We start from the raw sequence: 123,167 nt of genomic DNA, 5'->3' as shown, positions 1-123,167 counted from the left end.
AGTTATTTTATGTAAATGTACTTTAGAAAATACTGAAGAAAAACAATTCCATATTGCTAAGTGAAAACAAACTACACAAAATTAGAAAAACGACATTCTACCCCCCAACCACAACATACTGTGACACCAGGTTTCATAACTTCAACTTCAGTCACTTAGGTACCATCGTCATGGGTCTTTGCCAGTTTCAGAACCATCAAGTTTACTTTCATAATACCCTTGCTGATTGATAGTCCTTGACCGCAATGCAAAAGTAGGAAGTCAAGAGCTACCTGGAGTAACAGGTAAATTTGGCCTTGGAGTACAAAATGAAGCAGGTCAAAGGCTAACAGTTTTGCCAGGAGAACACACAGATGATAGCAAACACCCTCTTCCAACAACACAAGAGAAGACTCTACACATGGACATCAACAGATTGTCAATACCGATATCAGACTGATTATATTCTTTGCAGCCAAAGATGGAGCAGCTCTATGCAGTCAGCAAAAACAAGACTGGGAGATGACTGTGACTCAGATCATGAACTCCTTATTGCCAAATTCAGACTGAAATTGAAGAAAGCAGAGAAAACCACTACACGATTCAGTTGCACCTAAATAAAATCCCTTACAATTATATAGTGGAAGTGACAAATAGATTCAAGGGATTAGATCTGATAGAGTGCCTGAAGAACTATGGACGGAGGTTTGTGACATTGTACAAGAGGCAGTGATCAAGACCATCCCCAAGAAAAAGAAATGCAAACAGGCAAAATGGTTGTCTCACAAAGCCTTACAAATAGCTAAGAAAAGAACAGAAGCTAAAAGCAGAGGAGAAAAGCAAAGATATTCCCATTTGAATGCAGAGTTCCAAAGAATAGCAAGGAGAGATAAGAAAGTCTTCCTCAGTGATCAATGCAAAGAACTAGAGGAAAACAATTAAAGGGGAAAGACTAGGCATCTCTGTAAGAATATTAGAGATACCAAGGGAACATTTCAAGCAAAGATGGGCACAATAAAGGACAGAAATGGTATGGACCTAACAGAAGCAGAAGATATTACGAAGAGGTGGCAAGAATACACAGAACTATACAAAAAAGATCTTCATGACCCAGATAACAATGATGGTGTGATCACTCACCTAGAGTCAGACATCCTGGAATGCAAAGTCAGGTGGGCCTTAGGAAGCATCACTATGAACAAAGCCAGTGGAGATGATGGAATTCCAGTTGAGCTATTTCAAATCCTAAAAGATGATGCTGTCAAAGTGCTGCACTCAATATATCAGCAAATTTGGAAAACTCAGCAGTGGCCACAGGACTGGAAAAGTTTTCATTCCAATCCCAAAGAAAGGCAATGCCAAAGGATGTTCAAACTACCACACAATTGCATTCATCTCACACACTAGCAAAGTAATGCTCAAAATTCTCCAAGCCAGGCTTCAACAGTACATGAACTGTGAACTTCCAGATGTTCAAGCTGGATTTAGAAAAGGCAGAGGAACCAGAGATCAAATTGCCAACATCTGCTGGATCGTTGAAAAAGCAAGAGAGTTCCAGAAAAATATCTACTACTGCTTTATTGACTACACCAAAGCCTTTGACTGTGTGGATCACAGCAAACTGTGGAACATCCTTAAAGAGATGGAAATACCAGACCACCTTTTCTGCTTCCTGAGAAATCTCTATGCAGGTCAGGAAGCAACAGTTAAACTGGACATGGGACAACAGACTGGTTCCAAACTGGGAAAGGAGTACGTCCAGGCTGTATATTGTCACCCTGCTTCTTTAACTTATATGCAGAGGACATCATGAGAAACGCTGGGCTGGAAGAAGCACAAGCTGGAATCAAGACTGCCGGGAGAAATATCAGCAACCTCAGATACGCAGATGACACCACCCTTATGGCAGAAAGGGAAGAACTAAAGAGTCTCTTGATGAAAGTGAAAGAGGAGAGTGAAAAAGTTGGCTTAAAGCTCAACATTCAGAAAACCATGATCACGGCCTCCGGTTCCATCACCTCATGGCAAATAGATGGGGAAACAATGGAAACAGAGAGATTTTATTGTTTTGGGCTCCAAAATCACTGCAGATGGTGACTGCAGCCATGAAATTAAAAGACACTTGCTCCTTGGAAGAAAAGCTATGACCAACCTAGACAGCATATTAAAAAGCATGGACATTACTAACAAAGGTCTGTGTAGTCAAAGCTATGGTTTTTCCAGTAGTCATATATGGATGTGAGGGTTGGACTATAAAGAAAACTCAGTGCCTTAGAATTGGTGCTTTTGAACTGTGGTGTTGAAGAAGACTCTTGAGAGTCCCTAGGACCGCAAGGAGACCCAACCAGTCAATCCTAAAGGAAATCAGTCCTGAATATTCATTGGAAGGACTGATGTTGAAGCTGACACTCCACTTTGGCCACCTGCTGCGAAGAACCAACTCATTGCAAAAGACCCGGATACTGGGAAAGATTGAAGGCGGGAGAAGGGGACAACAGAGGATGAGATGGTTGGATGGCATCACCGACGCGATGGACATGAGTTTAGTAGGCTCTGGAAGTCGGTGATGGACAGAGAAGCCTGGCATGCTGCAGTCCATGGGATTGCAGAGACACGACAGAGCGACTGAGCTGCAGTCCATGGGATTGCAGAGACACGACAGAGCGACTGAACTGAACTGTCTGCTTATTACAGCAAGAGGCCCAATGTTTTACACCTTTTATCAAATTTACTCCCAGGAGAGGGCGCTAACAGTGTTTACCTGGTCCTGTTTTCACAAAATTTGAAAATATTTCAATTGCTACTGGTTAGGATCCAACTCTGGGGCTTCACTGGTGATGCAAACGGTAAAGAATCCTTCTGCAATGCGAGACCTGGGTTCCATCCCTGGGTTAGGAAGATCCCCTGGAGAAGGGCATGGCAACCCACTCCTGTTCTCTTGCCTGGAGAATCCCCACAGACAGAGACAGGTGGACTACAGTCTACAGGGTCACAGAATCAGACATGACTGAGTGACTAAGCACACACATTTAGTGTTGCTACAGTGACCACAGCTAAGTTACAAGCAAGTTGGGGAGATAGTTGGATTTAGGGATACCTATTTCTATGTATTTGGAGAAGGCAACGGCAACCCACTCCAGTACTCTTGCCTGGAAACTCCCATAGACGGAGGAGCCTGGTAGGCCGCGGTTCATGGGGTCGCTGTGTGTTGGACACGACTGAGCAACTTCTTTTTCACTTTCATGCATTGGAGAAGGAAATGGCAACCCACTCCAGTGTTCTTGCCTGGAGAATCCCAGGGACAGGGGAGCCTGGTGGGCTGCCGTCTATGGGGTCGCAGAGTCGGACACGACTGAAGCGACGCAGCAGCAGCAGCAGCAGCAGCAGCATTTCTATGTATTAACATGTTACTGCTCAGTTCAGTTCACTCAGCCGTGTCCAGCTCTTTGCGACCCCGTGAATCGCAGCATGCCAGGCCTCCCTGTCCAACTCCCGGAGTTTACTCAAACTCATGTCCATCAAGTCGGTGATGCCATTCAGCCATCTCATCCTGTCGTCCCCTTCTCCTCCTGCCCCCAATCCCTCCCAGCACCAGGGTCTTTTCCAATGAGTCAGCTCTTCGCATGAAGTGGCCAAAGTACTGGAGTTTCAGCTTCAGCATCAGTCCTTCCAATCAACACCCAGGACTGATCTCCTTTAGAATGGACTGGTTGGATCTCCTCGCAGTCCAAGGGACTCTCAAGAGTCTTCTCCACCACCACAGCTCAAAAGCATCAATTCTTCGGCGCTCAGCTTTCTTTATAATCCAACTCTCACATCCATACATGACCACTGGGAAAACCATAGCCTTGACTAGACGGACCTTTGTTGGCAAAGTAATGTCTTTGCTTTTTATTTTTTAATATGCTATTTAAGTTGGTCATAACTTTCCTTCTAGACCTCCTGTTTCAGGAATCTCTCCCAGGAATACTCCCCACTCCCTCGGGTCATGACATGAAGGTAGGATTCTGCACTGAACACAGAACCTTGTCCGCTGTTAATCTTAATCGGAGGACTCAGGCCTTGTGCTGCTGCTGCTGCTAAGTTGCTTCAGTCGTGTCCGACTCTCTGCGACCCCATAGACGGCAGCCCACCAGGCTCTGCCGCCCCTGGGATTCTCCAGGCAAGAACACTGGAGTGGGTTGCCATTTCCTTCTCCAATGCATGAAAGTGGAAAGTGAAAGTGAAGTTGCTCAGTCGTGTCCGACTCTTAGCCACCCCATGGACCGCAGCCTACCAGGCTCCTCCGTCCATGGGATTTTCCAGGCAAGAGTACTGGAGTGGGGTGCCATTGCCTTCTCCGCAGGTCTTGTGGACTCCTACTTAATGTGGAAGCTCTCTCAAGAAAACACTGCGTTATGTAGCATACAGACTTACAAACACACTTTATGAATCCTTTTAAAATGGAAATTGAACACAATTTTTCCTATTTCCCATTTGTACGGTACGATATAGAGCAGACAGCATGTCCATCTGAAATGTTTTGCAAACCAGCTATCAAAAAATAATTTCACATCTCAGTGTTCCTAATTATGTACTTTTCTTAAAAGAGAGCTCCCTGAACTATATAAGCATTAAGTCCCACACTATAGAAACAGTGTATTAGATCTTTAGCCTCCTTCTGTTCACACCTGTATTATTAGTACAAAATAAAAAAAGAACTTAGAACTCATCACCTTCCTGTTCGTTTCTACAGTTGCATATGGTCAGGTTACACAACCTGAAAATGTCCCAGTGATATGAGTGTACTGAAGAACATCATTATACAGGATACCTACATTTTCATAGTATTTACACACATTTATGCTATTTACCTCTTCACTACTCTGGTTCCACCTATTTACTTACAAACCATAGTTTTAAAGTTTTTGCCAAATCAGCACACCTTCTTCAGTTTCGATTTGACTTTCAGAAGTTTATCAGCTATCATTAACTGTGTCTGCCTACTTAACGCATGCACTTCATTTAAAGTGTGCTTTATTGGTTATAAACATTGCTACACATTTAATTTTTTAAATTACTGCACCAGTTTTTAAAACAAATTTTTTCAGACCCTCTTACTGGTTGGATAGCATCACCGACCTGATGGACTTGAGTTTGAACAAGCTCTAGGAGTTGGTGATGGACAGGGAAGCCTGGCGTGCTGCAGTCCATGGGATCACAGAGTCAGATACGACTGAGCATCTGAACTATTGGGCCCATCATAAGTGGACTAATAAGCACTTCACCACAACCAATGACGTGACATTCCTTACTTAACCAACGCCCTTCAAATGAACACTTAGCTTCCCATTTTTAAAGTATCTCAGCACAGGCTTCCTCGACGCCCTCTCCTGTTTCTGATATGGCAGAACTGCTTACCTCCCAGCTGCCACCTGAAGATGTGTAAAGCTCCGTTTTACTTAAGAGAATGCATTTTTAGGGGTCCTTCTTAACAACACTGTATAATCTAAAGTATACTGTGCTTAGAAAATACCTTAGGATGAGTGACAAGACATAAAAAATACAGGACATGTGCTGAAAAAAAGGGGAGTGACAGTGGTGGGAACAGGCAATATTCAGTTTGAAGCCATACTTTATTTTTAATGTAGTTAGAAATATCCAGTAACTATGTATTTTTGAGCAGAAAAAAATTCCTTTACTTTTCCTTTTTATAGCATCATTGGCACAAGAAAAGGACATTTCTGTTTTAGAAATGATGTTATGATGTTGAATTCCTAATGAAATGAAGTATGTACTTTATATTAGAAATCTAAAAGCACAGGATACATTTTCAGAAAAACAATTTTACTTTTACCCACTTATGTTAGAACATACTTAGGTAATGTGTAAATCAAATAAAAAATCCAGCAGTAGCTGGTCCTGAGGTACTCACAGCACACATTGGAAATTTTGAGAATGGAGAACACACGTTAACAAAAAGAACATCAGCAAGCTCAAATTCAGGTTTATACGCTGAGTATTTCTAAAGGGTTTAAAACGCATGCTCAATCAGCATTTTTTCTCACTTCACTGATGCATTTCTATTTGCTTGTATACAGCAAAGAGTGAGAACCTGAAGTAACTTATGATTTCAGAAATGTATTCCATGGAATTTACTTCACTGCTCATACCACTGATTCCTCAAATAAGCAAAGTACAGGAGGTCTCATCCCTTGAAATTTCTGTTAAACACTAATACTTTAAATTGAAAGATAGTAAGCAGAAACCTAGCAATTCCTGTTACAGTGCTTGGACTTAAGTCTCATTTAATGTAAGAATTGGATATACAACAGAAAATCATTTTCTTTATCCTTGGAGGAGAGGGAAGGGGAGTAAAGAGAGTTGCAGTATTTAAAAACAACAATGAATCTTGCACAATGCTGACAACTCCACAATGAAGAATCACCATGAATCTCATTAATTCTTTAGTGATTAGGAAGTCAAGTTTCCCTCCTTGTGTATCAATTCAAACTTCTCCAAAGATTAATACTACAAGATAAACTCAAACTGCAATAGGTATTTGCTAAGTAGGAGACCAAACATCAAAGGGAATCCGTTCTTCCAAGGTCCTTTGATATGTTACGATTTCACCAAAGAGAAAATCTAACACTTAAATATGAAATCTCTTCGCCAAGTAAGAAACTGCAGCTATTATGGGTATTACCCTACATAGTCACTGTTGTATTAAATATTAAACCCAGCATTAAATATGCCTGCACAATTATGCTATGAATGATGATAGCAGTGATGTTAGTAAAAAGGGACCATCTTTAGCCCAAGAAGAGTAGGAGGAAAAAACTGTGAAAATGAGCAGAAAAAGCAGACAAAGAATTGGGCATTTTTTTGATGTGAAAAGGACATTTTTAAACACAGAAATACAGAAAGGAAAACATTCCCTTATTTCCCCTATGTGGAAATACGAAATATTTATTTTAGGTATCAGACAAGAACAGAGCTAAGCAATCCAATTTTACTGCAGCATTATAAAAACCATCCCTTCACCACAGTGTAAGATTTAACTGCATGTGCACAAGGGGACATGTGATATAAAATATAGTAAGATGGCTGCTGCCCTGCCAAGTACTTCCAGTCCCTCCCCAGGTCCTACTGCAATACTGGTGGTCCCAAGAGTTACAGAAGCAAATCATTTAAGATAAAATAACAAAGCAATTAAAAAGACAAATCAAAATGCCTCAGTAACCATATGTCCAATTCAAACTTTATCTATTTAAATGCTGTATTTGCCTCCCACTAACAAATCTTTATTTCAAACTTGGAACAACAAATCTTCCACACTGATGTATCTTACTTGCCTAATTAATTCAAAGGAAAAAATCAAAATCATTAGTAAAGAAAAATGTAGGGGTTAATATACCTTTTTAATTTTAAATATTTTTAAGGTTTAAAAATTGCTTAAAGTTTTAAATTTCTAGTAGGAAAACATTATCTGAATGAATACCCTAATGGCAAACCGCTGTAAAATGTTTTCAGCTGCATCTGGGGCAAAGGGGTAGGGATTATCTTCAAAGCACCCCAGCTTTCTTCATGAGAAGGTCAGAGGTACACTGGTTTGTATTATTGCAACATCCATTAGGTGATCTAAGTTGCTTTTCCTCCAGCAGGGCTTTATGTCAGAAGGGCATTATGCTTGACCTCCAAATTTGGCCGACAATTTACTGATGAGATTCATAACCTTTGGGTTGCTCTGATATTTTGACATATTTGCCGGGTTCTGGGCCACATCCTGGAAGGCCACCATAACTTCTGGATCCTGCAAAGAAAGGTATATGTATATACATATTTTAGTATTAAAAAAATATTCTACGGGTCATCAATTTTATTATCCTAAATCCTATCTCTTAGACCTATAGTTATGATATATGGCAGAAACTGATACAACATTGAAAGCAAACATCCTCCAATCTTCCTCATGGCTAAATCAACTCAGGTTTGGACAAGCCCCTTAAGTATAAATATTATTAATGTGCATTTCAAAGTCAAACTCAACTATGTCACTCAAGACAATTAAAGTTATACAATTTTGATATAAAGAAAAGGACAACTGGATATAATTACCAACTATTGCAGAGTATTCCCTATAGACTGCTTTTTAAAAACTTGAACTACTCATTCTGAAAAAAAGAAAATGAATGTCACGACTGCATAATAAGCTACTGGGTAAATTCAGCTCGGTAAAATATGGCTATCAGAGTAACCTTAATATGTTTCCACATAGAATTATGAAAGAAATGCCTTAATGATATAAAGTTCAGCTTTGTTCTTCCAAGTCTTACCTGCATGGCTGCAAGGACCTCTGGATCACTAAGAATTTCATTGAGCCCAGGCATTCCCGGCATTCCAGGCATTCCCCCTCCCATTCCAGGCATTCCTCCAGGAAAATTACCAGGCATTCCCCCAGGAAAGCCTCCTGCAAAAATAAATGAGAGATCTGTATAGACACCGACCATATTCCCAAGTAGTCTGAGAGTATACACATGTGCATGCACAAAGAACAAGGGTGCTGCTGAACACCAAATAGTCTGAACATTCAAACTGGATGCTACAAGACATAATTTTTAACATTAAATTTTCTCTTTAAAAACAAGGCTGTAAATAATTTTTCCCTAGTAACAAAACTAGAGGGAAAGCTAACAGCCCCTTGGAATTATAAAATTAAAAAGTCTAATGTTGATATTGGAGAAGGAAATGGCAACCCACTCCAGTATTCGCCTGGGAAATCTGATGGACAGAAGAGCCTGGTGGGCTATAGTCCATGAGGTTGCAAAGAGTCGGACATGACTGAGCGACAGAATACACACCAATGTTGATATATGGCAGAAACTGATACATATTGTAAGGCAATCATCCTCCAATTAAGTATTTTTTAAAAAAGAAGAAATAAAATTAAAAAGTATAAGAAGTCATCTTGTATCTTCTCAGTCTTTAATATTATTCATGTTTCAATTTAAAGTTAATTCGTGTTTTTTTCTTCTTAAAAACGATATTCTTCTAAGCAGTTATTCCTTCAAGAACTACCCTAAATACATGTTATAAAAAGTTGTGGATTTTTGAAAGTTCCCTGGTGAGCTAGGATTTGATGTTTTCACTGCCGTGGCCTGAGTTCAATCCCTGGTCAGGGAACGGAGATCCTTTAAGCCACACAATGTGGCCAAAATTAACGGAAAAAAAAAAAAAAAAGCCTATGGATTTTTTAATCTTCACCCAAATTGCATCAAAATTTCTGAAAGTGAAAAAAAAGTTCTAACAAAAACCAATCTAATTCTTCTAGTATATTTTTAGATTATAAACTCAAATTTTTCTACTCTATTTTTCACTACCATAAACCATTACATTCACTGGAGATATTCTAAAATCACAATTAACACTATAATGATACAGGGACATCCTAAAGAGAAATACAGGTAACATTAACATATTCTATGGATCAATGGTCATTACAAGTAAAGCTACTATAAAGAAGAAATATATACAACAGAGTGATTTCCATCTGTCTCAACAATTCAACCATGCCCATAAATAACAATCACAGATAAGGAGACCTAATCAGATAAGGAGACATGAAAACAACTTCTAGCTTCTTATGCTGCTGTGACTTTTTAAAACTAGTCTCCACAAAAATTACTGACCCAAGGCAACAACAGTGAGCCAGTCTGCTTGTCAAATCTATCTAATAAAGCCCACGATACAAAAAATTATCTCAAGTGCTAGTCCACATTAGTGGTCATTTTCTAAAACAAGGAACCTGATATGAGGTATTAACTTATAAACAAAAATAAGCCATGAGCTAAAATTTATTTTCTTGCTTTTTCTCCAAGTCATCCCCACCCCCTTTTTTAGTTGCCAGCACATGACCTTTCACAATAGCAGCTACCTTCCCTAGCCTCTGATCACGTAAATTCTAAGTAGAGAAGTGGTGCATAGCTGCCTCTATTACCCTTCACAAGAAAGCTAGTTACTTTGAAGCTGCTGATTCCCCATTACAATGACAAACTCAAAAAAACCCAAAAACTCTTCATCTTTACATAAACTTCACACTGCCTCAATTCAGAAAAGGACCCAAAAATATACTGAGTACCTTTTTAACAGCTCTTCTACCTGTATTGCAGAGGCCTCTGCTGGTGGCTCAGACACTAAAGAAGGTAAAGAACCTGCCTGCAATGCAGGAGACCCAGGTTTGATCCCTGGGTCGGGAAGATCCTCTTGAGAAGGGAATGGCAACCCACTCCAGTACTCTTGCCTGGAGAATTCTATGAACAGAAGGAGCCTGGCAGGCTTCAGTCCATGGGGTCTCAAAGAGTTGGACACCACTGAGTGACTAACACTTTCACTGCTACTATTCAAGGCTTGTAGGAAAATAATATACTGTATTTCCAATAAAAAAATTTTACGAAGAATGAAACTTTCCCAGTGACTAATGGTACTAAATACAATATACACACCTGAACCCCAAAAAGGGGAATAATCCCCAATTATCTACAATATTAGGAGTTTTAATCTTTCAAAATACCTGGAAAAGAGCCATACTGAGATCCTGATTGTCTTCTGGCTTCTTCCTCCTTTAATATGAAAAGGAAATAAATTACATAGTAAGAAGTCTGCTGTCCATGCCTACCTTATCCATACAAACCATGAAAAAACTGTAAAATAAACTAGCTAGAGGAGGTACAAGAAGGACAAGTTTCAAGAGGCAATACTGGGCTAAAGATAACAACCCATCCCTCAAAAAACCAATTTTCAATTGGATTCTCAACGAGGAAGGATTATTTTTGGTGGGCTTCCCAGGTGGGAGCTAGTAGTAAAGAACCCGCCTGCCAATGCAGGAGATATAAGAGCAGGTTCAAACTCTGGGTCAGGAAGATTCCCTGGAGGAGGACATGGCTACCCACTCCAGTATTCTTGGCTGGAGAATCCCACGGACAGAGGAGCCTGGCAGGCTACAGTAGTCCACAGGGCCTCAGAGAGTCGGAAATGACTGATGCGACTCAGCATAACTTTTGGAGATGATTTTTAGTAGTATTTTGGGAACTAAAACTAAAAAGTAACAAGTCAATTTTAAATAGCTATGAATTCACTACTAAAACAGAAGGAATCATAAAACTTAAAATATCAGGGCATGCATTCTAAACAAAGCAAATAATACTGCCAAGTTTTAAATTAATTACCTGGCCAGGAAGAAGTCTTGATTTTAGGAAAACACAAACAAGGATATGAATTGGTGCTACAAAAACTCCCTTAAGAACTTGAAGACTAAGCAATGAAGGGAAGGAGAACCTCCTTTTAAGTAGCATCACTATCCTACAGAACTGCAGCCAGCTCTTTTTATTTTAAAAGAGCCAGGAATTAGAATGATCTCCAAAGAAGTCTAATCTACTATATTTCTCTTTAATGGTTTAGGTACAGAAATCTTACCCTCTGGGCTCTCTCATGTTCTTCCCGAGCCTTCTTAACCCTTTCTATTCTTTCTTTGATCTCACGCTCTTCACGTTTTCGCTCATACTTTCTCCGATGTTCAGCAATTTTCTGGGCCTAGGAAAGAGTCACAGAAAAATGTCTTCTCTGAAAACGGAATAAAGTCAACACCAATCAATGGTTTTGCTAAAGAATTATTTTCTTTGGGGAAAGATTAAACTAACACACAGTTCTGAAAAATTAGTTAGGTTAACCTTACAGAAAAAGACCTAACTGAGGCACAAGCAGACAGCGGATAAATTTTGGGTTAATGAGGCCACCATTAAGGGGTGTGAAGAGGCAGCCATGTTTGAGCAGCTACAGTTCACATGCAGGCAGCAGATCTTCTTAGAGCTACCAGGACCAAGCAGAGCCTTAGAACCTCAATGATGAGGTGAGTGGGCTTCCCTGGCAGCTCAGCTGGTGAAGAATCTGCCTGCAACGTAGGAGACCCCAGCTCGATTCCTGGATCAGGAAGATCCCCTGGAGAAGGGACAGGCTACCTACTCCAGTATTCTTGGGCTTCCCTGGTGGCTCAGACAGTAAAGAATCTGCCTGCAATGTGGGAGACCTGGGTTCAAATCCTGGGCTAGGAAGATTCCCTGGAGGAGAACATGGCAACCCACTCCAGTATTCTTGCCTGGAGAATTCACATGGAGGGAGAAGACTGGCGGGCTACAGTCCACAGGGTCTTAAAATTTTGAGTCGGACACGACTGAGTGACTAAGCACAGCACAGGCTTTAACAAGTCAACTGTGACCCAGAGAAAAAGAGGCTGGGATTTGAAGTTAGAGGAGTGTTAAAAATTTCAAATGTGCTCGCTTCGGCAGCACATATACTCAAACTGGAATGATACAGAGAAGATTAGCATGGCCCCTGCGCAAGGATGACATGCAAATTCGTGAAGCGTTCCATATTTTTTTCATCACAGCACTGTTTATAATTGCCAGGACATGGAAACAACCTAGATGCCCATCAGCATATGAATGGATAAGGAAGCTATGGTACATATACACAATGGAATATTACTCAGCCATTAAAAAGAATTCATTTGAACCAGTTCTAATGAGATGGATGAAACTGGAGCCCATTATACAGAGTGAAGTAAGCCAGAAAGATAAAGATCAATACAGTATACTAACGCATATATATGGAATTTAAAAAGATGGTAACGATAACTCTATAAGCAAAACAGAAAGAGAGACACAGATGTACAGAACAGACTTTGGGACTCTATGGGAGAAGGCAAGGGTAGGATGTTCTGAAAGAATAGCATTGAAACAAGTATACTATCAAGGGTGAAACAGATCACCAGCCCAGGTTGGATGCATGAGATGCAAGTGCTCAGGGCTGGTGCACTGCGAAGACCCAGAGGGATGGGATGAGGAGGGAGGTGGGAGGGGGGATCGGGATGGGGAACACACGTGGATCCATGGCTGATTCATGTCAATGTATGGCAAAAATCACTACAATACTGTAAAGTAATTAGCCTCCAACTAATAAAAATAAATGAAAAAAAAATGTCAAACAATTACTAGTGCAGAGATGATAACAGATGTCAAACTGCATGAAAGTTCTTGCCCAATACCTGCCAGGGGACGGCAGAGACTGGGAACACATAGCAGTTATTTCCCACAGTTTAATTATACTTAAGTTTTCCTCATCAATCAAATGAGGGGCCAAGGAAGAGAAGCATGTTAGTTTTAACTATAAGAATCAAGATGTACCAGGCACTAGTACACAGTACATGTCAAATACTTGGAATCTAGTATTTATTCATAGAATAGAAATATAAGATTCAACAGTTGAATAACTGTTACTTTAGCTTCTTCATGATTATTTAAGAACTTTGTGTTCTAGAATATTTCAACTCAACTCAAGGCTCAACAACCTTGTTGATTTAGCCCTGTTACAAAAAGAAAGAAAATCAAATCATCTGACAGATTAAATTTAATAAAACTTCCACTATCTTAAAGCCTTTGAGAGTAAATTCTTCGGAGTGGAATTTCACACAAAAGGAAAGATTTGCCATGTAGATGCATTAAGTTATTTTAACAATTTTAGACAGAAATACAGACAGACCAGACTCAATCTAGGGTCACATTTTCTAGATTTTCTGTTTTCTCCTTTGCTATAAAGTTGATGCCCCCTTTACCATTTCTAACTTTCTGGTTATAACTTTGCAGGCCTGCAAACAGAACTTGATGCAAAAAACTGCATGAGAAATTAAAGCATGAAAACTCAATGAGATTTCCTGAATTCAATACAAATTTAAGTGATTACAGATTATAACTTCCAATGGTTGTTTCCTTGCATCCACAGTAAATTTACTGCCAAGGGTTAAGCCCAGGAGTATCACCGTAATGCCTTTCCCTTCCTTTAACATACCCTTGGTTGAACTTCCTTCAGCATTGCACTAGCATCTTCATCATAATCCAGCTTACAGGCAAGGGCAAGATCATGGGCAGCTTCTTCCCAATGGCCCAGAAGTCTGAAACAGATTTAAAGTAATTTTTGGAGGCCTTTATCCATATTCATTTATGTAGCACAGTGTCTTTCTTATAAAAAAGGACTGTAACAGAACAGGTTTAAGTTAGATAATGAACTACAAATTTTCATGAACTAATTTAATTACTACATTCCACTCTATAAAAATTTAGTACGAGTTTTATTTCCTCTATGGTAACTGGGAAGCTGTTTTACTAAAAAAAACTTAAAAACTTAAAAATTTTTTAATTCAGGATATATTTTAATAAATTATGTAGAGCCACAACTTTCAACCATCAAAAACAGTTAAGGTGCGTGGGGTGGCTCTGGGGCTAGGGATGGCAGCGGTCCCTGTCACAGCGGCTCCGGAATCAGGAGCAGCAGCCAGAGAGCACTGTAAGATGGGCCGGCTCCCAAGCCAGTGGGGAGGACACTGCTTCTTATTACAGCTGCTCAGAAGCACCACTGGAAGCTCAGATGTGGGCACTCCAGCCAACAGCACAGAGGGGCGCAGGGCAGTCACAAAGAAGCCCCTTCTGACACCCCAAGGAGTAAGCCGACCCTTTCCAGGATCCAGGAACACCACAAAGCAATATGAAACCTGTTCATGAGAGGAGTCAGGCATGCCTTCCACCAAAAAAAGAGACCTCCCCGTGACCAACAAGGATATGGGGAGAACCACCAGCTGCTCAACTAACCACACACCCTCCAGTGATGCCTCTGAATGGTCCCGAGGGGTTGTGGTGGCCAGGCAGGAGCCAGTCAGCCTGGGAGCAATGGAGCCGAGGCCATCACTGGTCTGACAGTGGACCAGTATGGCATGCTGTATACAGTGGCTGTGCCACCTGGCACCTTCTCCCCAACTGGCCTCCCATCTGTGGTGAACGTGAGGCCCTTGACCCCCAAAAACAAACAAACAAAAAACAGTAAACATGATGTGTATTTAACATGCTACTTTCTATATGAGATAGGAAACAATACATGTGTACACATTTTATTTAGAAAAGAGAGGATGAACAAGAAACTAAAGTTTGGTGAAGGTAAGTAAAACTTGAATAGACAGGATAGCAATGGAAATGAGACTTCTCCAAGTATACCTTATTAACTCAGTTTTGACTCTTTAAACATGCAAATATTTCACATACTCAGAAAAGAAAGGACAGAAATAAAGCAAGCCCTAACCCTGAACACAAACAGAAATAAAAAAGAGGCTACTTGTTTATCACATTGACAACATTAACCATGCAGGAAAAATTTATGCAAGTAATTTTTTTTTGCAAGTAATTTTTAAAATAGTATTTTGACTATATCTTATGTGAGATGTATTCTAAGGATAAGAAAAAACTACCAAAAAAAAAAAAAAAACCCACAACAACAAACACTTTACTTAGAGGGTGTATTATTTTTTTAAGGCATGATTCTAGGAGACTAGTCAAAAAATACAAAAGGGAAAACATTTAATGCTGAATTTTAATCGAAAATATCAGTATAAACTCAAAATTTTTAAACTTTTCACCCCAAGACCATTATTTTTTTAAGTTAACTGAAATGACAGTGATGATATCCTGGAAACAATAAACATACCTAGTGGCCAAACTTCAGTTTTCCACAAAACAGTCCCACTAAAACAAACCATGATTCCTTGGAGAAATGGTTTATTCCAAGTCAAAGTACAGAATGAGTTCTTGTACCAGAAGACAAAGCAATGCTCAAAGACAAATGTGGTCTTCAAGACAATCCACAGCAATGCATGACCATTCGTATACCCAGACAGCATTAATAACAATTTTCCAATCTTTTACCTGTATCTTTAACACTGTCTTCATAATCATTAGAGCTACTTTACTGAGTCACCTAATACAATAGGTCCCAAGCATATTCACCTCTATCTGCATCTGCCCTTGAAGCACAGAACTTTTCCAATCCAGTAAGATGTAAACAGCACAGGACATTTCACCCCAAACCACAAAGATTTATCCATATATTAAACTTCGCTTTCAGGTCTGATTACTAATCTGGGTGAAATTCATTTATTTCCCCCCTTATCTGATAGTTCATGTTCCCAAGCAGTAATTGAAATAGTTTCAAGTTACTGTATTCCTTTTTCCATAATATACTGGTTGTTTAATGTTAAGCTACAATAATGAAGTCTGAAAATAAGAGAAAGTTTATAAGATACTGATAAAGTTATTCTCTTTTCTTAGAGATAACTTTGAGAAAAATTCTTGGCTACATGTGGCCAAAGATGTTAACACTGATATTCACTGAATGGAAAAGAAGTGAAAAGAATTCTTATTTTCTTACTTGTTCCGTATGACATAGAGTCTCTCAGTTTTACATACTGAGCATGTATCACATTAGGCTCTCTTTTTTTAATAATAAAAAAAAAAGGTATATTAACATACCAGATTTAAATTTAAAGAGCTCTGAAAATAACTAGGTTCCATTATTTACCTGTGTGCTTTCCCTCGCCACTTGTATGGCTGAGCTGAATCAGGATTTATTTCAATAGCTCTGTCACAGTCTCGGATGGCAGCATTTGGCTTCTGTAATTTGATGAAGACACTAAAAAATAAGTTTGGTATTAAAAAGTATTCATTTCAAACAATAACATCTTTAGGATTACCATAGAAGCAATTCTATCTAAACAAATAAGCAGAAATTAGCTCTTTTATTTAGATTTCTCACCTGGCTCTCTTGGCATACAGAATAGCCAAACGAGGATTTAGCTTGATGGCATCTGTGAACAAGTCAATGGCTTTCTGTAGTTCACCTAAAGTGAAACAAGTTTATTGAGAAATAGTGGATAAGAAATATTAACGGTTTATCTCTTTTACCAGCCTTTCACATTCCCCTTTTAGTCCAGTAGAAGACTAGTTTCTAAATTAATACACAAAAGTGGCTCTTCAAAGCAAATCTTTACTATACCTATACTGTAAGTCACCCAAGACAGAGATAATTTGGGGAACACAACCCCCCTTAAAAATTTCAGAATACCACACTCTTGGTAGGACTTACTGACTTTTTAAATTAAGACAAAATCAAAGGCTAAGGCAATTTTATTCCATTAATTAATTTTCTTTTATCCATTAAAAGGATAAAATTAAACTTATAAAGGAAAAAGTACCCTCACTACATTCATGAGGCTGATACAGAAATTAAAACTAAACATATCAGAGACCAATAAACTATACACAACAGAGACATTCACAAGCCAAAAAAAAGGGGGGGGGGTGTGTGTGGACTAGAACTGATGAGAGACCATACCCGTTATTTTAAATTCATTTTCAGTATCCCATTCTCATAGTTGGCTTCTTTTGTTTATTAGTACCTTCAGTAAAGTCAGTTAATAAATAAACATAATACACAGGAAACTAGTAAGACAAAACAAACAGTTTTAAAGTAAATGCCACAATTCACTATGAAAAATATTTACCCAGTTAACTAAAGCGTTAAGGACCTTAAGAGAACTCATAAAAACGCAGAAAAATGTTCTGTCTTATCAGTTACTCCTACAGATGTCTATTAGAAGTTAGATTTCAATGTCTAATAAGCAATTCACATCTACCATGTTCAAATGAAACTCTTAATTCCTACCCCATCTCCAAATCTATTCCCCTACCCTACATTCTCAACTAAACACTTTTTATATATATAATAGGATAACACAAGTAAATATATTAGAGACAAAGATTTTGACTTTATAAACTAAATGGCTCCTCCGTTCAGTCTAGTTTAGAGGTCAGCAACATTTTCTAGAAAGGACCATTTAATAATTATTTCAGGCCTTGCAGACTTTAACAATCGTAACTATTCAGCTCTGCAGTTTTAGTGGGAAAGCAGCCACCAACAAAACATAAATGGGTGTGGCTCTGTTCCACCAACTCTATAAAAACATGAGGTTGCAGTTTGGAAACTCCTGATCTACCCTTAAGCCCCAAATCTTGCAGTTATTCTTGACTGCACAATGTGAAACCAAAACCCCTCTGTCTCTACTTTTAAAATATATCTAGAATCTAACCACTCCTCATTCTGCTAGGTAAACAGGAATGCTCCGGGACAGGGCAATTAAGAAAAGATTAGTGTGGAAAAGGAACGGTCAGGAAGAGAAGTGGCTGGGATGAACTGCTGGGTACAAATTAAAAGCTGAAAAAGGCGAAGAAGATCTTTATACAGAAGCAGTAAAGCACAAGTAAAGGAACACTGAAGGAGAGTGAGAATGGAAGATTAATATTCAAAAAGAGAACAAGGCTGGGACAGCAAATATGGGATCTGACTCTAGCAGGTCTAATGCTATAATGACCTTCACAATGTATGCAAAAGTTAATTGCAGGTTACAAGCAAAGGAGTATGTAACAATAAAAACAAGTTCTAAGTAAGAATAACCTAGGAACAATGAACAGAAAGCCATAGAGACATTTCAGGTAGACAACCTATTAAGGTAACTGCAATAGTATAAACATAAAGGAACCTGACTAACAGTCAATACTGAACTCATTCTAGGGCCTTCCCTGATGGCGTGGAAACCATTTTAAAATAAAACTTTAGTCATCTTCTAAGTTGATGGATGAAGTCCAAATGCACAACAGCATTATACAACAGCATCTATTCAACAATGCCATTGTGACACTACACCACAGGTATGAAGGGGTCCTGCTTAGTACCCAGTTAATAAATAATTTGTTCTTATAAATTTTAAGTAATTAAACAATATACTTAATACTATCAGCACTCTCCCATTCTGACAGGATTTTCTGAAGCGGTTCTAACATGCAGAGACTAGAAGACGACTGTTATTATCAATGGACAGTATTTGTCAAGAGTTTTACTATGTAAAAAGTTGAGGCTCACTGATCTAATACCCTTTGGGGTGAAGTCATCCACCTTTTAAAAGTCTCTTGTCAGGGGAAAAACACCAAACTATAGTCAGGAAAGCACAGTCTTGGAGTGACAATCAGGATCTGTCCACAGTCTGAGGCAAGATAATGATACTTGAGTGCTCATTTCAGCCTCTCTGTCAATGGGAAAAAGCTGAGTGGAAAACAGGACACTTTCTTCTCCAGCACAATATACTCAAAAAATTTAAATTCCCTTTCACTTTCCCATTATTAACAGTTACTGTAGCAGAAAATGAGAGAAGAAAATATTCAGACTACTACAAAAACATAGCAAAGAGAAAAAAAATAACACTCACCATCATTTAGGGCATCAATGGCAGCCACTTTTTTATCATTTGCCTGATCCATCATCTCCTCAGTTATCTAGGGGGAAATTGAAGATCAACTCAGAATTAGTAGAAAAGCAAAGAGAAACAGAAAACAATTTGGATTTTCTTAGGGGTGTAGTAATCACAACTCCCATTTTCATTCATCCATCTCTGGTCTTCAGGGAATAAAGAGGATAATTATGATAAATAATTAGTAAGAAACCGTACAGGATACATTTTATTTATTTTTCTTTTTTCAGGATACGTTTTAATCTTTCATACTAAACAATAAATTTCACTCCCTATACTCTGCCCTAGACATGATTTTTGCTTCCCTCCATCCCGATCGGAGCAGGTTTTTCCCACCCTAGTTTTTTCAAATCTTTTCTAGTTATTCACAAGTATAGGCATAGCTTTTTTTAAATTGTACTCTGCAAAAAAACACTGCACCTTTTACAAACTGAGGGTTTTTGGCAACCCTAGGAGTCTACAGGAGATATTTTTCCAACAGCACTTGCTTACTTTGTGTCTTTGTGTCATTTTGGCAGTTCTTCTCATATTTCAAATTTTTCAGTAATGTATTTGCTATGGTGATCTGTGATGTTACTACTATGACTTGCTGAAGCCTCAGATGGCCAATTTTTTTAAGCAATAAAGTACTTTTAAATTAAGGTGTGCATTTTTTTTAAGGTGTGCACATTTTTAAAGACATAATGCTATGCCACACCTAACAGACTATAGTGTCAACATAACTTATTTGCACAAAAAAAATTTGTTTGACTCACTTTATCGTAGGGGTCTGAAACCTAACTCACAATATCTTGGAGGCATGCCTGTACTAAAACCCAGTCTCCTCACAAGTGAAAAAGTTAATTCCTAAGAGGCTTGAATCTTCACAACAAAAATGTCTCATTCTTTTGGTCCAATAACCATCCATGAGCACCTATACTAACAGAACAGACACTGTAGAAGATGCTAACACTATAAAGATTATTAATGACAAAAACATAGCAAATGTCCTACAAGAAGCAATTTCTTTAACAAACAAAAATCCACTCTATCACCATCACTATAAAATATGCTGGCTAAATCATTAAGAAAATGATTTGACAGATTTAAAAACTGGAAGGAAAATACCAACCTGTCTTTATACCTAGAAAACCTAATAGAACTGACAAGTTATTAGATTTGCTATGACAATTCAATGAAGTTCTCAGATACAAAAGCTACATAAAAAATAACCCCCCCCCCAAAAAAAACCCCAAAAAATAAAAAATAAAAAAATAAACCCAAAGTTCTTCCACATCTGTAAAAGTCAATTATAAAATACAATAGAAGAGGATACCATTCTAAGAGCACACAAGACTTTCAAGGGAGGGGAAGGGGCGAGAGAGACAATTCTGTTAAAGGACACAGATAAAACACTATGCTTATAAAAAATCTATTGACCAATCTAGCCCTAAGTTACTCAGTAAATTCAAAGCGATTTCAACAAAAATTCATACAAGTTTTGGACAAACTAAAAAATCCTTTTAAAAAGAACAAAGGAAAACACACTTGCCAGATAGTAAGACATCCTGCAGAGCCAGGATAATCTGCAAAAAGAGGACTTCAGTTTATAGCAATATGGTACACACGATACTTTGAACAAGTCTAAAACACACCATTCAAAAGCCATCTATGACCTAAGAATGTAGAAATCCTCAAAGAACAAGATTAAATGAAGACCTGAAATTCAGCCAGATGCCAGGCACTCCACCTGCTTTCAACACTGTGGAAGGTGTCAAACCTGGCGACCTTACAATTCTGGTTTTGAGGATACTGCAGGACACATGAAATGAAGTCTAGATTCAGTGACACAAATGTATCCCGCCTACTCAGCCTCCAATACCGATCGGGAAACCCAAACGCCTATTCCAAAAATAAACCTGTGCAGAGGGCGGCTGTGTAGTGAGAAGACAAAGAAATCTCCACTGAAAATTCATAACCACAGTCACATTACTTGTGTAGTTAAACATGCAAGGAAAAAACCATGAAAATTTAAAGTGGCCCTTGAGTTAGTACACCAAATCAGAGTGTTGATGGAAGCAAACATATCCCTCTCTGGAGAAACTCATCTTCTATTTAGGCCTCAAAAACTTTCCACAAAACACACACACAGACACACACAGTCTCTCTCTCTCTCTCAAACTACAATAAACAAAGTACCTCAACGAGCAAGAGTCAGGAAAAATAACAGGAGAATAAGACCAGGAAGACAAACTGATAAAAGAATTTAATGTGTTTTAAGACTATTAAGGCAAGATCTGAAAATGAGTAAGGAGCAAGACACTTATAAATAACCAAGTCATCTTAAAAAAAAAAAATCAAAGCGAAAATATCAAAATGAAAAACAAGCATTCAAATTCCAACTTTGATGCAACAGCTGATTAGATAAAGAAAGCATACATAATTCATCAGTGTTAAAGAGATGGAACTTAATGATGAAAAGGTCTAATGTGTATCTAACCATGGCTCCTGAATGATAGTAGAGAGAATGGGAAAGAAGCCATTTTTGAAAGAGATACTAGCTGAAAATACTCCAGAGCTTAAAAAAAAAAAGTTAACCACCCTAGGATTTAAGATGCCTAGTAAATCCCAAGTAGGATAAATACAAAGTATTATAAATCTAGACACACTGAGATGAACAACACCATTTTACACAGTAAGTATGGCAATGATGAATTATGACAATATTAAGTAGTGATGAGGGCCTGGACCAATCTTTTAAGCTATGATTTGTATATTACACTGTTTCTCAAGCTCCATTTCATTATCAACCCCCAAAAAAGCTTATTACGCATTTTCCCCTTATTTCTCACCCCCTCCATTTTAATTGTGCAGATATACTCCATACATGTTAATGTGTTATGATCTTTGGAATACCACTAACCATTCTAACACCTAAAGGTTTCTTTCAAGGACCCACCTCCCAAGAATCAATTTTCACCACCTTAAGAGTAATATAGTGTGTTGTGACAAAATCATTTTAGAAAATCACTGGTACTAGATATCCCATTAACAGGCAATCCCATTTGTAGAAATAAATGTTAGGTGAACTCTATAGTTTCAAGAGCAGTTCAACCAGATGCGAAACTGAAATAGGTTAACAGAAAACAAGCATTTTGTTAGAGTATGATTAAAAATAAAGGGAGTTTTCCCAAATATTTTAAGTAATAAATGCTTTCCTTGATGCCTTAAGTCAGAGTAAGAGTTAACACGCCCTTTTCCTAGGAGAAACACATCATAAGATAACTGCAACAGGTAAACTTTCACATTCCTGACAGCAAACAGAAAATAAACCATTGACCTTACCTCTACATTTTCATCTCCCATTTCTTGAGGTGCATCAGTGTCTGGTTCAATCACACCTTCATTGTCAATTTCTGTCAAAGTTGAGAAAATGACAATAAGACCTGTGCTACCCAATATAGTAGCCACTGGCCACAGGAGGCTATTAAAAACCAATTAACCTTGGCTTGTGTAACTGATGAACTGAACATTTTACTCTAGGTTAACTTAAATATTTTACTTTGTTAGTTTTATTTAAACCAATATACTAAAATATTTCCTTGTAAAACACAATCCTATTGTTTTGGTAAGATTACATTTCATTTTAATAGGCACATAATGTAACGTATGTTATCACATTGTAGTAAGTACCCTGCCAAGAGCAGTCACTATTCCTAGAATGTATTACACACAGACACACCACTGATTTAGTCAATGTCAACAAACCGATTCAATGCAAATACTCTGTTCTACACACCAATACACTATGCTTTTTGTTCTTTAATTTTATGCAGATAGCACAAGTTACTATGAAACTCTGTTGTAAATCATGGTAAAATATTTAACTTTACCATTTTCTGTTTTTGAAAACAGCACGGATAAATTTTAAACTAAAGGTATACTACTGACGGGGCTTCCCAGATGGCACTTGTGGTAAAGAGCCCGCCTGCCAATGCAGGAGACAAAAGAGATTTGGGTTCAATCTCTTGGTCAGAAAGACCCCCTAGAGAAGGGCATGGCAATCCATGGCAGTATTCTTGCCTGGAGAATCCCATGGACAGAGGAACCTGGAGGGCTACGGTCACAAACAGTCAGACACAACTGAAGTGACTTAGCCCAGCACATACTACTGATACAGTATTAGGAACCATATTTAGCAAAGTGAATTTGATAAAAGCAGTTTCCTCTAAATGGTCAAAAAAGAATGAAATTAAAATTAGCTACCTGAAATCAGAATTCACATTCAACAAGAAGATTTTTAATTTTTAACAGGAACTGAGCCTCTGTGTGTGCACTCAGTTGTGTCTGACTCTTTGCAACCCCATGGACTATAGCCCACCAGGCTCCTCTGTCCATGGAATTCTCCAGTCAAGAATAATGGAGTGGGTTGCCATTTCCTCCTCCAGGGGGTCTTCCCGACCCAGGGACTGAACTCTCATCTTCTTCACTGTAGGCGGATTCTTTACCTGCTGAACCACTAACTTTGTCTAATTGTAAACCAGCTTAATTCATGTACAAAATGCTTAGTTTTAAAAAAATTATTATAGTCATGGTAATTTTCATAAAACTGTAAGACTAAAAAATATTTTACAGTAAGTAAAAGATCTGATTAAGCCCACAAACAACAAGCCCTTTCCAACACACCAAAGATCAAGAACCAATTCAAAATTTTAAAAATTTTAAGTTATTTTTTTTTAGCTTTTAGATAGGTTCTACGAATTAAGAGACGACCCAATTAATAACTAGGGTATATATTTATAGTCTCAAAAGACCTCCAAATTTATGAAGAAATTTGTCAGTTTGCAGTCTGAAAAAATAAAACCAAATAAAACCCCAGGCCCATGACACATCAATTCTTCTAAACTGAACCAATATTACTAACACAGATGCAGATACTAAAGGAAAACAATTTTTTGGTACTTGATTCAGTTATTTGAAAACTTTTACACATATCTAGAAAAACCTGGGTATATGACCCAACTTTTTCTACAAATTTTTTTTTTTTTACAAAAAAAATTTTTTTTAACAAATTTCATGAAGTCTGAATACTGATCAAGTATTTCCAATAAAAATGTAACATCTGCATTGAGATATGCTATAAATACTTAAATACTCTGAATTTGAAGACTAGTATGAAAAATGGAAAAACAGCTCATTAATAATTTTTCCAATCTGATCACATGTTGAAATGCTAACATTTTACGTATTAGTCTAAATCCATCATTTGAACTAATTTCAACTGTTTTTAATTTTTAAAATGTGGCTACTAGAAAATTTTAAGTTTCATATGTAGTTCATGTTATACTACTATTAGCACTGATTAGTCAATCTAGTAAAAAAATCAACACAGGATCATGTTATAGCGATCATATTATATTATCAAATACATACTAACTACCATCTCCTCACCTAGATCACTTTCCTCACTTGATGGTTCGTCTGTCTTTATGTTTTCCTCCGCCTTCTTACTATCTGTTTTTTCTTCCTAGCAAAGGGAAGGCAAACAATGCTATCAGCATTTAATAACACACCCAATATATATTTTATTAATTTATACAGATTTATGTATACACTATTCACATACATTTTATTTCAATTGTTAATGTTCTTTCTTGTGTTTTGGTAAACTACTTTTAGTTTTCTATTTTTATTGCTCTTTTAAGTAAGTATAGGTCCACTCCCTTATCCAAACCATTTAGACAATGAGTTTTAGAATTTTAAAAAATTTAAGATTTTTAGGAAGCTAATAAAGTGGATATACCACATATTATGCCTTAACAGGCACTATAGTCCACAACTCCCCATAATCAAACACATTACTACTTTTGCAAAATAAAAGTTTTAGCAGAGATACATATTAAACACAATTTTGTCTTCATACATATGTATCATAAGGCAAAATAGCCTATCTAGGGCTCAGAATTTACCAAACTCTGACAAATGACTCATCTAAAAAAAGAATTAACTATTTCTGGAGCTTTTACTTAACTTCTCTCATTTCACCGTTCAAAGATAATGTTAAATAAAACGGCAAATTTTCTTATCAATTTAAGACAGCTAACGAGAAAATTCTGAGAGGGGAGAAAACCTTCTAGACATAGAGGCACAAAATAAGAGAAAAATGAATTCTGAAGAGAGCATTCTTCCCCAACCTTCATCTCTAAACTTTAGCTACCAGCAACCTCCCCCCAGGAACCTCCCTACTGTACACGCCTTTTTGGCAAATATGCTAAAACACCACCCTGAATCACACTCAGAAATACCCCTCAGGTAGTAGGCAGAAAACATAGAGTGCAACAAATTTGGGCTGTTTTTTCATTTACTTTCCAAATATTAATAAAGTACCTACAAAAATACTATACTACATGCTAAAAAAATGATGATAATTATGAATGGGAATTCCCCAGAGGCCCAAAGGTTAGGATTCACTGCAGTGGGTCCGGGTTTGATCCTCAGTGGGGAAGTAAGATCCAGCAAGACATGGCGCATTGCCCTCCCCCACCCCAAAAGATGAAGACTACAAATGCTTACAATTACAGAGCTTACCACTTACAGTTCATGCATATAACATGCATCCAGCATTTATTCTCACTTATTTTACAACACAGTGAATATTCAACCCCACATTCTAAGTGTCAAATCAGATTACAGAGATTTGACCGCAAAATAGAAATTTTACCAAGATCTTATTTCCAAATGATTTCTTGGGAGAAATCAGGGGTGGTAATTTGAGGGCAGCAGGTGAAAAACATTCCTAAGAAACCTTATAGTACTTTATCACTAAACATACAAATGAAATTCATAACTTACCTTGGTATTTTCTTCCGATTTAGTTTTATGAGCAGCAGGTGGTATTTTACCCCCCATGCTTGAGGAAGATGAGAAAAAATATATATTTAGAAAACTAAAATTAAATGTGCACCTTTCCCATTCTATTTAATGTGACAGTTATCAAAAAGAATCTTCAATTACTCAGTATCTTTGATACTGATAATGAAAAATGGCTCCCGTGTGCCAATCACTAAATCATTACACAATCCAAAGCACCTAAGCATGCAATTCAGCAGAGTGAAGGGATTTAATGATAAGGGAACAAAACAGGACAAAATTCTTTAAAAACAGCTTTTCCAAAGAACACAGTAATCAAATATGAGTTCTTTTCAGCTAAATTTTAATGAAGACATTAGAATTCTTAAACTAAGTAAGTTTCCAAAATGCAGCATTCCGGAATCTATTTAGGGTGACATCCAAATACAGTCCTAACAGTTTAATTCATGTTAAAACCTTGGGAGAGTATGGCAAAAACCACTACAATATTGTAAAGTAATTAGCCTTCAATTAAAAAAAAAAAAACAAAAACCTTGGGAGGTAACAGTCCTGCCAAGAAATATATTAAACAAAATCAAACCCTAAGGAAAGATCAGACAAACCCAAATTGAGGTTAAGTTCTATAAAACAACTGGCTCATGGTATTAAAAATTGCCAAGGTCATGAAAATCAGTGAGACTGAAGTACTATTTCAGAACAAAGAGACATGCCAACAAAGGGCAACATGTAATTCTGCAGACTAGATAATAGTAGTGCATCAGTTTCCTGAGCTGATGACTGCACTGCAAAGGACAGTCCTTGTTTGTAGAACACACACACTAAATGGCGCTGGGGACACAGTGTTGGAAACAGTTCAGGAAAAAAGTTCTTCATACTACACTTGCATTCTGTTTGCAAGCTAGAAACAGTTTCCAAAAAATTTAAAACGTGGGAGGAAAACCCAAGAGGCTTTATTCATAAACTAGATTCAGAATTTCTCACACTCCAAATTCTAGTTAACTACTGGAAGGTAACACCAATTTATAGGTACAGAAGTTTCATTTTATGCTTCCAAGATTGAGAACAAGCTAGTTCCCTGTCAAAATTGCAAATTGGACTTTGCCAATACAGGCGTTTACAAAGGACTAGTGAGAGACCTTCTCATGTGGGATCACAGAAGACTTCAGTCCTAGTTCTCTTACTTTGGTAACATTCAGTCTACTCTGTGCTATAGTTACTGACACACATGTACAAAAAACTGGGTGCTACATTCTAAATTCACTGACAGTACAAATGCATTCGGTTCACTTTATTTAAAATATTTGCTGAAACAAAGGTTTACTATATAGCACAGAGAACTATTGGAAAAGGAAATGGCAACCCACTCCAGTATTCTTGCCTGGAGAATCCCATGGACAGGAGCCTGAAGGGTACAGTCCATGAGGTCATGAAGAGTCAGACACAACTGAGCAACTAACACATAATAGAAAATAATTTTTCAATGTATGTATACGTATAACTGAATCACCTTGCTATGCACCTGAAACGTTGTAAGGCAACTGTATTTCAATAAAATAAATGTGTTTTTTTTTTAAAAGACAAAGAATATTTGCTGAAGAACAACGGTCCATGTGCTGGAGACCAGAATAAAAGACACTCCCTTTTATTTTAAATTACCATAAAGTGAAAAGATAAAAAGCACCTACAAGATAGAATGTAGACCGAGTTGTCAAATAGGAGAAAACAGCATCAGAAAACACTTCTTCCTCTAGAAAAACAAAAATATTCCAAAACATATTTCTGAGAAAGAATGTAGCCTCCCCAATTCCCACTAGCTACTGAGCCAAAATTTTTTTCTTCGTATTTCTCTTTGTCCAGTATATTAAACTTATAAATTCTTAAAACTAAATGAAGTTTAAAGGTATAAATAATGGTAGAAATTATGGCAAATAAGCAAACAGATTGTCTAAGCCCTGGTATCCATGACTAATTTAGTACGGAGAAGAGGAAAACCTGAAATGGAAACCTAAAGTAGCATTAGGTTTAGGAATATTCTTAGACCTTGAAGTCTCTACATTCAGCCCAATCTACTATAACCTTGGACTGCTTTAAGAAGGCTGATATGAAGGCAGAAAAGAGAGGAATTAAAACACTTCAGAGACAGCAACCATTTAGGTTTAAATTTAGACGGAAACAAATAACAAAAGCTTGTAGGTTAGTATCTCAACTTAAACGTTCAGAATCAGGTGTGTACACATGCCAAGACCCTTCATTCCATACTTAAGCCAACAATTCAGTCTACCAAAAGAAAATTATAAAAAGAACCAGAAAGAAAAACTGGAATTACCTATGGGAAACTTTAAAATAAGACACAAGGCCATTTTTTTTTTAAAAACACAATACCTGACAGTATTTTTCAAACCTTAAATCAGAATTATCTTACATAGCAACCAGCTCTCCGTCTTAAGTTACAACAATGTTCTCAGATATTTTAACTTCTCTTCAGGGTCCTCACTACCTCTCTAGAGGTGGAACAGTGTATCCACTGGGTATAAGGTTCACTCTTGATGCCAGATATTTCTTTCTGCAGTACAGGTCCCCTTTTCCTGCAATTTTAAGAACTTGGACTAATTATAGGCTCTTTCCTCTAAAGAATGGATAATAAGAGGAAAGCACACAAACATCTTAAGTGACACTTTTGGATCAAATTACGCAGTAAACAACTAAAATCTAGATCTCAATTTCTAGTCCTGAAAATCTAACTGCATCTCTTACGGTTTTTTTTTCTGTCAAAAAGGAGAAATGGCAGAATAGTATTCTTAACTGTTAACAATTGTTACTAAGCTACTACAGTAACTAACTGTAAGTGTGCTCAGAATTTTACATAAATATCAGGAGCAGAAATCTTATAATAACGAGAAAACTGGTATGGGTAAACAAGGACTGAGAAACTTAAAAGAGAAAAAAAATGACTAACCCACCACAAACAACGTTCACGGATTTGAACTTAAATCTCTTTGTTAGAACAAGCTCATTAGAAGAACTAGTCATTGAAATGTTGGCTAATCGTTGGTGCATCTTTCCCTATAAAAATATTACTGAAGTAAACAGATCAATGTTTAGGGTAGTACCTTTTAAGGGTCTCGTTTCTTTGTACTGTCGCTACTTATCACCGTGAGAAGCAATTTTGTATGTCATCTCTTTCAAATTCCTCACCGGAGGTAGCGATTTTAAAAAATCATCTCGGGGAAGGGTTCCCTTTCTTCCTTAACTTCCCCTCCAAAACGCAGAATACTAACCTCTAAGTATCAAACGAGTTTCTGTATTTATTCATTTGTATTACTCAATAGATTGTTCTCATACTGTTTCATAGCTAGCATCTGGCACAATGCCTGTTCAATTTATTTCACGCTCGTAGCGACGTACTCTGGAGTTACAGATAACAAGAACAGACCGTGTTAACAAGCGGGTTCTTAAAAAATCATCTTTCTTACAATGTTTGAAGTGATGGGGAACCGCCACTACCAAAGGACAAGAAGTGATTCCTAAAAATAATTCTACGCACTTAGAATCGCAGTAATCGTAAAGGTAATCACATACAGCTATCACTTGTACCGTAACTTATTAACCACACCAATTTTTAAGGGCATAGTGCGTATAAGAGTTGCTTTGTGTTACTGCGACCTCAACAGGACACCAGAGACGGGAAGAAAAACAACTCCACGCTAAAGAGCAGTCTGGCCGCCCTCACCCCTCCCCCTCAAGTCTACAGTGTCCAGGTCCCCGCAACACTCTGCATCTCCGTATTTCGACGAAGACACACCCCTGGCCACCTCAGGGTGCAGAGAACCCAGCTCTGCCATTTCTTTCCGTGCCTCTGAACCATCTAAGCGTCCCGATCCCCCATTAGCCCTTCGAGGTGGCCTCCAAGGAGCGAGCCCCGCCGCCGAGCTCCACGCTCCACCGCCCCGCGGCAGCTCGGGGCCCAGCACCCTCTCCGGCCGTCCCTCTTCCCTCCCCTCAACGGTCCTCAGGCCCGGGTCTCACCTCTCCACCCACTCCCTCAGGAAGCGCATTTCCTCGGTGTGCAGAACGCTCGGGTCCTGCTTACACATTTTCACGAAGGCTCGAAGCTCGCTCACTTTGCGGGGGTCCATAGTCCAGCGGCGGCGGGAGGCGGCCCGATTCCAGGCCCGGGCGCTACTTCAGCGTGACCGCGTAAAGGGGGCGGCTGCCGCGAGGCAGAACAGACTAGAACCTCCCCGGCCGCTGGCTCCGCCCACCCAACGGTCTCGTGACCCCGGGTCCTTCGCCTGTTCATTCCTACTCCCTCTGCCGCTACCCTGCGCACTGCTCAGAACCTTCTAGAAGCGTGGCTGTTCGTGCTGTTGCCTGCCTCTCCATACACTCATTCTTATATTAACTCTAGAACCGGTCCTCTAGAGGGATCATCCTCCTATCCGGTGCTTTCAAGGAGGCGGAAGCTGTTAGCCTCTGCGGGGAGTCATTTAGAATAGAATAGTCTCTTGAGTGTGACCATTAAATAGAACACGATGCCAGGACGCCACCAAGATGGCCCTCCGGCCGGAGCGGCCCTCACAGCTCCGGGCGTGACGTAAACATACTGCGCCGCTGTGGGAGGAAAGCCCGGCGAGCGGCGCCGGCCGGAAGGGGAGGGGCGCCTGGCCAGGTTTCCTGGCGACACAGCCCTGCTGGCGACCGCTTCTCCGGCAGTTTTTCTCGTTTCCTTCCTGACGCCTGAGCGTGGCAGTTATGCCTTGGCTACTCTCGGCAACTAGGCTTGTTCCCGCGGTAGCAAGCGCCCGCAGCTTCTCAGGTTAGACTTAACCTCCCACAGTGTCCCCTCCGGAGCTTGCTCTGCGAAGCCTGAGGCGCGCCAAGCGGGATCCAAGTTGGTCTCAGGCGACCCCTGCTTCGGCGGACCCTTCTACCGGGACTTCCACGCCTCGAATTTCTTCTCTTCCTCCTTCTGCCCCTGAGAAAGGGTGGGCCCGGTGTTCTTTCTACCGTCGAAGTAGTCTGGGAGTTGAAATGACTGCAGAGAGAAAAGTCTGATGTCTTCCCCGAGGGGTTAAGTCATGCGGACTCAAGAAACTTGTGTCAGTTATCAGTTGTTCTGGTGACAAGGTGTCTCTCATCAGGTAGCTCTTGTTAGGATAACCTAATAAGTTTAGGATAACTTAAAATCGTATTTTCGTGTTTTCAAAGAGTTGACGTGAGAGCTGGCTCTCACGAAATGGACATGAAACGTTACGTTTAATAATACAAATCCTTTTGTATTTCTACTTCCAAGAGTAGTTTCTCTTGGAAGAGGTAATGATTGGAAATACTCCTGAGGCTTTTTATGTCTGAAAGTTTTGTTTGTAAAGGCAAAGTAGAGTATTCTGGGAATATGGGAGGGGATATTTTTAGGGTGTATTGTGTCGTGAGGAATTGATGCAATGAACATGAAACTTAATCGGTGAAAGCTGAATCGTCTGCCTTTCAGGCAGATCTGCCATTGGGTCATATTTTAGTTTTGGGGGGCGATAGGTGAACAGTGTGTGCACCAGAGCATGTGGTCTGTGACACCAAGGCTGTGTCTTGGCATTTATTTATTGTGTTGCTATACTTGAATTTATTGACAGTGGGATGTAATTATATCAAGACTTACTCCTAACTCTAAAATATAAAAATAAAAAGTAATGTCCAGTGCACAGAACTTGCTCTTTGCTTCTAATAGCTAGGCTGCAGAAATCTGTCCCTCTCCATCGAAAGTAGGTGAATAGATATGCTGTCAGTCAGTCTTGAACACAAAGGCCATAGCTTATGATTTAGAGCTGGAACCATTGACTTACTTGTGACTTTTCTTTTTCTTTTTTTGTATTTGTTGAGACTTTGTGTGAAACCTGATTAACCAAGGTTTAGGACAAGGTACTGGATTACACCAGGGCTTCCATGGTGACTCAGCTGGTAAAGAATCCACCTGCAATGCAGGAGACCTGGGTTCCATCCCTGGGTTGGGAAGATCCCCTGGAGAAGGGAATGGCTACCCACTCCAGTATTCTGGCCTGGAGAACTCCATGGACTGTATAGTGCATGGGGTCGCAAAGAGTTGGACACTACTGAGTGACTGTGGTTTAAGTTTTTAGTTTACTGGATTATACATACCAAGATCTTTGAAAAATGTGTTTATCATGCTTCATTTTGCCTCAGTAGAATAAGTAAGTTTAACTACTCTTCTGTTAACATCATAATATACATATATAGGGGAATTCTCTGGTAGCTCAGTTGGTGAAGAATCTGCCTGCAGTTCAGGAGACCTGGGTCCAATCCCCAGGTCGGGAAGATCCCCTGGAGAAGGAAATGGCAACCCTCTCCAGTATTCTTGCCTGGACAGTCCGATGCCCAGAGGAGCCTGGCAGGCAGTAGTCCATGGGGTCTCAAGACCATGGGGTCTCAGTTGACTTAGCCACTACACCACCACCATACATATATAGGCTTTCTGAATGAATGATCTTGTTGGATCTTCACAAGTCCAATAAGTTAGAGCAAATATTTTACTGATAGGAAACTGAAACCAACACAGTATCACAAGTAGCAAATCAGGAATGTTTTGTGATTGCGATATAGTCCTTTTCCTGTTATACTTGTGCTCGGTCTTACTCTAACTTAGTAGAGTCCTTTTGGAACTTTTTATTGAGCCAGAATGACTTCAATTAGTAACTTTTGAGTTAGGAGTCATTCTGGATGAATCTCCACTTGCCTAGAGTTACAGTCTAGTCAGATGATAGAGAAGCAACAGACAAATGAGAATATAGCAAAGGATAGTGATTAGAGTCTTGACTCAAGTGACATGGGAGCTCAAGAAAGGCAGTATTAAGTGGTATCTGACTTTCTGCAACCGGATCTTAGTCTCTGCAGTGGAAGTGTAAAGTCTTAACCACTGGACCGCCAGGCAAGTCCTACTTGCAGCTGCCAGAGTAGGCCTGTTTAAGTGCGTCAGATTATGTCACTCTTCTGCTCAGAGCCTCCAGTGGCCTCCTGTCCCAAATGTTATACCATAGTTTATACTGTGATCTGAAAGTCATTGCATACTGTGGACTTCTCTTACCTTCATGCTTCATCTGCTTGCTCTCAGAAAGGGCCACGTGGATCTCCTCCATGTTCCTCACGCACCTTATACAACATGCTTTAGGGACATTTGACTTGGTAGTCCTGCTACCTGGAATCCTCTTTGACCAAATATCCACATGGCTGACTCCTTCATTTCACTGAGATCTTTTCTCACATGTAACCATCATTTCACCCTGGCTACCTTGGCTGAAATTTCAACACTCTTGCTCCGAAACTTCTATGTCCTGTCCCTGATTTTTTTTACTTGCACCTATGACTAACATATTTTACTTAGTATTTGTTTATTGTCTCTCTCCAGTCTAAGCTCTGTGACAGCTAAGAGTTTTTTGTTTGTTCATTATTGTATCCCAGGTACCTAGGATACTACCTCACAAATAGTGGGTCCTCAAAAAATATTGTTGAATGAGTGAAAGAATAAAAATAATGGGATGAAAGCAGTGTATTTTGAAAATGAAATAATTACAGGAAGCTAAGAAGTAATTGTGTTGAAATTAAATTCATTTAAAGGAAGCAAATATATAAAAACAGTTGCTCAATATCTGATATATCTGTAACTCTGAAACTCATCTGTTTTTCTTCCATCATAAGCCTAGGTTGCTATGGCTAAAGGTGGTATTTTAGAGTAATGTATTTTTATATCCTGTGTACATACTCAAAAAATTAGAAAGTTTCCTGTCTGGTGTAAGTCACTGATGGCCACCCATGCATGATACAGCCACATTGCTCTGAAGAATCCAGGATAAGTCTGGCTTTAAAAGGAAAAAAAAAATGTAAAATACGTGCATGCATGCTGTCACTTTAGTCGTGTCTGACTCTGCGACCCCACGCACTGTAGCCCGCCAGGCCCCTCTGTCCATAGGATTCTCCAGGCAAGAATCCCGGAGTGGCTTGCCATGCCCTTTTCCAGGCGATCTTCCCCACCCAGGGATCAAACCTGCATCTCTTAGGTCTCCTGCGTTGGCAGCTGAGTTCTTTACCACTAGCACCACCTGGGAAGCCCGGTTGCTGGTTAAAAGTCTTTCTAATAAGTCTCATGTCTGGGCCACTTAGAGTTTGTAAAATACATGTAACATCAAATTTACCATGTTAATAATTTTTAAATAAACAGTTGTGAAAAGATCTCCAGAACTTTTTCATCTTGCAAATCTAAATCTGTATCCACTGACAGTGCTTTCTCTTCCTCCCTGCAGCCCCTGGTATCCACATTTCCACTTTCTGTTGCTATGAATTTGACTTTAGATACCTCATATAAGTAGAATCATAATGTCTCAAAGTTCATCCATGTTGTCACATGTGACAAGGTTTCCTTACTTTCTAAGGCTGAATAGTATCCTATTCAGCCTCTGTGTATGCCTATATGTATAAATATTTTATCTATCCATCCGTCAGTTGACATTTGGATTGGCTCCACCTCTTGGCTGTTGTGAATAAGTGAGCTTTGAACATAGGCATCCAGATATACGTGTAGCTATTTTTAACTTAAAATGCTTTTATACTTTCATTTTTAATTTATAATGTCTTAAATTGTGTATGAAGTGCTCTGTGATCATTGAAAAACGTCATCTCATTAATAACTATGTAGACTGAACCCGTGTGTTTTAATACATTTTTAGCTGCTAATGCTTTATGTATGTCAGAAGTCTGTAAAGTAGCTTTAATTAGATCAAAGGAATGATTATAGATTATAGATGTGACTAAAGAAAAACTTCATAATATATAAGCATTTATATGATATATGTAATATATAAGCATTGCAGGCAGATTCTTTACCAGTTGAGTCATAAGGGAAACCCAAGAATACTGGAGTGGGTAGCCCATCCCTTCTGCAGCGGATCTTCCCAACCCAGGAATCGAACTGGGGTCTGCTGCATTGCAGGCAGATTCTTTACCAACTCAGTTATGAGGGAAGCCCATATAAGCATTTATCTCAAAAACAAAAAGTAAAATAATCTTTGCTGTTTTCTAAACTCTTAATATCCCTGTTACCACAGTTCATCTCTTTCTAACCATCTTGTTCTAATCCAAACAACCACTCATCAGGTGTCTACAAGCCTGCTAAGCACATTAAAAACATAATCTTAGTGTAGTATTAAACCAATATCATCTACAAAACTGATTAACAGAAACACACAGAGAGTTGTGTTCAAATGTTATATGAACACAATGTGTCTGAAGAATCAATTTAACAATTCCTTTTAGTTGACTTCTTCTTCTGTACTTTTTTATGCTTCTTTTTTTTTCTCTTACCACCTTCTTTGAATCCTGCTGAGAAAATAGAGGGATTCCAGTTGTTGGTGACCCAAGTTACACCCTGCTCATCACTGTTTGCATGTTTGGGGCTGCAGGACTTTTGTGAATAATTGTTGAATGACTGTCTTCTCCAACTGCATTCTTCAGCAAAGCCCTCTTCATCTGCCACACCATTTGAAAGAAAGGACTTCAACTCATCATTTTCTTCATCTCTTTCTAGGTCATCCTCAATAATTCTTTTTGTATTGGTATTTCTGCCATTAACAGTCTTACCTGAAGTTGTAACGGTAACGTAGTTGTCCATCCCACTATCATCAAATGCCAGGGAAGAAAATGAATAAAGTCCCTCGTGGCCCAGTGAACCAAATGGTGTATATCCTGTGTCATATGAAGAAAATCTCTCAAAAACTGGATATTCACTGGATGTAGAGAAAAAGGATCTTGCACCTCTGTTTCTGCTTCCATAGGAGCTCCTTGAATTATTTAAAAGGTCTTCAAGTGAGTCTTCAAAGAAATGAAATGAAAATGGGTCCCTTTCACCAAAAATTTCTTTAAAGACATCATCTGGCTTACGGAATGTGAAGCCATATTCAGAAGAATCATCGAAATCACTTCCACCTTCACCATTTAACCCCTCTTTGCCATATTTATCGTAAATGTCCCGTTTTTCATCATGTGATAATACCTCATATGCCTCAGCTACTTCTTTGAATTTTCTCTCGGCTTCTTCTTTGTTTTCTGGATTTTTATCCGGGTGCCATTTAAGTGCCACTTTTCGATAAGCCTTTTTAATATCCTCAGGTGAAGCATGTCTCTGCAATCCTAGAACTTGATAGTAATCCACCATGTTTTTAACAGATGGTTGGAAAGGGCTGCTCTAGGGAGTGAGAACTGTGGTTTCCTCTCAGCTCAGGCTCTGCTGGTGCTGGTGGTAGAGGCAGTGACTATAAATAGGCAATTTTACATTGAGGATAATGTTATTACCTTGGACCACTGCTAGGAGACGTTAGGATACTGATTATGTGGCAAGCAAACTTCAAAGCTTATGTCAGAGGGCTGCATTGTGGTGTCATTCTGGGCTTGGGAGCAGACCTTCTTGGGACCAGACCTTCTAAATGGAGCTAGTCCAGAGTCAAACCAGACCATCCTTAACCCTCTGGACTGTTTCTCCCATGTTTTCCTAGAAGCCTCAAACAGTGCCCCATAAACCAGTGGAACGTGTTGTAGTATGGCCGCAACATGCCCCTTACGTAATATGACCTCAGGGTTACTGAGCCTTAATAACTTATTTCTCAGTTCTTCCATGTTTTGGTTTGGAAAAATGAAGAATTTGTGAACTCTGAAAAAGTACCTAAGCAGTTGACATACTTATTTCAACCTTAGAAAGTCATTGTATTGGTTTCCTGAGACTACCATAATAAATTAACACGGACATGTCTGCTTATAACAGTAGAGGACTTCCCTGGTGGTCCAGTGGATAAGACTTCCCCTGCCAGTGCAGGGAACATAGGTTCGATCCCTGGTCCAGGAAGATTCCACATGCAGCGGAGCAGCTAAACCCATGTGCCGCAACTGCTGAGCCCAAGTGCTACAGCCACTGCCGCCTGTGCACCTGGGGCCCGTGCTCCGGGACGGGAGAAGCCGCCCAGTGAGAAGCTCACGCGCCACGACAGAGGAGCCCCGCAACTGGAGGAAACCCGCGCACAGCAATGAAGACCCAGCACAACCAAAAGTTTTAAAAAATAAAGACATTAAAAAAAAACAACAACATAGAAATGTATTGTCTCACAGTTCTGGAGACCAGAAGCTTGACATCGTGTGTCAGCAGGGCTCCATTCCTTCCAAAGGCTCTAGGAGGGACTCCATCCTTTACGTCTTCCAGCTTCTGGTGACTCTAGGTATTCCTTGGCTTGTGGCCACATCACTCCTGTTTCTGCCTCCGTGGTTACATTGCTTCCTTCTCTTCTGTCTCACTTCTCCTCCTGCATTTCTCTTGTAAGGACACAGGTCATTGGATTTAGGACTGACCCAGATAATGCAGGATGATCTTTTTATCTCAAGTTCCTTAATCTAGTTCTACATCTGCAGAAACCTTTCTTCCAAATTAACAGTCACAGGGTCTGGGGATTACGGTATAGACATATCTTTTGGGGGCTACCATGTAAAATATTGCAGTGATAAAACCATTTTAGTGCACTGAGACAAACTTTTTTAATGGAATAGGGATTAAAAATAACAATCATAGGAAGAATAGTATTCAGTGAAATTTAAATACATCCACTGTCATTCCTAATTTATAATCCCTGCTAGAACCTTTAACTTGATTTAGACTTTTGCGTTTTGCTGTTGGAGTGATTGTGTGTTCACAGGGAGATTGTATGGCACTAATTGTGTCATTGGGAATTTGGCAGAGAGGACTTACTGAGTGGCAGGGTGGAGGGGAAAGAGCAAAGATTTTTAAGTTAAAACTGAGTTTAAATCCATGGCTGATTCATGTCAATGTATGGCAAAAACCACTACAATATTGTAAAGTAACTAACCTCCAACTAATAAAAATAAATGAAAAAAAAACAAACAAAAAAACTCTGAGTTTAAATCCTAGCTTCTTAAGTACTGCATGAGAAAGTGAAAGTGTTAGTTGCTCAGTCATGTCTGACTCTTTGTGACTCTATGGACTGTAGCCTGCAAGGCTTCTCTGTCCATGGGATTCTCCAGGCAAGAATACTAGAGTGGATTCCCCTTCCCTTCTCCAGGGGATCTTCCCAACCTGGGGATCAAACCTGGGTCTCCTGCTTTGCAGGCAGACTATTTACCGTATGAGCCAACATTGCACAAATTACTTCAGAATCTAATTCCTTATTTGTTTTTTTTTCTTTTAAAGCGATAATGCCAACCTCATGTGACAGTTAAAAATCTAATTCCTTAGTTTGGTGTACAAAGCCTTTAGTTGTCTGATCCTTACCTTGCTGATACTTTACTCTCCCTCCAGCAGCAGCACTGACCTGAAACGCTCTTTCCGTCCCTCTTGCCTTAGTAAGCACAGTGTCTTCTATGCCTTCCCTTTCATGTCTCATTCATGATACCTTCCACTCCGCTTGTCGCTTTCACTTGACTAATTCCTGCTCAGACTAGGTGTCACCTACTTCTGCAGCCCCACATGAGCACCTTTTGTGTGCTTCTCTGTTCCCCAGAGCTTTGTGTCCTGTCTTTGTCATTGTGCCTTCCTACAGCATTGTTTCGGTCTTTGTGCTCTCAGAAACCTCGTGTATGAATCCACCAGTGCTCACCATGTGGTATTGCTCTGTCTCACATCCACTAGACTACATATTCTTTTAAGACCAGGGCAGATAGTCTTAGGTTATTCTTGTGTTTTTTCCAGCATGTACCAGTCACACACTTAATAGATCTAGTTGAATACTAGAGTATTAAACTGTAATATTCATGTATGGATGTGAGAGTTGGACTATAAAGAAAGCTGAGTGCCAAAGAATTGATGCTTTTGAACTGTGGTGTTGGAGAAGACTCTTGAGAGTCCCTTGGACTGCAAGGAGATCCAACCAGTCCATCCTAAGGGAGATCAGTCCTGGGTGTTCATTGGAAGGACTGATGTTGAAGGTGAAACTCCAATACTTTGGCTACCTGATGTGAAGACCTGACTCATTGGAAAAGACCCTGATGCTGGGAAAGATTGAGGGCAGGAGGAGAAGGGGACAACAGAGGATGAGATGGTTGGATGGACATGGGTTTGGTTGGACTCCGGGAGTTGGTGATAGACAGGGAGGCCTGGCGTGCTGAGGTTCATGGAGTCTCAGAGAGTCGGACACGCCTGAGCAACTGAACTGAACTGAACTGCTTCAGTACTAGTATTGAAGCTTACTGGCTTCTTGTACTAACTGTAATTAAGCATTTTTCATACATTATTTCATCTAGCTCTAACATTCCAAGGTTAAATGAGATAGTATGTGCATATTTTCCCAGACTTCACATATTCTCAGTAAAAACGTTCACTTATTCTGAATTTTAGGGCACAGTATAACACTACTTCAATGAAATGCTTCCTACCTCTTCCCCTGCTTTTGTTTGTTTCCTTTCTTCTGTTCCCATAGCTCCTTATTCATATGCTAATCATACTGTGTGTGTATATATGCCTCTATTATGTAATAGTAGACTAAAGTCACTTAAGGTAAAAATAATCTTATTTCTATATGCCTGAGGCCCAGCACATGCTCTGGCTGGCTCAGAGGAAGGGCCATGTAAATATTGAAGGAGATGCTAATTTGCATGTTTCTAAAGCAGCCTACTGCTGGAGACATAACTATGTGTATATACTGTGAGGACTAGCTAGATGCACTGTTCTATTTCATCGTCCTTATTTCTCCTCCAGGATGCTTGTCATGTTCACAGCGAAGATACTCCCTGCAGCCCATCCCAGAGAGGAGGATTCCAAACCGATACTTAGGCCAGCCCAGCCCCTTTACACACCCACACCTCCTTAGACCAGGTAAGGCCTTTGAACTGTAATGACAGTCTCTCTCTTCAGATGCTTTGTCTAGGACCATGCCATCCAGTAGAATTTCTTAATGTAAATTTAAATAGCTGTAGGGCTAATAGTACTGTTTAGACAGGACCATCTAGGGCAATAAATATGATTAGGCTAAAATTCAAAAGTATCAGTGAAAAAAATACATATTTCAAGATGTTTTTAAAGAAACGTTTCCTAAAACATGATTTCTAGAACTGTGTTCTGACTATTGATTCATTGTGAACTGTGTTAAAAACATTTTAGGAAACATTTTTCTTGAAAGCATGAAATGCTCATTTCAGTATTAACAAAAATATTTCTATAGAGATTACTCAAGATTTCTGGATGTGGTAACGATGATAAAGGTGATGCAAAAAGTTGATAAAAGTTTACTTCGCTAATTTTTATAAATTGGTAAAGGTTTACCTCACTGATTTTTTTTTTTCTACTTTAAGATTCCAATGTTGCTGCTACTTCTAGCACTATATCTAGCACTACTTCTAGATATGTCATTACTATTGTTCAAATTCATACCTAAGGTTTCTTTTGTTTTTTCAAAGAGACAGTTAAGGGATGAACTATGATGAATGAATATCATCCCAAAGAGGTAGATAGGATGAAACCAGATGCTTTGTAGAAAATGAAGTCAGGTTTTCCCAGGCTTCTGCCATGGAAGTTAAATCTGTATTTACTGTGTAAGCCTAGATTATTAATACAATCTGAATTGCCTTTGGAAATATGTTGCTCTTTCACTATCTCCACTCAGTGAATGATACCAGTGTGTCTCTCAGTGAGGGCTTCCTGTTGCTGATTCTTCATCAGACTAGAGTTCCTGCTGGGAAGTCGGCTGAGACTCAGGAAATGCAGCTCACCACTGAAACACACAAGAAATCAGAGTTTTTCAAAGCTGTAAGGTAAGCTTTGTAGCAGTACAGTTGGTACTAATTTAAATATTTCTCTATCCAGTCAACCTGCCTGTAGCTTCAGTTTGATATTAATTTACCAGCTTTGAAAATTACTGATTTCTCGTGGTGAGATGCTTTTACATGGTGAGCTGCATTTTCCAGGCCTTGAAACTAGTAATCATATCCTCAAGGTGATGGCCTCTGTCTAGGCTGTTATTTCTGTTAACGTGCATGATAACTATGTAAAAAGTGAGTATGAATAAATATACACATACAAGTTCACATGTTCATATAAACTATGGGAGAAAGGAATACACATCATAATCTTGATTCTCCTGGATAATAAGGATTGGCATAAGGGAGAAGGGACAGAAGTAGATGGAATTTTAAAAGAGAATTATCATTGTAAAAGAAGCTATCACATACATAGTTTCCGAAGTATTAATCACCATATAGAGATGCAGAACTTATCAAAGTGTTAAAATAATTGTGGGGTGTAGGAAAAGTCAGTTATTAAGAAAAATTAAAAGACATGTAATCCTTTTTTTAAAATCTCTTTTATAGAGCTAACGTCAGTTTAATAGTTTGAAATGTAAAATTATGTTTCTATTACATGTTTTGCTCCCAAAGGTTTCGTGTTTGGCATATTTTCCCAATACTTGCCAGTACTTTAAACTTTTGGAAAATATCTTAGTCACTTTCCTAATTATTATACAAGTTCTATATATATTATAGGCAAATTAAAGAATACAGATAAGCATAATTTCTTTTTTAAAAATTACTCATAATTCTACCGTTTAGAGAAAGCAACTGTTGAGATTTTAGTGCATTATCTTTCTAGACTTATTTCTCACATAGAATTATGTGTGCATGTATACACACTCTATATACTGATCAATTATTTCCTTAAAGTAAATTCTTAGCGGGACTTCCCAGGCAGTCCAGTGATTAGGACTCAGTACTTTCACTGCCGTGGCTCAGGTTCAGTCCCTGGTCAGGGAATTAAGATCCCACAAGCCATGTGGCAAAAAAAGGAAAAACCCAAAATTCTTAGAAGTGAAATTACTGAATCAGCACCTTCTGAATTTTTAATTTCCCTGTATTTCTTTTGACCACACCTATGCATTTCCTAAAGCAACAGTAGCTTGGAAGATATCAGCAGAAAGACATGGGAGATAAAGGAGTTCTATGATGGCTGTGCTCACTACTGCTTAAGATGGAAATAAAGAGTCAGATTCACTCCCCCAAGTCCTCTCAGTGATTTCTAAACTTTTCCTTTGCTTAAAGAAGTCTGAGCATTATAGACTACTTCTTCTTTTTATGACATTGCCATCTTTGTGTTAAGAACTATGTCTGTAGAGACAGAAGTGTCAGTTCATCCTTCCTGATCATTAACATGCCTTCTACTTATTATCTATCACCAGGAAGAAAAGGGATTCCATGAAGGAAGGCAAGTGGCCTTCTGAGTTAAATACCATTATGAACCACGAGTCTCCTTTTATAGTATCTGTACAGGGAAGACACTTGGATAGTTTCCTGACATTGCAAGGTGTGCAGCTTCATCAACAGTTCCCTTCCAGAGGATAGGAAAAATTAGTGCCTAATTAAGAATTATTTCCAAAAACCTATGTTTCTAACATTTTTATGTTCCTAAGCAAAATTAATTTTTGAATATGTGATATAGTTTGGATCTTAAAAAGGGGTTATTCAAAGAGTTGGGCTTGTCAGAATGACTTGTCTGACCTATGCAGAGCCACTTCTTGGTTTTCTTTCAACTACAACAGTGACTGGATTCACTGGGACATAATCAGAACACAACTGTGTGGCCCAGAATTTGAGGGAATGCCTTTACCATGGACTTTTTTGTCCCTTATCAAGTAATGGCTAAGACTGTACAGTAATTGTCAAGTGTAATATTTAAAATGATGAAAAGAAAGGTTCTAGAGTGGATTATACATAATCATTCTCAAATCTTCTTCACTGAAAAGTTTCAAAACCAGTTAGTTATCATCTTTAGTTTAGTGATAGTTTATTGTAGTTCTGCCTTAAGCAAGGGGTGTATTTTTTTTTTTTAAGTTTTGTTAAACATCATTGACTTTAATAATATCTAAAAGATCAAGATTTATTTCAGTGGGGTGAGATTTTTATACTGTTATAGATATTACAGAAACACGTTTGTGCATATTTCTCATCCATATCAAGAAATTCTCTGAGGTAAAGATTAGCATGAATCTAGCCCAGGAAAGAATTGGGAATCTTCTAAAGAGCTGAATAAAGGTGGGAGAGGGGATTGGGATGGGGAATACATGTAAATCCATGGCTGATTCATGTCAATGTATGACAAAAACCACTACAGTATTGTAAAGTAATTAGTCTCCAACTAATAAAAAAATAAATGGGAAAAAAAAAAAAAGCTGAATAATAAAAGTCTCCTGAATCACTCGAAACTCATTCTTGTCATTGTGAGAGAAAGCCAGATGATTCGGGGCTTTCATGTAAATAATTACTTTTATAAGGGTAATGGTCATCCTTATACCTACATACAACAATATAACTCATACTCCATTCAAGATAGAGAACATTGCTATCACCCTAGAAGGTCCTCTGATACCCTTCTAGTCAGTTCCACCTCCATCCTTAACCACTGGTCTCGTTCCTAGCAGCATGATTGTTTTGCCTGTTTGTGAGTTTTGTGTAAGGGAGATCATACAGTATGAACCCTTTTTCTCTGGCTTGTTTTGCTCAGTGTATGCAGATAAAATCCATTTAGAGATTTTTTCAATTATTTATTTGGTCATTTCATTTTTTTCAGAGACATCTTCGTTTTTATGTTGTAAAGGAAATGTTTGTTAGCTTTTTCTTTATCCCTGTTTTCCAGCTATATAGTAATAGATCATTTTATGCACTTCTTCCTTATTACACAATAAAAGCTACCTAATATTAGACAGCATTCAAGGACACTTCTTCAAATCAGACCATGTTAAAATCCTAACCTAGGGACTTCCCTGGCAGTCCAGTGGTTTAGCCTCCTCCCTTCCACTGCAGGGGGCACAGGCGCAATTCCTGGTAGGGGAACTAAGAACTCACATACCACAAGGCACAGCCAGAAAAGGAAAAAATCCTAACCTAGTTAGTTTCAGGAAGTAATTAAAATACATACCTAGATTGTAGCAAAGACTTGCATCTTTCCATCCATATTTAGTCTTCGTAAAACTTTCTTCTCTGGGTTTTCTGCCTGGCTGATAAAATATGAAGAACATTTTTCTTATTGTCTTCAGAGGCCCAGTCCTCAATATCCTGGAAGAGCTTTTCTTCTTGGCACCCGACTCTCAAGATTGATTATGAGACTTTGCTATTTACAGAGTCCAGATTGTGACATCTAGGCATTTGATTGGCTAAATAAGCTTGTTTGAGTAGCCACTCTATCCTTAATTGACTTCACGTGATAAAATACTGACTGTGCTTTTTAATACTTTACAGTTTGATGAAGTCATCCATAAAGTCTATTCAGATACAATTTTATCCGAAGAAATTCAGGCTACGTTGACTATAATGATTAGCTCTATGATCAAAGGCCGTAATAACTGTCAGGTTTACCTCTAGGGTTAAAGTTCATTGCTTTATCACACTTTTACCCCGTCCTTCAATTGATAAGAAAAGGTATGTTTTTTCCTTGGATAATTTTTCTGTTGTGACCAAGAGTTCCTTGGAATTTCAGAAGTTTAGAAGCATTTAGTTAATAGTCACTCTATAGTGTTTATAATTAGTAAGCTTGGAGAAATGTAGCCAGTGTTTTAAATATTTCTCATATAGTCATTTGTATGAAATTACATTCAGCAATGATAAATGCTTGAAGGATGTGAAAGATGGTTTTGCTATCCTGCTTTGATTTTTAAATAATTTTTCTCTTTTTTCAGAAGTTACTTCTTAATATATTATGTGTATACTCTGTTATTAATGAAAATGAGATAACTCATTAATTAAGATCATTAATACTGTGAGTTTTCTTTCAAAATTTTTTTTAAAAACAAAAAATGAATTGATTTTTTAAGTTTAATTACATGGACTAAAGCTGTGAAATAACCAAAAGTGAAGCACAGGAAAGGGACAAAAGTAAAACAAAAAAAGGAAAAGTTGGATAATTCACTTGTTATAACCAGCCTCTGCTTTTAGAAAAGAGTATCTGCTGTTTGTGGTAAACCAGGAAATTTCCAATATTGAGTAACAGTAGCTGACTTAAAGTGAATAATTATCAGGGAGATAAATAGTTAAGCTATTCTCTGCTGTGGAGCCCTAGGATACTCTTAGCCAACTTAATCCTGAGAGAAAGAAATATATGACCTGAGCTCTTCTAGGACCTGCTCTGTTGCTTTGCAGATTCAAATTGTCACAAGGCCCTTCATTCATCTATTTTGTTTCTCCCCAATTTCGTTAATATTAACAAAAATGTCAATGTTTCTATTGTAGGTAAATAAAAGTTAAAAATTATTAATGAGGTACAGTTACAGGTAACACAACTAGACGCTTCCCAAGTAGTCAGAAACAACTGAGTTGCATGTACTGCACATGAGCACTAAGAAAACTCGGAGAACTTTGACCCCGCAGTTGCTCTCCTGGGACCGACTGTCCTACAGAAGTAAGAGCACCAGTGTCCATAGGGCAGGAAGGCACCCTGTGGATATAATATAAAGATATTTATTATTGTAGCAGAAAGTTATATGAGTGCCCACCAGCAGGGAAATAAATCAGGAAATTATGATACAGTGTCCCAAGAAATAGTACGGAGACATCAAGCAGAATGAGTTGAAGTTATGCCAGATGAGTTGGTGGGAGGGATTTCTATGAGGTATTGTGTTAGAAAAGCAATGTGAAGAAAAGACTGTGGTGTCCCATTTTTGTAAAACACTAGGGACTCATACAATCCTAAATGCAGGTAATGTGTATGTGTTTATATGAATATTGAGAAAGATAGGAAAGGATATGATGTTGTTCAGTCACTAAGTCCTGTTGTTGTTGTTGTTTAGTTACTAAGTCATGTCCAACTCTTTGTGATCCCCTGGACTGTAGCAGGCCAGGCTCCTTTGTCCTCCACTATCTCCTGGAGTTTGTTTAGATTCATGTCCGTAATTGCCTCTGCTTTCTACAGTAGTATCTTTGACACCTTCCAACCTGGGGGGCTCATCTTCCAGTGTCACATCTTTTTAAAGAGCCTTTTCATACTGTTCATGGGGTTCTCACAGCAAGAATACTGGAGTGACTTGCCATTCCCTTCTCCAGTAAACTGCGTTTTGTCAGAGCTCTTCTGACCGTCTGTCTTCGGTAGCCCTGCACAGCGTGGCTCACAGCTTCATTGAGTTATGCAAGCTCCTTCCCCCATGACACGCTGTGATCCATAAAGGGGAAGTTTACTTACTAGAATACAAGCCATGGGGATGGTTCTAATGTGGGTAGAAGGAGGGAAGGGGAATGAGGGCTCAAATAATGAAGAAATGGGGTGGGGAGTATGGTGTGATTACATTTATACACAACTATAAGATGTATATATGGAAAAGAAATAATTTAAAAAAAAGGTAGATCAAAGGAACGAATGAGCATGATCAGGGTTAATTAAGAAAGTGTTTTGAATGAGAAGAGTCTAAAAGCAAACATCTTGAGCTTCAAGTCTTGGAGTGGATTGCGTTGGAAGGAGAAGAAATTTTAGAAAAGGGGCACATTGTGAGCAAGGTAATAGGGAAAGAACAAGTTGGAATTGAGACTTAGAAGTAATTAATTTCACAATAATTGGAGGAATACTAAGGAAAAAGTTTAAGTCTCCAAAGACCACATATGGTGTAATTTCATTTATATGAAATCTCTATAATAGACAAATCCATGGAGATAGAAAATAGCGGTTGTGAAAGGCTGGGGTGGATTCAGAGGAAACAGAATGACTGCTAATTGGTGTGGGGCTTCTTTTTGGAGTAGTGGAATTTTCTCAAGTTGTTTTAGGTAATGGCTGCACAAACCTGTGAATATACCAAAAAGCACTGAATTCTATACTTGTAAGTGGGTGAATTGTATGGTATGAAAATATCTCAGTAAAGCTGTTACCCAAAAGTGTTGGCCAGATAAGTTGAAGTTACCTGGTAGAGAACATTAATATGTTAATATTAAATGTAAATGTCAAAATAGCTTAATTGAATTTGATCTAATGGACAATAGAAAACCATTATAGGTTATGAGTATGGAGTGGACTGTCTATGGTTTCCCTTTTTTAGCCTTTTTATCTCTTTATTTGAGATTTTAATTGTAAGAGTATATACTCACTGAAACAAAATTCAAATAATATAAAAACATCTTGTTAGAGAATTTCAGTTTATCTCACTCTCCATAGGTTACCACTATAAAAATTGTGGTTCTTTTCCAAATTTTTCTAAATTCTTTTTTTTCTCTCTCCTTTAATTTTTTTTTTTAAATAATGGGAACATATTGTCCATCTTCATAATTAATTTCTTATATACAGCCTGTTTCGTGGCCATTTTCTCATACTTGCATACGGAGACTGGCTACCACAGGGAATAATAATTAGTTTCCCACATCACAAAGTCACTGTGAAGATTAAATAAGTTGATTGTTGTTGTTTAGTTTCTAAGTCGTCTTCAACTCTTTGTGACCCCACGGACTGTAGCCCACCAGGCTCCTCTGTCCATGGGATTTCCCAGGCAAGAACACTGAAGTGGGTTGCCATTTGCTTTTCCAAGGGATCTTCCCGACCCAGGGATTGAACCCGCATCTCCTGCATTATCAGGTGGATTCTTTACTACTGAGCCACCAGGGAAGCCCAAATAAGTTGATACATGTAAATAATTAGAATAGTACAGACACATAGTAAGCATTCAGTAAGCATTCGATGTTGTTTTACTCTTAATATGTTAAGTGTAGGCTTAGGAAACATCTGTTTTAGTAGTTCTTTTGTTTGAGAACCTGAAATGAAAGCAGGCATAATTTCCATTTCAGAAGTGAAGCATTCACTCAGGCATCACTGGGCTAGCAGCCAGGCAGTCTTCTAGGTACTAGTATTAAGAACTAAGACATAACCCTTTAAAGGTTCTTAAAATGGGTTGTTTGGGTGAGCTTAAAGGAATCTGAGACTCTTGAAATTATATGTTAAAGTTTGTATGTGCCTACACAAAGTTTAGTAAACAGAGTAAATCCATAGCTTTCAAAAGATTCTCTAGGGCATATTCAAGTCTTTAAAAACCACTTACTAAAAAAAATAAAATAAAAATAAAAACCACTTACTTTATCAGATTTGATTCTCATGACAGCCCCAAGAGGTAGATAGTATTACTAGAGTTCAAAGGCCTGCTATATTCCAGTTGTTATTCTGGGCCCTGAGAATATAGCATTGGGCAAACAGACAAAATTTGATGTCTTCAAGGAGCTTACATTCTTTTGGGTAAGTCTTACACAGAAAATGTGACCCTTCTCCTCACCTTGTATGTTGAAACTTAAGGGCAACTTGGATGGTGTCCCTGAGAGTGCCTTCTGCATAATAATGTTTAATAAATATTTGAACGAATGAGTAAAAGAATGAACCAGAGAGCTGGAAAAGATCTTAAGGGGTCATGATCCCAGTTTTCAGGCAGGACCACATCTAACTATCGATAATTTCTTGCAAATTTTTGCAATGGAATAGAGATTTAAAACCTGGGTTGTCTCCTTAATTTTGCCATGTGCTGTGAGGAGATTGGGCATAAATTGAAGAAATGAACTTGAGTGTCTTCATCTAATGTTAAACTATCTTAAGTATCAGTACTCTGCCACTATAGAAATGCGAAGCATCACTGTTATCTGTCATTTCTAGGGGAGGTGACGCCAGGACTATCCCAGGTGGAATATGCCCTTCGCAGACACAAGCTAATGTCTCTGATCCACAAGGAAGCACAAGAGCAGAGTGGTGCAGACCATACCGTGGTACTGCTGTCCAACCCTACGTACTACATGAGCAATGATATCCCCTATCCTTTCCACCAAGACAACAATTTCCTGTACCTGTGTGGATTCCAAGAGCCCGATAGCATTCTGGTCCTTCAGAGCCTCCCTGGCAAGCAGTTACCAGCACACAAGGCCATGCTTTTTGTGCCTCGGAGAGACCCCAGTAGAGAACTTTGGGATGGCCCTCGATCTGGCACCGACGGAGCAATAGCTCTAACTGGAGTGGATGAAGCCTATACACTGGAGGAATTTCAACATCTTGTACCAAAGCTGAAAGGTAACAGATGGGAGCAGAGGTCAGATCACAGGCCAGGTTGGGACTAAGACCTTCTTGCCCATTTGTTCTTCATTTGCTAAAACTGTTAGCATGGCAGCATTTCCCTTGGTACTGTGAAAGAATATAAAGCTTTTCCATAAGACTTTAAAGATTTAATTTATTCATTTGCTAAATCTTCTAGATTATTCATTCACAGAGACTGTTCTAGTGTGAAATCCCAAAAAAGAGGATTTTAATGTGGAGGATGGACATGGGCCACTCTTCAAGATTACTGACCAGTCTATTGACCCTTGCCTACTACTTACCTTACCACTTTTGCCAACTCTTCAAAAACAGGCAGTATTCTCAAAGAATGATCTTTCACCAGCAGCTGAAACACCTGGTGATGCATTATAGAATTACAAATGCAGAATAGATACTGGAAGTGTAAAATCTGTGGCCCCCACTTCATACCTCCTATCAGAATCTGCATTTTAACAAGATTCTCCGGTGGTTCTTGTACACAGTAGAGTTCATGCCCCTTGAAAACGTCACCTTTTCTATGTTTATTCTGGTAAAATTGTGATCACTCAATGTTTTGAGATTCCTTTTCTAGAACTTTTCAGAATGTATACTACATTATAAACTATCCTTAGTGATTCTTACACATCTGCAGCTCCAGGAAGTATTTTATTTTTTAAAGTGTCTAAAAGTCACTTAGAGCCAAATTTGGTAAATAAGATAGATGATCAAGTTATAAAATAATGATTTTTAGACAAAATAAGGTATTTGATTGTAAAATTTCAGTCTGATACTCTTGTAAGATTTATAAACATTTCTGAAGTCATTCTCTAATTAAAAGAGGATTTCAAAATTGCTTCCAACAATCCTGGATTGAAAGTTTAAAATCTAAAAAGGTTTTAAAAGCCTAAAAAGGTTGGCCTATGATTTTATAAAATGACAGCAAATAGTTATGGTTGTTTTACTTTTTAAAAATTACAACAACTAAATTTCTGTTCAAAGTAAGATCAGTTTTACATGTAGTCTACATTTAAAATCATTTGTATTTTAAAAAGTAAAAATATTTTGGAGATTGGATCACTAACGCATACCCAATCAAAATCTTTAGGGCTTTTTCCCCTCTCTGTCCCAAGTCCATTGTATGAAACATAGAAATCTTCAGATTTAAATTGTTGGGAACACTACTCATAGGTTTCTGTCAGAAAATAAAAAGGGAGGGGGGGACAAATAGAGACATGGTGTAAGTGGAAAAAATTTTCATGGTGTGCCTTATCTTATGTCTGGAGCAAAAATCAACCATTTCCTTGGGTCTCCAAAGTGAAAAGGTGAACTGTGGTTGTCTGTAATGAGAACACGTGGCAGATGAAAGAGGACAGGTATTCTGGATGAATGTGGATTATCAGCTCTGAGACCCCCTCTCACCAGTACTGAGACTGTTTGAAACTAAGGGATGGAGCACTTTTAACCATGAGGTTGTAAGCTGAGTACTTTTTCTGTCCTTCTGTGTTCAGTTATTTAACAATACCTCTAGCTGACTTGTGGTGTGGAGAACAATTGTCACAATTTTTGTTAAACAGTTAATAAATAATCAAAGCTTGAGTAAAGCTCTAGTTTCATCTGTTGTCCTTACAAAAAAAAACACTGAAGTTTGAGGGCAGAAAAAGCCATATATCCAGTCTCAGAATATCTTGCCATTTTCAGGAGGGGCCTTCCCAATGACTTATGACCCATTCCTTCAGGTCCTGAGAGAGTGTGTTCAACCCTTTAGAGTTTATACTGCACATTTTAAAATAGTTTTGACTCTTCAAGTCTATGACAGGTGGTATTTCTTGTTGCTGTCTTATTTTAAATCTGTTTTAAGCCGAGACACATACACTGTGGTATGACTGGATGAGGCCTGCCCACAAACAGCTCCACTGTGACTACCTGCAGCAGCTGGCAGAGGTCAAAGCCAGGAGCAAGAACAGGGTCCGGGCTGTGCAGCAGCTGGTACAGCGCCTCAGGCTGATCAAATCTCCTGCAGAAGTTGAACGGATGCAGGTTGCTGGGAAGCTGACGTCACAGGTATGGTTCTCACCGGAAAAGTTCTTCCCAAATTAAAGAAGTCCAGCTTTTAGGGTTCAGTGGGCACCTTGAGGTTGTGTACCCAGGGCAGTAGTCTCACGGCACATGGACATTTAGCTTCTGCTTTGATGTTTACCAAGTGTGTCTAGAGACTTGTGCAGTACTTAGGAAGGCAAATCAGATCTCCTTCTTGTATCTTTTTATCCATAGTCTTAGTTGTTTCTCCTTGGAACAACATTAAGTTAATTCATTTTATTTCCTTTCCTTATCATAATTACAATAATAGTGGCAGAACTTATTAAAGTAGATTCATGGGACCTAAAATGACCATGCTTACAAATTATCAGCTTATTACAGGAGAAGGGCACAGTTTGCCAACAGCATTAACGTGAGAAGAGCTATCACAGCCAATGGCCATCTCACAGCCATGTCCAGAGAAGCTGAGTGCAGGCTCCCGTTGTCCTTCCTCAGTAAGGACCATGCAGGGTACATTTTCTCTGGGGCTCAGGAAGCACAAATGCATGCATAGAACACCTTGGAACCAGGGAGCCCCAGGAATCTCAGCTAGGGACTTTTGGATTTTGGTCTCGTTGGCATATTCCTGCTCTGTAACAGCTCTCACAGAGACCAAACCTTTGATCTCATCAACAAAGAGTAGATGACATTCTACCATCATATTGTGATACCTCTTTTAAACCATCGTCACAATTGATGACTACATAATGTTCATGTAGATTATTATTAATCAGTGTTTTTTAAGTTCAACCTGTTAAATATTCCCACAGGTTGCTTCCCAACATAGCTCCTCTATAATAGATGTGAGAATCAAAAACAAAAAAACCCAAAAACTAGCTACACTTGTATTGTTTCATATAGTCAAACACAGAGTCTCATCTCTTGTCCATTTTGAGGATGTATGTCACTCTGGGAAGTGTGTTTGTTACGTTGGCCATTGTGCAGATCTGTTTAGGCTCTTCAAAAAAGGAAGAGATTTCATCAGAGCCCTCCACCCCAAGGGGCTTCTGAGTCAAGGCTAAGAGAAATACTATTGTCTTGCTGTAAGCATCTTTTCAGGCACAAAATTATGTTAAATTTTCCCTTTTATGTCATCCATTGATTGCTCCCTTGAAACTGTTTTCCATAGTGGCTTCACCATTTGACATTTCTGCCAGCAATATACAAGGTCTCCAATTTCTCTGCATCCTCACCAACACTTGTTTTTTGGTTTGAGGGTTTTGTTCATTTGCTTTGATGATAGCCACTCTAATGGATGTGAAATGGTGTCTTGGGCTTCCCTGGTGGTCCAGTGGTTAAGAGTCTTCCTTGTGGAATAAAAAGAATCTGCCTTGCAAAATACAGGGGACATGAGTTGGATCAATCCCTGGTCCAGGAAGATCCCACCTGCCCCGGGGCATCTAAGCCAATGTGCTGAGCCCATGCACCGCAACTGCAGAAACGTGGGCACCCTAGGGCCGGGGCTCACAACAAGAGAAGCACTGCAATGAGGAGCCCTCACACCACAACTAGGTAGTAGCCCCACTTGCCATAACTAGAGGAAGTCCACACTCAGCGAAGATGAGAGCAGCCAAAAATGGACAAGTAAATAATTTTCTTCTTTTTTTTCTCTTTTTAAAACAATTTTATTTTATTGAAGTATGCATATGTGAGTGTGCGCTCAGTTATGTCCGGGTCTTTGCAACCCCATGAACTGTAGCCTGACAGGCTCCTCTGTCCATGGAATTTTCTTTTATTTCTTTTATTTTTTTAAAAAATTTTTCCATTTATTTTTATTAGTTGGAGGCTAACTACTTTACAATAAATAAGTAAATAATTTTCACACACACACAAAAGAAATGGTATCTCATTTTGCTTTTGATTTGCGTTTTCCTAATCATTTATTGAGCATCTTTCTGTTTGCTTATTGGGCCTTAATATAATCATCTTTGGAGAGATGTGCATTCAGCTCTTTTGCCTGTTTTCTAATAGAACTGTTTATCTTTTTGTTTTTCAGTTGCAGAGTTCCTTACGTAGTATTCTGCACACTAACCTTGCTAGATAAGGGTCCTCCGTCAGTGTGCCGTGCTTGAATTATCTTGGCTGCAGCGTGTCACAGAAGCCTCACTGGTTCATTCAGTGAACAGTGGCGCAAGTTTCTCTGGTTGGAGCGCCACCTGCTGCCCACAGTGGGTGAAGTCTGAAGAAGAGGGAGCCTTCTCAGACCAGAGCCACTCCTGCTGGCAGCTTGCGATTCCTTTCCAATCCATTATGCTAGCTGCTAAGGTTCAGAGTCTTTTTCAGATTCCACTGATTTAAAAGTCAGTACTACTTCAGACCAGCAGTGGTTTGGCAGTCACCCAAGCTCAGAGTTTTATTTTCATCCCTCTTATCAGAATCATCCTTTTTCTTTCAAAATAATGCCTTAACCATGTATTTTAAGAATAATTCAGGTATGCTGGAACAATTGGGTGTCCACATGCGCACTAAAGATGTTGGACCCTCACCTGACACCATATACAAAAATTAACTCAAAAAAAAAAAATTTAACTCAAAATAGATCAAACACCTAACCTCAAGAGCTACAAATATGTAAAGCTCCTAGAAAAAAATACAGGGCTGAATCTTTATGACTTTGAATTTGTTAGATATGACACCAAAATAAGCAACAAAAGAAAAATAGATAAATTGGATTTGGTCAAAATTAAAAATAATTGTGTTTCAAAGGGCATTTTTCAAGAGAGTAAAAAGGGGACCTCCAGAATGGGAGAAAATGTTTGCAAGTCATATATCTGATAAAGGTCGAGTATTCAGAATATGTAAAGAATTCTTGCAACTCAAAAACAAAAAAGGAGATTGCATGATAGTCCAGTGGTTAGGACTCTACAATGTCACTGCTGAGGGTGACCACAATCCCTGGTTGGGGAACTAAGATCCTGCAAGCCTCTTGGCAGGGCCAACAGAAAAAAAAGGACAGCCCAATTATAAAACGAGTGAAAGCTGAACAGACATCTCTCCAAAGATATACAAATGACCTAAGCACTTGAAAAAATGCTTAAAATATTATTAGCCATTTGGGAAATGCCAATCAAAATCAGATACCACTTCATACCTAATAATATACCTTATTGAAAAATAAATAACAAATGTTGGGCTTCCCTGGTGGCTCAGTGGTAAAGAATCTACCTGCTAGTGCAGGGGACATGGGTTCAATCCCTGGTCAGGGAAGATCCTCCATGCCTCAGGGCAGCTAAGCCTGAGCACCACAGTGCTCAGCCTGTACTCTAGAGCTTGGGCAACAGGAGAAACCAGCACCGTGAGAAGTCCGTGCACCACAACTAGAGAGTAGCCCCCACTGGCCGCAACTAGAGAAAGCCCACACGCAATAACAAAGACCCAGCACAGCCATAACTAAATAAAAATCTTTTTTAAAAAATAACAAATGTTGGCAAGGATGTGGAAAAATTGGGACCTTTGTACATTACCCTGGTGGCTCAGACAATAAAGCATCTGCCTGCAATGTGGGAGACCTGGATTCAATCCCTGGGTTGGAAAAAACCTCCTGGAGAAGGAAATGGCAACCCACTCTAGTATGCCTGCCTGGAAAATCCCATGGACAGAGGAACCTCGTGGGCTACAGTGCATGGGGTCTCAAAGAGTCAGGCATGACTGAGCAACATTTACTTACTTACTTGTACATGACCAGTAGAAGTGTTCAGTCACTGTGGAGAATACTTGGGGGTTCCTGAAAAAAATTAAGGAATTATTATATGACCTGACAGCTCTTCTCTTAGGTATATACCCAAAAGAATTAAAAACAGGTGCTCAAACAGTGGTGGCGGTGGTTTAGTCATTAAGTAGTGTCCAATTCTTGTGACCCCGTGGACTGTAGCCTGCCAGGCTCCTCTGTCCATGGGATTCTCCAGGCAAGAATACTGGAGTGAAAAAAAAAAAAAGAATACTGGAGTGGGTTGTCATTTCCTTCTCCAGAGGATCTTGCTGACCCAGGGACTGAACCCAGATCTCTTGCATTTCAGGCAGAATCTTTACCGACTGAACTATGAGGGAAGTTGAGACACTATTGACAATAGCCAAAAGGTGCAAACAACTCTTATGACCATCCATGAATGAATGGATAAGCAAAATGTAGTATATATATCTACACATACAGTGGAAAACTGCTCAGCCATAAAAAGGAATGACATGCTGATCCATTCCACATTGACGAACCTTGAAACCATTACCCTAAGTGAAGCAGACCGGACACAAAAGGCCACACATTATGTAATTCCATTTATGTGAAATATCCAGAATATGTAGGTCCATAGAAACCAAAAGCAGATTGATGTTTGCCAGGGGCTAGGGTGACAGGGATATGGGGAAATTAACTGCTTATTGGCTAGGGCATTTCTTTTGGGGTGGTGAAAATGTTTTAAACTAGACAGAGGTGGAGGCTGCCCAGCATTGTCAGTAGACTAAATGCCACTGAAGTGTTCACTTTTTTTTTTTTTTTGCCACGAGACGCAGCTTGTGGGCTATTAGTCCCCCAACCAGGAACCGAACCTATGCCCCCTGTGATGGAAGCACAGAGAATTCCCCAAATTGTTCACTGTTAAATTGGTTGATTTTATGTAATGTGAATTTCATATCGGGTTTAAAAAAAAAGAATAATGAATTTAGATGCCAGATATACTAACAAATGGCAGTTAAACAGGTCAGTTGTTAAAGACAGTGGTGGTGCTTACAAGTCTTGAGTTACTAAAGGAGAAGGGTATAGTATAAGGGTACAGTGGGTCAAGAAGCAACAGAACTGGACTTGGAACAGTGGACTGTTCAAAGTTGGGAAAAGAGTACGTCAAGGCTGTATATTGTCACCCTGCTTATTTAACTTATATGCAGAGTACATCATGCAACATACTGGACTGGATGAATCTCAAGCTAAATCACAATTGCGAGGGGAAGTAACCTCAGATATGCAGATGATACCACTCTAATGGCAGAAAGTGAAGAGGAACTAAAGAGCCTCTTGATGAGGGTGAAAGAAAAGTGAAAAAGCTGGCTTGAAACTCAACATTCAGACACTAAGACCATAGTATCTGGTCCCATTACTTCATGGCAAACAGATGGAAATGTGGAAGCAGTGATAGATTTTATTTTCCTGGGCTTCAAAATCACTGCAGATGGTGACTGCAGCCGTGAAATATAAAAGACATTTGCTCCTTGGAAGGAAAGCTATGACAAACCTAGACAGCATATTAAAAAGCAGAGACATTACTTTGCTGACACATACGGATATGAGAGTTGGACCATAAAGAAGGCTGAGTGCCAAAGAATTAATGCTCTCAGATTGTCCTGCCGAGAAGACTTGAGTCCCTTGGACTGCAAGGAGATCAAACCAGTCAAAATTTTCAGTTGATTCAGGAAATCAACCCTGAATATTCATTGGAAGGATTGATGCTGAAGCTGAAGTTCCAGTACTTTGGCGACCTGATGTGAAGAGCCGATTCATTGGAAAAGACTCTGATGCTGGGAAAGATTGAAGGCAGAAGAAGGGGGCAGCAGAGGATGAGATGGTTGGATAGCATCACCAACTCAACAGACATGAATTTGTCTTGGGGAGACAGTGAAGGACAAGAGAGCCTGGCACACTACAGTCCATGGGGTTGCAAAGAGTCAGATGTGACTTAACCATTGAACAACAACAATAACCCATCAGCCAGGTCCAGAGTACAGGCTCCTGTTCTCCCTCAGTCAGGACTGGGGAAGATGCATTTTCTCGGAGGCTCTGGAACCATAGATACACACATAGAACACCTCGGAACCAGGCAGCCCCAGGAATCTCAGCTAGGGATCCTAGGGTTTTGATCGTATCGGTGTATTCCTGCTATGAAGCAGCAAAGCCCTTCAGAGGTCCCAGGGAATCCAAGAACATACCATTAATTTCACTGTTATCAATACTGATAAGCTGATAACAGACTGCTTGGAAACTCCTCTCAGCGCTATTAACCAGCATACTTCAGACCTTGACCAGGATCAGTGCTCGGCAATGTTGTCCTAAAATTTAGAAGTATTGAAAGAAAGTGGGAGTGTCAGTCACTCAGTTATGTCCAACTCTGCAACCCCATGGACTGTAGCCCGCCAGGCTCCTCGGTCCATGGGATTCTCCAGGCAAGAATACTGGAGCGGGTTGCCATTCCCTTCTCCAGGGGATCTTCCCAACCCAGGGATCGAACCTGGCTCTCCCACATTGCAGGTGTGTTCTTTACCGTCTGAGCCACAGGGAAGCCATCTTAGAAGTATTAAGTCTAGTAATTCCTTTAATCTACCAATTTAGTAACGACAACAGAGAATTTGCCCTTATTTTTCTTAATAAACAACTTCTAGCTATCAGTGATGATATTCCTTCAGGGTTCCCAACATTCTGATCTAGAATGTTTCTATAAGACTTTTGATATTTGGGCAAAATAGTTTCCTTAAGAATAGTTACACTAAGAAAAGGGTAAAAAAAAGAATCTTACAGAAAAACCTGAACAAACTTTTTGGCCAACCCAGTAATTCTCTGTGATAGCCGAATTATATGTGTGTCATGTTTTCTATCTTTGTAAACATAACGTGTTTGTAATTCCTCACTGGACCTTGTTTCAAAAAGGATTTTGATTAGCTTACATGGATACATAAAATACAAGAGAGCATAAATTCATGGTAGAGTTGAAGAAAAGCAAGGTTTGAGGGGAATGGAGCTAAAACAAAATAAAACCAAAGGCACATTGTATAAGATGTTATAGAAAACCCCGAATGAACTTATTAGCTAATCCAGTTATTAAATTACTTATATTGTAGGCTGGTGGTTCTCAACTGGGGGCAGTTTTGCATCCCCTAGGGGACATTTGGCAACATCTAATTATCACAGTTAGGGAATGCTACTGTCATCCTACAATGAACAGGATAGCCCCCAAACAAAGAATAACCTGGCCCAAAATGTTGATAGTGCCAAGGTTGGGGGACCCTGCTGTAGGCTGGACCAGTCAATCCATAATTTCGTATATTCTAAGGCTGTAGAAGCATTTTGAAACATAAATGACAAATGTGTTTCTATGTAGCTTATTCTAGCATAGAGTGTATATTCTAAGTGGGAAGGTTGACTGCCCTTCCACTAAGTCTGTCATCAGCCAACTATTCTGGAAAGCAATATTTTCCCCTTTGGAAAACTGTTTTATCGTGTTCACAAAGCCATAACTTCAGGTCAACAAAGTTGGGAGAACTGTGTTTTTCATTTGAGCTCCAGTATTTTGAATGTTTGGATAAGCAACGTAGTTAAAATGGGACTATGTTCTTTTCTTCTTTCGTTCTCTTTGCAGGCTTTTATAGAGACCATGTTTGCCAGTAAAGCCCCTGTGGAAGAAGGCTTTCTTTATGCTAAGGTGAGCTTTAATGCCTGGCGAAGTTTTGTCGGAGGCAAATGTACTTTCTTGATTTGCATATGGCATCCAATTGGCTTTCATGGACATGACCAGGGTATCCATGAAGAGGATTTGGTTCTTAAGTGTCACTGGTAGTTTATTAGATGAGTCTAAAATATGTAGAGCTACCCTGGTAGCTCAGATGGTAAAGAATCCGCCTGCAATGGAGGAGACTCCCGGTTCAGTTCCTGGGTCAGGAAGATCCCCTGGAGAAGAGGTAGACTGCCCACTCCAGCATTCTTGGGCTTCCCTGGTGGCCCAGCTGGTGAAGAGTCTGCCTGCAATGCGGGAGACCTGGGTTTGATCCCTGGGTTGGGAAGACCCCTGGAGAAGGGAACGGCTGCCCACTCCAGTATTCTGGCCTGGAGAATTCCATGAACTATTCCATGGGGTCACAAAGAGTCAAACACAACTGAGCAACTTTTACTTTCTTTCACAATTAAATGGAGAAAATTGAAAAGAACAGATAAAGAAGGAAGGACTTTCACAAGTGGGAGTTAAGAAGAATCATAGTGTTTAGGTAAATATAAAGGCAGAGAATCTGAGGCGGTTCTGTGGATAGTAGCAGATATGAACCAGTCTCCAGCTTCATTCTAGGACATAGCGAAATTAGAATTTACCATCTGCCTAGCATCCTTTCTCGTATTTCCAGAGCATGTAGGTTGGTAGCTATTTGGAAAGTTGAAATTGGTAATTTAGAGCTGTTGTTAAAAATGCAAGCTGTGAAAAAAAAAAAAAAAAAAAAAAAAAAATGCAAGCTGTATTCCAGTGTTTACCTAAATAAGAAAAGTAACATGTAAAGTATCTAGACTGTATCTCTGTACTTATCCTGATCATAAGTTTTCTGTGCTCTCTTCAGGACTTAACTGTTTGAAAATCATAGGAAAGTTAGAGCACTTGGAAGAAAATAGCAGTATTGGGGTGATAATTAAAGAAATGGACTGAAATTATAGCATAAAACTTTGGTTAAAAAGATGTGGTGAATCGTTTTCCGGTATTGACTTAAGTACTTGAATGGAGCTATGGGCTGTTGAAGAGAGACTAGACTAGGGCAGCCTTAAGGAAATCCTTTCTTCAGTCCTGCATTGTCATACTTTGCTGTTGATTTTCAGTTTGAGTTTGAATGCCGGGCCCGTGGTGCAGACATCTTGGCTTACCCACCTGTGGTTGCTGGAGGTAACCGGTCGAACACTTTGCACTATGTGAAGAACAATCAGCTCATCAAGGTACCTAGATCCCCTTCAGTGCTACTGCCTCTGGGTTCGGATGCCTTAGTGGAAACAGCTGTAGCCTCACAGCCCCCTAACCTTCAGCTTTCACAAGCTAACTGCCATTTATAAAACCCTTTGTTTATAAAATGCTTTTACAGACGTGCTATCCTTTGATCCTCACATTAGCACTGTGAGATAGGAGCAGTTATTAACATGCCTGTTTAACAGAAGAGGAAAAGAAACTTAGGTAACTCATTAATGCAGAGCCAACTATTCTAGTTTAAATCCTCTGCTCATTTCATGTGGTAAAACTCCTTCACTGAGGTCTTGTGCCAACAACGGGCCAAGCTTATTTTGGGAGCAGGCAGATTTTACCAATAGCTTATTAGCTGTGAGGGAACTTACATTTTATGGTTTTCTTCCCAAGTGATTTACAAGTAAAGAATCTTGTATTCCTTTATTAAGTCTACTTTTAATTATCTACTTAAATTTACAGTAAATTAAAAAAAAATGAATATAGCAAACATGTAAATTACACACTTTTTTTTCTAATGAATACCCGTGAACCAATGACTCAAGAACATTGCCAATATGTTCAATCTACTCACATACCCTTATGCTCTGCCATCCCACAGCCTCCCTCCCAAAGGTCACTAAGCAGTATCCTAAATTTTTGTTTGTCATTCTCTTGGGTTTTTTTTTTTAAATAGTTTTATCATATAGACATGATTCCCCAGTGTTAATTAGTTCTGCCTCTTTATGAACTATATAAAAATTACATACTGCTATATGTAGTTTTGGGAGCTTAACTTTTCTTTTTACTCAAGCAAGATAAAATAATTTTTTCCCCATGTATTTGTATCTGTTTACACTCTTTCCAGCATATATGTATAATTAATTCTGTTGACCATATTCTCTCTATCCCTTGCTATTATCAGACTTCTTAATTTCTATCATTTTAGTTGGAATAGACATTGTGGTCTCTTTGTGATCTTAATTTCCATTGCCTTTATTACCAATGAAGTTAAGCATCTTATCTTGTGCACAACTGGTTTCAACTTGCTCATGTGTTGTTTAGTATATTCTGATTTGTGTACATGAGTGAGATTGTCTTGTGATTTTCTCTTGCTATCTTTTTCTGGTTTTCACATCAAGGAGTCAAACAGTTTATTTTTTAATATTATAAAATGATTTGAATTAATGTTCCTTGAAAATTGGTTAGAACGTCCTGTGGAATTACTTGGGCCTGATATTATCTCTTGTGGGCCTTTTAACTATGGTTCAATTTCTTTAATATGCTGAGACTTTCTATTTATTTTTACATTTCTTAATTGTAAAATGCAACTACTGGGAAAGTACTTAAACCATAAAGGAAGAGTTTAATGGGTAATTTTAAAGACTCATGTAACCATTACCCAGATCAAGAAATAAAACATATCAGCAAGCTACAGCCCTCTGGGCAAATCCAGCCTTCCACTTTATTTTTTAAATAAAGTTTCATGGGAACACAGTGATTTCTGCTCCCCTACCCCCAACCCATGGGCAGAGTTGAGTAGTTGCATCAGAGACAGTATGGTCTACAAAGTAAATATTATCTAGCCCTTTACAGAAAAAACTTGTCAACCCCTGACATAGGGCCTTACTGTGTCCCCCCACCCCCAAGAGGCTTCCTCCATGTGATCTTTGCCCTCCCTGTGATAGCTCCTCCTCTCCCTAATAGGGTAACCACTCTCCCAGTTTTGATAGTGATTATGTCTTTGCTTTTCTTTTTATTTTACAATTAATAAAGTAGTTTTACATTATTTGCTTTGGTTTTAGTTATGTTTGAACTTTATGTATTTGAAATACTATGTATGTCTTCTTTCATTCAACAGTATATTGTTGCATACCACTATAGTTTGTTCATTGTAATTGCTGAAGTGTAGAATAGCAGGTAAAGTGTGGTTTTTGAAGTTAAATCTATTTTCAGAAGAATGCTAAGATGTTACATGCTCTTTTTCACTCTTATTGTCTCTCAACTGTACAGTTAAGTATCCTAGAGGTTTTATGACATGAAACATCACTCCAAATTGAATGCAGAAGCAAATATGAGACTCTAGCTGTCTTCTATTTATCTATGCTAAATAGAGATTTGCAAAAATGTAAAGCAATGCCACTTTTCTAACAATATTTTTATTTAGAAAAAGTTACTTTCATTAAAAATGTTATTTTAGCATGTAATGAATGGGTTTATTATTTTTTTTAAATGAATGAATACTATAAACTTTTCTGTTTTAATTTCTTTATGTGATAAATATCCATAGATGGACATTTATATATTTTCTGGGTTTTTAACCATTATGAAGAATATTCTGTGAACAGTATATAAGTTATCAAGGTTGCCTAAGGAACACCTAATAGTGGAATTGCTGAGTCATAGGGTATGCATATTTGCAACTTTGGTAGAAAATGCCTAGGACATCCCTGGTGGTCCAGTGGTTTAAACTTTGCACTTCCACTGCAACGGGCTCAGGTTTGATCCCTGATTGATAAAGTTCTGCATGCCACGCAGTGAGGCCAAAAAAAAGAAACTGCCAGACGTTCCCAAAGTGATTTTATCAATTTATATTTCCATTCTTCCTGAAACAATTTTGTAGATTATATTTTTCTAGCATTTTGTCCAAGTTTTTAAAATTATTCATAGTATTATCTTACATTTTAATCTTTTGTGTTTGGAGTTATTTACCCTTTTACATTCTTCTTCTTTCCTTTTGCTTTTTGTTTTCCTTTATGTACCTTTTTACAGTCTTGAACTATTTTTGCCTTCTCTTTTTTCCTAATAAATCTTAATAGACAGTTTCTTTAAATATACTTATCCCTATGAACTAGCAATTTCTTTTGTAGGTATTTTTCCAATAAAAATTAAAACATATATCCCAAAAATGCCTTGTACAAGAATGTTGATAGCCAGTTTACCCATAACAATCCAGGAGTCTGTAACTAGGATATTAGATGGGGAAGTTGCCATGTGGTATATCCTTAAGAAAAAGGAGCAAACCACAGCGCTACCAACAGCACAAATGATCTCAAAAGAAAAAAATTGCAAACTCTATGATTCTATTCATATATTCATATGGAGTTCTGGAATAAGCAAAACTCATCTATGGTGATAGAAATCAGATCAGTGGTTGCTTCTGATGGGGCGTTGACTGGGTAAGAGCATGGGCATATGGTTACCTGGGTGTATACATTTGACAATTTAATTCTGTACACTTAAGATCTGTGCAAAGAAATCTCAGCAGAGGTTTGTGGGTTTTTATTAGTCTGTTAAAGTCAACTTCACATATCACTAATGCTGTTTTACCTTTGCTAATTATCTTACCACACACTGTGTCCTGGCCTTTGTTAATTTTACTCTTCTACTCTTTATGTTCATTCTCTTGTTCTTTTTCTAGCTTCTTAAATTAGGTGCTAAACTCTTTTTTTTTTTTTGACTGTGACATGTGACTTATAGGATCTTAGTCCCCTGGCCAGGAATCAAACCTGGGCATTGAAAGCAGCTGGCCCTAACCATGGGACCACCAGGGAATTCCCTAAATTCATTAATTTTCATCCTTTTTTCTTTTCTAATTATGATTATTTAAGAATTAATATTTCACTTTCATTATATTCTGTCATATTTATGACATTTTATAAACAATAAATATAATGTACTGTTTAAAATAATAATGATAAAATGAACAACCATGTATCCACCATCAAGGATAAGAACACTACTTGATCCTTAGAAGCTTCTAGGCAATCACATGCACATCTCCCTTTCTATCTCTTATCATCCTGACTTTTATTTTAACCATTTTTTGGTTTTTCTTCATAGTTTTACCACCAGGGTACCTGTTCCTAAACAATATAGTATTCATTCTTGAAAAACTAGAGGATAAACACAAATCTAGCTTTATAAGGCAAGAAGACATATTGCTGTTACTAGACCAAGTAAGAAATAAGGGAAAATGGTCGAAAACCTGTAGGTCATAGTCTGGCTTCGGTTATCTGAAAGTTTTCAATTCAAGTTAGCAGGCAAGGTTATCAACAAGCCACGAGAAACGCAGGGAATTGGAAGGGCTCTGCTGTTGACTGGCTAGTAGGAACCTGGAACGGTTGTGGTCAGAGAGACTGCAGGCTGCCCGTGGTTCTGCCTCAGGGCTTACCACAGGGACGTGACCACAGCGACGTGCAGCTGTCAGGAAGAGGTCACAGCAGAGCCCTCTCTGACAGGCTTTAAGCAGACTTACCTGCATGTTCCTCTTTCCTTCTTACCTCTTAAACGGCCTTTCTGGGATCACCTTCCTTCCACCTCAGCATCCCTTAGATGAAGGTATATAGCCGATAAACTTGTTCCACTTTTGTTTAGCCAAAGCAACTTTATTTCATTCTTATCCTTGAAAAATGGCTATGCTGAGAAAGCCATCCTAGATTGAGTTATTTTTAGTCATCAGTTTTAATACATTATTACTCTCTTTTCTGACTTTAAGTGTTGCTGATTTTAGAAAAGAAAATAATTGTTATTTTACTTCGGGAAATTGCTTTTTGCTACATTAAGATTTCTTTTTCTTTGCTATTTCTCAGTTTTATTGTATTTCTAAGTACAAATTTATTTTTACATGTCCTCATTATGATACCTTCTGTTTCCTGAATCTGTAGATTCGTGTCTTTATCAATTCTAGGAAATGCTCAGACATTTCTTTAGATATCATCTCTTCTATAGTCTCTCTGTTCACCCTTTCAAGGACTTCAGTTAGATGTATTGATAGGTTAAGCCTCTTTTCTGTTTTCAGTAAGCTAACTTTTCTTTCATGTTTACCTTGGCTTTGTCTGTCTCTGTCATATACTAGGGGATTTTGGTAGGTCTCTATTCTAGGAAACTAAATTTTTTCATCTGTCTAACCTACTCCTTCAGCCATCCACCTAGTATTTTATTTCAGCAGTTATTTTTATCTCCATTCCCTTCGATCCACATGGTTATTTTTTAGTTGTCTCTTGTCGCTTGTTAATCTTTGTGATTCCATTCTTTATCTCTTTAAACATTTCATGACAGCAGTTCTGTCACGAATTCCAGATAATTCCATTACCTGGAATTCTGGAAGATCTGAATTTGGTGTTTGTTGTTCCTGCTGACTCTCACTGACAGTGACCTACTGCCTCGTGTGCTTGACGGTGACAGCCTCTGGTTGTGAGCTCATGTTTGCTTGTTGTTATTTTGGGGAAATTATGCAATCCCAAATTTGGGGGCCATTTCCTCTAAATATTATTTGCATATGCTTTTGTCAGAAGTGAAGTGGGTCCTGATGACCAAGGGCCCTGTTATCCCCTGTGAATGTCCTGGTTTACTGAAGGAACCTCCTGCTCCTCTTCCCCATTCTGGAGACACTTTGTTTCCTATATACTGTAATATTTACCTTACCACTCCCAGCTCTAGTTTCCGATCTGGGCTGTCTTTATTCAAGGAAAAAATGTCTTTAAGACATCTCTTACATGATGTAATGTCAACATTTCATAGAATATATTTTTATCCAGAACTGAGTTGTTTTCTAAAATTTATTCTACATTTTTCCAGAAATAAAAACCACATTCATTCTTCTTGTCATTGTTATATATGTATTTATCTGACCATTATTCTACTGTGTGCCAAGTTCTGTGCTTATTTAAATATGAATAAGATATGGCCTGTCTTCAAAGGCATAAACAAAATTTCAGTATAACGTGACAAGTGGTAAAACAGAGATTTACGCAAAGTGGGTTTTTTTTCTTTTTTTGCTCCCACCATATGTTTTGATGGAGAGCAAAAGAGGGAGTGACATTCTAAAGTTAAATGGGTAAGTTATATGTGAATAAAGGCCTTGGATACCAACTTACATAGGTTCTTTTTTTAATTAACAGTGACAGAGGTAACATTTATGATGTGCTAATGTTCACTTCTAGTAATTCAAACCCAAGCACTATGGTTCCAGAGCCAATGCACTTAACCACTCAACAGTGCCGTCTTTCTTGAGCCAACATGAATTCACTTAGATGCTGTTTCTTGTGAGAAGGAACCAGAGAAGACTAGTCTCCTTTAAATTGGAACTTTTTTTCCTTAATGAAAGGCATAAAGAGTTTAAGTTAGAAGATACAACTGACAGTCATAAAGTCACCTTCGTTCACCTGTCTTATTCTTGTTCCAGGATGGGGAGATGGTGCTGCTGGATGGAGGCTGTGAGTCTTCCTGCTACGTGAGTGACATCACTCGTACCTGGCCTGTCAATGGCAGGTAGGGCTGCTACAGATCCCACCGCTTCTTAGGAATATGAGTTAGAAAATGGATATGTTTGAAATAAAGAACTAAAGAAATATACAGGGTCCCTCCAGCTCAGGTTAACTGCCTTTACAAAGCTCCTGATTCTTTTCTGAGACTGCTTTATTTATCAGATCATAGGATGAGGCACGTAAAGACACCTAGTTAACATGTGCACACACTTTTTTTTTTTTAAATTAAGTTTTTATTTTCTGATTGCAAAAATAATATTCAGGTTTCGGTAGAATAGTTTGGCCCAGTTAACCCTCCACAGATAACAATTATAGAATCTGGACAAAATATTAAAAACAGCAGTTAGAGCTTCTCTGGTGGTACAGTGGATAAGAATCTGCCTGCCAGTGCAGGGCACACAGGTTTGAGCTGTGCTCCGGGAAGATTCCACATGCTGCAGAGCAGCTAACCCTGTACGCCACAACTGGTGAGCCTGTGTGCTGCACTTACTGAAGCCCGTGCGCTTGGAGCCTGCACTCCACAACAGAGTAGCCTCCACTCTACAACTAGAGAAAGCCGGCCTGCAGCAACAAAGACCCAGTGCAACCAAAAATAATAAAAATAAAAACAAGTATTTGAAGACACCAAAGAGCTTTCTGAAAGCTGGCAGAAACTGCAGCTATAAGTCTGTCCTTGAAAGAAGAGCTGTAATGGGTAAGATGTAAGTGGTTAGAGTTTTCCCCCATTACTGCTAAAGAAATGATTATTCTAAGGACACACAGAAACTAGTACATTACTAGTAGCCAAAGTACCAACTAGTTTATCCCATGACATCTGCTTTGCCTGTAAGAAGTAGATCTTTAGACTGTTTTTTTTCTTTGGTTGGTTGGTTGGCTGACTGGTTTTGTTTGTGTTTGTATTTTTTTAATGGTTAAAAAAAACGGGAAGGATCAAGGTTAAGCCTGGTCTGGCCCTCTAACTGCATTCATGGCTGGGTGCATCTTCTCACTTCACCATGTCTATCTGCTGACCATTGAGAGTTTTTCTAATCAAACTTAGAAGAAAACTTCCTGCAATATCAGACAGTTCCAAATTCTTGTTCTTGGATTTCCCTTTCGCCAGGTTCACGGCACCTCAGGCAGAGCTCTATGAAGCTGTTCTCGAAGTCCAGAGAGCTTGTCTGACCCTCTGTTGCCCTGGAACCAGCTTGGAGAACGTCTACAGCATGATGTTGACGTTGATAGGCCAGAAGCTAAAGGAGCTGGGGATCACGAAGAACATTAAGGAGAAGAATCCCTTCAAGGTACTTCACTTCCTTCAACCCCACTTCTTAAGAGCACCTGACATGCTGCTTGGGTTTTATCCTATGTAAAGCTAATTCGATTTAGAAATGGGAGTTTGTGATTCTTCACCTGTAAGAGGGACTTTTTTGAACCTAGATTAAAACAAAAGGCGCAGTACTTCTTTCTCCCAGAAGATGGCAGCACATGAAGTTCATTGATACTGTGTGACTAGCTCAGTCTTCAGAAAACATAAAATGAAGTCTGGTGCAGACAGGGTGGAAAAGAGGAGAGGTTAACTCTTTAATTCATTTTTAATGATTTTGAAAAAGTAGGGGTTGAAGGGTAAATGTGTGTGTGGCTTCAGTAACATTGTTGAGACTTTTAACAGTATCCTCAGTTGCCATGTCTTTAGTGAACTTCATCTGCATCCAAAGTATGATGGTGTTGAAGAAAATTTTAAAGACTCAGTTTTAAATTAAGATGCCAGGTGGTCAAGCCAGACAGACCAGTAAAGCATCTCTTATCGCCAAGTTAAGACTGCCAGGGCTGCTTTTATCAGTAGGGAAGAAGCTGTAATTCCTCCTGTTCATGCCAACAAATCTTTAATTAATGGACAGAAGTACCCAGGTTGGTAAATGCCTCATAATTACTGTGTTATATGACATTTCTTACCTACCCCACAAGCTGCTGTGAGATACTTAGGGTCTCCAGAGAAGGCTCCTTGAGAGGGATGTGTGCATGTTGGAAAAAGAACTGTCCTAACATGATTATCTCCCTTCCCCCAGAAAAGAGATTTTCACTTGCCACTGTCATTGCTGGGGCAACCCCAGTTCACATGTGTGTAGTATGAAGTGGTAGGAACAGAAATGTGGATTAGTTATTAATAGAATGCGTTGGCAGAATTACATACAAGAGGCGGCAGTTTTCAGTCTCCTAAGCATTAGCCCAGGGATAGATGACACAAGTGGCAGAGCTGAGGGCAGGGGGCAGTATTAACACATATCTCATGGATCTACACAGGCCCAACTTTTCCCTTAACACTGTGGTCATATCATTTCCAGGCTGCCCGAAAATACTGCCCGCATCATGTTGGCCATTACCTGGGGATGGATGTCCATGACACTCCAGACATGCCCCGCTCCCTCCCTCTCCAGCCCGGTATGGTAATCACCGTGGAGCCAGGTAAGGGGAGGTGCCAACAGCCTCCCATCCCCTGGGACATGTAATTCTAGTGTTAGATAGATCTTACGTGAACCAATGTCATTAAATTAGAAGAAACAGGAAAGTGAATCTCTCCAGTGTAGAAGGGAACTTTATTTTAGCTTTTTTATTTAACATCACACAATTTGTTTAGTTTGACTTCTCCAATAAACAACAAATGGGGAATACTTCTATCAGTAGATATTAAGAAATAAATCTTTTTTTTAACCCTGCCTTGCCAGGACCAGTTTGTACTAGTCTTCCTTTTGTGGTGGGCTGCTGATGCTTGTGAACCCCTGGCACTTTCCTTCAGAGATTCTCAGACTCCCCACATTCACAGTTGCAGCTCCTCTGAAAACTGCATGGAACTGCATGCATTATTCCACTCTTCAGTATCCAGACCCTTTCTCCTGGACTTGAGAGAGAGCGGGCAGTCTGATGGTTCCCCAGCTTGAATGATGGTGGGCGTGGGGCAGGAGAGAAGTAGTGGCCATGGTGGAGTGTGAAGATGGAGACTACAAGTTAGTTTTAAACACCGATGCTGTTTCTGTTATGAAAGCAGATCTCAGTCTTAAATTTCAAGGGTTTTCACATTTAAATTATATAAGTTATAGCTGGGACACGTCTTTTAAGCTCCCCTTTGAGCCCAGGCATATGTTGCTATCTGTGGCCTTACTTACCATTTAGTCCAATCAAGTTGGCACTTCCTTAGACTTTGACTACACTTTCTTTTGCTGGTCCTTTTCTTATCACAGAACAGCATCTGTGAGTATAGAACAGGAAATTTACAGTTTCTTAAAATGAAAAGATCTGGTGTCTGTGTGATTTTATGATTAGAAAGGGAAATATGACCTTTTAGAATTTTTCAGATGTTCATTAAAGTCTTCCTTTTTCCCTATTTATATCATGTGCATCAGTTACATTTATGACTTATTTGAGTATTTCTGCAGCTTCTGGTTGTTGAGACTAATAATCTCTAATAAGTGTTTTTTAAATACTTGATAAAATGCTGTTATGTCCTTATTTTTGCAAAGTGCCCTTCTTCCAAGGGACTGTTAGGCAAAGAAAGAATGCATTTATGTAATCTACTCATTCCCAGCATATATTGAAATACTCATAAAGTAACTTTAGTGGCCTGTTTGAGCCATTAGCACGTGACAGAATCATGATCATTATTGTAGTTGCAGAGATCTTGTAGACTAATAACACAAAATAACTATAATAATAGTTCTAGTAATGTTAGGCAACATTTATTGACAGTTTATGTACCAGACATTTTTATATCTATTATCTCACTTTCACTCCACATTTTTATTGGTAGGTACTGTTAGGATCCTGGCTTTACAGATGAATTGTAACACAAAGAGGTTAACTTACTTGCCCCAAATCATCCAGTCACTGCCATTTTTGAACCAAACATTCTACTTCTTTCTTCTGCTTCTCAGGAATTTATATTCCGGAGGATGACCAAGATGCCCCGGAGAGGTTCCGTGGTCTTGGTGTACGAATTGAGGATGATGTGGTGGTGACTGAGGCATCCCCACTCATCCTTTCTGCAGATTGTCCCAAAGAGATGAAGGACATCGAACAGATATGCGGTAGGGCCTCTTGACCCTCCCGGCAGCCACGTGGGCCTTGGTGCGTGTGTGCTTTCCAGGGGCCTCTGTGTGGACACTTGTGCACGTGTTCCACTGGGGAGTGCCGCAGCTGTGTGGGTCTATGTGACTGTGTGTGTTGTCTGTTTTGTTTTCTGTGGCTAGAAATTTGGAAAAATTGCATTTTTGGACTGTATGTTACTGCAACTTTATTAACATTAATTTTGTAGAATTAATGACCGAGACAAGGTTAACATTAAGATATAAGGAAAGATGTTGGTTACACATGTCCATGCATTCCAGTTGGCGCTTATGGAAAATTCTCTCCTCTCCAGGTCCTTCCCCTTGTGCACTTTTCCTGAGATCTACCTAATATCATAAGATTTTTGTGTAATGCTTATACTTCGAGCTCATCACCAGAGTCTGCCTACATTGAAAGCCACCTGTCAGTGATTGTGGGTGGCCAGTATGTACCTTCCATAATACCTGCCTTACCTGTTCAGGAGCCCACGTGAGCCCTCAGGGCACTGGTGTTCTCCAGCCCCATCACTGAGCCACAGTCCAGATTCTAGCAACACTAGTTATCGAACAAAACATTTTTGAGCTTTTCTTACTATTTGGTTGCCTGGGACCTGGAAGGTGTTTATAGATTCTTGATAAGGAAGGAAATGGAAAAGAAAGAAAAGTACGTATGTGTCTGCTCTTGATCCAGACCGTCATCTGTCTGTTTTCAATCTAAAGAGCACTCCTTTCCCAGATATCCTTGCTGTCTTTATACCACACCGATCCTCAGAGCACAGCCTGAAGCTGCTTCCCTGGCCAAGGGCAGATCCTCTGCTTACCCTGTGAAGAGTTAGGGGAACAGCACCCGGTTATCATCCTGTGATTTCCTCTAGTGCTGATAAAAGCAAAACATGGAACCTAGCCAGTAGCTGTAAACACCCTCTGACCCTTTCCCTCCTTGGACGTTAGCGCTGGATGGGCAATGGGAAAGGCTGGCGTCTCCCTCCATGCAGCATTGGATGCAGTTATGGTAAACTCAGTTTGCAGAGTGAACGGGGCTACACATCTGCAGATCGTTTATTTGGGAGCTTCAGTTATAGGGGCTGCTTTAGGAACCAGTGAGCTAGTGTATTCACCTCCTTTAATATGAGCCCAAGATGTATAAAACATGCTGTTAGAACATAAATTTAAGAAAATATTTGCATTAGGGAAGAACAGGCTAGGAGAGGAGCATTCGTTGCCTCTGCCACATACTTTTATGGCTGTGAAAGTATTCGTGAGTTGCTATTTTTCCCTGTGATAAAGAAACTGTAACTATGTTTTTTTATTTGAAACACAGCAGTTAAGAAGTAGAATAATAACTCTCCTCTTCCCATAATTGTACCCAAGTTAGGAAGGTACTTCTCACAGTGACTTAAAGCTGTCTTCGTGTGTCTTCTTTCAAAATATTGTTATCTTTTCATTAACTCTCATATGGTCAGAAAAGGAAAACTCCTGCTATAGACATTATATGTTAATTGGGTTTAAAAGCCATACAATAAGTTAAATCCCCAGATAAAGACAGTATATCTTATTAAAATTTTAAAAAGTGGGCTCTGTTACATATTTTAAGACATACATAACCAACATCCTCCTCAACTTTCTTATTAGAAAGAGTGCAGATACGATGCGTGAGTGCTGCCCCTCCCTGTCCTGTGTCCATGTCGGATCACAAGCACAGCACAGCGGCTTTCCACCAACCCAGCTGTGACTTCAGAGTCCTTCCAGTAACTGCTGTCAGTAAAACAAGAGCTGGGCTTTGAGTCAGACTCTGTCTACCATCCCTCAACTGGCATATGATCAACGATCATGTAACTTATTTTTGTATGTATGTTAGAAACTACAGGAGGGCCTAGGGGTGGCAGCATAAAGGACCTTGCTTGGAAGAGGTTTTTATGGTGTGGTTCTATTTTTTTTTTTTTTTAGTTTCCTGAAGTGGGATCTGTATCCCAGACTGTAAGCTGATAAGGGTGCGTTTTAAGCCTGAACAAATATACTTCAAGCTGAAGTGCTTAATAATTCTAATATGAGAACGTGACTGTATCATTAAGCCCTAGTGGTGGAGCAGAATTCCACTATCACAAAGCATGTGGGTCTTCCTGGCTGCTCTCACCTCTGCCTGTGTGTCCCTGAGGAACTCGGGGTGAGCATCAGTATTATTCAGGTCAGGGGTCTCCACTGAAACCCAGGCCTTTGGGGGTTTGCTTCATGAGGAGCAGAGAGAACTGCAATCTTTGCGAGCATTTCTTAATGCTTTGTTTGACTTTTGTGCAATTATATAAGTTCAATTTGGACAAAATGCTGTTACTTTTTAAGGCGCTATTGACAGGAAAATAAATACATCATTCCCCAACAAGGGAAGAACATTTGTTACTGTCATTTTAAAAATAAACTATAAAACAATATAAGAATGTATGGTTGGTGTTTGTGTGTTATTTTCAAATCTAAAGTTCATAGCTTTAAATGAGACTTTTGTTTTACAAAGTATTTTGTTTTACAAAGCATTCATTGACGACTGTCACAAAATCACGTTGGCAAACTTGGGATAATCTTATCAGTCATAGAAGGGGGGAACCAATGGATTAGATTTACTCAAGGATGTAACATATAACATGGTGACTATACTTGATAACATTGTGTTGTAAAATTGAAATCTGCTGAGAAAGTAGAACCTAAATGTTCTCACAAAGAAAAAGAAGAAGAAAAGAAACTTGTGAGTTGATGGATGTATTAACTCGATGGGAGACATCTTTTCACAATATATACATGTATCAAACCATCAGGATGTACACTTTAAACATCTTACAGTTTTGTCAATTACAGCTTAAGAAAACTGGGAAGCGGGGGCCTTCCCAGGTGGCTCAGTGGTTAAGAATCTGCCTGCCAATCAGGAGACACTCAATCCCCAATCCAGGAAGACCTCACATGCCTCGGAGAAACAGAGCCCCTGTGCTGACTCACTTCAGTTGTGTCCGACTTTGTGCCCCTGTGGGCACGGGATTCTCCAGACAAGAATGCTGGAGTGGGTTGCCATGCCATCCTCTAGGGGATCTTTCTGAACCAGGAATCGAACTCGCATCTCTTATATCTCCTGCGTTAACAGCTGGGTTCTTTACCACTAATGCGACCTGGGAAGCCCCATCTGACCATGTGACTGATTAAAATCCTTCAGTGGTTTCTCATCACTGCGGATAAAGACCAGAACTCTTCACATGGCTCTACCGAACATTATTGCGCGACCTGGTTCATACCAGTGGTAAATGTTTATCAGCTGACTCTAGGAGGATAACAGATTCCCTGGTTGTAGCACTTGCCAATTTCCATGGCATAAATAGGATGATTATGGCCAATTTCAAGATACCAACTTACGGAACTGGGAGAAGATGCTAACAATTGATTCTTTTTTTTTTTTTTTGCACAAAGGTTTCTTTTTATTCATAACATAGGCAAAGTTATTTAAGTCAATAAATTTTTAAGGATTTTCACATGTCCTGATTCTTTCCACTGCCAGTCACCATAGTTCCTCCAAAGTTGTCATCTTCAAGGCAGCCCTACAAAAAGTTCTGCTCAATCCACAGCTGTGATGCCATAGCTGTTTTAGTTGGGCCTCTCTGATCTTCAGTGGAGTGCACTTCAAAGTTTGCCACCTGTAATCTTTAAGATCCAATTTCCTCAAGCAGTTCACTATAGGATCCTGTTTAGGGTCAGGAGATGGGATGTCTAGTTCTTCATGACAACCATAGAAAAAAAAAGTATTAGTTACTATTGAAGATTATGTCAAACTGAACAGCATAAGAAACTAAAAGGATACTGTATCAGTAGAAATACCAGGTCTGACATGCACAAAGCAAAAAAACCAACGATGCCAGATACTGAATTTATATCGCACTGTCTTTTGAACAGCCAGCAGGAACAAACTGCTGAATGCAGATACCATGCAGTGCAGGCGAACAATTGATTCTTGCACGTCTTTGCAGACTCATATCCCACTGGTTCTCTTCATACTTGAGAGCCATTCCAGGCTTCTTTACGAGTGTACTATGCATTCTATGCCTGCAGCCCCTTCTGTATGCTTTTGACTCTACCTGGAATGGCACCTTCTTCCACATCCCTCAGTGTGTGTGAGTGCTGGAGACAAATTGCATCAGTTTGCAGGAGCAATTGTTAAACTTTTGGGAATTTTGCAGCCTGACTGCTAAAGCTACAAACCAGAACTTTCTTTTTTAAGAACGCATTTTGTTTGTTTGTTTTTAGTATTTATTCATTTGGCTGTGCCAGGTCTCAGTTGTCGTACACAGGATCTTTAGTTGTGGCATGCAAACTGTTAGTTACGGCACATGGGATCCAAGTCCCTGGCCAGCGATTGAACCTGGTCCCCCAGCATTGGGTGCTCACAGTCTGAGTCACTGGACCACCAAGGAAGTCCCAAGAGCTGTTTTGTTTTGCTTTATTTACCAGCATACCACTGCATCCAGTCTTCTTTGTCTGTCTCTCCTTCAATCTCAAACCATTTCCTCTAAGAGGACTTCCTCTACCTTCCAGGCAGTCTTTCTACTTCAAGGCACCCTTTACTTCTCCTTTCCTAAAATTCACTGGAATTATCATTAATTGACTATTGCCTCTCTTGCTACATATGGTAAATTCAATGATGAAAAGGGACTTTTCCAAGTTCTTAGAATATCAGATACCTTTTAATCTAGATAAGTATGGTGTAGTTGACACACAGCAGGTTCTGTGAATATTTTTATTTGCTGAATGAATGAATGGGTGGATCAACTGAACAGAACTAAACTGAAATTACAACCTATTGCATTGTAAACTAAAATTATGAAGGGTAAGAATCCATATGGGGTCTACAAAAAGTTTATGCAGCAGGAGCTAGTATACAGAAAGGCATGGTCAATAATCATAGCCAGGAAAATCTCCAAATGAGAGATCAGAACATGAGGCTTTCATAGCTTAATAGAACAGCCCCACTGTAGCTCTTCACAGAGCAAACAACTTGCAAACTGTTGCTGCTTCCTGTCGTGTATCTCTACAATCCCTTCTTCCAACAAAGTTTAAAACCTTTCAAAAATTTAAATAAGATTAAATCACTGTTGGGCTTCCCAGGTTTGGCGCAGTGGTAAAGAATCCATCTGTCAGTGAAGGAGACACAAAAGACATGGATTCAATCCCTGGGTTGGGAAGATCCCCTGAAAATGGCAACCTACTCCAGTATCTTGCCTAGAAAATCCCATGGACAGAGGACCCTTGGTGGGCTACAGTCCAGGGGGTTGCAAAGATTCAGGCATGACTGAGCACATGTATGCATGCACACATGTCACTGTTAAGTCCCCCTCCTTACACTGTACCCCTCCAATGCCTTCCAATAACATCTACAATGATATCCCCACCTGATCTGACCCCTACCTGTCTGTCTCACATCTGTAAACCATACCCCACCCTTGCTCCATGTAAGCTTCAAATTTATTTATTCAACACATAGTGGGCACATACAACGGAGCGAGCACTGTTCTAGGAGTATTTGTTATCAATAAAGAAAACAATAGGGAATTCCCAGGCTAGGATTTCACTGCTGAGGGCCCAGGTTCAAACCCTGGTCGGGAAACAAAGATCCCACAACCTGCACGTTACAGTCAAAAACAAAGAATAATAAAATATTCCTTCTCTTAGCCAGACACACAGAAGCAAAAATTCTAATAAATGAGTGAACAAACAAAAAGTTAGAAAGTACATGTACCATTAAAGGAAAAAGTGCAGTAAAATGAATGGGAAGCATATCATACAGGGTCTTTTAGGCCCTTGCAAGGATTCAGTTGCAATGTTACTACTCATAGGGGCCTTATCTAATCACCCCTTTTAATATTGCTTCCATCTCCCCTCAGCCTCATGACTTTTTTTGACTTATTGATACCTGCGATTTTCTGATGTGTTTGTTGACTTGTGTATTATTTCCCTACTGGGTTCCTCATCACTGTATCTCTCCCATTTACAACAGGACTTGGTACATACTCAATGAACTTGTTGAGTGAAGATACATATGCCCTCAATACCTTAACTTACTCTGGTTTTCCAATACTCTGGCAGGAAAACAAATAACTGAATTCCTAAAATTGAATCATTAATTAAACTTGCTTTGTAAGGTTTTGTCTCACACAATTTTTCTATATTCTAGTCTGGTTAAAGCTGTGGTGGTGTTTCCACAGATTTGTTGTTCTTCACGATTAAGACAAGGAAGCGAATACTATTCTGGTTTAACAGGGGAGTCAACACAATCCATCACTCTTAAGTTTTCTTTCAAGAGAAAATATGAGATTTCAAATAAGTCAACACAAGATTTAAGAGTGATCGAGCAGAGTCATACCTCTGCAGGATTAGAGATGAAAAACTGGAGCCTAGTCTAGAGATGGGAGAATGACAAAGTACAGGTGCTTTTGCGGTTAAGGAATTATCAGTAAGAATAAGTGGCAAATACCTCACACAAATACTTCAAAAAAGTGCATCGACTTCAAATGCGATGATAGCGCAAATAGAGGAAAGAGGGCCGAAATTAAGGAGAAAAATGAGCACTCGTTGAGGAATGGGAAGTGTGTGCTCAAGCGAGTGAAGATGAAATCGTGCACTTTAACCAGAGACCCTTCCCGGGCGGACTGGTATATTTGGGGTAGGCTGGGGTCGGCACCTCCCAGGGTCCTAAGCCTCCTCCGTCCACCTATTTCAGGTGGGCAGGTGAAGGCAGGGCTGGAGAATGCCTGTTCAGTTTAGTCCTGGGGAGGACACTGGGTAGGACGGGGAGACCATCTTCCCACTGAATCCTGAGCGATTTCCCGACTGGAATCAGGATATCGAACGGCCTTCCAGGGAGGGTAAGCAACCTCAGCCGGGTTCAGAAGCCGATCAGTATCTGGAAAGCCCAGTGTGAAGTCTCGGGTTTGGCGGCAGCAGGAGGCGGGACGCCCACCCTTGCTCCTTCCCCGGAAGAACGCGACGAGGACCGGCGGGCAGGGGTGCTGCGCAGCGCCGGGGAACGAGAGGCGGAGCCGCTGTTGCAGGTCGCGGTGCAGGCGGAGGAAGCAGCCGCCGCCCCAGCTGAGAGTGTGGCTGGGGGCTTCCCGGGGGAGGGCGGCAAGAGCGAGTCCTTTCGAACGTCTCCACCCGGCTCGCTAGCGTCGGCCCGGCTCCGCCCCGCCCCGCCCCAGCCACTCCGGCCGCCTCCTCCCGGCCAACGCCGGGTAGGTGTGTGAGGGGGGTGGGGTGGGGGAAACCAGCGCCAGCGCCTTTAAGGGGCGTGGCTACACGCTCCGCCCCTACCTGCCCCTAGCGCGCCAGTGAGGGGTGGGGTGAGGGAGGAGGTGCCAGGGTGGGAGGGGAAGCGAGGCGTGCGCTGGCGCGCAGGCGCAGTAGCCGGCCGACAGACCGTGTGTTTCCAAAATGGCGGCAGCGATGGATGTGGATACCCCGAGCGGCACCAACAGCGGCGCGGGCAAGAAGCGCTTTGAAGTGAAAAAGGTTGGGTCTCGCCAGCGCCTTCCTCAGGGAAGCTAGAGAGACGCGGATCTGGCTGGCAGGCCCGAGGATGACCGAAGCGCGGAGGAAAGGGCTTCATTTCAGGGCGTTCCTGGGACAGGGTACCAGGAAAGGAAGCCGGGGGGCGGGCCTTAGGATTGATCGGCGTGGCTGCGGCCCACTGTCCGTGGCGGTGTTGGTTTCGTTCAGAGGCTGAGGGGCCAATCACGGAAGTGCTTATTGAGATAGCGCGGTTGCGACTTGGCTGCAGGAGCCAAGCGCCTGAGCTGTCACTGGAGTGGCGGAGGGGTGGGGAAAGAGCGGGTGGGGTGGGTGGAAGGGGGGAGTCGGAGCCCTGCGGCGGGTGGAGGATGGGGGCAGTGCGGCGAAAGCCGGGAACCTGAGGTCCTACCGCATTGGAGGCCTCTGAGGACCCGGGCTGGACATGTCCGTGCCCTGCCCCTGTCCGAAACTTGGAGTCCTTCTGACGGACCACGACCTGGTCTTCGCCTAACCGAGGCCTCCATTAGCCTTCTCCGGTCCTCGCCCCTGCCCGGTTAAAAGTGTCTCGAGTGTAACTCTTGGCTCTTCTGAGAGGTCTGTAGGTTTGTCACAAAGCTGCCCCAGTCCTGCGGTCATATCCAGAAACTCCTGTCCAAAAAAAGAAAAAAGGCATGGTGGAATTTGTTGAAAATGTGAGCTCAAACCTTGTGTCATTTAGCGAGAGTTGAGTACTAGTTGCGAACGACCTGGTAGAAAGGGAAAAGCAGAAATGTGTGGAACGTGTCTTTTTGCATGAAATGCCTTACGGTTGTTTGCAACTATACAGTTTGGGAGAAAAGTGCCGATTCCCAACTAAGGTAAAACAAATCTGTACAAAATGAAGACTCTGAAATAGGGAAGATGTTATTCCTGGAACATCTGGCTAGACCCTGACAGTATTCCACCTCCTGGTGCTTTTTGTCGTTTCATTGTGGGCACTGCATGCCCAGGTACAGCCAGCAGCCATATTGAAGAATAGAAGTAGGATTTTTTTTTTTTTCCCCTCCCAAGTTGAAGCTGTTGTGTGAAAAGTACTGAAGAAGTTACCAGACACTGAGAATTAGGCTAGAAAGAGATGGAGGTTTAGGAAGTGGCACCAGATTCGTGGATGAAAAGGAGTTTGGGAATATTTGTAATTGCAGAAGTCAGAAGGTTGAGTTACTAAAATACTACTTTTAGATAAACTCTTGGGGAAATTAAATATAACAGTCTAAGCAGATAGGAAACAAAATTCTAAAGTTTGTTGTGCAATTATCTTCTAAGATTTAAGTGATGACCTTGGTGTGTACTGACACTGGGTGATTGGTTATCCGCTTATCCCATGATTACCCGTTTTATGATCCAATCATCATCTTAGTTCATTCTGTTCCTTGCTTTCCCCTGTTCCTGCTTCCAGAGTTGCCTTGAAGAGCAGATATTTATTTATGCAGAAATTGAGCTCTCCTGCAACTGCCAGGACAGCCTGCGCAGTAATTCACGTTTGTGATTATTAGACCTAAAACAGGCACTTATATATTATTCCTGATTTGTTTACATTGACATGGCCACCTAAACTGTAGGTAAAAATAAAAAGATGACATTCATTTCTGTGTTCATATAGTCAACTGTTGGGAGAATGGGTGTGCGTAGTGTAGCTCTTGCTCTCTGAAATAATAAATGCGAGTAATGTAATATCCAGCAGGTCTTTTGTTTAGTGGTCCTTGTGGCCACAAAGATGATAAGTGCAGCATGAAATCCTAGAGTGTGTGTGGTTTATGTGTTGTATGTGTGTCTGTGTTACGAGGAGTGGAGTGCATTGTTCACTGTTTTCTCTTTGCAGTGGAATGCAGTAGCTCTCTGGGCCTGGGATATTGTGGTTGATAACTGTGCCATCTGCAGGAACCACATTATGGATCTTTGTAAGTAATTGAAGGAGGATGGGGGAAAGTTGAGAAGGTTACAGAGATTGCAGCTATCCTGATGTGACCAATTTTCTTCTTCACAAAAAAATATAGTCAGAGCATTTGGGGCCTTCTACATCTAGTTTCCAATAAAGTAGCTTTTTATGATATCCTGCAGGCATACCCATCTTTCAGAATAAATTTACTCAACCTAAAGATGGCAGGGCCACATTTAGAATGAATTGTGGACACCCAGGTCCTGTTGACTATATCCTATTTCCCATAATGTAACCACACTCAAAGGCAAAAACAGTGAAAGAAAGAAAATTAACTTTGAGCTAAAACGTTCTGTCCAGCACTGATTTTTTCTGGGGAAAATTTATGAAGAAAAGAGGCCCAAGAGTGGATTTTCAGTGTTAGCCCCAAATGTAGTTAAAGGACCTCACTGCCGACACCTCGGTAGTCAGTTCTTTGCTCTAAAGAAATTTCATTTCAATTTCCACCTATTTCATTACACATAGTGGGCAACACATAGTAGGTTTGGTTCAATAGTAGGTTTAGTTGTTGATGGAAGTTAGTATCCTTATAGTAATAGGGGCCAGAATGTTGATCACACCAGGAACAGTCATTTTTTCATCCAGATACTAAAATGGTTTGATTGAAATCAGAAATAGCGCAGAGAATGTGCAGCTTTCTAGAATTGAAGTTATAACTTATTTTTAAATGACTTACCTGTCTTTTCGGCTTTCTCTTGAGCAGCTGTCCTGCTTTACTCTGGTAGTTCCTCTGACTTTCTCTCCATTCTTTTTTTTTTTCCTCTCCATTTTTGAAGTGCCCATGCTCTTATTTAGAACCGTTACATATCCTGTTTGAATCTTCTCCATCTCTTCTCTACCACTCTGCCCCTATCTTTATCTGACTCAGCACTGTCTAAGTGTAAGTCAAAAATGCAAGCACATACATAATTTAAAGTTTTCTGATGCTCATATTAATAAAGTTAAACATGATTTTTGTTTTACCCTATATCCCGGATATTTTAAATTTCAACATGTAGTCAATATTTTAAAGCGAAATATTTTACTTTTTTTTATGTACTAAGTTTTCAGAGTGCATTTTACACTTCCAGTGCATCTCATTTCAGAGTAGCCACATTTCAGGTGCTCAGTAGCCACATGTGGCCAGGGCTACTTATTAGATCATGCAGAACTAACCCCTAGTTGGTCTTCAGATCTCACCTTAAACTTGCTCAAAGACGCCCTGAACATACTTGCGTACACACAAACACAAGCTAGAACAGTTCTGTTCAATATTTCCAAGCTGTCCTATGGTTTCCTTTGAGATTCTGTGGCAGTCATTTAACGTAGTTGGCTCTTTATAATTCCATGTTATTTACAGCTATGTTCCTAGTATCTGGCATCATCTTCTAGTACATAATAGTTTCTCCCTAGGTGCTTGCTCTGTGAAGAACAGAAACAAAATAGGGGACCAGTCTGTGATCACTGCATCTTGGAAAGCACAAATCAAATATTTCATGTTGGAAAGTAGTCTTGATCTGTGTTGGTCGTTTACCGCCCTTGGTTTCTTTGAGTTTTGACTGTGTTTTCTTTTTCACACAACAGTCAAAGCACATCAGCGGCTACCATGATGTTTGATGGAGATAGAAAAGATCCATCACAGAAAAACACATGCACGGTTTTACATGTGCTTGGGTGGGGTTTTTGATTACATGCTTGCCGCCCCCCTCCTTTTTTTTTTTTCCAGCTGTGCATTTTCACAAGGAGTTGTACCCAGAGAAAATTTTACTTTCTTGAGGCTCTTTTCTATAAATACTTAATGATTTTATATAATCCTGACTTTTATTTTTTAACTTCTTGTGTTTAAGTCAGTGTGTGTCTCTCTGGTTGCAAGAGAATGCACTTCTTGAGAAGACAGTGACAGAGGCCATTGATACTGTCTTTTAGTGTTGAACGCTTGAGGGGTTGATGTGGGCTTTTAGATAGACACCTGCTTTATCATATATTTTAAATGTCAGATGTAGAAGGAGAGCATTGAACTCCTATAACAAAGTAATTTCACATCATGTGTTTTATTCATTTGATGAATATTTACACCCTGGGCATTTTGCAAGGCTCCAGGATAAAACAGTGACTGGGCTCGGGTCTTTACCCTTATGAAACATACCCTTCTACTTACTACAGACACTAAAGAGAAATCTGGTTGCTGCAACTGGGCTTGTCTTCCTTTCAAAAATGAATTATGGTTCTTGTAAAAAGACTTTTCCTTAAAGATGAAAATAAGAATCTTGATTTAGCAGTGGCCATTTTCTAACAAATTCTGGCCTGGCGTTAAATGAATAATTATGTACATAGTTGTAAATAAATGAGTAATTATGGCTGAGCTCCAGTTGAACCCGCCTACAAAGCATTCTTGGTCTGAAGACTTCCCTTTTGGCATCCAGATTGGTACTGTATGTCCTACTATAGCCTCGGACTTCACTGCATTACCCTGCTTCTTGGTTCTTTTAAAGAGTCGTTGAAAAATACAATCTGCTAGGTGTCATTTTCTCCATTACCTCTGGTAATCTTGTCCCAGATGAAGGGTTGTCCAGACGTGCTTAGACCCAGCCTTTGCCCATAAGTTAGTCTTTTCCTAAAACCACAAAAATCCATCAGTATTTTCAAAGGGTGAAATCTCTTCACTTCTGGGAAGAAGCTGTTGCTTCTTTAGCAGTCCTCTGGTGGTGATGGCCCTTGTATTAAAGTCCTCAAGCTTTGTAAGTCACATGAAATACACTTCTGCCAATGCAGGGGTCTGATGAGAGCCTGTTGAGTGCTGCTTTTTTGTCTGCTTTAGGCTGACAGTGAGCAGTTTCTTCCCCTGTTTAAGCAAACGACTAAACCCCTATGCTCACTCTCTGAACCAAAAGCTTGAAAACATTTTATCTTTGAGAACACTTTAGTAATTTTTCATGCCTTATCTCCTTTTATCTGGCATTCTAGATTGCAGTCCTATTTCTGATTTTTAAAATTATTGTTATGGTGTAGCTGACTTACAATATTTTATTAGTTTCGGGTGTACAACATAGTGATTGAAAGTATAGATTATACTCCCTTTGAAGTTATTATAAAATATTTGCTCTATTCCCTGTGCTGTACAGTTTATTTTTGTTCTTTGTTAAGAATTTTCTGATAAAGAATAGATACTATTAGGCCCCCATTCTCTCTATTTATAGAAGCATTTTTGTTTCCTTATTCAAATACTGAGAGCCTACTTTGCACTTGGCATAGAAAGACAGCCCCCTAAAAATATGTAGACCTAGAAAAATTTAAACACGGTAATATACCTTGAAACAGTTTCACTATTTAATAATAATTGTGCCTCTTAGCTAATTTCTTAGTACATAGTCCACCTCTAAGTGAGAGGATTCCACTTGAAGAACATCAGATTTTCTCTTCTCCGCCATCTCTTTCAGCAGGGTGCTTTCACAGCCCCCATGCATTCTTTTTTTTTTTTTTTTCCTTTAAATATTTTAAAATCTTCATTTATTTATTTGGCTGTGCCAGGTCTTAGTTGCAACAGGTGGGATCCAGTCCCCTGATCAGGAATCAAACCAGGCCCCCTGCATTGGGAACACAAAGTCTTAGTCATTGGACCACCAGGGAAGTGCCCCCAATATATTCTTGAGTATATGACATAGACCCTAGGTTCTCCACTTTTTTCGGAAGGAAAACCAGTTACTCTCTTTAAACTGTGAATCTGGGTAGCAAAGAAGTTCTCTGATTTCAGATCCTTTGCCATTCATATTTTTGAAGGATGGGGGAAAAGCATTATTATGTTATATATTGCTTCCCAAGACCAAGTTAACATCTCAGCATTATTTTCTTACCGTTTTACTATCTTTCACCTATGAAAGTTTGAAATAATTGCTTCCTATTAAATAGTCCTTCCCAAAGCTTTTTATTCATCAGAAAGAAGACTTCATTTAGTTACCACCTTCAGAGAAAGCAAATTACACATTAGTAATTCTTGTTCTTGGAATACTTATCCCCAATAGAGCTTTACTCATCCTTGATCTCAGTCAAATTTTCATTCTGTTTAAGTTTTCTCCCTTCCCCCTCTGAAATGGATATTCGGGTAGTTTGCAGTAATTTGTTCCACTCACTGGTCAGAAACATCTCGGGGCAGTAGGCGTCACAGCTGGTGACCCCCAGTTCTCCAACCTGTCGGCCTCACAAACTTGCCGTGTTGATGGTGCTTTGAGGACCTGAGTTTTGATGTCGTCGCGCAGAGCGTCCACAGCCCTCTACACCCCCTTTTGTTTGCTCTGTCCCAGCTCCGTGTGTCTGCCCGACCCCTTCAGGGACTGGAGCTTGTCAGTGAGGCTTTTGGGTGGCAAACCTGGGTGGTATAAGGGCCCAAGAGCAAACATTCACCCCGCATAGAGAAGATACCAGTTCTCAGAACACTACGAGTTAGGAGGTGGCTTTAAGAATTTACTAAATTTACCACATTAGGAGGAATCGCTGTCATTTGGACAAGTCAGGTCACGTTCAGAATTAGAAAGCACCCTTTCCTGCGTTGCTCTGTTTTTGACTCAGGAGGAATTCTTTGCAAAGCGTGCTGTTAAGTCACAGCTCTGCCTACTCTGTCCATCACTCCTTTCCACATTCATTAAAAAACAATCATGACTAATTAACCACTTGAGATTTTGTTCCCGGTGAGGCCATCACCACCACCCCCTCCCCGGTCATGTCCTCACGCGTGGGTAGAGCCACTGGAGGTCAGAGCTGGTTGGTCGCGGGGTCCAGTGATCATGTCACTCTTGTTCCCGCAGGCATTGAATGTCAAGCCAACCAGGCGTCTGCTACTTCTGAAGAGTGCACCGTGGCGTGGGGCGTCTGTAACGTAAGGCAATATCTTCTCCTCCCAGCGTGGCTTGTAAACATAGTACCACTTCTCCTGCTTTGCCCATCTTGTAACTAATTAGGGAAAAAAAAGACTAGCCCACCTTTCTCCCCAAAGGTACACAGATAGCAAAAAAAAAAAAAGCATTTTAAATCATTGTACTATCCACTTGTATAAATTATTAGTTATAGAGGCAGTAGTTTGTCTCAACTATGGAGTATACCAGCATTGGCAGCAACATTGTTGGGCTTCGTCTTTGGGAATTGCCTTTGAAGCCTACGGCACAATCATTGGAACATTCTGTTGGTGGTAATCTTCACTTTCTTATCAGATTCTTTTAAAGGCTGAGTGTCTTGTGGAACTAAGTTAGGTGAATAAATTGAGCATTCCTGTGTATGTTGCTGGGGTTGGGGGTGGGGGGCAAATGTACCAAGATAGCATTTGGGTTTTTTTTTAAATGTGCTTCGTGACAGAAATGTTTTGTGCAGCATCGTTGGACTCAATGTACAGCCTTCCAGGGAGTGACAGCTGTGAAGGATAATAGACATCAAATATGTTATTTCCAGCACGTTAAAAATTCATCCTTATAGCCATGTAGTCCCAGTCACATGGACTAAAAATGTCCTCTCCGGGTGTCCTGTGCCCAGGGGACAGAGAGCTCCCAGCATGACACAGGCCCAAGAAGCCACACTCGAGTCAGACCCACCACTCCCTGTCTCTGACTGACTTGCTAGGCAGCTGCGGGCAAGGTGTTGGCCCCTCTAAGCCTCGTATGAAATGGAGCTCTTGGTAGACTGCTTAGTATCATAATCGGGATGAAATGATTTTATGTTTAAAAAAAAATGCTTAGAGGAGTTCAGGGTTTGGGTGGGGCATGAGCCACCCATCTCCTTACATGACCTGCAGTAAACCTTTCTCTACTCAAAAAAAAAGTGCTTAGAATACCTCCTGCAAGTCCCTGTGGCAGTCTCACAGTAGCCCCTGTTGGTCAAGGGATTGTGTTTGTCATCTTCGAGGACAAAGAATAAAGCATATCGGGCTCTTTGCTCTCCGTGGCATCCAGGTGTAGAGGGAGAACCATGTCCCTTTGTGGTGGAAGGAAAAGGAGTGAGCTTCTCCTTAAATTTGACTCAGAGAGTCACACTCATAGAACCTGCCACCAAGAAGAGCAGCAGGTGTGCCTGAAGCCTTTGGACTAGTCCTGGGTTCCCGTGTTGGGTCTTCTACGATACTGACTGGCGCTGTGAATTAGGCACGTCACTTAACTCATCTGGGCTTCAGTTTCCCGTCTGTAAAACGAAGATGATAATACCCATCACGCTTGGCGGGGTTGCTGCAGGCTCAGTGAGGTAATAGGTGTGTACAGCCCTCCTGTTAAGTGTAGCACTAGGCAGTGTGTTTTGAGACTACTGGGTATGCCCATTGATAAGTCTTAGATTGTTCACAGGAGGAAAGCCGGGATCGAGGATGTTCAGGGATGCTGTCCCAGCCCAGCAGCCTCATTTGCAGCCCCTCTTTCCCTCCGTCTTCGGGGTGGTGGGCAAGTACAAGGACCCTGAACCGCTGCAAAGAGCTACTAGCGGGGCAGCTGGGAGGGAAAAGGGGGTCCTGAATGCCTTTAGGTGAGCCTGTCCCCACCACCTGGGGATTGAAAAAATGCTTCCATTTTCTGCCCTTTGGAAATTTTGTTTTTCCTCGTAAGTTGGGTGAGCATCAGGACGAAAAGGACAGCAGTTGGCTGTCACTCTGGGAGTCTATGTCAGTCTGAGTAGCCCCAGTGCACTAGTGTGGACTCTAGTCTTCATCACTGCATTCTGTTTGTCTTAGTGGAAAGTCAGTTCACAGATGATAATCCACGTTATGATTTTTTACGTTCCATGCATGTTTGGGTAGCCACACTGACCAGGTTCCAGGGCTGATACTAAGCCCGGCCTGCCCGAACCTTCATTGTGTGTTGGGGTGTCAGCACTTCTCCACCTCATCCGACCTGTCGTGGCTCAGATGCGGGGACCCTTGTTGCTCCATCCTGATGCTGCTCCCATGAGCAGGACTGGAGGATGAGCGTCACTGCACAGGTGCTGTGATCAGCGTCTGCTCGTCACTGACTCACACACAGACTTCCTTTTCCCCAAATCCAAAGGCCAGCTCCTCATTCCCTGTTAGCACCCAGTGTTCTTGGTACTTTTGCCCTTTTACTTCCCATCTTGATCATGCAACTAGCCCTTTAATGCTCTTTCAGCTGCTTGCATGCAGCGTGCCCATCACATTGCTTCCTCTTACCCTGATTTTTTATCTGATTCCTTTTTTAAGACAAAGTCCCTCATCCTCTAGAGGCTTGTTGAGTACCCAGCTTTCGTAATATCAATGCCTCTGTGAGCAAATCTGCAAATAGAGTCCTTTGGGCAGTGTTGAGCTGTGTGTGGAAGGTCGGGGACGTGCCCGTCGCAGTTCTGGGTGGTCAGCGGGAGTGCTGCACTGCCACGTGCTGAGGAGAACCCTCTCCTCCTGGGGTTCCCTTCTCCAAGGTAGGGAGGGGGCTGGAGACCCAGAGTGGGGAATTTGAAATGTGCAGATGATTAGGGGCCTCCTTTTGCCTGTGTCTGAGGAGAGCAAGTCTCCCCTCCAGGCCGACTAGACCCAGGGAGCCCCACTCCATTTTCCCTTGGGCAAAGGAGAAGAGACATTGCGTGAACACCCACCATGCTTCCTAAATGTGTTCTTCATTTGGTAGGAACGAGGCCTCTCACAGATGTTTCATCGGCCATGGTCTGGTACCTAACCCGGTGTAACCCCTTGTAGACCTTTTGTCTCCCATTGTGTGTTGCTTTCCATGGTTCTTCTCCAGCCCCTGTGTATCACCACCCCGCTCCCCTTGAGACGTATTGTCCTTAGACAGCTGAGCCTGCACAGAATTATTTTTAATAAAATGTATCTTTTCTTCCAGCATGCTTTTCACTTCCACTGCATCTCTCGCTGGCTCAAAACACGGCAGGTGTGTCCGTTGGACAACAGAGAGTGGGAATTCCAAAAGTAGGTGTCCCTGGCTGTTTGACATTGTATATAAGGTTGGGCTTTGTGGTCAGTGCCATTCTTGGACTCACATCAAGCTGGAGGGTGCACAGTTTTAGAAGATGAAGGCATAGAACTTGCCTGGTTCATAAACTAGCTTTCAGTTAGTTAGACAAGGACTCATCTCTGTGGAAAACGCATAAGGTGAACCAACATTAGACACTTGCAGCCTAGAGTTTCCCAGCCATCTAGGGTCTTTGGAAGTAGTAGTAGTAGAAGCTTGCAGATTCTCACTTTGCAAGCTATTAAATATTTCTACAATCACATCAGTAATAAGGCTAACTAATGTCACCTGTCTTTGCTTTGGGCTAGAATTATATCATGTTTCATTGGTTTATCTCACAGGGATTAATTCTGATAGAGCCTTTATGGCTATCTCAACTAAATCATCATTGTTGCTGCTGTTAGTTGTAGTAGCATGTAAGTAACACACGGCGTGCAAATTTTCAAAAATTCAAATGGTCAGCCTATACTAGTAGTTCCTAAAGAGGAATTTCTGGTTTAAGAGTATGTATGTTTGTATTTTTGATAGTGTCAGATTTTTTCCTTTCCCAAGAATATGTACTAATTCACAGCCCCTACAAACAGTGAAGCAGAAGACTGCCTTCTCCATTTCTTGCCAGTGCTCTGTTATCAGACGTTTTCATCTTAGCTACTGACAGGTGAAAATTAGTTTTCAATTCCTTTTTTTAAAACTTTGAGTAAAGTTGGGCTGCTTTTCATATGTTTTTATGCCTATTGTATTTTTCTGTGAAATGCTTTTTTATCTGTTGAATTTTCAGTTAATTTATCAAATTTTTAATGGAAAGGGGGATTTTTACTTAGATATGAATTTTGACCTATAGCATATTCTTATGTTTGAAAAACAGTAAATAGGGTTCTTCAGTTTGTGAAATGTTTGCATTCTGAGTGGAACCATGACATGTAATGCATGTCAAAGCAGAGCACTTTTCTAAGTTCTCAAGAGGCCTTTGTAATTGACTGTGCCGTGGAGCAGGCTCAGGGTGCCATTTTGGACCAAAACTGTCTCACGAAGCCCATACATGTGCTCAGGGCTGAGCCTAAGAAGCAGGGGATGTGAAGAATCCTTCTGTTGGGCTTTGATGCTATCGCTTTATCCAGCTGGTGATTTTGCCTGGCTGTGGTTATGAGGGCCCTGGGAAAACAAATTCATAAGAAGCAAATTTCATTTCAGCATGCTTTAATCTGATGGATAACTTCCAGGTTACTTTCACTAGCAAGCTGGAGCTCTACCTTGTGAGGACTTTTTTAGAGAATATTTAAGCGAATTTCTTATAAGGAGTGCTTGAAGAATCTAGCAGCCTTTCAGGATGATGGCAACAGTGATGCAGAGTTCTGGTGCCCTGGTCTCCATCTGTGTAACAAAGTATTTTCATCAGAGGCGAACTGCGCGCTAAGAACCAGGACAAAAGATTAAGATAATAATGGATTTTGTGTTGAAGAAATCTTACATGTGGAAAAAATGTCCTGCCGTTGGCTACAATCTTTCTGGAGCCAAAGTTTGGCCTCTGGGGAAATCAGAAAGGACCTGAGGTCCACACCTGGTTTCTCGACAGTTCTCCTGCGGTGCTCAGTGGACTCAGGGCTGTAACTGGACCTGGTGATGGATTTTTACACTGAAGGCTGTTCAGTTACTGTCCTCTGGGCGGGCCTTAGCCTAAACTAGCCCGAGCACGGGAGCTGAGGGGAAGAGGCGGCCCACAGGGACGGGGGCGGAGGGGTCAAGCTGTCTTAGCCGCTTACTGGCCATCAGGTGCAGCTCCCTTTCACAGCCAGCAGCCGTGACTCGTCCCTGTTACTGCCCAGCATCTGCCTGGCACCTGGAAAGAGTCAGGTGGGTGCAGTTGAGTGGGGGACCATCACTAGGACGAGGGTGGTAGGGACAATGCTACAGGAGGCCGGTAGGATGAAAGGAGCAGAGACCGGGGTTGTAACCCAGTCTTCAAAGTTTTAACCAGATTGGCAAATATATTTTTAGCAGGTGTTACAGTCTCAAACAGGGAATCACGATAAGGAATGAATTAATAATTTACTTTGTCTTCCAGGTATGGGCACTAGAAAAAGAGTTCTTCCGTCAAGCTCAACTGTTTTTGTTATCCATTGAATGACCTGCCCTCCTGTTACTTAATTATAAATTAGATAGAACCCTGTCTCTTCTGCTTTGTCTTTTCAGTTTGCTACTGCGGCAGCCATACTGTATTATATGTCAAATAAAATCCAGTTGGATTCTAGATCAGACGCTGTCTCTTGTGTATGTGCAAAAAGTGAACACAAGTAAAGGGCCCCCCCTCCACCGCCTTTCTAGGGTGGAAGGCCAGTTTCTGAAAGTGAGAGGTTTGTTCATCAGAGCCAGAGCAGGATCGTCCTGCGAGCACGTCGCTTGGTCTTGAGGAAGCTTGGTCCACAGCCTGGCTGCTGATGGTGATCTTGGGCGAGTGACCTCTCTGCTCCGAGCTCTTCCTCCTCCGTGAAGTGGCTGCTAAGGACTAAAGAGGAACACGCGGGCAGAGAAAGAGGCCTTATAAACTGAGGACGCTGTACAGGTGTTAACTGTGTGTATGACATGTCACTTTCTGTTAGTTTAGAAAAGTGAACTTGAAAAAAATTTAATATGTCATCTTGACTGGCAGTGGAGTAATCTGTGAACTCAGATGGGAAATCAGCGTCGTTTAGAGCTAACGGGAGAATCCAGGTTGCCCTTCCCCACCGCCACCCTTTGTAATTCATTTAAAATGCCTCGGCCGTGGACGGAACTGCCAGTTCTAACGCTACTTCAGTCTCTTAAATAGTCTTTAACCGAGAGGCGGGTTAATTTACTGCAGTGATTCTCAAAGCGTGTGCTGAGGACTTGCGGGAGTAATGGAAACACTTTCAGGAGGTTCACGAAGTTCCTTTTCCGGCTGCATGTCTGTACAAGGTTAATTTTTTTTTTTTTTCCTTCAACCAAAGCAATGTGTTGAATGAAGAAGCAGAGCAGAGAATCCAGTTGTCTTCTGCTAAGTCAGATATAAAAGAGATTTGCAAAAATGTAAAACGGTGCCACTCTTCTAACTTCTGTTTTGAAAACTAATTACTTTGAATAAAAATATTTATGTTAATGTGATGGATTTTTGTTCTTTTAAAATCTTTTAATCTTCCACTTCCTGAAGCCTCGATAGCCAACACCTTCCCAGACCAGTTTTGTGGCATCATTTTGGCCGTGGTCCCAGTGGCTGCCCATTTTCTGAGCCTGATTCTCCAACATGCCCTGTGCTGCAGTGAGCTCTCCAACATTTCTTACCATATCCAGTCTGCTGCGACGATCGCCCAGGTCTTTGGTTCTCAACTGTCGTCATTAATCCCCTCCTGTCCCTGCCAGGTAGGCCCACACCGTTTCCTTATTCATTCTCAAAATATTCCTGAAGAGCCCATCATTTTATGAAAATGTCATCTGACATTTTTTATTCATTTCTTCAGCCAACAGAACACTCTTCTAAGAGTCCTTTGCCTGTCTTTTCTCTCCTTGGTTTTTGTCCCCTATTTGATCAGTTTCTTTTTTCACTGCACTGCTTGGCATGTGGGATCTTAGTTCCCTGACCAGGGATCGAACACCTTCCCCTGAAGCAAGGAGTCATTAACCACTAGACCATCGGGGAAGTCCCTCTAGTGATATTTTATCCTTCAATGCCTTTTATTTTCTTCCTGCTTGGACCAGTTTTTCAGCCTACTGTTGAAACACCTTTCGAGGGCCCCTTGCCCCCTCTGAGCCCACTGCCCTGCCCTCTTACTTGGGCCTTCACCCCACGGCATACAGTGCCTCACACGACCTGTAACCTCAAAGGATAGCAGTGTTAGTTACTCCGTCGAGTCCGACTCTTTGTGATCCCATGGACTGTAGCCCACCAGACTCCTCTCTCCGTGGAATTCTCCAGGCCAGAATACTGGAGTGGGTTGCCATTTCCTTCTCCAGAACATCTTCCTAAGCCAGGGATCGAACACGGCTCTCCTGCACTGCAGGCAGACTCTTTACCTACTGTGCCACCAGGGAAGCCCTGAGCACAACCCCATCCCTGTTCCTCTCTTTCCAGCCTGGCATGAGCTCCTCTGACCTCATCCCAGTGCCACGTGGAAGCTTCCACTGGATTTGCTTGAACCTCCGTCCTTCCAAGAATATCTCCTGCCCAATCCAGTCCACCTCCCTGCTCCCTTGTGTCAGGGCCGAGTCACCTGAGAGGCTAGCCTCCCCCCAGACTCCTCTAAACAGGGTCAGGGCCCCTGCCTCCCTTTAGGGCCTCCAGCATCATGCTGTCCTCTTTTCTCCAAACTTTCTGAAATCTCCCCCAAAGTGAGGCCATATTTCTAGCTACACCCAGGCTATGATGAAGTCTGAAACAGCATGGTGTCTTTCACCAAAGTGTCCGCTTTCTTCTGCTTTCTTCTACTTTCTTCAGAGCAACCTCAGAGTAGCAATTTTTCAAACTAATTGTTTCTACATTTTGCATTCTGAGACATGAAATTCACCATTACACAAAAGTAGAGCCTATCATTCTATACTTAGCAGAGAATGGAACTATTTTCAGATGCCTTGATAATTATTCTGTGTTCTGCCAAACAAACTCCTCCTGGAAGCAATAGCCTCTATCTTGCTCAGAGACACTGATATCCAGACAAACAGTCTAGAAACATTAAACTCATCTTTACTAATAAAAAAATTAAAAAAAATAAAAAAAAAAAAAAAAAAAAAAAAAAAAGCCTCCAACTAATAAAAAAAAAAAAAAAAATAAAAAAAAAAAAAAAAAAAAAAAAAAAAAAAGCCTCCAACTAATAAAAAAATTAAAAAAAATAAAAAAAATAAATAAAAAAAATAAAAAAATAAAAAAAAAAAAAAGCCTCCAACTAATAAAAAAATTAAAAAAAATAAAAAAAAAAAATAAAAAAAAAAAAATAAAAAAAGCCTCCAACTAATAAAAAAATTAAAAAAAAAAAAAAATAAATAAAAAAAAAAAAAAAAAAAAAAAAAAGCCTCCAACTAATAAACTCATCTTTAATGCCACCTTGACCCTCATCCCAAATATCCAGGTGGATACCATGTCCTACCTATTATACTTCAATTTTGCATCTCTCAAATCCACTTTCGTCCACTCTATCTCCACTATTGAGGCCTTGATCATCATCTGAATTGTTGAAATGTGTCCATTATTCCCTTCACCTACAAGATTTAGGAGCCCTTATAATAGAAAGTGACTTCCCAGGTGATATTAGTGGTAAATAACCCTCCTGTAAATGCAGGAGACTTAAGAGATGCAGGTTCGGTCCCTGGGTGGGGAAGATCCCCTGCAGGAGGAAATGGCAACCCACTCCAGTATTCTTGCCTGGAGAATCCCATGGATAGAGGAGCCTGGCGGGATACAGTCCATGAGGTCACAAAGATTCAGACAGGACTGAAGCAACTTAGCACACATGCATGGGGCTTCACTCATAGCTCAGTTGGTAAAGAATTCGCCTGTGATACAGGAAACCCTGGTTCGATTCCTGGGTTGGGAAGATCCTCTGGAGAAGGGAAAGGCTTTTTTGGGTTTCCCTTGTGGCTCAGCTGGTAAAGAATCTGCCTGCAATGCAGGAGACCTGGGTTCGACCCCTGGGTTGGGTAGATCCCCTAGAGAAGGGAAAGGCTACCCACTCCAGTATTCTGGCCTGGAGAATTCCATGGACTATGCAGTCCATGGGGTTGCAAAAGTCAGACATGACTGAGCGACTTCCACTTCACTTCACTGCATTTCATGCACATAATAGAAAGTATCATGAAAGAATAATCCAAGGACTTCCCTGGCAGTCCAGTGGTTAAGTCTTCACCTTCCAGTGCGAGAGGTGCAGGCTCGACCCCTCGAGGCCAAAAAATCAAAACATAAAACAGAAACAGTAATGTAACAAATTCAATAAGACTTTTTAAATGACCCACATTAAAAATAATAATAATCCAGAAGGTCCAGTTTTATGTTGTCTAAAGATTCTGTCTAAAGATTCAACAAACTCATGTTCTCTGACCCTTCTGAGCTGTATTCTCAAGAGTCTGCAGAAGGCAGCTTCATTCATTGAAAGCTGTTGGGGAACAAGGCAAAGATGAAGGAGTGTACATTTGCCAACAACTTCTTTGTTTACACCACTAATGTTTAAATCTCACTGAATTTCAAAACTTCACAAAAATACAACTGCCTAGAAATAAACATGTAGGCATCCTCTAACACTAATCAAATGGAATAATAATTGTATGATGGAAATTTAATAGGGTAGAATATTTTCTTTAATTCAAACTGATAAAAAATACATAAAAGCATTTATTATGTGATGCCAAAAGGAAATAGAATTATTATGGGCATCATGATTGTATTCTACAATATACTCCAGTAAAAAATATAGACAATATGCAAAATGAGATTACAGTTAGGCATATTAAATTGTGGATCATTTATTACCATGTTTCGTTTATTTTTGCTATGTTTCCTCTTGCATTTAAAGGGGAAATAATAAGGAAAAAGGGGGCTTCCCTCGTGGCTCAGTGATAAAAAAAAAAAATCTGCCTGACAATTCAGGAGACTCAGGTTTGATCCCCGGTCCAGGAAGATCCCCCATGCCGCGGAGCAACTAAGTCCAAGAGACACAACTGTGCTCTAGCATCTGGGAGCTGCAACTACTGAAGCCCACGTGCCTAGACCTCTGAAACAAGAGAAGCCACGCAATGAGAAGCCCAAGCACCACACCTAGAGAGTAGCCCCCGCTCACCACAACTAGAGAGAGAGCCTGAGCAGCAACAAAGACCCAGCACAACCAAAAATAAAAGAAATTTAAAATATTTTTTAAAAAATCAAAATAAGAAAAAGAAGAATTCCTGCCCCCCCACCCCTCCCACGAAGATGCTAAGTTGTCTTCAGACTCCGGAAGGCTCCACTTACCAAGATCAGTGACTCAAACTATTGAAGGATGATCCTCAAAATTCACGACATCCATCATGCTCTCATATATACAACCTCATCTGATCTTCCTAACTGCTGCCTCTTTCAGATCTTTGCTTCTGAACAAAGTCAGTGGCTGGGCTCCTCGTCTCCACTCCCATCCCAGCACATCTTGGAGACACCTGAGACTGTGTTCAGCTCCCTTGTGTCATGCTGACAACCCCACTCTTCATTGCTTACCCGCTGGGTGTTCCTATAAAGATGGCAGATGCTGGAAAGCTCTGGAGCCCGTCTCTCCCCTTGCTTTACTGGAGTTGCCAAGCTCCTCTCTGCTGTCATTATATCTTCCTTTGTTATATCCCGTCCTCCTGAGCATACAGCATGATCTGTATTTTCACACTCCTACTCAGATTTCTCCCCAAGGCCTTCTCGATCTCCACTGTCTTCCCACGGTGAGGGGTCAAATGAGTTTAGGTTAAAAGCCTGGCTCTGCTACCAACACAGGGTGACTCTGAACAAGGTTCTGAGCTTGGGAGCCTTATCTTTAAAAATAGATATAAGGGATACCATGAAAAGTGAGAAATAAAGAAAATTAGATCACCTGCTGAGATTAACATCGAAGAGAGCAAAGCTGGGATTACAGATAGGCAGACAGAGAAAAAGTGGATCCCAGGCAAGCAAGCAAGGACTGGGAAGGGATTGATGGCAGTAATACACCCAAATAAATAATATGTTAACTTCTAAAGGGGCTTAATCTCAGCAACCTAAAACCTGAGCCTCACTGAGCCAAAAATCCCTGCTCCCTGCAGAAGCAGCAGCCTTGGCTAATAGACTTTGACCAGTAACAGCCATTGACAAAGCCAACCTCCCTTTGGAAATCTTTGTCTGCTTTATATGTTTGTTTTGTTGGGTTTTATTATTTATATACGTGTTTATGGCATGCTTTCTCTAGTTGCAGCGAGCGGGGGTTACTCTCTAGTTGCAGTGCTCTGGCTTCTCATTTCAGAACTCAGGCTCTAAAGTTAAGATTCTAGAACACAAGCTCTAGTTGTGGTACACTGGCTCAGTTGCCCTGTCACATGTGACATCCTCCCAGACCAGGGATCGAACCCGTGTCCCTCACCTTGGCAGGCAAACTCTTCACCACTGGACCACCAGGAAAGTCCTGCTTTAAATATCCACATCATCTAACTAACTTTAAAAAGCTCTTCCTTGGCTTTCCCCTTGAACTTAAATTGAAGCCTCTAACCCACAGCAACTCCTTCTCAGGTGAGCTGACCCCTGCCTGCCTTCCCACATCTAAGAATGTCATTCCCTCTGGTATTCACAGAGCTCCAACCACCTGCCTGACCCCCACTTCTCTGCCCCAAGGGAGCCAGGACCTTGGCCTGGGGCTCCCGCACTTCTCAGCATGACTGGCTTCAAGTCTCAGAGCTCCCCTTAATTGCCACTGCCCAAGCAGGACTTCCCTGCCATCCATTCACTCTATCACAGCAACCCATTTTATTGTCTACATAGCACTTGGTGCTATTAAAATATTCTTGGTCCCTTATGTGATCACTTGTTTTACCTGGTTCTGAAATTCCAGGAGAACGAAATCCTCACCTGTCCTATTAACCCCTGAATCTCCAGCACCTACCAAGTTGCCTTTGCTGCTTGAAAAAATAAACACAGGAATGAGTGATCAAACCACTCTTTCATTTATTTAACTTAAGCTGACCAAGTCAACTGTGATCCGGGTTTGGTGGCCTATTGGGAAAGAGTATTAAACGGATGGTGGAGATGTAGTTTTCTGGTCCTTGTAACAGTTGCAGTTCACTTTGAAATTATTGTTATCTTTTTAAACTCTAAGGGTTTGGTAATTATTGTTGATGTCTATATTTACCATTATTATTATTCATTACCGTTAATGACATGCCAGCCATCGATGAGAACTTCCTCATCCACTGAGTCTTCACAAAAGTAGAACCTACAAGATTAGTGTTCTTACTGATCCATGTTTCAGATTAAGAAACTGAGGCTCAGGGAGCTTAAGTGACTGTGTAAATTCTCACTGAAGGGAATGAGGCAGATTTTAGATCGAGGTTGAAAGTGAAAGTGTTAATCGCTCAGTTGTGTTCAGTTGTTTGTGACCCCATGGACCGTAGCTCCTCAGAATCGTTTGTCCATGGGATTCTTCGAGCAAGAATACTGGAGTGGGTGGCCATTGCCATCTCCAGGGGATCTTCCCAACCCAAGGATCTAACCTAGGTCTCCAGCACTGCAGGTTGGTCTGATGCAAAAGCTGATGTGCTCCTCCCAGGGAGGAGCCCACAGTTGGCCCTGAGCTCTACCTGTCCTGCCTCACCCAGGGGATTCGACTCGCCCTCTCTGTTGGTCTTTGGTGGTGATGACCCCACCTCACCCTACCCCTTCCAGAGGCCTGGCCCCTAAGCGTGCTGCCATCCGGACCCAGAGCTGTCAGTCTCTATTTAACTGTGGCCAGATACAACCTTTAGGGAAGGAGTGAAGATGAGACCTGTTAGTTTTTTGTTTGTTCGCTTTGTTTTTTAATTTATCTTTTAAAGTCTTTATTGAACTTGTTACTATATTGTTTCTGTTTTGTGTTTTGGGTTTTTGGCTGAGAGGAATGTGGGATCTTACCTCCCCAACCAGGCATTGAACTCACATCCCTTGCATTGGAAGGCAAAGTCTTAATCACTGAACCACCATGGAAGTCCCTGCTTTGTTTTTTTAGATCAGATCTTAATATATTGAAGGTCAGAGTGGGATGTACAAGTCAGTAATAATAATAATGCTGTTCATTAGATTGGTGCTTGGGAAAACAACCATATTCTCTGATTTTTTTTTTTAAGAAGTAATTTCTTTTTTCTCTTTTTAGTATTTTATTTATCTATTATTTATTTATTTATTTGGCTGCTCCAGGTCTTAGTTGCCAGCCTGTGATATCTTGTTCCCTGACCAAGGAGTTCCCCATGTTCCCTGATTGATAAGAAGGCCTGATGTTTGTGCAGCCCTTAAGCATTTACAAAGGGCTTTCACTCCGTTATCTCATGTTTCCCTTACACTAGCCTTTCCATGGAAGAGGCTATTTGGGTGAGTAGAGAGGAGGCGATCTTGGAAAGGGATAAACCTGGGTCCCCTCCTGGCCCACCACTGAGGAGCCATGAGACCTTGGGCAGGTCACTTGATCTGAGTCTGTTTTTTTTTTTTTAAATTATATATATCTCATTGTAGTTTTGATTTCAGTTCAGTTCAGTGGCTCAGTCATGTCCAACTCCCTGCGACCCCATGGACTGCAGCCTGCCAGGCCTCCCTATCCATCACCAACTCCCAGATCTTGCTCAAACTCATGTACATCAAGTCAGAGATGCCATCCAACCATCTCGTCCTCTGTTGTCCCATCCTCCTTCTGCCTTCAATCTTTCCTAGCATCAGGGTCTTTTCCAATGAGTCAGTTCTTTGTATCAGGTGGCCAAAGTACTGGAGTTTTGATTTACATTTCCCTAATGACTGATGATGTCTAGCACATTTTCGTGTACTTATTGGCTATGTGTATTCCTTCTTTGGCAAATGTCTATTCAAATCATTTACCCATTTAAAAGTTTTATTTATGTATTTTTGGCTGTGCTGTGTCTTCCTTGCTGTTCAGGTTTTTCTCTAGTCACTGCCGTGGTGCGGGGGTGGGGCGTGGGGAAGTGCACGCTTCTCTTGTTACAGAGCACAGGCTCTAGGGCACGCGGGCTTCAGTAGTTGTGGTGCACTGGACTTAGTTGCTCCACAGGGATCCAGGGATCGAACCTGTGTCGCCTGCATTGGCAGGCAGATTCTTTACCACTGAGCCACCTGGGAAGCCAGATCTTCTGTTTCTGCAGCGCTACTGTCTGAATTCACATCCCCCCAAAGAAGACCCTGAGACAAGAACGCCAGAGCTTACTTCAGAGGAGATTCCGGGAAGTGCAGCAAGGGAAAGGGAAAGTGAAACAGAAAGTGCAAGGAGAAGAAAATGAGGACGCCCCTGTGGGCAGCGGGGCTCCGCCTCACTAGGAGGAGCCTCCCCAGCTCTCAGCACTGCGCTCCTGGGGGTGTGTCCGCTCACTCCCACCGCCCTAGACGTTTCAAAGCTCCAGCCCTTCTGGGCTGCCCGGAACAAAGGGCTGAGCTGAGTGCTGGAGGTAAAGACTGCATGCAGGGACATCCCTGGCCTTACAGTGGTTAAGACTGCGCTTTCACTGCAGGGGGTATGGGTTTGATCCCTGCTCAGGGAACGAAGATCCCACATGTCACACAGCGTGGCCAAATAAATAAATAAATAAATAAAAACTGCATGCAGAGAAGCATCTCCTGTACCTGCAGGTAAACTAAAAAGGACCAAGGAGTGATGGGGCAGGGTACCAACAGCCTTTTCAGCTACCATCATCAGCCAGCTGCCTCTCGGCCCTCACTGCTTAATGAGTCTTGCCTGCTCAGAGCCTCCTCCGCAGCAGGCTTCTACTCTTGCCTTTAATCTCTGTGCATCTCTGGGTTTCTGTGTCATTCTGCTGCCCAAGTCTCTGTGGAAGTCTCGCACTTAACCAATCCTCCAGAGAAGCTTGGATGGCCCCTGGGGTCACTGCTTTGACTGGGCAGGGCTCCCCACACCCAACCCGCTCATCAGACCCCGGCCTCCAAAGCTGGCTGCCCTGGCCACAGGCCCTGACCTTCTCCCAGCCCCTATTTCTGAGGTCCAAAGAATAAAACATAACAACTTGTTCACAAGAACCACTTCTGACTCCTCCTTCAGTCCCAGGTCTCCCAGATTGTTCATCCGTATCCCCCTCTGATGCGGAGCAATCATGACTGTTCATCAGGATTTCCTTTGCAAATGAGGATAGTGGGGCTCTGAGTGTTTAAGAGTCTTGCCTAAGGGCAAACAGTTAGTCAAAGGCAAGCATGCACTTGCACGAAGTCCCAATCATTTTATCTCTTTTTAAAAAATGTATTTGCTTACGGCTGCATCAGGTCTTAATTGCAGCAAGAGGGACCTTTCCTTGGGGCACATGGGCTTCAATAGTTGCAGCATGTGGACTGAGTTGCTCCCCAGCATATGGGATCTCAGTTCCTCAACAAGGGATCGAACCTGAGTTCCCTGCATTGCAAGGCAGATTCTTAACCACTGGACCACCAGGGAAGTCCCAGTTGCCTGGTTTTCTATTGAGTTGTTGGTCATTCCTGTTTCTTTCAAGATCTTCTATATTTTCAATGACGAATATATATGTATGGCAAAGTTTGCTCTCAGCCCATCACACACACTGTAACTTCAGTTTTGGTATCTGCATTGACTCCTGTAATGCCAGGCTCCCCAGATTTCCCTCCTGCTCTCTGGTTCAGCGTCTGTCCTTCTCCCTCTGCCTCTTCCTGTGAAGTCTTCCTTATCACATAAATGGCACCATGACCGTCTAGGCTCCAGTAAAAAAGAGAGGGCTTCCCTGTTGGCTCAGTCCGTCAAGAATCCGCCTGCCAATGCAGGAGACACAGCAGACATGGGTTCAATCCCTGGGTCGGGAAGATCCCCTGGAGAAGGAAACGGCAACCCACTCCAGTATTCTTGCCTGGAGAAGTGCATGGACAGAGGAGCCTGATGGGCTACAGTCCATGGGGTCACGAAAAGAGTCAGATACAACTTAGAGACTAAACCACCACCAAGAAACATGGATGTCTCTCTCCCTAATTTTTTTTTTTTTTTTTTGGCCAGCTCGGCTTGCAGGATCTCAGTTCCCTGAACAGAGACTGAACTTGGGTCATGGCAGTGAAAGCCTGGAATCCTAAGGACTAGACCACAAGGGAACTCCCTGTGGGCATCTCCTTCCATCTCCCTTCTCCTTCATCTGTATTTGACTTATCACCAAGCTCCATCAACTTAACCTCTTAGTTCAGTTCAGTTCACTCAGTCGTGTCCAACTCTTTGCAACCCCATGGACTGCAGCACGCCAGGCCTCCCTGTCCATCACCAACTCCTGGAGTTTACTCAAACTCATGTCCATTGAGTTGGTGATGCCATCCAGCATCTCATCCTCTGTCATTCCCTTCTCCTGCCCTCAATCTTTCCCAGCATCAGGGTCTTTTCCAGTGAGTCAGTTCTTCACATCAGGTGGCCAACGTATTGGAGTTTCAGCTTCAACATCAGTCCTTCCAATGAATATTCAGGGCTGATTTCCTTTAGGATGGACTGGTTGGATCTCCTCGCAGTCCTGTCAAATCCATGCATCTCTCTCCATCTCCCCCACCCACCCCCTGCACCCGGTCTAAGGCACCACCTCTTACTTAGACACTCGCCAACAGCTTCTCTGGTTTCTCTGCATCTGCTCTGCCTCCTCCAATCCATTCTCTCAGGATCTTTTTTGACCCAGACTGATCTTATCACTGGCTGGAGCCACTTTCTCCCTCGACAGACTCTCCCCAGCTCCCCAGGGACATCAACCTTCAGAGCAAGTCTTCCTTGCTCCTTGTTTCCTGGAGGCCTTTTCACGTTCACATTCTTTCTCTCTTGAAAGCTACCATCCCCACTCCGTATTAATTTTCTCAAATAGGAATGACCTTTCTTCCTCCCTCAAGATCAAGTAGAGTCTCCCTCACCCTCACCAGGGTTCAGCCAGCTGAACGGTGATGTGCAGCCCCCCTGGACTCTGAAATGCAATACACCGGCAGGAGTGGAGGTCAGTGTCTTCTTTTCAGAGACAACGGAGGCTAACACCATGGAAGGCAGAGCATAGCCCATGCCTTATAAGAAAAGGATACGTTCTTTATTGAGCTGAGAAACATGGGCTTTCTCCTCTGCCTAATTCTCCTTGGGGGAGAATGTGAATTACTATGGCAGGAATGCATGCAATGCAACTGCAATATCCAGTCTGTGGTTTTCAAAATGAGCTTTTGAATCCCATATCAGATAAAATAACCTTCGTTAGTAGATATTTATTCAACAAATACTTACTGAGCCTCTACTATGAGCTGGGAGCAGTTCGAAGCGGGCGATACTGCGGTGGAAAAATGTGTAGTTGAACCATTCCAGAGGAGAGAATGTCATCAAATGAACAAATAAGCATAGTATTGATTTACATGAAATGTTCCGATGCATATGAAGAAAAACAAAGCAGAATAAGGGGGAGGGTGGAGGGAGAGGCAATTTGGGGCAGGACGTTCAGGAGGACCTCTGGGAGAAGGTGTCCTTGGAACAGAGCCCTGAAGGTGAGGACAAGTCTTCCAGGCAAAGGCCCAGGCTGGGGACAGACAGTGTCTGAGTGAAACATGGAGGCCGGTGCAGCTAGGGGGGTGGGGTAGTGGAATGAAGGCGGAAAGCAGCCAGATTCTGAAGTCATGGATTTGGAATTCTATCCCAGGGCCTTGGGAAGCCAAAGGAAGGGAGTCACTTGCTCTGATGCACGTTTTAGAACATGTGCTCTCAGTGCTCCATGAGAATAGACTGTAGTGGGGCAGATATGACGATGGGGATGCTGTGTGGGACCAGGACTGAGCGTGAAGGCCATAATCGATGCTGGGGACAAGGTGGATTTTGTTTGTTTGTTTGTTTGTTTTTAGTTCTACCACTTTATTGCTACCAACCCATCTCCCTCCACCCTTGTGCACACACGCTCAGTCATGTAATCCCATGGACTTCAGCCCGCCAGACTTCTCTGTCCATGGACTTTTCCAGGCAAGAATACTGGAGTGGGTTGCCATTTCCTTCTCCTGTTTGTTTGTTTTTAACATATAAAAGAATATTTAATTACATCAGTTTCCTATCAACAGATAAGTTAGTTAATGCTGTTTATATTGGCCATTTCCATTGGCTGGCTGGAGGCTCTTCCACTAAAGGCTCTCTTGGTTTCCACTGGATCATTTTTCTTGCCAGACTTAGTTCGTTTTCAGCCTGAAGAATCACCTCTTCTATTTGGCCACCCTGCAGTCGCTCTTCTAGTTTTTTAACACCTGCTTCCGCTTTAACCATACTCAGCTTCTCATTTGTAATCTATTCTGTATACTTTCTTTTTTTTTTTTTCTGTATACTTCCTATACATTTTGTACTTCCTATACTTCCTGCATTTTTAGGGATGTGTCCAAGAACATTAAGAATTTTTGTAAACAATATTTTTAGCCTCTCATGTGGAGTTTCACAAACAGCCAATCCCACCAGGCCAGTGGTCTTCTTCAGCAGGCCCGCCATTACTCACAAGGTGGATTTTGAAGCAGGTGATTTTAGCACTTGGTGATGCGTTGGCCGAGCAGGACAACACAAATAGAGGTTTCCAGGGTGACTTCTAGGCTTCTGTTCTAAGTGACAAGGTGAATGCTAGTGCATTCTAGGGGAAGAGAGGACTTGTCGGTTCACCTCTTCCATTTATATATATATATTATACATATATATATATGTATAATATATATATATATGGCTGCATCGGGTCTTAGTTGTAGCATGTGGGATCTTCATTGAGTCATGCAGGCTCTCCAGGGTGGTGCTCGGACTTAGGTGCCCCGAGGCATGTGGGATCTTATTTCCCTGACCAGGGATCAAACCCAGGCCCCCTGCATTGCAAGGCAGATTCTTAACCACTGGGAAGACCTCCAGGGAAGTGCCACAGCTTCCATTTGGGAGAGTCTTTTAAATGAGTGGAGATGTCCAGCAGGAACATCTGCGTCACACCAGGAACTCTACGGAGAGGCTGGGGGTGAAGCTATAATTGGGGCTTCACTGGCAGACAGTGTTCCAAGTGTAGGACTGGGTGAGGGCACCTGTGGAGTGAGTTCAGGAGAGAAGAGAAGAGGACCAAGGAACAGGCAGAGCACACGGGCCCATCACGTTTCACACTGTCCGAAGCCAGCTCACCCCTCAGCACCCAGACCCTCAGCCTCGCATGACTCCGAGCAGCCCCTAATCTGGCCCAGTCACCCGCACTTCCTGATCAACCAAACACTCCCATCCTGCTCTGAAACTCACAGCCTGCCGTCAGCAAAACCCTGTCAGTCTCCCCGTCTTCTCTGCTAGCCTGACTCTCCCCAGGACACTGCTTCCTCTCAGTCTTTAAGTGGGGACTGTTTTCTCCTCGGAACTCCCTGGACCAAAGGGCCAGAGGCGGGGTGAGGCTCCTCCACGCTCCTGTCTCCTCTCCCAAGCCACTGTCCCGTCACTCTCCTTTCCTCAGACGCCTCTCTGGTGCACAGGCCCTTAGAGGAGGTCCCCACTCGCAAGTCACTCCCCTGCCTTCCTCCCGGGTGCTCCGCACCCTCCCCAGGGCTCACTGCCTCTGTCTCCACCTCTACTCCTTCCTGCCTTCTTCGGGAATCCTGCATCCATGTAGACCACCCATCTAACCCCCAGGTTCTTGACTTTTGTGCTGCCAAGAATCTGTTCTTTGGCCACCACTGGCCTTGTCATGCCCCAAACCTTGTCACTTGCAAGAACAGCTCCATTTCCAGACCTTCTAGGGCTTCCCAGGTGGCTCAGTGGTAAAGAATCTACCTGCCGATTCAGGAGATGCGGGTTCAGTCCCTGGGTTGGAAAGATCCCCTGGAGGAGGAAAAATGGCAACCCACCCCAGTTCCTGGAGAAACCCATGGACAGAGGAGCCTGGCGGGCTACAGTCTGTGGAGTCACAAAGAGTCAGACACGACTTAGCAAGTAAACAGCACAGCAACCAGACCTTCCAAACGCCTTAGTCTGGTACTTCTACCTCCAACTGTATTTCCTCCCTTTTAGTCTCCTGGGACTTCCTTACTGCAATACTGGAGACCCAGGTTCAATCCCTGGGTCTGGAAGATCCCCCGGAGAAGGAAATGGCAACCCGCTCCAATATTCTTGTCTGGAGAATCCCATGGACAGAGTCATGGGGTCACAAGGAGTCAGACACGACTAAGCCACTGGCCCACACACATGTTTGGGGCCCCTAAGCTACTGGCTCTCCATCTTTTAACTGCTCATCCCTGCCTTTCCCATCCTCATGTCCGCTGTCACCCAGATTGGCTCCATCATTGTTTTAATCCATTCCTTGCTGAACTGCTGAGTGTCCTTGGGGGGGTAACACCCATCTGAGGTGGAGCACAGGCTCTAGGTGTGAAGGCTTCAGTAGTTGTGGCACATGTGCTGAATGTTCTTACTTTGACTTTATTACATGAAAATCAAAGTAACAACATTTTCTAGGAACGATTGAAGGCAGGAGGAGAAGGGGATGACGGAGGATAAGACGGTTGGATGGCATCACCGACTCAATGGACATGAGTTTGAGCAAGCTTCGGGAGATGGTGAAGAACAGGGAAGCCTGGCGTGCTGTGGTCCACGGGGTTGCAAAGAGTCGGACACAACTGAGTGACTAAACAACAACAAAGGGCCTCCATGCTGCTCAGCGACCACCCTCACCCGAAATGCTGGTCCTTTTATTTTTCCTCCCATCTCTCTCAGAGATAAAGTTATCAGTACTAAGTAGAGTCTCCTTCTCAGCACTGGTTCTGTAGGCACTTTGTCTGGATGATGGGGTAGAATGTCGAGGGCAAGGAGATCTGAGGTCTGCCCACCCGTCGTCTGAGGGCATGCCGAGTGTTGAGGCTGAGAGCCAGAGCTTTGATTTGCACCAGTTGGGTTTTTTCTTTTTTTTTTTTCTGCTGTGCTGGATCGTGGATCTTCCTTGCTGCCCACAGGTTGTCTCTAGTTGTGGTGTGCAGGCTTCTTACTGTGCTGGCTTCCCTTTTTGTGGAGCACGAGTGCCAGGCACACAGGCTTCAGTGGTTGCAGCACTTGGACTTAGTGGTTGTGGCTTATGGGCTTAGTTGCCCTGCTGCAAGTGGAATCTTCCTGGACCAGGGATGGAACCCATGTCCTCTGCACTGGCAGGCAGATTTGTTTCCACTATACCATCAGGGATGTTGGTATAGTGGTTTTGAGACTAGAGGGGCAGCCCCTTTGATGGGGAAGGACATGGTATTTATCCAACAACAGTAGTTTGGCAAGAGAAGAGATAAAATGTTAGGCTTCACCTGGGGTGGGAGGAGGAGATTATATCTGGGGTTAGAGGCGGAAAAAGAGAGTCGGGAAGAGTTTGGTGGGAACTTGCTGATTCAGAGGAAGAGCAGGAGTTTACTCCTGTAGAGTCCAACAACTCCTGGGACTGTCGGAAACACCCACCACTTGAGCTGGTCCAGCAGCCCACCTATCACCTACATCCAGGATGGCAGACCTGTGTGTCTTGCCCTCCTAGTAGAGCCTCCCATGACCAGCTGCCTGCACTGACCCACTGGCGGTCTAGCTGGCGAAGTCCTTCTGCCTTGAAGCCTTGCTCAGTCCATCCAAAGCATCCATGGGAATGAAGAAGACCTTGTCAACAGTCACGACACAGGTCAGCACTCTCTGGGGGCTTGTGGTAGTAGAAAGCACACTTTGGGGGCTCATGGTAGTGGAAAGCCCCTGGCACATGTTCTGCGAAGGATCTATCCAGAACTAGCTTGGGATTATTCCCCTGTGTGGATCAGTGATGATACCTACACCCATTACCCTAGCTTTCAGGGATTGTGCTTTGTTCTGGGGTGGCGAGGGGAGGAGGAAAGGCACCAAGTCTATTGAATCTCTCCTGGAGTGGCTGTGGCCAGTTAAGCTTTCTAAGTCCTGTCTGTGCCCAGAGGCTCCCCAGCCCACTCACTTAGCTCCATCCTCATTGCCACTTACCTGGTTATTTATCCTCTCTCAGAGATCACTTTCTGATAAGTCTCTTCAGCTTACTCACTCCCACTCCGACTCATTATTCTAAAATCCAGTTCTGGGACTTCCCTGGTGGTCCAGTGGCTAAGACTTCAAGCTCCCAGGGCAGGGGGCCCAGGTTCAATCCCAGGTCAGGGAACTAGATCTCACATACTGCAAATACGAGTCTGCATGCTGCAATGAAGATCAAAGATCCTGTGTGCTGCAACTGAGACCCAGTGCAGCAAAATGTAAACAAATAAATACTTTTTAAAATAAAAATAAAACCCAGTTCCTGGGACTTCCCTGGCGATTCAGTGGTTAAGACCAGGTGTTGCCAATGCAGGGAGTACAGGTTCAATCCCTGGTTGGGGATCCTACATGCCATGCAGCGTGGCCAAAAGATAAACAAAAAGTAAAACTCAGTTCTCATCATGTTGTTCTAGGGACTTCCCAGGTGGCACTACTGGTAAAGAACCTGCCTGCCAATGCAGGTTATATAAGAGACATCGGTTTGATCCCTGGGTTGGGAAGATCCCCTGGAGAAGAAAATGGCAACCCACTCCAGTATTCTTGCCTGGAAAATCCCATGGACGGAGGAGCCTGGAAGGCTACAGTCTATGGGGTCGCAAAGAGTGAGACACAATTGAAGTGATGTAGCACGCCGGCAGGGTTGGCAAATTTCAGCATGAAAGCCAAATCAGCCTACTATCTGTATGTGCATAGCCTGGGAGTTGAGAATGGTTGGAAAAAACTCAAAAGAAGAATAGATTTCTTTTTTATTTATCTTCTTATTTTTTGGTCACGCTGCACACCTTGAGATCTTAGCTCCCCAACCAGGGATTGAACTCTTGCCATTGGCAGTGAGATCTCGGAATTCTAACCACTGGAACACAGGGAATTCCCAAGAATAGTTTTTCATGACACATGAAAATTATATGAAATTCAAATTTGTGTCCATAAAGCTTTCATCTTTATATACACACATGAAATGTGTCATCTATGTATTATCTTTGGCTTCCGTTGATACTGCAGAGTTGAGAAGTTGAAAGAGACTAAAATACCTACTATGTAGCCTGTTAACTAAAAAGGTCACTGAGCTCTCCTTTAGGCCATTCAGTGGTGCCTCTAAATGCTTCCAGAATAAAATCTCAACAGCAAAGTCTTTTACATGACCTTCAAAGTCTTCATAGCCAGCCTCCCAGGTCAATTTTAGGAACATTGAACATGCCTCACAAACTGGGGGGTTCCTTCCACTTTTTCCTCTATTTTTTTTGTGCGCCCCACAAGGCATGTAGAATATTAGTCCCCTGATCAGGAATTGAACTCATGCCCCCTACAATGGAAGCACGGAGTCTTAACCACTGGGCCACCATGGAATTCTCCTTTCATTTTTCAAAAAGCCCTTGTGCACCTTCGGGCTTCCCTTGTGGCTTAGCTGGTAAAGAATCCACCTGCAATGCGAGAGACATGGGTTCGATCCCTGGGTTGGGAAGATCCCCTGGAGAAGGGAAAGGCTCCCCACTCCACTATTCTGCCCTGGAGAATTCCATGGACAGTCCATGGAGTCACAAAGAGTCAGACATGACTGAGTGACTTCCACTTTCACTGTGTCCCTTCTCCACTTGGCTGAGTTACTCATCTTCTCCTGCTGCTCTGAGGTCACCTCCTCCAGGGTGCCCTGTTTGGCCCCCTCCAGGCTGGATTAAATGTCACTTGAGTGAGTTCCCGCAGACCCCTCCACCACATCACCTGCTGCAGAGCAGACCCCTGGGCTGTTAGTTGCTCTGAGAAGCCCAGGAAGCTAAGAACTTAGAAGTGCCCTTGATTGAGCAAGGAGGAGATTGGTGGGGCCTTCAGGAAAAGGTTCAGTGGAACTGGGAGTAGAAGTCAGATTGTTGTGGGGATCGAGGGATGTATGGGGAAACTGAAGCAGCCAGTGTAGACAACTCATTAAAAAAGAATCAGCTTAGGAAGGGAAGAGGCTAGTTGTTAGGAAAGGACACAGAGGGGAGGAGAGAGGCAGGGAGGGAGGAGAGACATGAGGAGTTTGGTTTGTTCTTGGCAAAGAGTCAGAGAGCCCACAGAAGCCTGAGGGGGCATCCAGGAGTGGAAAGTGGGGTTTGGGGTGTGAGAGCCCGCACAGTGGCGAGGACTGGCCTTACATGGAGTCTTAGTCCGTCCAGGCTGCTATAGTAAAATACCACAGACCCGGTTGTTTACGAACAATAAACATGTATTTCTCACAGTTCTGGAGGCTGAGAGTTTAACGGCAGATTTGGTGTCTGGCGTTGCCTCACGTGATAGACAGGCTAAGGGTGAATCCCTGTGGAGCTTTGTTTATATGGCATGAATCCCGTTCATGGAGTGACCTCATCACCCCAATGACCTCCTAATACCATTACATTAAGTATCAGTTGTATTTTCTTTTTTTAATTTTGCCATGCCATGTCAGTTTCAGCATGTGGGATCTAGTTCCCCTACCAAGGATCGGACCTGGGACCCCTGCATTGGGAGTCGGAGTCTTAGCCACTGGACCACCAGGGAAGTCCCAGGTGTTCAGATTTAGCATATGAATTTGGGGAGACAAACATTCAGATGCAGCAGATGGAAAAAGGGCTTGTCTTCCCTGCAGGAGGCGACAGTGGGTGCAATCAGGTCCGAGGTGACAGGATGTTGGAGGGAGTTCCTGTCTGAGGGCCTTGGGTTTCTGTGTGGAATAGAAGGTGAGGTCAGAGGTAATCTCTGCAGAGGGTGGCAGGCTGAGCTGACGAGGACCCAGTGACAGTCGCCATCCGTGAAGCGCTGGCACCAGACCCTGTGGTGCCGTGACTTCCTCCAGCAGAGCTCAGGGTCCAGGCGCTCCCCAGGAGAGGAAGGGCAATCAGCCTGACCCCGCGTGGGGGTTCCAGGCAGGTACCACAGGGGGGCAGGTCAGGAGAAGAGGATGTTGTCAAGAGAGTGGCCACAGTGGGGAACTGTGGAGTCCACGAGGGAGGGGAAGGGAGGACAGGTGTGGAGTCAAAGACAGGCTTGAGGTCAAAGAACAAGACGTTCAAGCCACTAACAAACAGCTGGAAAGTAGGGGTTCATATGTGGGCACGAAGGTAGCAGAGCAATGGAGGGGAGAGGAAGATAGAAACTGAGCTGGCAGTGAATGAGCATAGCTGAGAGATGGGGACTTCAGAGGAGGCAGGAAGGACGAGGGTCTGGAAGGTGGTGCAAGAGGGGTGGGTGCAAGAAAAGGAAGGGGAACGCCTGAGCGAGGGAGGGGTCCTGGGAAGGGGTGACCTCAGAGGAGAGCATGATTTCTGTTCCAAGGTCCCAAACTGGTGGCCTACAGGCCAAATCCTACTTTGCTTTGCTTGCTCAAAAATTAAGTCAGTAAGGGAATACCCTGGTGATCCAGTGGTTAGGACTCGGCGCTTTCACTACTGGAGCCAGGGTTCAATCCGTGGTCAGGGAACTAAGTTCTCACATGATGCGTGGTGTGGGAAAAAAAAAAAAATTTAAGTCAGTATGAAAAACATCAGGTTTGTCATAACAATCCAGATTGTTGGCCTCTTTCTCTGTTTGTTTCTGAGATATAATTCCCATACCATAAAATTCACATTTTAATACGTACAATCCAGTGGATTTTAGTACATTTGTAAAGGTGTATAGTCTTCATCATTAACTAATTCTGGAACATTTTCATCATCTCCAAAAGAAGGCCCGTACCCACTAGCAATCACTCCCCATCTTCCCTTCTCTCCCAGCGATCACTTTTCTATTTTCAGTCTCTATAGACTTACCTAATCTGAACATTTCACATGAATGGAGTCATAGTGGCCTTTTGTGTCTGCCTTCTTTCACTCAGCATGTTTTCAGGGTTTATGTTGTAGCATGTGTTGGTACTTAGTTCTTATAGCTGAATAATATTCCATTATACGAATAGACCACATGTTGTTCATACATTCATGCCTTGATGGACTTTCAGGTTGTTTCTACTTTTTTTTTTAACTTTTTGGCCACACCTGAGGCATATGGGATCTTGGTTCCCTGACGGGGGATTGAACCTGTGCTCCCTGCATTGGAAGCATGGAGCCTTAACCACTGGACCACCAGGAAAGTCCCTCGGTGGTTTTTTTGACCAAGAATCAGCTTTCCAAAGAGAAAAGGAAAAAAGTTTCAGAAGGTGGAGAGCAGAGGGCTGTTAAAACAAGAAGGGAATTACAGAGTGGTGTGAAGAAAGGAGATGGCCAAAACAGCTGATATCTGGGGCAGTGACTGAGGATAACAGGCCTGGAGGGATGAGCATCCTTGCCTGGGCCTCAGAGGGTTGAGGCCGGGCAGCTCCTGCAATGGTCCTGGTGGATTCGGAAGGATGAGTCCTCCCGGCCCTGTAGCTCAGTGATTTAACAGCTGACAGGGGGACTGGTTTCAATCAAGATCAGCACTATTCAATGAAAATAGATGATGAGCCATGTTATCAAACCACTGTATTTTTTTAAAGAAGAATTTATTTCTCTTTTAGGCGGCTCTGGGTCTTCGTTGCTGCGCAGAGGCTTTCTCTAGTTGTGGCGAGCAGGGGCTCCTCTCAAGTTGCAGTGCACGGGCCTCTCATCGTGGGGGCTTCTCTGTTGCTGAGCACAGACGCTAGTGTGCACAGGCTGCAGTAGTCGTGGCTCGTGGGCTCTACAGAGAGGGTTCAGCAGCCGTGGCGCGTGGGTTTAGTTGTCCCTCGGCATGTGGGATCTTACCAGACCAGCGATCAAACCAGCGTCCTCTGCATTGCAAGGCAGATTCTTAACCACTTATCTTTGCCGGCATCTCGCTGTTGTCTTAAGTGAGTCTAAGCATCTTTTTGGGCTTACCCGATGGCTCAGTGGTTAAAAAAAAAATCTGCCTAATACGCAGGAGATGAGGGAGATGTGGGTTCAATTCCTGGATCAGGAAGATCCCCTGGAGGAGGGCATGGCAACCCACTCCAGTATTCTTGCCAGGAAAAATCCCATGGACAAAGAACATGGACAAAGTCCATGGAGTTGTGAAAAGTCAGACATGTCTGAAGCGACTGAGCACACAAGTATCTTTTTAGTGTATTTAAGAGCCATGTTAATTTCCATTTCTGTGAACTCTTTGTTCATATCCTGGGACTATTTTTCTACAGGATCTTAGCTTTTGTATTTTGATATATGAGTTGTCTTTATGTTACAGAAATTTGTCTGTTACATGCGTTGCATAAATTATTGCTTAGTTTGTCTTTGGATTTTCTTATTTTTTTCCATGGAAAATTTTGAAACTTTATTGTGGTCAGAGTTGATAACTTCTGAGTTTTGTGTCATGCTTAAGTAAGCCCATCCCACTGCAAAATTATAAATTTTTTTAATCTGCTACTTTTATGGTTTCATAGTTTAGATTTATATCTTTGAGCCATTTGCAGCTTATTTTAGTATAAGTAGTACAGGAAGGATACAAACGTATGTGTTTCCAAATGGCTACTCATACTCCCAGGAAAACTTCTTACATAACCTATGATTTCCTACGTGTATTTAAGTCTGTTTCAGGATATTTTACTCTATTGATCTCTACTCATGTTTCCATACAAAAGTATTTTAATTACCACAGCTTTATAATATGTTTTACTATCCAGTTGGGCTAGTTCCCCTCCTTCCTCTCCTTTTTAAGAATTTTCTTAGCTCTTAAAAACTAGTTTTCTTTTTCTTTGGGGAGAGCCCATATTACATTTATAAATTAGTTGAGAAAAAAGTGACATCTTTCTAACACTGATTTACCTCCTTTGGATACACAAAGCCAGCATGATTTAGAATCTATTCTGCTCCTTGCTTTTTTCCACTAAAGAGTATATCCTGGAGAGCTTCCCATTTCACATCACAGAGAGTTTCTTTAGTTTTTTGTATAGTTGCACAGGATCATTGGTAGATGTATCTTTGTTTAAACTGGTTCCCTACAGATGAATACTTATTCTTTGAATCTTTTGCTATTGCACACATGACTCATGTGCACTCATCAGGCATAATCCCACCCTAGGGACTTTGTGCATGCCCCCCCAGTGCCCATATTCACATGGCTCAGCCCCTCACCTCCTTATCCACGAGGCCCATCCTGACCACCTAGTACACCCAATCTCCCTATCCTGACAGTAATCTTCTTCTAACACATTGTATCATTTATTTTTAAAATCATGCTTATTATCTGTTTCCTACCACTAGATTAAAAAGGTTTTTGTTGTTATTTGTTTTGTTTTTGTCCATTTGCTTGTTTATTTGCATTCTTGGCACTCAGAAAGGTATCTGATATGGAATAAGTAAGCATTCAGTAGTAACTGCAGAAAAAATGAATGAATGTATACACAAGTATGTTGGTAAGATAAATTCCCAGAGCTGGAATTGCTGGGTCAAAATGTAAGTCCTGTGGGACTTCCCTGGTGGTCTAGTGGTGAAGACTCCGTGCTTTCACTGTAAGGGGGATGGGTCTGATCCCTTGTCAGGGAACTAGGAACTGGCCAAAAAAAAAAAAAAAAGAAATCTTCCACTATATCTTCAAACCAATCTTTTTATATCTAGTAAGGCTATTGATTTTTGTATGTGAAATTTGTAGGGACATGTATTACTGAATTGTGTGCTACAATTTTCTAGTTGAATTTTTAGGCTTTCTAAAATAAAATTGTGTCATTTCACCTGTAAATAATAATTATATCACTTTTTCAATCTTTATAACTGTTTATTTAATTACGTTGGTAAGTGCCTCTGGAACTTACTCTGAATAAAAGTGATGGTAGTGGATATACTAGTTTTGCCCTGACTTTAATGAGAAGTCTTTTAGGCTTTTAGGCTTTTTGGCTGTTTCCCTGGTAGCTCAGACGGTAAAGCGTCTGCCTACAATGCGGGAGACCCAGGTTTGATCCCTGGGTCGGGAAGATCCCCTGGAGAAGGAAATGGCAAACCACTCCAGTATTCTTGCCTGGAAAATCCCATGGACTGAGGATTCTGGTAGGCTACAGTCCATGGGGTCGCAAAGAGTTGGACACGACTGAGCGACTTCACTTCACTTCATATACATATGTATTTGTATGTGTGTGCATGTTGAGGGAGGCGGTGGTGGGGCATAATTGTACTTTAAGGATGCATTTTTCCCATCCTCTTGTTAAGGAATTTTTTTTTCTTAAAAATCAAACATAGATTATTGAACTTTTTCAAATACCTTTTCAACATCTCCAAAATAATCAAATAATAATTTTTCTCTAATGATTTGTTAATATGGTGAATAATATCAATGGTATTCCTAATGTCGAACCGTCTTTTATTCCTGGTATGACCTACTCAGTTATTGTATATAATTTTTGTATGTGCTGCTGGATTATATTTGCTAGTATTGGGTTTACAGTTTTTGCTGTTGTATTCATAAATGAGATAATCTGTGGTGTTGCTGTCTTGTGTCATTATTGACAGATTTGGTTATTGATATGTAATATTCATAAAAGTAATTTGGAAGAGTTGACCTGGCATAGTGGTTCAGAGTGAATTCTGGAGCTAAACTCAACTGAGTCCAAATTAGGATCTGCCACTTACTAGTTGTGTCACCCTGAACTACTTATTGACTCCTGTGTTTTTTCACCTCTAGAGTGAGAACAATAATTTATCTTTAGAGAGGAATAGTCCTTTATTGTGAGAATTAAATGAACACAGCACTCAGAACTGTGTCTGCCATTTAGACTCTACAAATGTAGCTGCTTTCTTATCATCTCTAGGGCCGTGAACCATTTGAATGGCATTTTTACTCATCACTCTATAAAGTTTTGGTTGAATTCACCTGAAGTCTTGTTTGGACTCAGTACTTTGTTTCCCCTTTATGTGTGGGAGAATAGCTCTTTAATAAACATTTTCATTTTCTTATGTACTATTTGGTCTGTTTACAATTTAATGGTCTTTAAGGACTGATTTTTGTAATTTATGATTTCCTAGAAAACCACCCGTTTAGTTCAGGCTTTCTCATTTACTTGCATAATCATCACAATTCTTTTAAGGTTCTTTGTAGCTGTGATTATTCCCTCAGTTTCACTTCTGATTTTGTTTAGAATGGCCTCAAGAAGCTATTTCCTATACTTCAGAAAGTCCAAACCCTACAGGCATGCACTACCTAACAAAACTGTCAAGCTTCTGATTTGGGGCTAAATACTATCAAAGCTTGTGAGGGGATGGTTATCTCCTGAAGCTCTGATGGTAGTTCTGTAATTGTTGATGGATAAAGAATGAGGCTACAATTTCGTTACCACTTATGAGCAAGTGTCCTCGGTAGATACCATTTTTTAAACTATGGGTCTGTAGTGAAGGTGGCGGTGGTGGGACAAACATAGGGTCCTTGGTCAACAAGGATGGTCAAGAGCAATAAAGGTATGTCAGGGACTCTCTCCTCTCCTCTTCGCTGCTTTGTGTTAACCTTTGTCGGCTTGGACAGAAAAGCTGTAACTAGTGCAGGGAGAGACGGGTTCACTGGTTTTGTCCTGGATTGCCTGTAGCAGTTACTTCTAAAAGTTCGGTTACCACGGCAACCGTGTAATCGCCCCAAGGGTCTGTTAACTTTGATCAGGGTGAATCTGGATGGAGGTGTGGGAGACTGTAAAGAGCTTGGTTCCTTCCTTCATTCCCTCGATGTTGGGGAGACACGTGTGAACCAGATAAAGGCCTAGCAAGAATTACAGATTATGGGAATTCCCTGGTAGTCCAGTGGCTAAGAGTGGGCACTCCCAGTGCAGCGGGCCGACTTCAATCCCTTGTCAAGCAACTAGTTCTCACCTGCCGCAACTAAAAAAAAAAAAAAAATCACATGCCCCCATTGATTCGGCGGATCGCAACTAAGATCCATTGCAGGCAAATAAGGAAAAATAAATATTTTTTAAAAGAAAAGAATTCTAGATTATAAGAGTCAGCTAGACCTACGTCCAACTTCCAGCCTTGCCTCTTCATCGCTGTGTGATGTCGGCGTGGTGCCTAAGCCTCCCTGAATCTCCTCGGCAGATGGAGCGAAGATGACTTCTGCGAGGCTCTTGGACGCGGAGTAGGTGCCGTATCCACGTTGGTTCCCTTCCTCCTCGTCCCGACTCAGCCATTTACAGGCGGCGTGACTTGGGAGAAGGTATTTATCTTTCTGGAGCTTCCATTTCCTCAGAGACGATCCGTAAAAGTCCCTTCCGTCCCGGGAGCCGGGACCCTGAAGAGTTAAATACAGCCGCTCTGCGGAGCCTGATTGGCTGCTGGCGCTCCTTCCTTCCCAACCGGAACAGACCCGGAAGTACAGGTTCCCTGGGACGCCAGCAACACCCGCCAGCCACAGGCTTTCTAGGGCAGGGCTGATTTCAGATGCGACTTCCGTGCTGGTCAGACTAGATTCCCTGGTCTAGAATTTGGGAGATCCAGTAGCCCTGAACTGACCTCGTAGGGGAGACATCCCTTTATCTCGCTGGGCTCCTGCTCAAAAGGGGTATGGAGAACCGGTGAGTCCTTCCCAGGCTTCAAGGAGGCTAGCGCTGGGAGTCACTGCAGGGCGCTGGGTACCACAAGCCTGGCATTAGGTTCCTCATAGAAGGATTGTTTTCTAATTGAGATTAAAATGCACAGAACATGATTTGAACCATTTTAAAGTGTAAAACCCAGTGACATTTAGTCCGTTTTCAGTGTTATGCAGCTCTCACCCCTACCAGTTCCAAAACACCTTCATCACTTCCAAAGGAGACCCTATGCCCATTAAGTAATCATTCCCTATTTCCGCCTTTCCCCAACCTCTGGCAACCACTAATCTGCCTTCTGTGTCTATAGATTTAACTATTCTGGATATTTCATATCAATAGAATGATAATACGTAGTCTTTTGTGACTGACTTCTTTCACTGAATATAATGTTTTTGAGGTTTATCCATCTTGTAGCATGTATTGGTCCGTCATCCCTTTTTATGGCTGAATACAATCCCATTGTATGGGCCTCCCACATTTTACACATTTGTTCAGCCACTGATGGACACCATTGGACCATTATGAACAGTGCTGCTATGACAATTCATGTACCAGCATTTGCTTGAATATTTCTTTACAATTCTTTCAGGTATATACTCTGTAGAGGTTCCATTCTGCCAAGCTGGGGCAATAATCCTTGGCCTGCCTTCCTCACTGGCTAGTGTGAGGATTGGGTGTAAAAGGGAAAGAAAACATTCATAGTAGTGCTTCCTCATAGCTCAGTCAGTAAAGAAAATGCCTGCAATGCAGGAGACCCAGTGACATCAGGTTCGATTCCTGGGCCAGGAAGATTCCCCTGGAGAAGGAAATGGCAACCCACTCCAGTATTCTTGCCTGGAGAATCCCAGGGACAGAGGAGCCTGGTAGGCTACAGTCCATGGGATCGAAATAGTCGGACACGACTTAGTGACTAAACCACCACCACCAGTGCTAACAACTCTGTTTTACATCAACATCCTATTAGGTATCTTCATGCACATGTCTGACATCTAGATCTTAATACATTCACATTGAAGTGGATCTCCTCCCCAAAACCTGGTTCACTTGCAGCCTCAACCATCTCAGTTGGTGGCAACTGATTCCTTCTGTTAGTTCATGCTCAGCATGGCCATCATCTCCTCTCTCTCTCACACACACACTCCAGATCGGAGCCCTCAGGAAACCAAGCTGGCCCCAGCTTCAAAATATACCCAGAATCCAATGATTTCTCACTGCCATCACTGCCCTACTGGGACCTCTGCACCGGTTCTCCCAGTCTCACTCTGCACCTCCTTTTGAAATGTAAGTCAGATCATGTCGTTCTTTTGCTCAAAACCTTGCAGTGATTCCTCTCCACCTGGAGTAAAAGCCAAGTTCACCACGACCAGCACTGCCCCATGGGATCTGGCAGCCTGACCTGTGACATCATCTCTGCTCAGTTTCCCCGACCCACCCCCAGCCCCGCCAGGCACATTTCACCTGGGGAGCTTTGCACAGGCATGTTCGTTCTGTGCAAACATTCCTCCTCAAGATACTAGCACGTCTGTCTCCCTCACCTCCAGTCTTTGCAAAAATGTCACCTTTTTTCTTTTTCTTTTAATGGGTTTCCGTTTACTATTTTTCATGATAAACTTTTTCCTTTTTTTTTGGCCATACTGAGGGGAACTTCCCTGACCAGGGATTGAACCTGTGCCCTCTGCAGCAGAGTGGGTGCTTGATGCATATTTGCTGAATTAGTAAACAATACTAACAACAAGAGTGACCATTTATTAAGCCTATTACATGCCACATCCTCTACAAAGATGCCACACAAATTTCATAAACAGGGGCTTGCCTGGTGGCTCAGTGGTAAAGAATCCGCCTGCCAATGCAGGAGACTTGGGTTCGATCCCTGCTCTTGGAATATCCCACATGCCATAGAGCAACGAAGTCTGTGTGCCACAACTATTGAGCCTGTGCTCTTGAAGCCGGGAGCTGCAACTTCAGAAGCCCACATGCCCTAGAGCCTGTGCTCTGGAGCACCACAACTAGAGAGTAGCCCTCACTCTTGGCAACTAGAGAAAAGCCTCCACAGCAACAAAGACCCAGCACAGACAAGATTTTTAAAAAAGAAGAAGAAGGTGTTGTCTTTTTAAAAAAAAAGTCAAAGTATAAAAAAAAAATAAAGTATAATTTTTTTCTTTCATTTTACAGGAACCTGGGGCTCAGAACTTTTTAGGCAATCTACCCTAAGCAACTATTTAGCACTTGGCAGAGAACAGATTGGAACCCAGATCTGACTGCTTGACTCTGGAATTCTTACTCTTTTCTACTTTGCCCTGTGGTCACTGCAGTGTATTTAACATGGTTCACTCACTCATTCGTTCAGCAAATATTTCCCAAGCCTCTTGCGCTCCTCCTCTCCTGAAATGCCAGGCCCTTTACTACAGACTGGGGACCCTCACAGAGATGGGTCTGGATCCTGGGGGAGGAGCTCAGGTCCTAAGTTCGGCAACCTGTTCCCTGGGTTTTGTAAACTGATCAAGGGGGCTCTGTCTCCCCAGCCATAGCCACTCATGAGCTCTACTAAAGGGGAGACCATCTGAACTGATTGTCCCCCCTTTACAGCAGGAACAAAACAGGTCCCCACACCATAGCCCTGGCGGTCAGGCTGAGTGAGGCCTGAAGGAGCACACCCCACTGCACCTCACCAGGTAAACAAGCCAGGAGGAGGGCCGTGGGTGTGGGTGCGGGCCCAGGCAGGGCCGATGGGCCGATGGGCCGAGGGGTGGGAAGACAGGGAGGAAGTGTGGGCGAGGGGGAGTGCTGGCTCTGGGGCAATCACGATTGCCACACGGGGAGATGACAGCCCCAGACTCCCTCCCAGGGCTTCCTACCCGCTTTCTCAAGCCCAGAGACTCACTGAGCACAGTGTGGCCCAAAGGGGCCCTTCCTCTTGCTCCCGCTGCTTCCTCCCACCCAGAACCCGCATGCCTGCCTCCTCCTGGCTGCCCCCCTGCGGTTCACCCCCTTCATCCTTCCTCCTGAGCCTCCCAAGGAAAGCAGGGGGCGGGGGGTGCGCGGGGAGGGGAAAACACGACAGTTCTGCCCACTGATCCTCAATTGCCTGGCACTTCATGTTGTAAAGCCTCGCTGCGGAGTTGGTTTTGGGGTTTGGGGTTTGATTAAACACACACGCACACACACGCACTCTGGGTCCTGCATGCCCCATGGCTTTTCTTTCCTGTTTAGCCAACACACATTTATGAGAGCTTCCTCTGGGCGGGACCCTCTGCCAGGCCCCGGGGGGCCTTAGGGGTCCTGGGGGAAGCTAGAAAGGTGCCTGCTAACCACACTGTAGCCACAGGCAGGGGCGGGGCGGCTCTGGGGCCCCCGAGGAGTTCCTGATGCAGCCTGGAAGGCAGGGACACTGCCCAGAGAAACAGGCGAAGGACAGAAAGGCTCTGAAGTGGAGCTTAGGAATAGAACTTAAGTGCCCAAATGCAGGGGACACTGTCCTTCAGAGGTCTGGAGGCCCCTGGGATGGACCTTGGCAGTTGTTCCCTGCCTGGAATCAAGTCCAGTTCTCCCTTGCAAGGGAGGCCTGGGCAGCAGAGTGAATATTCTGTTCTTGAAACTACAGCTGGGAGGTGGAAAGTGTGCTCCCATTATATAGAGAGGCAAACTGAGTCACAGGGGTGTGTTTGCACACTCCCCTAGATCACAGGCTGCCTTGGAGGTGGGAAATCAGGCTTGACTCTGCAGCACCCAGGGTGAAAAAGACTTAAAAATTATCCACGGGTAGGGTATTTACTGGTACAGCTGTGTGTTATAGAAATGGACAAATAGGATTTTATGTCGTATGATCCAAATTTTATAAAATACACAGGTACATACACACTTATATTTTTTAAATTGACACTAGTAGACTACAAAATGTTAATAGTTGTTATCTCTAGGTTGTAGATTACAAGTGTTTTTAAAAGACTTTATTATGCTGGAATATGCTGGAATATTATGGAAATATGCTGAAAAATAGAATAGGATAATGAACTGTTGTTATTGCTCAGTCGCTCAGTCACGTCCGGCTCTTTGAGACCCCATGGTCTGCAGCACGCCGGGCATCCCTGTCCTTCACCATCTCCCAGAGCTTGCTCAAACTCATGTCCATTGAGTCAGTGATGCCATCCAACCTTCTTGTCCTCTGTCATCCCCTTTTTCTCCTGCCTTCAATCCTTCCCAGCATCAGGGCCCTTTCTAATGAATAGGCTCTTCACATCAGGTGACTTCAGCTTCAGCATCAGTCCTTCCAATGAATATTCAAGATTGATTTCCTTTAGGATTGACTGGTTTGATCTCCTTGCAGTATAAGGGACTCTCAAGAATCTTCTCCAACACCACAGCTCAAAAGCATCAGTTCTTGGCGTTCAGCCTTCTTTATGGTCCAACTCTCACATCCGCACATGACTACTGGAAAAACTATAGCTTTGACGATATCGACCTTTGTCAGCAAAGTGATGTCTCTGCTTTTTAATATGCTGTCTAGGTTTGTCATGGAAATTCCCTGGTATCTCAGTCGGTAAAGAGTCTGCTTGCAGTGCAGGAAACCCGGGTTCAATCCCCAGGTCATGAAGATCCCCTAGAAAAGGAGATGGCAAATCCACTCCAGTATTCTTGCCTGGAAAATCCCATGGCCGGAGGAGCCTGGCAGGCTATAGTCCATGGGATCGCAAGAGTCAGACACGACTTAGCGACTAAACCACCACCGCGTTTGTCATAGCTTTTCTCCCAAGGAGCAAGTGTCTTTTAATTTCATGGTTGCAGTCACCATCTGCAGTGATTTTGGAGCCCCCCCAAAATAAAGTCTGTCACTGTTTCCACTGTTTCCCCATCTATTTGCCGTGAAGTAATGGGACCGGATGCCACAATCTTAGTTTTCTGAATGTTGAGTTTTAAACCAACTTTTTCACTCTCCTCTTTCACTTTTATCAAGAGACTCTTTAGTTCTTCTTCATTTTCTGCCATAAGGGTGGTGTCATCTGCATATCTGAGGTTATTGATATTTCTCCCGGCAATCTTGATTCCAGCTTGTGCTTCATCCAGCCCGGCGTTTCTCATGATGTACTCTGCATATAAGTTAAATAAGCAGGGTGACAATTTACAGCCTTGACGCATTCCTTTCCCAATTTGTAACCAGTCCTTTTGCTCCACGTCTGGTTTTAACTGTTGCTTCTTGACCTGAATACAGGTTTCTCAGGAGGCAGGTAATGTGGTCTAGTATTCCCATCTCTAAGAATTTTCCACAGTTTGTTGTGATCCACACAGTCAGAGGCTTTAGTGAACCATTGTCAGCCTGATAACCAACCACCCATGCCTGACCATGCTCCATCCACCCTTCTGTGATGTATTCCATGGCAGTAAATCCTATAGATCATATTATCTCTTCTCCAAATAGTTCAGTGTGTATCTCTCAAAAGAAGACCTTGAAATATATATGTGTGTGTGTTAATAGCTCAGTCAGTCATGTCTGACTCTCTGCGACTCTATGGACTGTAGCCCACCAGGCTCCTCTGTCCATTGGATTCTCCAGGTAAGAACACTGAGTGGGTTGCCATGCCCTCCCTCCAGGGGATCTTCCTGACCCAGGAATCGAACTCGCATCTCCTGCGTCTCCAGCATCGAAGGTGGATTCTTTACCGCTGAGCCGCCTGGGATGCCCCCAAATATATGCACATATATATGGCAACCACTATACCATTACCTCTAAGAAGATATACAATTATTCCTTAATATTGTCAAGTGGCCAGTCTGTGTTCAGATTTCCAATAGTGTCACACATGCATAGGTGTTTCCAATTTACCGTTGCTTTCAAGAAAATCAGGATAAAAATCATGACCGCTTTATGTAATTAGCTGATATATTGTTTAGGCATCTTTTATCTACAGTGTCCCCCTTCATCTCTTTTTATGTTCTTCGCAAACACATTATTTATCCTAAAATAGCTGACAGTTTGCTGATTGCATCCCTGCGGTCTAATTTAACAAATTTATCGGTTCTTTGTATTTCTCGTAAAGGGATAGTTTCACCTAAAGCCTGATTCGATTCAAATTAAGAGTTTTTTTGACAAGACTAACTCACAAGAGGTGTTGTGTGATTTCACTAGGAGGCAAAAAATGTCTGGCTGTCTTCCTTGGTGTGACATGAGCAGCCTTGTCGTTCAATGTTGAGGTCCCTCAATTCATGAGGAGTTGCAAGACGAAAATCATCTAATTCATCGTTCTCTGGAATGATCAATTCCAGAATACCTCTGTGAAGAGAAACTTCCTCTCACCACCTGTCTGATTCATCTGAGGTATAGGTCTTAAAGGAAGGGCATGAAAAACACCTCAATCTCACCCTTTATTCACCAGTCTTCAAAATAATGAGTTTGTTCACCAGCATCCACCAAAGGCCTATGGAAACCTCAACTCAGCTCCTGAGTCCTTTGTCTTTTGATTTTGTAGCCAAAACCTATACATATATATGGGTTTTTTAAATATACGTTTTTAAATTTTTATTTATATATTTACTTTTGTCTGCGCTGAGTCTTCGTTGCTGTGAGAGCTATTCTCTAGTTGAGGCGGTCGGGGGCTACTCTCTAGTTGCAGTGTACAGGCTTCTCGTCGCGGAGAACTAGAAGCAGGGGCTTCTCTCACTGCGGAGCGCAGGCTCCAGGGTGCACGGGCTTCAGCAGTTGCAGCACGTGGGCGCAGTAATTGTGGCTCCTGGACTCTAGAGCATAGACTCAGTAGTTGCAGATCCTGGACTCTAGAACACAGGCTCAGTAGTTGTGGCTCCTGGACTCCAGAACACAAACTCAGTATATGTGGCGCACGGGCTTAACTACTCTGAGGCATGTGGATCTTCTCAGACCAGGGATCAAACCTGTGTCTCCTGCATTGGCAGGTGGATTCTTGACCACTGAGCCACGAGAGAAGCCCATGTGTGTATATTTTTGTTTGTTTTGACTTTTTGGTCATGCCGCATGGGGGATCAAACCCCTGGGCCACCAGAGAAGTCCCACACCTTGGAAGTCTTGATAGCCTCTTTGCTAGCTGGTGTTTCCAGATTTTCCAGAATCCTCTGGGGTTTAGATCTAGAACCAGCCATTCTCTAAGGAGGTCTGGTTCCTTTTGAGGGCAATTGTGTTTAGAGACCATAAGCTGGGTCCTAGGGTTATAATTGGTTTCTTAATTTTTTTTTTCTCTTTTCACTTTTTATTTTAAAATAATTTTAGACTTACAGAAAAGTTGCAAAAGTAGGACCGAGAGTTCCCCTATATCCTCTTGCCCAGCTTCCTCTCAAGTTAACATCTTACATAACCACAGTATAATGATCAAAATCAAGAAAATAACATGGGGACAACACTATTAAATAAAATTAAACTGCAGACTTTATTCAGATTTC

At 41.6% G+C, this 123,167-nt stretch overlaps 4 protein-coding genes, 2 non-coding genes and 1 pseudogene across 9 annotated transcripts; 3 read left to right on the top strand and 4 right to left on the bottom strand.

Moving 5' to 3' along the window:
- Positions 1-5,575: 5,575 nt before the first annotated feature.
- ST13 (ST13 Hsp70 interacting protein) lies at positions 5,576-30,589 on the bottom strand. The gene is made up of 12 exons (XM_043880673.1): positions 30,068-30,589; positions 26,024-26,081; positions 24,623-24,698; positions 22,517-22,587; positions 19,151-19,217; positions 16,645-16,729; positions 16,411-16,521; positions 13,858-13,960; positions 11,431-11,547; positions 10,529-10,577; positions 8,295-8,428; positions 5,576-7,771 (listed from the first exon to the last, which is right to left on the bottom strand). The coding sequence occupies exons 1-12, from the start codon at positions 30,175-30,177 to the stop codon at positions 7,643-7,645; spliced, it is 1,110 nt and encodes a 369-aa protein (XP_043736608.1). The 5' UTR covers positions 30,178-30,589; the 3' UTR covers positions 5,576-7,642.
- On the top strand, positions 12,284-12,390 carry LOC122680951. Its single transcript, XR_006336859.1, has one exon. It is a non-coding gene; the product is annotated as a U6 spliceosomal RNA (small nuclear RNA).
- An 82-nt stretch (positions 30,590-30,671) lies between the features above and the next one.
- Positions 30,672-72,614, top strand: XPNPEP3 (X-prolyl aminopeptidase 3). Of its 3 annotated transcripts, XM_043880671.1 has the most exons (11): positions 30,836-30,857; positions 39,792-39,908; positions 40,696-40,843; positions 48,681-49,088; positions 50,950-51,152; positions 58,505-58,567; positions 59,719-59,832; positions 66,018-66,103; positions 67,202-67,382; positions 68,424-68,544; positions 70,008-72,614. In XM_043880671.1, the coding sequence occupies exons 4-11, from the start codon at positions 48,737-48,739 to the stop codon at positions 70,172-70,174; spliced, it is 1,287 nt and encodes a 428-aa protein (XP_043736606.1). In that variant the 5' UTR covers positions 30,836-30,857; positions 39,792-39,908; positions 40,696-40,843; positions 48,681-48,736; the 3' UTR covers positions 70,175-72,614. The 3 variants fall into 3 exon arrangements, with proteins under 3 accessions (XP_043736605.1, XP_043736606.1, XP_043736607.1); XM_043880670.1 differs by lacking the exon at positions 40,696-40,843 and having other exon boundaries at positions 30,672-30,857; XM_043880672.1 differs by lacking the exon at positions 30,836-30,857 and having other exon boundaries at positions 39,786-39,908; positions 40,721-40,843.
- On the bottom strand, positions 35,295-36,388 carry DNAJB7 (DnaJ heat shock protein family (Hsp40) member B7). Its single transcript, XM_043880674.1, has one exon. It carries the CDS (start codon positions 36,252-36,254, stop codon positions 35,340-35,342), a length of 915 nt encoding a protein of 304 aa, XP_043736609.1. The 5' UTR covers positions 36,255-36,388; the 3' UTR covers positions 35,295-35,339.
- A 1,393-nt stretch (positions 72,615-74,007) lies between the features above and the next one.
- On the bottom strand, positions 74,008-74,144 carry LOC122680907. Its single transcript, XR_006336823.1, has one exon. It is a non-coding gene; the product is annotated as a small nucleolar RNA SNORA8 (small nucleolar RNA).
- A 3,411-nt stretch (positions 74,145-77,555) lies between these two features.
- RBX1 (ring-box 1) lies at positions 77,556-90,728 on the top strand. Of its 2 annotated transcripts, none has more exons than XM_043881538.1 (5): positions 77,556-77,711; positions 79,570-79,648; positions 84,465-84,535; positions 87,480-87,565; positions 89,671-90,728. In XM_043881538.1, the coding sequence occupies exons 1-5, from the start codon at positions 77,634-77,636 to the stop codon at positions 89,681-89,683; spliced, it is 327 nt and encodes a 108-aa protein (XP_043737473.1). In that variant the 5' UTR covers positions 77,556-77,633; the 3' UTR covers positions 89,684-90,728. The 2 variants fall into 2 exon arrangements, with proteins under 2 accessions (XP_043737473.1, XP_043737474.1); XM_043881539.1 differs by lacking the exon at positions 77,556-77,711 and adding an exon at positions 78,368-78,403.
- Positions 90,729-102,296: 11,568 nt separating this feature from the next.
- On the bottom strand, positions 102,297-102,754 carry LOC122680836 (annotated as a pseudogene).
- Positions 102,755-123,167: the final 20,413 nt, after the last annotated feature.

This window comes from Cervus elaphus, chromosome 22 (genome assembly GCF_910594005.1).
Source record: "Cervus elaphus chromosome 22, mCerEla1.1, whole genome shotgun sequence".
Classification (NCBI taxonomy): domain Eukaryota; kingdom Metazoa; phylum Chordata; class Mammalia; order Artiodactyla; family Cervidae; genus Cervus; species Cervus elaphus.
This window is presented reverse-complemented; position numbering and strand designations above follow the sequence as displayed.

Excerpts from the sequence above, each read along its gene's own strand:
- ST13 (XM_043880673.1), bottom strand. The coding sequence starts at position 30,177 with ATGGACCCCCGCAAAGTGAGCGAGCTTCGAGCCTTCGTGAAAATGTGT. Across the intron at positions 13,961-16,410 it reads TGGCGAGGGAAAGCACACAG|ACTTCTGGGCCATTGGGAAG; the intron begins GTAAATAATGGA and ends AATCTGTTTCAG. Across the intron at positions 7,772-8,294 it reads AGGTCCTTGCAGCCATGCAG|GATCCAGAAGTTATGGTGGC; the intron begins GTAAGACTTGGA and ends CTTTCTTTGCAG.
- XPNPEP3 (XM_043880670.1), top strand. The coding sequence starts at position 30,794 with ATGCCTTGGCTACTCTCGGCAACTAGGCTTGTTCCCGCGGTAGCAAGC. Across the intron at positions 30,858-39,791 it reads AAGCGCCCGCAGCTTCTCAG|GATGCTTGTCATGTTCACAG; the intron begins GTTAGACTTAAC and ends TTTCTCCTCCAG. Across the intron at positions 59,833-66,017 it reads AGAACAATCAGCTCATCAAG|GATGGGGAGATGGTGCTGCT; the intron begins GTACCTAGATCC and ends TTCTTGTTCCAG.
- DNAJB7 (XM_043880674.1), bottom strand. The coding sequence starts at position 36,254 with ATGGTGGATTACTATCAAGTTCTAGGATTGCAGAGACATGCTTCACCT.
- RBX1 (XM_043881538.1), top strand. The coding sequence starts at position 77,634 with ATGGCGGCAGCGATGGATGTGGATACCCCGAGCGGCACCAACAGCGGC. Across the intron at positions 77,712-79,569 it reads AGCGCTTTGAAGTGAAAAAG|TGGAATGCAGTAGCTCTCTG; the intron begins GTTGGGTCTCGC and ends TTCTCTTTGCAG. Across the intron at positions 84,536-87,479 it reads TGGCGTGGGGCGTCTGTAAC|CATGCTTTTCACTTCCACTG; the intron begins GTAAGGCAATAT and ends CTTTTCTTCCAG.